This window comes from Perognathus longimembris, chromosome 15 (genome assembly GCF_023159225.1).
Source record: "Perognathus longimembris pacificus isolate PPM17 chromosome 15, ASM2315922v1, whole genome shotgun sequence".
Classification (NCBI taxonomy): Eukaryota; Metazoa; Chordata; class Mammalia; order Rodentia; family Heteromyidae; genus Perognathus; species Perognathus longimembris.
Window position 1 is genome coordinate 12,768,156 of NC_063175.1, and position 120,416 is coordinate 12,888,571.

The 120,416-nt window shown below is 47.1% G+C and overlaps 4 protein-coding genes and 1 long non-coding RNA gene across 9 annotated transcripts; 1 reads left to right on the forward strand and 4 right to left on the reverse strand.

The window, feature by feature from the left end:
- Positions 1–13,327: 13,327 nt before the first annotated feature.
- On the reverse strand, positions 13,328–47,723 carry Ampd2 (adenosine monophosphate deaminase 2). Of its 5 annotated transcripts, none has more exons than XM_048363089.1 (18): positions 46,487–47,723; positions 19,874–20,004; positions 19,509–19,639; positions 19,202–19,270; positions 18,979–19,090; positions 18,585–18,771; positions 18,229–18,370; positions 18,062–18,151; positions 17,730–17,859; positions 17,431–17,625; positions 17,213–17,344; positions 16,952–17,115; positions 16,025–16,151; positions 15,776–15,939; positions 15,148–15,268; positions 14,744–14,917; positions 14,473–14,583; positions 13,328–14,351 (listed from the first exon to the last, which is right to left on the reverse strand). In XM_048363089.1, the coding sequence occupies exons 2-18, from the start codon at positions 19,901–19,903 to the stop codon at positions 14,142–14,144; spliced, it is 2,289 nt and encodes a 762-aa protein (XP_048219046.1). In that variant the 5' UTR covers positions 19,904–20,004; positions 46,487–47,723; the 3' UTR covers positions 13,328–14,141. The 5 variants fall into 5 exon arrangements, with proteins under 5 accessions (XP_048219046.1, XP_048219047.1, XP_048219043.1 ...); XM_048363090.1 differs by lacking the exon at positions 46,487–47,723 and adding an exon at positions 30,079–30,097; XM_048363086.1 differs by lacking the exon at positions 46,487–47,723 and adding an exon at positions 24,134–24,183.
- On the forward strand, positions 33,218–43,732 carry Gnat2 (G protein subunit alpha transducin 2). The gene is made up of 8 exons (XM_048363092.1): positions 33,218–33,789; positions 35,386–35,428; positions 35,958–36,099; positions 36,778–36,935; positions 38,941–39,069; positions 39,257–39,386; positions 41,506–41,659; positions 42,110–43,732. The coding sequence occupies exons 1-8, from the start codon at positions 33,672–33,674 to the stop codon at positions 42,298–42,300; spliced, it is 1,065 nt and encodes a 354-aa protein (XP_048219049.1). The 5' UTR covers positions 33,218–33,671; the 3' UTR covers positions 42,301–43,732.
- Positions 47,724–52,847: 5,124 nt separating the features above from the next.
- Positions 52,848–91,770, reverse strand: Gnai3 (G protein subunit alpha i3). Its single transcript, XM_048363148.1, has 9 exons — positions 91,507–91,770; positions 69,584–69,626; positions 69,325–69,466; positions 67,079–67,236; positions 62,263–62,391; positions 58,098–58,227; positions 57,391–57,544; positions 54,134–54,346; positions 52,848–54,043 (listed from the first exon to the last, which is right to left on the reverse strand). Exons 1-8 carry the CDS (start codon positions 91,622–91,624, stop codon positions 54,156–54,158), a joined length of 1,065 nt encoding a protein of 354 aa, XP_048219105.1. The 5' UTR covers positions 91,625–91,770; the 3' UTR covers positions 52,848–54,043; positions 54,134–54,155.
- On the reverse strand, positions 72,324–82,914 carry LOC125363845. The gene is made up of 3 exons (XR_007213362.1): positions 82,902–82,914; positions 81,467–81,472; positions 72,324–72,824 (listed from the first exon to the last, which is right to left on the reverse strand). It is a non-coding gene; the product is annotated as an uncharacterized LOC125363845 (long non-coding RNA).
- Positions 91,771–94,626: 2,856 nt separating the features above from the next.
- On the reverse strand, positions 94,627–97,941 carry Gpr61 (G protein-coupled receptor 61). The gene is made up of 2 exons (XM_048363571.1): positions 95,599–97,941; positions 94,627–95,005 (listed from the first exon to the last, which is right to left on the reverse strand). The coding sequence occupies exon 1, from the start codon at positions 97,204–97,206 to the stop codon at positions 95,851–95,853; it is 1,356 nt and encodes a 451-aa protein (XP_048219528.1). The 5' UTR covers positions 97,207–97,941; the 3' UTR covers positions 94,627–95,005; positions 95,599–95,850.
- Between the last annotated feature and the right edge of the window lie 22,475 nt (positions 97,942–120,416).

Below are 120,416 nucleotides of genomic sequence, written 5' to 3' on the forward strand. Positions count from 1 at the left end.
CCCTGGCTTCTTTTTTGCTCAAGGCTAGCACTCTGCCACTTGAGCCACAGCGCCACTTCTGGCCATTTTCTGTATATGTGGTGCTGGGGAATCGAACCCAGGGCCTCATGTATATGAGGCAGGCACTCTTGCCACTAGGCCATATCCCCAGCCCCCCTGGCTTCTTTTTGCTCAAGGCTAGCACTCTACCACTTGAGCCACAGCTCTAATTTTGGCCTTTTCTATATATGTGGTGCTGAGGAATCGAACCCAAGGCTTCATGTATGCTAGGCAAGCACTCTACCACTAGGCCACATTCCCAGCCCACTTGCTTTACTTTTTAACTTGTTGCTGGATTATAAAACAATGTACCTGGGGCTGGGGATATAGCCTAGTGGCAAGAGAGCTTGCCTCGTATACATGAGGCCCTAGGTTCGATTCCCCAGCACCACATATACAGAAAACGGCCAGAAGTGGCGCTGTGGCTCAAGTGGCAGAGTGCTAGCCTTGAGCGGGAAGAAGCCAGGGACAGTGCTCAGGCCCTGAGTCCAAGCCCCAGGACTGGCCAAAAAAAAAAATAAAGATAAATAAAACAATGTACCTGTGGCTACGGCTCCATGGGAGAGAACTTGCCCAGCCTGCTTAAGGTCCTGGGTTCCAACCCCAGTACACTGAAAATAAATAAAAAGTAAAATGCATTCAGAAAAAGTACACAAATTATAATGCACAACTTGGTGTGTTTTCAGAAAATGAACATTTTTGGATAACCAGCAACTGGATAAAACAGAACATTCAACAACTCTAAAATCCCAAGAGTCTGTGTGACCCCCTAAGAGTGACAACCACTCAAATATTTTTTCTGGCAGTGCTAGGACTTGAACTCAGGGCCACACGCTTGAACTACTCTGCTGGATGCTGTGTGTGTATGTGTGTGTGTCTGTGTGTGTGCATGCATTCACTAATCCTGGGGCTTGGACTTAGGGCCTGAGCTCTTTGTTTTTGCTCAAGGCTAGCACTCTACCACTTGAGCCACAGCACCATACTTCTCGTAATTGGAGTCTCATAGACTTTTTTTCCCAGGCTGGCTTTGAACTGCAATCCTCACTCAGATCTCAGCCTCCTGAGTAGCTAGGATTACAGGAATGAACCACCAGCACCTGGTTGTGTGGGTTATTTACTTACTTACTTAAATACCTACTTACTTACTTACTTATTTTGCCAGTCCTGGGGCTTGAACTCAGGGCCTGAGCACTGTCCCTGGCTTCTTTTTGCTCAAGGCTAGCACTCTACCACTTGAGCCACAGCTCCACTTCCGGCTTTTTCTATAATATGTGAGGAATTGAACCCAAGGCTTCATGCATACGAGGCAAGCACTCTACCACTAGGCCATATTCCCAGCCCCAAATTTTTAAGATGCCCAGGCTGACCTGGACTTTATTCTTCCTATCTGTAGTTCCCTGTGTTACAAGGACAACAAGCAAGCATCACCAAGTTCAGCTATTTAGTGAGATTGAGATGGGGGAGGGGGGGTCCTCCTGAATTTTAATGCCCGGGCTGGCCTTGAACTGCAGTCACCCAGTCTCTGCCGCCCAAGTAGCTAGGATTCCAAGCTTAAGATTTCCTGCCTTGATCACTATTCTGGCTTTTAATAGCACAGATTAGTTTTGTTTGATTTGAGCTTTCCTTAAGTGGAATTACTACCGTATGTATTCTCTTTTGTCTGGCTTTTTCCACTCAGCCTCCTTTGGTGGACTTGTGCTCACACTGCCGTGGGTAACAGCCCTGTAGCTACTGTTGCTTCAGGTCCAGAGCTTGAGCAGATGCCTGTGACTGTCCCTCCCACACCTGTGTGCTGTGTGGTATTTCCTGAGCTAGGTGGATCGTACTGTCCCTGTGGGATCCCAGATCATTAGATGCCTGTGTTCCATTGCCTCTACTCCCCTTATTACCTGAGAATTCTTTTCCACATCCCCACCAGCAAAACCTTTCTCCTTTAGGCTTGTCTGTGTGTGCTGGTCCTGGGGCTTGACCTACTGAATAAGGCCTGGGTGCTGCCCCTGAGCTTCTTTTATCTTCTACTGGAGGCTAGTGCTCTACCACCTGCGGCCCAGCTTCCTGACTGGCGAGGGTTATAGCTGTTTGACGGCCTGACTAGCACTTCCTTGAAGTCATAACTGGCGTTTCCCTGACCGTCAATGCGCGTGAGCCTTTGTCCCACATCTATTGATTTTTTGGACACTTTATTCTGACAAAACCCTCTGCTTATTTTCTATTTTCAGAACTAATGTAAAATGTTCTTTTTCTTATTGACATGTAGGAGGATTTTTTGTCTACTCTGGATACAATCCCACTTACTTGTTTGTTTGTTTATTACCAGTTTGGGGGCTTGAACTCAGTACCTGGGTGCTGTCCGTGAGCTTTTTTTGCTAAAGGCTGGCACTCTACCACTTGACCCACAGCTCCAGTTCCAACTTTTTTGGTGGTTCATTGGTGATAAGAATCTCATCGGGGCTGGGGATATAGCCTAATGGCAAGAGTGCCTGCCTCGGATACACGAGGCCCTAGGTTCGATTCCCCAGCACCACATATACAGAAAACGGCCAGAAGTGGCGCTGTGGCTCAAGTGGCAGAGTGCTAGCCTTGAGCGGGAAGAAGCCAGGGACAGTGCTCAGGCCCTGAGTCCAAGCTCCAGGACTGGCCAAAAAAAAAGAATCTCATCAACTTTCCTGCTCAGGCTGGCTTTGAACCATACTCCTCTGGTCTCAGCTTCCTGAGTAGCTAGAATTACAGGTGTGAGCCAACAGTCCAGATTTCAACTCACCTCATTTTTTAAAAATCGAATCCCATCCTGCAGCTTCTCATGAATAGGATTTATCTTAATAAGACATCATTTTCCCCCTTCCTTCCTCTGTCCTGCCTAAGAAACCTTTGCCTTCCAGGGCTATCAGAAGGTGTTTTGTATTTCTATCTAAAAGCAGATTTATTCACAAAGTGCTTTTCCAATGATCCTGGAGTGGCCTTCCTTGTAAAGTATGTTTTGTTTTGTGGACCTCACTGCTGGGCTGGCACCAAAGGCAGGGAGTGGCCGTCCCCACAGAGACTGCCCAGACTATCAGAGATGAGGCTGACTGGGATTTTGAGGAAAGAATCCCCACACAGCAAGGTGACTGCTCCAAATCACTGAGTCAGGAGGACTGCATACCCCATGATGCAGTTTACCCAGGAGACGGACAAGTAAATAAGTGATCTGAGCCGGGACCGGTGACTCACACCTGTCACCCTAATGGCTCAGGAGAGTGAGAAATCAGGATTCTATTTCAAAAGCAGCCCAGGAAAGAAAGTCTGTGGGACTCTTATCTCCAATGAACCACCAAAAAGTCAAAAATGGAGCTGTGGCTCAAGTGGTAGAGCACCAGCCTTGAGCAAAATGCTCATGGACAGTGCCCAGGCCGAGTTCAAGCCCAGGATGGCACCAAAACAACAACAACACCGGGCTGGGGATATGGCCTAGTGGCAAGAGTGCTTACCTCCTATACATGAAACACTGGGTTCGATTCCCCAGCACCACATATATAGAAAACGGCCAGAAGTGGCGCTGTGGCTCAAGTGGCAGAGTGCTAGCCTTGAGCAAAAAGAAGCCAGGGACAGTGCTCAGGCCCTGAGTCCAAAACCCAGGACTGGCAAAAAAAACACAACACCAACACCAAAGAAGTGATCATCTTCACTACACCAACACAAAGGTCAGGCCCCACGGTTCTTAGGAGGATGTGGAGAGTCTGGCTCAGTCCCGGGGCTAGTTTCTACATGTTTGAGGTCCCAGTGTTTCCTTCTACAACAAGTTTATCAGTCCCTAAGAATGTTCCAGGCCCTGTTTGGTTTCCACAAACTCAGCCCCTGCCTCCAAGAGAAGCAAGGAGACTATCCAGGCCCCATCCCGGTGGAATACTGGTCTGAAGGCCAAAGGCAGTGCTGTCCCCTGCTCCTGTGATTCACTGACCCTTCCCCAGAGGACAAGGAGGAGACGCGGCCCTCACAGTCCCAAAATGTCCTCCCTGTCCTCGCAGAGCTAGTCAAAGCCACCTACTTGGACACTGCCCAGGTGCCCAGGGCCTCATGGCTTCCTGGCCGAGCTGACAAAGCATGTGGGCCTCTACCCAGCCTGCAGCCTCGTCTCCACCACGCCTGGAATATGACCGTCCATGTGGGTGAAAACCAGGCCTTCTCAAAGCTCTGAGGGGTGCAGGACAATCCAGAAGAAAGGATGAAGGGAAAACCTGCAGGAATCATCTAGAAACCAGGAGGTGCTTGGGACCCACCTCAGATCTGCTGACATCAGAGGAGATAGGGCTCTGCGGGCACTGTGCACAGGCAGCTCGGGCCTGAAGTCCTAGCTACTCGGGAGGCTGGGGTCTGAGGATCCTAGTTCCAAGCCAGTCTGGGAGGGAGAGTTTATGAGACTCTCATCCCCCACAAACTACCAAAGAAGCCAGAAGTAGTGCTGCGGCGCAAGGGTTGGAACAAAAGAGAAAGAACTTCCGAGACAGTGCCCAGGGCCAGCGCACACACGTGTGCACACACACACACACACAGTGGAAGTGGAGGTGTGGCTCAGTTGGTAAAACACCAGCCTAGAGCAAACAAAGCTAAACAAGAGTTCAAACACACACACACACACACACACACACACACACACACACGGCTCATTCACACCAGGCCCACATATCTGAAGGAAGAATGTGGTAAGAAGATAGTGCAGTGATGAAACAATAGCAGAGAAGTGGAGTCTAGAGTGGGTGCCATTGCATGAGTGGGCACGGATGCCCAGAAAAGGGTAGGGTAGCCCATCCAGCATCCAGCTGTTCTCACGACATTCACTGTACTGCCACCCCGTGGGCACGTTTGGAACTGCACAGGGTTACAAAGTAAGTGGAAAGGAAAATCCTGCTCTCGGCAGTTCACAGAGGACCTGACACACCGCAGCGACCACCACCTAGAAGGAAGCTGACTTGAAGATCTGCACCCAAAGATACCTTGAGCTCTGAGAGCAAGGTCTGCCCAGAGAACGCACACAAAGGTGGCATGGGTGTGAGCCACAGCTTGGGATCTGTGCAAGACACAGAGGCTCAAGCAGCCCAGCAAGGGTACCGGAGCACAGGCACAGGATGTGGTGGAAAGGAAGCAAACAGCCACACACCAGGTTGTTCACGGTGTGAGCTCCTGGTCCGCAGCAGATGTGCTTGGGTAGCATGCGGGCTTGCTCAGGGAAGGGTCAGCCTGAGGGGCGGCGGGAGAGGGACATTTTGTTTGTGGGAGGGGGAGGGTTGTTTTCGTTTGCTTGTTTGGGCTAGTACTGGGACTTGAACTCAGGGACTGGGCACTACCTCTGATGTTCCACCTTCAGCCTCACCAGAGCACACCACACACGCGTGTGCACGCACGCACACACACACACAGCAAATCTCAAATAGCATGGTAGAGAAGAAAGAACAAAGGCTTTGCAGCCAGACAGTTCTGGGGTCAAGTCACTGGGAATTTGTTGCTTGACCTTCTCAAACCTCTGCGTTGTCTTTTTATGAGAAGGTGTACAAGCCTGGCACCCAGGGCTCGTGCCTGTCATCCTGCTACTCGGGAAGCTGAGACCTGAGGGCTGCAGTTCAAAGCTAGTCCAGACACACTCATCCCCAATTAACCACCAAAAAGCCAGAAGTGGAGCTTGGCTCAAGTGGTAGAGCAATAGCCTTGAGCACAAAAGCTCAAGGACAGGGGCTGGGGATATGGCCTAGTGGCAAGAGTGCCTGCCTCATATACATGAGGCCCTAGGTTCAATTCCCCAGCACCACATATACAGAAAACGGCCAGAAGTGGCGCTGTGGCTCAGGTGGCAGAGTGCTGGCCTTGAGCGGGAAGAAGCCAGGGACAGTGCTCAGGCCCTGAGTCCAAGCCCCAGGACTGGCCAAAAAAAAAAAAAAAAGCTCAAGGACAGTGTCTAGGCCATGACTTCAAACCACAGCACGTACGTGTATGTGTGTGTGTGTGTGTGCCTGTGTCTGTGTCTGTGTGTGCACTGCATCCAGAGCCAGGCACTGGTGGCTTTCCTGCCTGGACTGGCTTCAAATCACGAACCTCAGATCTCACCTTCCTCCATAGCTAGGATTACAGGCAAGAGCCATCAGAGCCCAGATTTTTCTTTTCGTGTGTGTGTGTGTGTGTGTGTGTGTGTGTGTGTCAGTGCTAAGGCTTGAACTCAAGGCACTGCCTCTGAGCTTTTTGAGCCATATCTCTACTTGTGCTTTTTTTTTTTTAATGGTTAATTGAAGATAAGGTCTCATAAACTTTCCTGTCAGGACTGGCACTGGGGTTGGGGTTGGGGCTGGAGTTAGGGTTGGGATTTGAGTTGGGGTTAAGAGTTAGGGTTGGGGCTTAGGGATTAGAGTTGGGGATGGGGTTGGGGTCGCTAGGATTGCAAGTCTGAGCCACCAATTCCTGGATGCTGCATCTAATTCTTACAGGCCCCATTCTCGCCACTAACAAACATTAAACATACACAGCAAGAGAGTGGAGAAAGGGGTGACATTGTCCAAAAAGAAATGTACTCCTTACTTGACTTATGAAATGCTAACTCCTCTGTACATTGCCTTTACAATAACAACTATTTAATTTTTTTTTCTTGCCAGTCATGGGGCTTGAACTCAGGGCCTGAGCCCTGTTCATGGCTTCTTTTTGCTCAAGGCTAGCACTCTGCCACTTGAGCCACAGTGCCACTTCTGGCCGTTTTCTATATATGTGGTGCTGGGGAATCGAACCCAGTGTTTCATGTATAGGAGGTAAACACTCTTGCTGCTAGGCCATACTCCCAGCCCACAACTATTTAATTTTTAAAAGCATGAAGACAGAGAAGCTTAGTTCATAAGTGAAATCCTCTCACAGGTGAGTTACATTCTCTAAGTGCAAAAATCTGTCTCCTTTCTAGAAAATTCCACCACTTGAGCCTACATAACTTGCCTAAATCCATGTGTCTGGTCACAGAGGCAGCTAGGTGAGGCAGAGAGAACACCACAAAGCAAGTTTATCAGGGCTCAGGAAGTTTACTCTATGCGCTTGGGCCTCTTTGCAATAACAAGAAGCATCTGGCCAAATATACCACTACTGAGTATAAAGTTGCAAATTGCATAAAGAAGTCTTTTGGAATTTAAAGACAATGAAACGAAGTTCTTTTACATCACTGTGAAGGGTGGATGCATTTTAAATACAGGATCTGCTACCCACAGCCTGTCTTCTGTGTTTATAAACAGAGTTTTATTGTAACAAAAAGCACACAGCAGTGTTCCTCATCCAATGTAACTCTTCCCTGGAAATGTTAAAGGTTTGTGTTGTTGTTGTTGTTAGTTTTTTGCCGGTTCTAGGGCTTGAACTCATACCTGGACTCTGTCCTTCAACTTTTTTGCTCAGTGCTAAAGCTCTACCACATGAGACTCGGCTCTACTTCCGGTTTTCTTTTTTTTGGGGGGGTGGGGGAACAGTTAATTGAGGATAAGAATCTCACAGACTTTCCTGCTCTACCTGGCTTCAAACCAAGATCCTCAGATCTCAGCCTTCTGAATTGCTAGGATTAGAGACATGAGCCACTGGCGTCTGGCTAGAAAGTTTTGTGAGTTTTGTTTTGTTTTGTTTTGTTTTGTTTGGCCAGTCCTGGGCTTGGACTTAGGGGCCTGAGCACTGTCCCTGGCTTCTTTTTTTTTTTTTTTTTATTAATTGAACACAAATTTTTTTGACAAGGTGTTGTGCAAAAAGGGTACAGTTACATAGTAGGGCAGTGTGTACATTTCTTTTGATATCTTAAGCCCTGTTTTTCTTTCCCTTCTTTAGGTCAGGTAGACATATATACAATATACAATGTATCAAGAACATATACAGTAGCCATGTGGCCAAGCCCAAGAAAATTCGCCTAGGGCTTTAAATGTAATGTCGATACTAGACAATATGTCGACAGTAGTCTTATATGAATGTACATACATAGCTTTTGAGCTATTGTATTCCACTGACAGGTCAAGTTTTGACCTTTATATGTTGAGTAGTTGTTTGGTTTTAATTACATACTGTTGGGTCACTGCCCCAATCCTGTGGGAAATACCATTTGACAAGCAGTTTTTGGTTTCACAAACCTGGTCTCTACTGTCTCTCCGTCTCCCTTTCTTAACAGTCATATATCAGGGAGATCATGCCCCTTTGTTTTCTATGTTCTAGGCTTGTCTCGCTCAACATTATTTGCTCAAGTTCTGACCATTTCCCTGTGCCCTGGCTTCTTTTTGCTCAAGGCTCTGCCACTTGAGCCACAGTGCCACTTCCAGCTTTTTCTATATATGTGGTGCTGAGGAATCGAACCCAGGGCCTCATGTATGCGAGGCAAGCACTCTTGCCACTAGGCCATATTCCCAGCCCTTAAAAAGGTTTTATAAATAAATTTGCTTTTGGAATTACTTTACTATGAGTAACTCACTTAATTTACTATCGGCCATGATTTCTCTTCCATCATCCTGCATTTTCCAGAGCTTTTGCCAAAAATCCAAGCACAATTTGTTTTCAAGTACGGTGGCATTTGTAACGACATTACACGGAACCAATCTTGAGGTTGACGTGTTATTTTCTGAAGGCATTCCATTAAAGATTTGTCGGTTTTGCTTTTGCTTTTCTCATCCTTAGCAGCCGCGCATCTCCCGGGTCTTGGGGAGTTGGCTCTACTCTGCGCAGAGGGGAGGTTGTGCTCAAAGCCAGGGCACTTGGGGCGTCCCAACTCCAGACACGTATGCCGCCCTTCGAGGTCCAGCCACAACGAGCACACCAGCCAGGAAGCCGTGGGGGAACTATTCTCTCCTTTCAAACACAAAGTCAAACACCCACGTGTGACTTCATGTTCATTGATTTGAATTTCCTTTGAGAAAAGTCATCGGAAGCAGGACTGTGGAGTTCACGTTCCTGTGGAGTCTGGGTCCTAATCACCTGCATGCCCTGACTCCCCCAGGAGGGGGCGCCCAAAGGGGAGCCAGGACCAGGCAGAAGGCTTGCTGGGCTGCCGGGGCAGTCAGGGTGGCCAGGCTTTGTGACACACAGGAACGGCGCCCAGGGAGCGGCAGCACTCAGCACCAGCTCCAGGGTGGAAGGCAGGCAGGCTCTGCTGCTTTACTGGTCTCTGACTGGGAGCTTTCAAGGCAGATCACCACACCTGACATAGAGTCCCCAAGGGCCAGCGCGGGAGTTGAGGTGTGTCACACACCTTTCAGCACCATGGGACTCCAGCGAGGGGTGGAGGGAGGGGTAGGGAAAGGCTTTCATTCATTTCTCTCTCTCTCTCTCTCTCTCTCTCTCTCTCTCTCTCTCTCTCTCTCTCGTGTGTGTGTGTGTGTGTGTGTGTGTGTGTGTGTGTCTGTCTGTCTGTCTGTCTGTAATGGTGCTTGAATTCAGTGCCTAAGTATTGTCCCTTAACTTTCTCCGGTCAAGGCAGGCACTGTACCCCTTGAGCCCAGCTCCACTTCTGGCTTTATTTTTTTTAGTTAATTGGAGAGAAGAGTCCCACGGACTTTCTTGCCTGCGCTGGCTTTGAAATGAAATCCTCAGATCTCAGCCTCCCAAGTAGCTAGGAATCCAGGCATGAGACATCACTTCTGGCTTTTTGCTGATGAATTGGAGATGAGTCTCACAGACTTGCCTGTCCAGACTGTGTTCCAACCACAATCAGATCTCAGCCTCCTGCCTGGCTAGGATTAGACGCATGAAGCACAAACACCTGGCTGATGTAGTTCTTTGGGAAAGGATGCAACGTCTGGGACCTGGTAATTTTCCTCATGGGCATCTGGACTAAGAGGAAAGTCTCTCTCCAGCATTCTACAAAGACAACAGCTAGTGCTTACTGAGCACTGTGCCGTGACTGAGCCAACAGCAAGGCGTTAAGCCGCTGTCATCCTCACGCAATGGATGCGGCTGAAAGCAGGAAGTCACCCAGCTGCACACAGAAAGGGGTGGAGCCCAAGCCCAAGTCCACGTGCTCCGACTCCAGCAAGTGCGTACTTAGTCACAGCATTTTTGTTGTTGTTTTTGGAGGATTACCTCATGGCCTGCGCTTACTGGGCAGGCACTGAACCACCTAGAGCCCTTTTGCTTTACTTGTTTTTCCAGTAGATTCTCTCATTTATGTTTGGACCCACCTGGACCTAGACTCTAATCTGATTACACCTTTCCTGGAGCTTCAGCTATTGGTAGAGAAATAGGTTCATGAAAGGGGTTCTTGAATTGTTTTGCCTGGACTGGCCTTGAACTGTGATCCTCTAGATTGCCCACGTATTACAGGTATAAGCCATCACTCCTACTGCATAATTTTTGTTAATAGTGTGTGTGTGTATGTGTGTGTGTGTGCTGGGACTTCAAATTCAGAGCCTGGGAGCTGTCTCTTAGCTCTTCAGCTCAAATTTAATGCTGTAACACTTGAGCCACAGCTCCACTTCTGGCTTTTTAGTGGTTAATTGGATATATGAGTGTTATGGATTTTCCTGCCCAGGATGGATTTGAACTTGGATCCTTAGATCTCAGCCTCTAGATATTTTATGAGCCAGATACTTGGTTCTATAGCTTTTTTTTTTTAGTCAGTTATGGGGCTTGAACTCAGAGCTTGGGCACTGTCCCTTAGCTTTTGTGCTCAAGATTAGTTCTCTTCTACTTTGAGTCACAGCTCTACTTCTGGTTTGGGGTTGGTTAATGGGAGATAAGAGTCTCATCAAAGACTTTTCTGCCTAGGCTGGCTTCAAACCACAATCCTCAGATCTCAGCCTCCTGAGAAGCTAGGATTATAGGGCGTGAGCCTCCTCCTCTTCCTTCCTCATTATTCCAGTCCTGGGGCTTGAATTTAGGGCCTGAGCACTGTCCCTGGCTTCTTTTTGCTCAAGGCTAGCACTCTATCACCTGAGCCACAGGGCCACTTCTGGCTTTTTCTGTTTATGTGGTACAGAGGAATCAAACCCAGGGCTTTGTCCATGCTAGGCAAGCACTCTAGCACTAAGCCACGTTCCCAGCCCTCTAGAGTTATTCTTAACAGAGATCGATGATGGTAAATCACGGGAGGCTCACCATGGAGCAAGGCAATGTAGTGAAATTTATATTTATAAAGTATTTCAATCAAGTTGCAGAGTGTTTCATAAGGAATATATGGTTAAAAGATTCTTATAAAATTGTAAAGGTTCTTAAATGCAAAATTAATACGTATACAACCTAAACTCAAAATAAGCTGTTTGAATATCTAGCATGGTGGGTCATATCAGTAATCCTAGCACTTGGCAAGAAGAGGCAGTTCAGAAAGTTCCAGGACAGCCTGGGGTACATAGCAAACCCTGCCAAAAAATACTAGTTTTTTTTTTTTTAATTTCTTGGAAAAAGAACTGGCAAGAAGATATAAATATATAAAATGTATCACAATATATACATAAATCTTAAGTATGCAGGTAACCTGTGTTTAGTCAAACTGAAGATTTAGTGGGCTTTTTCTTCCTAATTTTTCTGTATTTTCCCCATGTTTTTAGTAAGACTTATTTTCTTTTTAGATCTGGATTTAAGATTATTTTCTCTTGGTAAACATTTGAAAGAAACTTCTGAGAAAACTGGAGACCACAAACATTGTGGAGAGGTTGCTAAGAAACTCTAAATTAGTAATATTCTTAGGGTGAGACCTCGGAACAAACAGGAAACCAGAGGACAAGAAAATGAACAAAAGATTTGATTCAATGACGGATTGACTCCGTGTGTAAACATAGAATTCCCACTGCTAGCCGTCTCGAGGGCTGGCACGGACAAGCAGTTCTTGCCCTCGGGAAGATCTCAACCAGCCTGCTTGCTTGTCCAAGGAGTGGCTTTGTACCATTACATGTCTTCTTTTTTTTTTGGCCAGTCCTAGGCCGTGAACTCAGGGCCTGAGCACTGTCCCTGGCTTACTTTTGCTCAAGGCTAGCACTCTGCCACTTGAGCCACAGCGCCACTTCTGGCCATTTTCTGTATATGTGGTGCTGAGGAATCGAACCCAGGGCCTCATGTATACGAGGCAAGCTCTCTTGCCACTAGGCCATATCCCCAACCCCCACCATTACATGTCTTCACCTCCTTGAAAAGCCAACTTCCATCCTCCTCAGAAAGCATTGCCGGAGGTCAGACCAGGCCCCAGGTGGGGACGAGGAGCGTGATGGATGCCAACCACATCTAGATTCTACCACTGGCCAAGCTCACCTCTCTTTCCTCAGCAAGCAATCAGCCCGTCCTGTGGCCCTCGGCTCCCCCTCAGCTCCATTCTGTTCTGGTATTGGCAACACGCTGCCTGCAGCCCAAAGGGCCCCAGCCAATAAGCCCGGCCTGTCCCCTCCAGCGGGTGAAGGATGGAGAGCTCTGCTCTCTGCTCTGGGCCAGGTCAATGTGTAACCGACAGGGGTGAGGCTGGGGCGAGCAAGGCCTCCTGCCTCCTAGGCTCACCAGACAAGCCCCCACTTACACAGGCTCTCCATGCTACAGCATCCCCTACCCCTATCCCTGCGGGCCCGGGCCACCGCTTCTGTCGCCTCCTGGGACCTGTGTGTGGCTGGAACACGCCCCTCACCCTTTGCGGTACCAGGGGCGGAACTCAGGGCCTCGTGTTCTATAGCTGGGTGTTGTAGTCCCTGAGCCACACCTTTCCTTTTGTACAGTGACAATCAACTCCGGCACCCTTAGCAGCAAGATGCTCTGCCGGTCCTGCAGGCGACGCCAGACAGCTTAAGGTGAACACTAGCATTTGTTCGAGACCCTTGCGATCCCCTACCTCCTAAGAGCCTTCGGGTCTGTGACACGCCCCGGCTCAGAGCTGTCAAGAGCATCAGAAACCGGTTCTGTAGGAAACAGTTCCATTAGCTTCTGTCCTGCTGGGAAAAGTAGAAAAAGCCCCACCTGATGGCCCCCATCTCCCCACCAGAGCAGCCCAGGGACCTCGCCTGGGCCTGAGGCGGCGTCCTCCCCGGAGCAGGGGGTGGGTGGTTGTCTCCTCTTTCCTACAGGTATGCACGCATGCGTGTCTATGCACGCGCACACGCACACACACAGCCACAGATACACAGCAGCTCTGTCCCTTGCTGGGCCAGGCAGCACACGCCTGTGTTTCCAGTGTCCACAAGGCTGAGGCGGGAAGAACGTTTGAGACTCACCTGAAGTCCATCAGCAAGGTCCTACTTCCTCGCTCACGCGCACACACACGCACACGCAGGCTCCATCCATCCAGAAGGGCTCTGGCCCCCCCGCCCCTTCCACCCCACACACAGCTCTCCTTCCCCACAGAGACCCCGCTGGCCTCATTACTTAAATAGTCTTTATTCCTCATGCGCTAGGAAAGGGGGGTCATATCAAACACTGCTTTTCACAGCAAAGGCCTCAGTGGAGAACACAACACAGGGAGCCAGCTGGGACTGGGGTCTGGTCGGAGATCTGGGGACCCCAAAGGGGAGACCACCCCCAGAAAATCCGGCCCCCTCCAGCTGCAGCAGCCCAGACGGCACAGGGAAACTGCCCCTCCCAGAGGCGCGGACGCCACAGGGCACGGGCCAGGGAGGCATGGAGAAGGCTGCTGGGCAGGGGCGGCACAGGCAGGTGGCGGGCCGGTGCCTCCCGGGTCCGAGCCCACCCCCTCGCCTGGCATCTGGAGGCTTGGGCAAGTTCAAGCCCAAGTCCACCCAGTGCAGAGCGGCTGGGGCCCCAGCGGAGAGGCACAGACCCTAACCTACCCCTCAGGCACATCTACAAGCTGGGGGACTGACGCCTCAGCTCTGACCAGGCAGGGCTCCCGAGGCTGAAGGGCAGCCCCCGTGGACACCGAAGACAGCCACGGGCACAGGACAGCCCGGCTGCTGAGGATGCCGGGCAGAGCCACCAGTCGGGCCCCGCCCTTACACCCTGGCTGGCGGGCACCACCCGGGCCCAGGCAGGGGCGAAGCACATTCCTGGACATTGTTTTCACCGAGGTGGCCCAGGGACAGGACATGGTCAGGAGACATGCGAGACAGCAACAAAGACAAGAGCAACGGAGACATGCAGAAGCCCCAGGAGGGTGGGAGGGGCCCGAGAACAAGGTGTGGGCAATGCGGAAGGGGGGCCAGCACCGCACGGGCTCACGGAGGCCCCGGGCTGGTGACGAGGCCCGACTCCTCCGGGATGGTCTCGAGCATCTCGCTCTGGACGGCCTGCGTGATGAGCGCCAGCTCCTGGCACAGAGTCTCGTGGCGGTAGCCCACGCGGATGTCGGGCACGTTGGTGCGGCGGATGTCGTTGCCCTCGGGGCCCTCCTTGGTGTAGTTGGGTCCTAGCCAGTGGCTCTTGACCTACGAGAGACGGGGGTGAGGAGCAGGGCTGCAGCCGGCTCCCAGTCACCCACAGAGGCGGCCAGGGCCCTCCGCGCACAAGAGGGGGAGCCCGCCTCGAGGGGCTGGGCGAGCACAGTACCTTGTGGGAAAAGCCGCTCATGAGCACGCTGTTGCGGGCCAGTTCACACATGTCACAGGAGCTGAGCTTCCACACCTGGGTGGCGATGCTGTACTCCTCCATCAGCGGCTCCTGCACAGGCCACACTTGCTGAAGCTGGTCCCCCGGCCTGGTGCCCCTTCCCCGTGGGCCCGGCCACACAGTGTACTGTGCTCCGCCAGCAGAGGGCAGTGCCAGCCCAGAGAGACCCCGGGGCCAGAGGACGCGGCCCCATGCCTGCTGGGGCTCTGACCTTGGTGAAGTGGAACTGCAAAGGGTCATCCGTGGACAGCGAGACCATGAGACCACGGGACAGGTACTCGGGCAGCGGGTTCCGGTGGTAGCTGAGGAAGAGGCTGTTGTTGCTGAGTGGGGACATGGCAATGCCGATCTGGGCCAGGTAATACAGGTACTGCAGCACGGGGGCCTGGGCAGGTGAGAGGGAAGAGCGGTCAGGCGGATTTGAGGCTGGACAATCTGGGTGATGCAGCCACCGCTGGGGAGTAGAAACCCAGGCTCGACCCACTGTGAGAATGGGGTCCCAGAGTAGAGGCTGGGGTGCAGAATACCACTTATATGTTGGGGGCTGGGTGAGGAGCAGATCAGATGTGGAAGGGGCCCGCTGGGCTGGAAGAGGAGACGGGCGCAGGGGCTGACCTTGCGCAGAAGCAGTCCGTGGGAGATGTTCTCGGCCAGCATGAAGGCTGACACCAGGTGGTGGATGGGCCCGGCCTCCCCGCAGTGTGGCCTCAGCACAAATGTGTGGAAACCTCTCTGCCTGGGGGTGGGGGGGGCGGTGGGGGGGTAGGGAGGAGGGCATGAAACAGGTTCAGCTCCAAAGCGCTAAACCCAGCATGCCCTCACACAGCGACTCTACTGATTCAGGATTCCAAGGCAAGGGCAGAATCTTGGCTAAGAAGCATTAGGGAGGAGGCCCAAGAGCAGACAGAGGGGCTGGGGATATGGCCTAGTGGCAAGAGAGCTTGCGTATACATGAGGCCCTGGGTTCGATTCCCCAGCACCACATATATGGAAAACGGCCAGAAGGGGCGCTGTGGCTCAAGTGGCAGAGTGCTAGCCTTGAGCAAAAAGAAGCCAGGGACAGTGCTCAGGCCCTGAGTCCAAGGCCCAGGACCGGCCAAAAAAAAGAGCAGCCAGAGTCTAATCAGCCTGGGCATAAAGGCCACAGACAGGTCCCCGGTGTCCCCGGTCCAGAGTGCCCAAACCAAGGTCTGCTGAGTGAGACCCGCGGCGAGCAGAGGCTCAGCCCCGGGAGGTGCGGTACCTGCGCAGGTGGTTCAGGGTGGCCATGTTGGCAAAGGTGTAGTACAGGTAGTAGGCATAAGGTGGGTTGTCCTCCTCCACCCAGGCCTCAGGGAGGGGGCTGTCCAGGTTGAAGACATGGTTCTCGGGCTTGGACTCATCATCCACACTGTCAAACCCATCCACCTGGCACAGGAAGCAGCGCTCAGCCCAGAGCTGGGACCGGGGCGTGCTCCCGGTGGCCCACCCTCACCAACCACGCAGTGCTCACGTGCTCCAGGAAGAGGTGTAGCTCCGGATGGCTGGCGGGGTGGATGGTGGCCTCAAACAGGGGAAGGAAGATGTTCTCCAGCATCTCCTGGAAGTTGGCCAGCTGGCCCTTGGTACGGTACACGTCACTGCCGGTGAGACAGTAAGCAAGCTAGCAGAGGGGAGGCCGGCAGGAGCCCGGGGAGGGTCAGCGCAGGCCAGAGAGCACAGGCATTGGGAAACTGGGCTCGTGAGGGCGGGCTGGACTGTGGACGAGCCTGCAAAGTCCCCCCTTAACCCTCAAGGGGTGCAGCTGGATTAGAAAGAATATTATATCACTTGCAGGGAAACGGATGGACCTAAAACAAATCATGTTAAGTGATGTAAGCCAAGCTCAAACAGACATGTTTTCTCTCCTACGTGGAAGCTAGATCTAAAACATACCAGGACGTGATAAATTATACGAGACATTAGGTACACACACACAGTGAGATGTCTATGTGCATCTGCCCATACAAAATAACATTTATCAAAATGAACTCCTGGGAATGAAAATAGTTTTCTTTGTTGATGTTTTGTTTTCTTTTGGTCTTGTATGTCTTGGGACAGTAGGAGAGGGCACAGAAATGGAGAGACAAAGGATGAACCAATGTTGGCAAAGGTGTAGTGCAGTTTTGGGGGGGGTGTCCTCCACTGAAGCCTCGGGAGGGTGGATTTCACAGGACATGAGGCCGAGAATGAACTGCACAAGCTGCCGGTGGGAACGGGAGGGAAAGGCCAGGAGAGGGGGGAAAGGGGTGACATCGTCCAAAATGAAGCGCATTCTTCACTTGACACATGCGCCCTTCTGCACGTCGCCTGTACCGCGATAATTTCTTAAAGCAGGGCCATGAGGGCAGGACGGCCCGGGGAATGCACCGCACGCACGCGGCCCGGGAGGGGTACTCACAAGAGGCGGGGCACCTGCACGAGCCAGCGCACATTGGGGGAGTGGACCCGGTGCGTGACGGCCCAGCGTGCCAGCTTGTCCCACTCGTCCCTCGAGCGCCCGTAGATGGAGAGCCGCAGCTCCGCGTTCTGGTATTTGCTCTCCTCCAGATCCGACATGACCTCCTAGACAGGGAGGGGGCAACTGTCCCCAAGAGGCTCCACCCGGGACCCGCGCTCGCCCACGACCGCCCCCTCATCCTCGGGCTCTCGGCCTCTGCACCTTGATGATGTGAGCGAAGTACTTTCCGGAAACCCTGTTGTCTGTCTTGATGAAGATCTCTCGGAGGACAGACTCCCCGATGGGGTTGTACTTGGCATTGAACTTGTCGAAGCGGTGGAAGGTGTTTCTGTCCTGGGGAAGATGGGTGGGCTTGGGTCACCCCTGACGGCCAGCCCCGCACGCCCCACCCCCACCCCGGCCCGGCCGCGGACACGGACCGCGTGCACATCCAGCGTGTCCACGCTCAGGTCGTAGGCGGTGAGGTTCATGCTCTCGAAGACCTCGCGCAGCGTCTGCTCTCGGCCCTGCTCCACGTGCACGATCTCCTCCAGGTGCCGCTTCATGGCCCGCTTGATGAAGCGCAGCAGGTGCTTCTGGTTCATGCAGGACGAGGCGTGGATATGCGTGTCCACCTGCCGCGCACACAACAGGGCTGCCAGGCCCACCAGGGACCGGGCAGCAGCAGGGGGAGGAGCAGGGCGGGAGGATGGGGGGGGCAGCGGGGGAGGAGGCCCACCTTCCGGATGTTGTAGAAGTCGCGGTGGGGCACCTTCTTCTGAGCCGCCAGCTCCTTCATCTCGTTGAGCAGCACGTGCATCTGGAACTTGGAGCTCAGGTACTGCAGCCGGCGGTAGCAAAATGACTTGCTGGGCAGAAGCAAGTAGGAAAGCGAGGTAGAACTCAGGCACTGGGGGGCCCAAGGAGCGGAGCCAAAGAGAAGGCAGGAGGACGCGGGCGGGGGTCCCCAAGAGGCCAGGTGTCCCGGGGGTCAGCCGAGAGCAGATGACGGGGGTCTGGGCAGGGCAGGGCGGGCAGGCGGGCGGGCAGGGCAGGGCGGGCAGGACTCACATGGGACCGTTGATGATCAGGGCCATCAGCACGTTGACGTCAGCCACAAATTCCTGCAGGTCGGGGTAGGGCAGCTCCACCTCAGAACAGCTGGTGTGCAGGGAGCTTGGGTCAGGACGAGAGCCGGGCCCCCGGCCCCTCCCCAGCCAGGGCCGCACCCCTCTTACTGCTCGTCGGGCTCTCGGCGGGCGTAGACATGCACCACGCCCCGCACCATGCGCAGGCCCAAGCCCAGGTCCCCGGGCATGGTACTGGGCTCGCAGTGCTCATACGGGTGCTGTTCCAGCGCAGGGGGGTGGACCGGGGCATCTGCAAGGGTAGAAAGATGGCGGTCACCCCCACAGGTCCACAGAAGGCGAGGGACGGGGCAAGTCCTGCTCTACCCCCCACCCCCAGGCTCCGGGGAGCTGGAGCGGGGCCAAGCAGGAGGAAGGCAGGCGGGAGGGCAATATCCAGGTCCCAAGTCCAAGCGCCCAGGGGACCAGGGCGCTGGGCTGAGGTGTGGCAGGGATGGGGGTCCCACCGGCAGACACAGGGGTGTCAGGGCCCTGCTCGTAGGCCCGCATCTCCAGGGGCTTCTCGGCCAGCTGCTGCAGGTAGCGGCGTGTGGTGGGGCAGAAGCTCTGGAGGGACAGGGCGGTGTACTTCTCCCGGATGAACAGCGCCCGCACCACGCTCTTGGCGGCGTCCAGCAGGTCCGTGAATGGCACCTGGGGAAGGGGACGCGGCATCGGACTCCGGACTCGGGCTCCCTGCTGCCCCGCGGCGGCCTTCCCCAGACTCCGTCTCCCGCAGGAATGCTCCATTCGCTCTGGCCTGGCCTCCCTGGCGGCTCCCGGCCCGACTCCCCGCTTCCTCAGGGATCAGGAAGAGGGGCGCCCGTGGCGGTCCCACTCCAGCGCCAGCACCGTACTCACCCCACACTTCTCCTCCCCCGAGATGGTGACCCGCTGGAACTCCCGTTCCAGCACCGCATCCCGCTCCCGCAGGCCCCAGTCCCCCTGCCCCTCACTCTGCTCCTTGTAGAGCCTGGAAGAAGGGAGGGGTGTGGCAAGGGGTGGGTGTGCATGGCGGGGCCAGACAGGCCCCAGCCCCCCCCCAACCCCCCCCCCCCGCCTCCCTGTGCCCCTCTGCCCTCACTGGAGGTCCGATTCACTGTCGGTCTTCAGGAAATCCTGCTTGGCCCGAAGAAGGATGTCTGGCTCCAGCCTAGAGGTGAGGGGGACACGGGGTCAGCAGAGCGGGGGGGGGGGGGGGCCTCCAGGTGTCCTCTGAGGACTGTCACATGTCGTCACGGGACTACACACAGGTCTAGTATTTAAGCAGACTCCAGTAGTCTGAACGAGCTCTCCAATGCCTCCCAGAGGGAGGAGAGCACGGGAGGAGGGGGACGGAGAGGCGGGATTCCAGGCAGACCACAGCTCCCCCCTTTGGCCGCCCGGCTCACTTGACATCCTGGCTGATCTGCCGTTCCAGCCGCTGCCGCCGCTCCTCCAGCTGCTCGATGGGGCTCTCCTCTGGGAACTCATACGGGGCGCTGCGGAGCTCACTCTCAGCCAGCGAGCGGCTGAACAGCTCCTGGGGGGGAAGGGGGGCAGGAGGGACGGTCGCGTGGCCTGGCCCCCAGATCCTCTGCCCTGGGCCCTCCCCGGCCAAGCCTGGACGTGGGGATCGACAGCAGGGCGGCAGGAGCCAGGGTTCCCGGAAGAGGATCTGGGACAGCCAGGCGAGAGGTGAAGGTGGCTGAGGCGGAGGTCGTGGGGGCAGAGGCCGGGGGCGGGGGGCGGGGGGCAGGGCGGGCCCCAGGGCTACCTCGGCGATCTCCTTGCATTTGCCATCCATAGACGTGCGCAGGTCGAGCGGGAAGTGCTTGAGGCAGGGGGCAGGGCCCGGCAGGGAGCGGGCGGACTGCAGCGGAGGGGCCCCCAGACCACCCCGAGCCTCTGCGGAGAGAGTGAGGCCACAGTCGGGGGGGGGGGTGCAGAGCTCAGGTGCCCTCGCCCCAGGCCAGTCCCCCCCAGAGGTCAGCGCTGGGGAGCGGGCGATTCCTCCACAGAGGCAGAGAAGCGCGTCAGTGGGGCTCCCCAGGTCCTCGCCCTCCCATCTGCACAGGGCCCCTTTATCATCCTCGCCCCTGCATCTACACAGGGCCCCTTTATCATCCTCGCCCTGCGCCTGCACAGGGGCCCTCACCATCCCAGGCTCGGGGTGGAGGTCTTTCGTCTGCTCCTGGCATGCGTAGGTTCATTCACCAGACAGCCCTGTGCGCTGGCTGAGGCTTGGAGAACCCGCTCTACAGACATGCACGTGCCAGGCACTCGCGGACGGCCCTAGCGGGGACCCCTCGGCCCCCGCGGTCAGGGGCTAATCCAGGACCAGCAGATCTTCCACACACAGTGCGGGTCTCTGCCTGCTGTGGGAGACCTACAGGCTGGGGAAGCCACTGCGGACACCCAGTCCCGCCCCAGGGAAGCAGTCCTCAGGGAAAAGAAGGACCTGACTGGCAGGGAACCCTGTCTCCTCCCTGGAGGCCTGCTCTCTCCCCAGGACCCCAGGGCTGCCAAGATGTGGCCTGGCCCCAGCCTGCACCTCCCACTGTTGGCTGCCCCTCCAAAGGGAGCCACCACAAACAGCGCGCCACTTAGAGGCCCCAGGGAGGGCCCCAGGGAAGGGGAGACTAGAACCAGGGGTCTTTCTCCTCCATCAAGGGCAGAACTCTTCATCTGGACTGCCAGGTGGCCTGACACTAAAGGCCTTAAAGCTGCTTGTCTACTGGAAAGGACCTTTTCTGGGTTCCAGCAGCCTAGCCTCCCCGACAGGCTCTCCCCTCTAGCTGGGAAGGGCTCCCCTCTAGCACCCTATCCCCCCTCCACCCTGACCTAAGGGAGGAATGGCGGCTCTGTTCAAGTAGCATGCCTTAAGGTCTCTGTGCTCATTCCCTAGTCCCCTAAGTCTGGTCCCAAGCTGGAGAAAGAGAAGAGGGACGCGCTTACCAACCCCAAGACCCAGCTACGTGCTTGCCGTGGTCCCTGCCCGGACCCCACCTGCAGAGTTGAGGCACTCAGACCAGCAGCCCTGTGCCCCTTGCCCGCCTGTTCGAGGGAAGCTGTAGCAGGTCCCCTAGGACAGCTCAGGGGCCGGCTTGGGTTGTACCAAGTGCAGCTGCAAGCAGGGGAGACCCTGGGATGACCACACACCACACAGGGGCTGGGGAAGCTCGGGGGAGCCAAGAAACCCAGGGAAGAAACAGGAACTGGGAGACAGAGGAACCCGAGTTAATAGGGAGGGCCTTAACCTCTTCCAAGCCAAGGAGGCCAGCCACGTACGGGACTCCCAAGGGGGGGAGGGAGGAACCAAACCTCCTTAAAACCTCAGCCCTAGGGGACAAGGACTGGGCAGGGCCTGGCTGGCCAAAAGGTAGCAGAGGAGAAAAGCAGTCCTTCTCTCCAAACTCTGCAGCTCCAGCCCGGCCGCCTCTGCCTACCACTAACCCCTGGGCCCTGATTACAGGGTTTCTCAGGAAAGACAGGATTTTCTGGAAGGGAGTTGGCTGGCAGCTGGGCCTATGGCTACATCTGGATAGGGTCAGTTAAGGAGACTTCATGGCCCCTACACCTAACCGGTTGCAAGCCCACTGTCAAGGCGGGAACAACTAGTCTATCCACAGCACTTCAGGAAAGGTACTGCCACACACAGGACTGATACTTGATTCTGCTCTGCTCATCTCAGGGTTTGGGCTGTCAACAAGCTGCAGCCTCCATGGCTCACAGAAAAAAATGCTAGAGAAGTATTCCGGAAAGATACAGGCTCTGAGCCCGGCAATAACTGCAATTAGGAGCTCCTGGGGCCCTCAAAGCATGTCATGCATGAGCCCTTGTTCTCTCACTCCAAATCAGGGCCAAGGCCGCTAGGTAGGGAAAACAATAAGGAGAACAGAACTTGGCAGGGCTGGAAATGAGGTGATTCCATCTTACTTGGAAAAGAGAAGAGTATATGAAGAAGAAGGAAAGATGAGCACCTGCCTATGCCCAGACTGCAAGCCCTTTCTTCACCCCCAAACTCAAGCCCTATGTGTTTCCTCCCTACATCTGGCCATAGACCACTTCTAAGCCCTTCAAGAGAAGGGGGACCCTCCTAGCTGGTGACCTGGGACCTCCGCAGCCATGTCGGGCGAGGTTAGGACAGGTTCTAGCAGCCGGCCTGCCAAGACACTGCAGAGGGCTGCTGGAGGAGACAAACAGGCAGGAGCCTCCTGGGTCTCCTAGGTGAGGCTAGAAGACTGAGCACACGCTGGTGGTCCCTTCTCCTAGGAGAGCTGGAGGATCCTGGCTCCATCACTAACACAGACATACCCACATTTCACAATGGACTCCACCAAAAGCCAGAAGGGGTTGCACCACATAAAGCTAACAACTCCAAGATTCTGACCTCTCATTGTCACGAAGCCTCCTCACTGGTTGCCAAGTAGACAGAGGTCTAAGGCTTTGACCCCAGTAAAAGGTGTGCTTATCTTCAAGGTCTCTGGTTTAATAAGGCACGCAATTGAGAGATAGCCTAAGGACCCACACCTTCTAGATGGCACAGAGAACACAACACGGACCCTCAAGACAGCACAGACCTCCATCCAACCAGGCATCTCCAATGGCAGGAAGAGGTAGGCAGGAGATAGATAAGGGTGGCCGCAAGAGCAGGTCAGCACTAAAATGAGGGTGGGTCTTTCCTTAGCTGTCCTGGGGACAGCAGGCATTCCGGGGGAACCACAGAGCCCTCAACGAGGTGGGCACAGCCGCAAGATGCCACCAGCTCCAAACGGTGCAGAGACGCCTGGGATGGGAACCAAACCAAAGGGTGCAAAGGCGCACACACAGCACACAGTGGGAACCAAACCAAAGGGTGCAAAGGCGCACACACAGCACACAGTGGGAACCAAACCAAAGGGTGCAAAGGCGCACACACAGCCTCCCAAGGAGGCTTCAAGCACAAAAAACAGAAGGCAGTGACTGGGAAGCCCCAGCTCTGGCGTGTGGGGGGCCCCGATGTCAGCATGCCAGAGGGGTGCTAGACCTGGAGCCCGCCAGGCACCAGCCACAGACACCAACCAGAACGGCCAGCCGGCGAACCGACCCGCGCCTCCCACCCCGCCACTCCACGCACACACGCTACACACACGTAGTCCCCGCATCCGCACACGCAGACACGTGTGCGCGCACACATCATCTGCACCCACACCCACGCCCGCTCGCGGGGACGGCCGCCGGCATCCCCGCGGGGACGCCTCGGGAGGCCCCTCCCCGTCTCCTCGCCTTCAGCCCCGGCGGGTCCCAGGGTGGTGGCCCGGGGGCCCTGGCGCCCCGAGGGCGCGGGGGAAGGGGCGGCCCCGGCGAGGGGCCGGGCCGGGCGGGCCCGGGGCGCGGGACGAGCCCGGGCCGGGAGCCCCGGGGCGCGCGCTCACCTGGGAAGGCGGGCGAGGCCTGCAGGCTGGCCCGCTTTCGGAAGGAGCCCCTGGCTTTGGGCTTGCCGGGGCCGGGGGGCCGGGAGGCCATGGCTGGAGCGCGGGCGGCGGCCGGGGAGTCGGAGCGGCGGCGGCGGCCGGGTCCCGGCTCCGCCCGCCACCTCCAGCCCCTTCCTCCGCCCCGCCCCGGCGGCGGCGACCGGGCAGGAAGCGGCGCCCCGCCGGCGGAAGAGGCCCGGCCGCCGAGGCGGAGGTTGTCTAGGCAACCCCCGGGCCCGCGGCGCCCCCGCCCCGCTCCGGGGTCCCCGGAGCCACGTGGCTGGCGTGCCTGGCCCCGGGGGGTGGGGGCCGGGGGACCGGGCTGACCCCCAACGCCCACGAGCAGCCCCGCCGGGCCCGAGTCCGCCTCCGGCGCGGGATCCCAGGCTCTCGGCGGAGCCCGAGCCCGCCCGGCCGACTCGGCCCGGCCCGCGCCCCAGGGCTCTCCCCCGCCCGCGGACCCCAGCTCCGCGCGGGGCGAGGACGGAGAACCCCAGCCCCGCAGGGCCGGCGCGTGCGGGGCCCGCCTCCCCGGGGGACCCGGCCGCCCGCCCTCCCCGCGGCACGCGCGCCGCACTTACCGGAGGCCATGCCGCCTGAGCCCCGGGGGGCGCGGGGGGGGCCGCCCTCGAGCGTCCGCACCGGGCCGGAGGGGCCCCGACCCCGCCGCGGCGCTCGGGGGAAGGGGGGCGCAGCTTTTCAAAGATGGCCAGCCGGCGGGGAGGGGGTGGGGGGCGGGCCCGGCTGACCTCCGGGGACCCCCGGCGCCCGCACCCCCACCTCTGCACCCCGGAGGCGGGCGGGCCACGCGCTCCCCGGGGGGCCGGGCCCGGAAGTCCTGCAGGCCGCGGGCGTCTCCCGGGACCCGGGGATCTGGACTGCGGGCGGAACCGGCAACAGGTGCGGACCCGCGGCAACCTCGCGGGCGCGACGCCAGTCCCCGTAGCCCCGGGCCTGCCAGGCGCCGGGCCACGCCCCCGTCAGGCCAGGCCACGCCCCCGCCGTCCCAGGCCACGCCTCCGGAGCCAGACTCCGCGGCCCCGGGCCCGCCAGGACCGGGCCACGCCCCCTCCGGGCCCGGCCACGCCTCCTCCGGCCCAGGCCCCGCCCCGGACGAGCCACGCCCCCGAGCCGAGCCCCGCCCCGCCATCTTGCCTCCTCCCGGGCGCCACGTGGGCAGCCCCCGGGCCGCGGCCCGCCTGGCCTGGCCCAGCCTGAGGTCTTGGGCAAGGGTTGTGCGTCAGCTTCCCCGTCGCCCCGAGGGCGAGTGCGGGGGTGACACGCCAAGCTCCCCCGCCCAGCGCCCGGCACGGAGTCCGGACCCAGGGTGGCTGTCCATGACGTCTCTGGCTCGTAGGTCTTGTGTGTGCGCGCGTGTGCGCACGTTGTGTGTGCGTGCACTTGTGCGCACGGGTACACGTAGCCTGGACGCCCACGCCGCGCCTCCCCGCTCTGCAGGCTCCCCGGGGTCTGGGCCGCCCGGCTCCCCGGCCCGCGCCCTCCCCGTCGCCCTCCCCGTCGCAGGCCGGCGCTTCTCCTCCACCCCGGGCCCTCGTCCGGCGGCCGTCGGTCGGGGGAGACAGGGGGGCGGGGAGGGCATGGACTCGAGGCCTCGGTTTCCCCCTCGGGGCCGGCGCCCCGCGCCTCCACTTGCAGCGGTGAGGGCGAAGCCTACAGCGCCCCGCGGCCGGGTGAGTGCGCGCGCGGGGCCCGGTCACCGCCGTCACCATCTCTGACCTCGCGGCGTCGCCCGGGCCTCGGGTCCCCACGGACAAGCCTGGCCGGCCGGTCCACGTCGGGGCCCGCGGAGGCGGGGAGGCGCGGCGGGGGGACGTCGTGTGGACCGGCCCGCAGGTGAGCTCAGGCGGAGGGTCTCACCTAAAGGGAGGTGGAGAGGGAAATCCCTTCCCGTGAGTGCACTCGGGTGTCTGGGCCGCAATCCGCCTCTTCCCGTTCTTTCCCGGCTGCTGCCCTCCGCGCCCCGCTGTCCTGATGCTGTGGGTCCGCTCACTCCTCCTCACCGCACCCTCAGCCTGGGCCCAGACCTGGCCTCCCCTTGCCTGCACCCCTCAACTCTGTTCTCCACGTGCACATCTGGTGCTGGCCCGTGAGTCCCACGCATTGCCTCTGGAAACAAACTTTATGACTGAGCGCCTCGGGCTGGGGTTGTGGCCTAGGTGGTAGAGCACCTCTGATACTGGAAGCCCTGGGTTAGGGGTGGGGGGTGGGAAGTGAGGGGAGAGGGTGGACACCAAACACACTATGGACCCCATCAACGTGGGGGGCTGGGCTGGGGATATGGCCTAGTGACAAGAGTGCTTGTCTCATATACATGAAGCCCTGGGTTCGAATCCTCAGCAACACACACATAGAGACAAAGGCCAGCTCTGTGGCTCAAGTGGCTGAGTGTTAGCCTTGAGCAACTAAATAAATAAATAAACGGGGGGGGGGGGAGGATCTGTCTCAGAATAAAGCTGAAAGAACAAAGAGATAACCATATTTACATACGAAAGTATTTAAGACTAAGAAAAGCATTCTAACAAGAGCAAGGATGTAGTTAGTAAACTGGAACACACATCTATATACACATGACTGGTGGGACCATAAATGTCATTCTGGAAACCATTATAATATATAATGGGGGGGGGTCTCAGAAATGTTATTATTGGATTCAGTAAGCCACTTCCAGGAAACTGCTCTTTTAAAAAGAGTTGTTTTAGGCTTGTGAAGCTAATTCCAACTGCTCCAGAGGCAGACTGGGAGGGTGAAAGTTTGAGGCCCAACCCCGGCAAAAAAGTTAGATCTTATCCAAAAACTAAAGCAAAAAGAACTAGAGATGTAGCTCAAACAGAATGGTTGCCTAGCAAACATAAGGCCCTGAATTTAAACTCCCGTGCCAAAAATATAAAATAACAAAGTACCCAGCCAGAAAGATATGCACAAAGTTGTACAGTAGTGCCAAGTGTATCACATAGAAAATCTAGAAACCATAGGGAATGTTCATGTGACATGCACATAATAAAATACAGACATTAGAATTATTCTTGGAGAATTTTTAATGATGTGAAAGTGTTTACAACATAGTTAGGGGAAACAGACTTTTTAAATGTACATACGACATGACCCTAATAACTACGTTATCTGTATGCCCAGAAAATAAACACACCAAAAAGTTTACAAATGACTCTTTGAAAGCACTAGAATTATGGGTTATATTGAGTTTCCTTATACTTATTTGCATTTAAAAAATTATACAGTAGATGGATGGCCCTTCATTCTACAATCAAGGGAATATGTTAACAAAAACTTGTAAACTTCTGCAGGGACCTCTAAATACCCCACCCCCACCCCACATACCTGACTACTAATTGGCTATTCTTAATTTGATCCTAGATTGGTTTGGAAGTTAGGAGATTCTGGATCTTGAAAATGAATAAATCTCAGAATTAAAACCCAAGCACCTATGTTCTGATAAGGTGCAAGTGTTGACATCATTTTAAGGACCCAAGTTTTAGATTGGGCCAGATTTCTTTAGTATCCCCTAATGCAGATCCACCTACCTAGCAAGCCCATTCTTGACAATCCCTGCCCTCCACCCACCCCAAGAAAACCCGTCCCTAATCCCAACCTGCTCTTCCCTCCAAAGCCCTCCCCATTCCCAGGCCATCTGTGTGCTCACCGCCAGAAGTCTGCCCTGGTTCCGGCTAGGCATCAAGCTCCCACCTACGCAGCAGCAGCAAGAATATGCGGGGTTTCACTGTCCATGAAGAACAAAGCTTGGGAAATGAAGGAGTCGTCTGTGGCCTTAACACCTTGCCACAGTGAAGCCTTAAGGTTCATTTTGCCCGAGATCTTCCCTAGTTCAAATACAGCTTCTTCCTCTCCCCGTCCATTTCCATCATGGCTTTTCAAGGGGTTCTCCTGCAACCTCAGGCCCCCAATATCGTCACCTTTCTATTTAAAAAAAAGAAAAAATCTTTTTGTTCTGGCTTTTCACTCTCTGATAATGTCTGCTTCCCTAGGCCAGAACACCAGTAACAGATAGGCTTAGGAGAGAACACCTGCAGCTACAGAAAAAAACAACCCTGACCAGGTACCTTCCCAAGCCCCACCTTATGCCCAGATCCTTCTAGATCCAGGCTATTTAAGTTTCTCAGCTTTTTCCAGCAGCCAACTCCTCTTAGCCCTCATCTTAGTCACCCTGCACTGTTTATAGTACCATGCAGCTGTATCCATCTTTGTTAAGTCCTAGTGGATTTTACTAAACCCCTTAAGCTATCAAAGCTCTTCAACCCGTTGGCCCCAAATGTCCTTCTTAGTCCTCTTCTCCCATCTTTCCCTTCCAAACACTCCATTTCACTCCAACCCAGTCATTCCAAGCTTCCTAATTCAAGGACGTACGTGCCACAAGGCGTTTTCCATGCTGCTTCCTCTCCCCAAATGTCTTTTTCTCTACCAGGAATGGAGGCTAGATCCTCTTTGTGCATGTGTTGTTGTGTGTTTGTGTGCAGGTACTAGGGCTTGAACCTGGGGCCTGGGTGAAAGGATATTTCCCGGCCATCCCAGAGGACCTTGCGGAGATAATCACAGACAGAAAAAGGTTCATAAGGTTTATTAGTGGGGCCACAGCTCCCACGGGAGAGGGAGCTACATGGCATCTGCACTTTATCCAGGTGGCAGCTTTTCTCTGGGGGTAAAGGGGAATTAGGTAGGCAGTGAATAGGAGTGGCTCATTAGGTCTGGGTGGATCTGGGGCTAGGGAAATGCTAACACTGGGTACTGTCCGTTCTGATCAAGGTTGGCACTCTACCACTTGAGCCACACCTCTGCCCTGGCTTCTCAGTTATTCATTTATTTGTTTATTGGTTAATTTGGAGATGAGAATCTGATAGCCTATTCTGCCTAGGCTGCCTTAGAACTGTGATCTTCACATCTTGGCGTCCTGAGTAGCTAGGATTACAGGGGTAAACTATGGGTACCCAGTGGGGGGTGAGATTTTCAACAGCTCCACATCTCCCAGAACTAGTAATGGTCTCTTTAATTAAGATGTTACTCTTGTAAATTTTTCCTTTGGACTGGAAGTTCCTGAAGGCCATTTTCAATGTGTCCCTCCACCCCATCCCACTGTACCTAGAGAATCCTTAGCACTGAATGTGAGCTCCTCAGAAGCCCCACCAACTCCGGAAACACATCCACTCGGCTGGGAAGCTGTGGTTCTCTTTCACTCAAAATGATATGGCTATAACAGGCCATGAACCAAACTGCTGAGCTCTAACTCTAATTGTGCTATGCTGATGAAGATCATGGATCTATGCTTCCTTTACTTACTTTTTACTCTGTGTGTGTGTGTGTGTGTGCGTGCCAATCCTAGGGCTTCAACTCAGGACCTAGGTGCTGTTCCTGAGCTTTGTGTTCAAGGCGAGCATTCTACCACTTGAGCCACAGCTCCAATTCTGGCTTTTTGATGCTTAGTTGGAGAAAAGAGTCTCATGGACTTTACTGCTCTGGCTGGCTTTGAACCTTGGTTTACAGATTTCAGCCTCCTGTGTAGCTAGGATTGCAGGTATGAGCCACCAGTGCCCAGCTTCCTTTACTCACTCTTAAAATGGGAATCGGGGGAGCAGTGGCAGGGGAAACTCAGGGAATGAGAAAGGGCGATATTGTCCAAAAAGAAATGGACTCATTACCTGACTCATAAAATGACAACTCTTCAGTACCACGCCATAATAATAGCAATAAAGTTATATTTTAAAAAATGGGAATCACACTTCCTGTTTTATCTTCCTCATCAGGACATTGTCCTTCCATGAGCTAATCATGTGGGACAGACACAGGAAGTGCAAAAGGGCCAGGCCTGGGCCACACCCATCACCACCAGCATGTGCTCCCAGAGACCAGGGCAGGGCTGGGAATTTCCTCTTTCAACTTGGGGGCCAGAATGGGGACCTTCCTCACCCCCCCCCCCAACAAGCAGCACAGACACCACACTGAAGTCTGTAGCTGTGCGGCTGAGAGCAACATGCTCAAATATTTTGCCCAAGAAACAAGTTGAAGGTTTCTTTTATAATGCAAGATCGCTGTTCCTGGGTTCCAACATTTGCCCAAGAGTTCTCTCTTACTTGCAGTTTGGAGGGCAGGACTGAGGGGAATGGGGTAGGTGGGAAGTGGAAAAGATCATTAATTTATCTATTACTAAGCTATGTGGGCCTTCAACACACCTCAGAATTAAAGGCTGTGAAGGTGGGTGCCTGTGGCTCACGCCTGTCATCCTAGCTACTCAGGAGGCTGAGATCTGAGGATCAAAGTTCAGAGCCAGCCCGGGAAGGAAAGCCCATGAGATTCATCTCCAATTAACCACCAGGAAACGGGAAGTGGCACTGTGGCTCAATGGCAAAGCGCTGGCCTTGAGCTGAAGAGGAGCTCAGGGACAAAGCCCAGGCCGAGTTCAAGCCCCACGACCAATCCCCCCCCCAAAAAAAACAACCACCCCAAAACAACAAGAATTAAAAGGTTGTGAGCCACATACGTGATCTATCACATTTCCTGGTAGTCTCAGCACAGCTGTGGTGTAGGTACAAATGATCAGTATTCTGTAGACCAAAACAGGACCAGTGATGTGGTACTGTTACTGGAACCTTAGAGCCAAGATGCCAAGACAGCCAATTTCTTGTGCAAAGGGACTTTCCTATTTTCCCTTAAGTCAATAAGCACTTGCCAAGTTTCGATTAGGAAAACAGGCCTGCCATGGAAATCACCTCTGCAGATGCCTTATTCTCCACAAGTCTGGCCTCTCAGCCCACTGGAAGGTGGGGAGGGAGGATGATGGGTGACAAATGAGGGTGTGTGACAAGGTGGGAGACCTAGGCTTTGCCACCCACTTTCTCATTCCACTGGTGGCTGCTAGAAATTCCAGCTCTGACAGGAAGAGCAACTCCTTGAGCTTGAGGGCTAGCCAACTTGCTTGAGGAAATTTTATTTTCTATGTCAGTTCTAGGGCTTAGACTTCTCACACTCACTTGGGTTTTTTTTCACATAGTGTTGGTGCTCTACCACTTGTGAGCTACACTTCCACTTGCAGTTTTTTGCAGGTTAATTGGTGATTTAGAGATAAAAAGTATCATGGACTTTTCTGACCAGGTTTGGTTTTGAACCACGATCCTTAGGTCTCGGCCTCCTGAGTAGCTAATTTTACAGGTGTAAGCCACTATCACCTGGCTCACCAAGGAAAAATTTAAATCCTCATTCCTGGACAGATCAATTCAATCAGCACTTTAAGAAAATAAAAGTTCTGGGCTGGGAATGTGGCTTAGAGATAAGAGTGCTTGCCTCGCATGTATGAAGCCTGGGGTTCGATTCCTCAGCACCACATAAACAGAAAAGGCCAGAAGTGGTGCTGTGGCTCAAGAGGTAGAGTGCTAGCCTTGAGCAAAAAGAAGCCAGGGACAGTGCTCAGGCCCTGAGTTCAAGGCCCAAGACTGGCAAAAAAAAAAAAAAAAAGTTCTCTAATGCACAAAAAGGTGAGAACTATTCTAGGGTAGAATTTTCTAACTTTCCAGATAACAATCACCCATATCCATTTATTAGAATAGTGTCTCAGACTCTGAGGTTAACATTATTACTGATATTTATTGGTTTTAAAACACACACTTAAAAAATATAAGCTGGGTGCCAGAGGCTCACCTCTGTATTCCTAGCTACTCACACGGCTGAGATTTGAGGATCACAGTTTAAAGCCAGACTGGGCAGGAAAGTCTGAGATTTGTACCTCCAATTAAGCACCAGAAAAGCTGGAGGTGGAACTGTGGCCTAGGCCTGAGCTCAAGCCCCAGGACTCCCAAAAACAATGTACATAACTTAGGGAGGGGGAGGGGGAGGGGGAAGAGGAGGGGAGGGAGAGGGAGAGGAAGGGGGAGGGGGAGGGGGAGGGAGAGGGAGGTTGGCATCTTTGAAAGTGAACTTCCAGTTGGTGACTTCACAAGGGAGAAACAAACTTAGCAGATGATTCTCAGGATTGGGAAACTTTGGGAAGAAAAGTCCTAAAGTATCTCCAACCTGAGAAGGCTGGGGAAAAACTGAAAAGCCATTTCAGTGAAACAGTGGGCAGAGCGGCAGGATCAGTAGACGGTTCCATGCCTAAGTGGCCATGGCTAGACTTCACCTTCTTCCTCGGGAGGGGTGGAGGGCGCAGGGATTGCTGACCCCCAACTCCATTAGACTCTGGCTGCCCAGGGAGGCAGAGTTTGTTGTGTAGAGGTGGCATAAATCCCACCCTTGCCAAATGAAGCAGGGCCTCGGGCGAATCTGGGGGGGGGGTTAAGGGAATGCAGCCCCACTTGCTTTACCAGGCACCCTGTTTCTTCACTTATCCTCTGAACATCTGTTTGTGTAGTGCTGTTCCTGGGGCTTGAACTCAGGGCCTGGGTGCTATCCCTGAGCTTTTGTGCTCAAGGCTAGCCCTCTATTGCCTGAGCCACAGCTCCATTTTCAGCTTTTTTGGGTAGTCTCACAGACTTTCTTCCCTGGCTGGCTTCACACTGTGGTCCTCAGAGCTCAGGAGGAGCTAGGACCACAGTGTGAGCTGCCTATGGCCAAATGTAAGAAAATGCTGTTTTTCTGTCAAAGTAGTTTGCTTCCTTTCTGTTCATCTTGTGGGAATTATTTATCTGAACGGGTTCCTTCTTTGGCCAGGTAGGTGCTTTGCTCCTTGTTAACTGCATTTTACTTACATCCGTCCATCTGTCCTTTGCTTGAGCACTTTAAGACATCCCACCAGAAGCTCCTTGATTTTTAATTACATCCTATTACGCCACATCCTTTTGCAGATTGTGATCCTGAGCTCAGCCAATGGGAGCAGAGGGGTAGGACCTGCTGGGTTAGAGATAAAAAGGGAACAACCTCCTTGCTTTGTATGCTTGCTTGCCACATTTTTGGTTCTTCTGCAGAAGTAAACTGCTTTGCTGAGTTCGTTTAGAGTTGGTGTCCTTATTCCTATATGATACTCCAACATCCTGAGCTCTTTCTAACACCACAGAACCTTTAATGATGATCCACTAGTAAACTACAAGTTCTGAGGAGGTTCTGGAGAAATTCACAGTGGGAAAGAGATTAGTAAATCAAAGCCCATCGTGAAGTAGTAAGTGCTAAGAAAAGAAGGGCTGGGCTTCAAGTGGAAGAGTACCTGCCTAGAAAGTTCCAGACCCTGGGTTCAAAACCCAATACTGGCAAACAAACAAATGGTACAAACCCAGAGACAGCAACATGAAGGGAAATTCTTATAGTTTCTTGGAGCAGTAACTAGTGAAAGAGCTGCATGAAACATTTCTAATCGTCCCAAGTAAGGGCATTGCCTCAAAATCTATTTGCCAGGATCAATCTTTTTGTTGCCTTGAACCCTTTGAAACTAAGACCCTGTTATGTGGAGTTTCAACACGTGGAAGGCTTGCTAAGTCTGTGCTCCTAACCTCCAGCTCTGTGATACAAGGGAATTCTAGGTAACAGAGGCTTTTAGGAGATGGGCTTTTCAAGAGGGTGGAGGGGACAGGGCTGGGAATATGGCCTAGGGGCAGAGTGCTTGTCTCCTATACTTGACACCCTGGGCTCCATTCCTCAGCATCACATATATAGAAAAGGCCAGAAGTGGCGCTGTGGCACAAGTGGCAGAGTGCTAGCCTTGAGCAAAAAGAAGCCAGGGGCAGTGCTCAGACCCTGAATGCAAGACCCAAGACTGGCCAAAAAAAAAGGTGGAGACCATTATTGCTTCTCAGAGCAGCATCAGGATCCACACTGTACCTCTGTGTCAGAATTCCAACCATTTCCCTCCCTACAGGACATTTGAGTCTTTGCCTTTTGTCTTATTGGTTAAGCTCTTAATTGGCTTAATCCATCACATTGCCAGACATAAAAGTCGAAAATCCCTAGACTAATAGTTTCTAGTCGGGGTAGGCAGTATCTGCTAAGGTAGGCAGAACGCAGCAACCTGTAGCCTCTTCTCCCACTCAGCTTTTAGAGGAGTGAGGAAACAATATTCTATCCCAATTTCTTTTCTTTCGTTCTTTCTTTTTTGCTCACATATAGGAATTTTACAGGGAAGTGCTAAAACCCAAGGAAGGGACTGCAGAGATGGGAAGCGGAATTAGCGCTGAGGACAGAGAACTGGCCAAGAGGTCCAAGGAGCTGGAAAAGAAGCTTCAGGAGGATGCCGACAAGGAAGCCAAGACCATCAAGCTGCTATTGCTAGGTGAGATGTGGAGCCAGAAACGGGACAGGCAGCGCTTCTTCCTGCCTTGTGGGAGGCGGGGGGATTCTGTCCCATCCCATTGAGATTGAGGGGCAGGCCAGTTTTCCTCTTTCCAATCCTGTGTTAGACAAGAGCTCTAGGATTAAGTTAATATGGAGACAGAACAACCACCTTAAGCAAACTTAGATTGCAAACTTACTGTTTTTGAGTTCAAAATCACGCAGAGGCCAGGGTGGTCCCATCTATCTACAAATGTAGCACTTCCTGTTAGCTTGGCAAATACCAAGCACTCTGGGCCATGGAGGCAGGAGAGGGCAGAACTTCCCTTCCACTACACATTCCCATCACACTGCCTTGAGGACAGGTCCACTGATTCTTGTCAAGTATGCTGATTCCTTCTTTGGAAGTAGGGAAGCCTGATGGCTGCAGCCATAGAGTCTCCATCCACCAAAGTCCCTTCCTGACATGAAGTAACAGCTGCCTTTACAGCCCCTTGTCAAGTGGGAGGTTCATGAACTTGATGGGTTTGTGCTGAGAAAACAAAGGTACCATAGCAGGTCATTCGATAACCATGGCTATAAATAAAAAACAAGAAAACTTCACATCAGTGGTATTTCAGAAGCGTAGGCTAGGTGCTCCTTATATGGTAGACTGGGATTTTAAGCCTACGAGGAGCCTGGGGGCTGACACGTCAAGGCTAAGGTGCCTCATTCCCTCTCAGTGCACCTGTGGCACAGCCCAAGGACATAGTGCAGGAACATCTCTCTGCACGCTAGACAGACTCCAAGGAGCCCAGGAGTCACGTAGGAAGGCCGGAAGAGTGGCAAGGCCACTGAGAGATTTTTGTCTAAGCCTAAGCAGCTTTCTTCTTAGGTTTGGGATAAGCAGCTTAGAGTGACAAGCACAGACCCAGTGGAAGGAGGCTGAGGATGGGGCAGTCAGTGGAGAGGGGGAGGACTGAAAGGAATGTGAGGTTTGATGGAGTGAGAAGAGTGTGCAGGAGGACACTTTAGTCAATGGGTGGAATCATCAAGATCATGAAAAAATAAAAAATAATTTATTAGTGAAGTGATTCTGACTCTCCAGTCCTACCCAAGAGTACTCATCTTAAGTTTAAAAAAAAAAAAGAAAGAATACTTAGGAAATTGTTAAAGGAATTCTCCATGACTCTATCAGTGGCTGTCAGTCTCCATGACTCTATCAGTGGCTGTCAGTCTCCATGACTCTATCAGTGGCTGTCAGTCTCCATGACTCTATTAGTGGCTGTCAGCAGCTGTTGATGGGATGACTGACTTCCAAGGCCTATCTGATGTCTGGACAACACTTGTGGTTATAACTTCAAGTGGGATACTAATAAGCAGAGGCCAAGAATGACTCCAACTATCCTACAGTGCAAATGACAGACATCTACAAAACAGAAAGTCCAACCTCCACTATAAGTAGTGCTGCTAAGGCTAAGAAACTCTGCTGTAAACCAAATGGTCCAAACCCTGTGTTCTTCCTGTAGCAAGACTCCCAGACAACACACTTCTCTGACCATTACTAGAATGTTGGGGAGAATAACGGAAATTTGAAGGGAACCATTTCTCCTTTCAGGTGCTGGGGAATCAGGGAAAAGCACTATTGTCAAACAGATGAAGTGAGTAGAAACAAAACCCCAAAGAATGGAGGTGGGGGAAGTTGTCAATGGAACCAGGAGAGGGACTCAAGACTGAGGCAGTAGGTGCTGGTGGCCCATACCTGTAATCCTAGCTACTTAGGAGGCTGAAATCTAAGGATTCTGGTTCAAAGCCAGCTCCTGGCATGAAAATCTGAGAGACTCTTATCTCCAAATAACCACCAAAAGCCAGAAGTAGAGCTGTGGCTCAAGTAGTTGAGCTGGTGCTCTACCATGCTGAACAAAAGAGCTCAGAGACAGTGCCAAGGCCCAGAGTTCAAGCCCTAAGTACTGGCACTGGGGGCGGCGGGGCAGGGGGCAAGGGGGAACTCAGAGCTTCTTTAGCCTCAGGAAACCCAGGTATACACAATCTGGTTCTTAAGAGTCGTTCCTCCTACACTTTGAGATTTAAAGAGATGGGGAGCTCAGGGCCCTTCAAGCCCCCTAGGTTCCCACCCCCTTAGGTGTGGTTATTACATCCAGCTGAAAGCCGGGTGTCTGCCCATTGAAGGATCATTCACCAGGACGGCTATTCCCCAGAAGAATGCCTGGAGTTTAAGTCAGTCATCTATGGAAATGTGCTGCAGTCCATCCTCGCTATCATCCGAGCCATGTCCACACTGGGCGTGGACTATGCTGAACCAAGTAGTGCGGTACGTGACTGGTGTTACCTGGTGATGGGGAGAAGCATGAATAGCTAGTGAGAACGAGAAACAGACCAGGGGTCAAGAGGAAAGTTGCTAAGAAAAAGTTCTGTGTGGCTACAATCCCATCTGTAAAGACTCAAATCTCTCAGTCCTAGGAAAGTAACCTCTGCTTTTATAACATGTTTACAAAACTTTCTCTCAGCTTCCTCACCCCCCCCCCTTACCATTTAAATTGCTCCCCTTGGGCTTTATGCTTGGCCAAGAAACTTTTATAAACAAAATCCCTCACTCTAGCATCATTAGCCTTTCCCTAGATTTGAATCACTGAAAGAACGAAGGCAGCAGGCTCCTGTTTCCCATGCTGTTCATTTCTTGGACAACCTAGTTTTAAAGTTCTAGTCTCCCTGCAGTCACTTTCAGACTAAGTTTCAGACTAAGATCTAAAACACCAAAGAGGAAGCATCTGGGCGTCTGCCATCCTCTGGCACCCCAAAGCCGCATGTATCTCTGCTCTCCACATCTAGGGTATACACTCGTGAGTTCACTAGAAAGCTTTCTTAGACGGACTTTTCACCTTAGGTTTAAGTAGCAATGCAAACCCCTTTCCGTTCGTGGATGTTTACAGCAGCCTCTGGACAGCTATGTCTCCTGTATAATTTTCAGCCACGTTTCTGCATTTTGTAGGATGATGGTCGACAGCTCAACCACCTGGCTGATTCCACTGAGGAGGGGACCATGCCCCCTGAGCTGGTGGTTGTCATCCGGAAGTTGTGGAAAGATGGTGGGGTGCAAGCCTGCTTTGAGAGAGCTGCAGAGTATCAGCTCAATGACTCCGCATCTTAGTAAGAGTGGGACAGGAGGTGGGGTGATACTTGAGCAATCCTCCGGGAGGAAACGCAGCCACCCTTCAATTTCAGGCAGAGAAAGCTGGCGATCCCTAAAGCTGGATAAACGGCCACAGGGCTGCCTGCCAGTTCCCACTACTCAGCAGCACTGGGCACGGGCTCTTGGCAGCCTACAAAGCTGGAGGCACAAAATTCAGAACAGAGGTGTCCTACCTAGCCCTTATCCCTGTGCTCTTAAGATGTCACTCAGACACTGCCAGGAAAACCAAAGGAAGGGGGTCAGGAATCAAGAGACAAACAGCTGTGCAAAACTGGGTCCAAAACACTAAGGGGCACAGTTTATGGATCCTACCCACAATGGGATAGTACCAATGAGCTTAAGAGTCAAATGCATGTGTGTTTGATTCCCATTTGTCATCTGACTTGGAAATCACGTTGTTACTGTCTCTGGAATGCTGCCTTACCAGGGCCCAGTCAGTGTTAAGTGTATTACACAAGGGAGTCAAGACTCTTTTACCCCTGAACACTAAGTCTTCATGTGTGCACATATACCCACCCAACAGTACTGGGACTTGAATTCGGTGCTGGGGGGGGGGGGGGCGGTTCCCGCATACTACCACTTGGGCCACACTTCTACTTCTGGCTTTTTGCTGGCTAGTTGGGGATTAGTCATGTGGATTTGTCTGCTTGGGCTGGCTTTGAACCATAATCCTCAAGAGCTTAGCCTCCTGGATAGGATTATAGGCATAAGCCACCAGCGACTGGCTTCAAGGTAGTTCTTATTAATTCCATTTTATAGAAGAAAAAACAGAAGCTCAATCACTAGCTTGCCTAAGGTCATATACATAAAAATAAGAGGCAGGATTTGCACTCACATCCACAAAGGGCAGTATTTTCTTAGTACTATACATAATGCCATCTTTGTAGCTTAATCTGGCCTAGAACTCCTGATTCCCCTGCCTCAGCCTCGTGTCGGTGCAGTTCCACACACCACTACATAGTGCCTTTTCATCTATAAAATGGTGATATGTCTTAAATGCTTATGAAGTTCATTGAGAAGTTAAATATGAATATGGCATGCATTAAATACTGTTAACTTTTTTCATTCTTCATGAGTCATTTGCTTTGCATCTGCCTCTATCTCCCCCCCCCCCCTTTTTTTTTCTCTTTCTAGTACCAGTCAGTACTGGGGTTTGAACTTTCCACTCAAGGCTGGAGTTTTATCACTTGAACCACAGCTCTAAGTCCGGCTTTTTTGGGGGGTGGGGGTGGCGCCAAGAGTCTCACTGACCTGGGCTGGGGATATGGCCTAGTGGCAAGAGTGCTTGCCTTGTATACATGAGGCCCTGGGTTCGATTCCCCAGCACTACATATACAGAAAACGGCCAGATGTGGCGCTGTGGCTCGAGTGTTAGCCTTGAGCAAGAAGCCAGGGACAGTGCTTAGGCCCTGAGTTCAAGGCCCAGGACTGCCCCCCCCCCAAAAAAAAAAGAGTCTCACTGACCCTCCTCCTGCCCTGGATGACTTCAAACCATGGTCCTCGGATCTCAGCCTCCTGAGTAGCTGGGATCACAGATGTGAGCCATGGCACGCAGCAACTTTGCAGTTACTGAAAAAGGTGTTTTCTTCTCAATTTCATTCAAGATATAAACAATGTTGTATTGCCTTCATGTCTCAAAATTTTATCCCTTTCAATGATTCCTCTCCTCTATTTAAACCAGTAAGTCTTGTTCAAGTCTTGAAAAGCCTGTCAGGCAAAACCCAAGGAAAGTTAGTGGATTTAACTTGAAGAACAGCACACCAGCTTCAAATGGGCTGCTCCCACAGCTCTCTACTTACTTCTGTAAGGCTCAGGAGGGCAAAGGAATCCTCGCGCTAATGCAGCAGATTCCAGTCCTGGCTCTATCAAATTAGTTGTGACTTAGGGTAAGAAACACTTTCCTTCCATTAGCTTTGGCTTTGGCAAGTGTAATGACACCAATGGCCAGTCACTTTTCTCTAGTTATCTGAACCAGTTGGACCGAATTACAGATCCCAACTACCTCCCCAGTGAACAAGATGTACTCCGATCCAGAGTCAAAACCACAGGCATCATTGAAACCAAGTTTTCTGTCAAAGACCTGAATTTCAGGCAAGTACTGGTTTCCTGGGGGCGTTTCAGATGCACATGTGCAATTTTAAAAAGGGGTGTGGGCAGGCTGCATGCTCTTTGCTGAAGCTCAATCTTAATTGTCCCGCTGTCTTCTCACTTTTGGCTTTGCTAACTGGTCCCACCTCTCATGTTGAGTATCATACGAGAACAGCGATTCCTCCCTCAGGATGTTTGATGTGGGAGGGCAGAGGTCAGAGAGAAAGAAGTGGATCCATTGCTTTGAAGGAGTCACCTGCATCATTTTCTGTGCAGCTCTCAGTGCCTATGATATGGTGCTGGTGGAAGATGATGAAGTGGTAAGTGGCTTTTGCACCAAGCAGATTCAGTGGTAAAAAATCTCCCCCCTCCCCCTTCCTCTAGATCACAAGCCATTCAGTGCTCCTCACTAGATGGTTTCAGCTCAGCCAGCATCAGATCAACCAATGGCTCATGTAAACAACCCCAGAGAAACCTCTTCATCTGCACGTTTTAGTACACTCTCCCAGGTTGCTTATAATGGGAGATGAATAGGTAGAAGGGTGAAGAGTTGTTTGATGTGTACCATTTGTGTGTAGTACTGGGGATTGAACCTAGGGCCTCAGCATTTATAAAACCTCCCAATGAGCTGTGATTACAGGCTTATGCCACCATACCTAGCTGATATTTGTTGTTGTTTGAGGTACTGGAATTGAACTCAGGACATCTGTTTATTTTGGGGCACTGGGGCTGAACCCACAGCAACAACTACCACTTGAGATACGTCCTTACCACACTCCCCTTCTTTTTCTTGCCAGTCTTAGGGCTTCAACTCGGGGGGCCTGGGTGCTGTCTCTGAGCTTTTGTGCCAAAGATAGTGCTCCCTGAGACATAGCTCCATCTCTAGCTTTTTGGAAGTTAATTGGAGAGAAGAATCTCACAGACTTTCTTGCCTGGGTTGGCTTAAACCACGACCCCCAGGGGCTGGGGATATAGCCTAGTGGCAAGAGTGCCTGTCTCGGATACACGAGGCCCTAGGTTCGATTCCCCAGCACCACATATACAGAAAACGGCCAGAAGCGGCGCTGTGGCTCAAGTGGCAGAGTGCTAGCCTTGAGCGGGAAGAAGCCAGGGACAGTGCTCAGGCCCTGAGTCCAAGGCCCAGGACTTGCCCAAAAAAAAAAAAAAAAAAAAAAAAAAACCACGACCCCCAGATCTCAGTGTTCTGAGTAGCTAGGATTACAGGTGTGAGCCTTGAGTCCCTGGGTCTATCTTGTTTTTGAGTCTTGCCACCTTTGCCCAGGTTGGCCTTGAACTTCAATTCTACTTCCATTTTCGGAGTAGCTGGGATTGCAGATGTGTGCCAGCACGCCCAACTGATGAGTATCTTTATGCAACATAATAAGAGGGGTTGAAATACTAACCCCATTTAGAAGCCTAAAAATGTACTGAGTGTAAAGAGGAGACTGGAAGACCAGTTTTCCCGCATGCCAACGAAATTGGCAACTGGAGGACTGAGAGTGGTTCCCCTGAACCTGTAAAGTTCTATTAGATGTGGACACTACAGGACAAGTATCAGGGCCCAGGCCAGTTACCTTCTGAGTCTGAAAGGAAATCCAAGGTATGAGAACATTAATTTCACATAAACATCTGTTCTGCAAATGGAGGTCAGCAGCTTACAAATTGAAAACAAAGCTTCTCTCTTGCTCTGGTTATCTTCCCTTCTCCCTAATAGGTCAGGTACACATTAGAACACTTGCTTGATGTCTTATAGCACTATTTAGTCACTTTCCAAGATCTTTTCCACCTTAAATCTTAGGTCTTAAAGGGCTTTGTATAAGTATTAACAGTGAGGAAAAGCTTTCTTTATGGTCTATTCATGCCTCCTCCAGACTGCTTATATCTAATGCTTTTCTCTCTCTGAATGCAGCAGCAACAACAACAAAAAAATTTTTTTTAAATGCTGGTGGTGTGGCAATGGGAAATTCCTTCCCCATGACACCAGGGCCAAAGTATCCATGTCACGTTCCTGCTCCAACTGAGATCTGGGACATCATGACAGAACTCTATCAAAATATCTTAGGAGATACAAGTGGGCATGTGCTAACTTGGACCTGGTTTCAACCCTGTAACTTATGGATGCTGGAGTCCTTACTTGTACTCTTGTTGCCAAAGATCTGTATATATTCATTGTATGCCTAGATGCTAGCCACTACTATGGAAACCACAGATACATGATCTGATTTAACTTGCATAATAATCCTGTAAGGAAAAAAGGACTCAGTTGAGAATTTTCCCTACCAAAATGAAAGGAAATTAGAAGCAACTAAGATCTGTTTGGCTGTACTCCACATTAAAAGATAGAAGCTGCTTCCTGTTTTCCTTTTACATTTGGAACACAGTAAACAAGAGATCTCATAAACCCAATCTAATATTTCCAATGGTGTTTCCTCTTATTAGAATCGTATGCATGAGTCTTTGCATCTGTTCAACAGCATATGTAACCACAAGTTCTTTGCGGCTACTTCTATTGTCCTCTTTCTCAACAAGAAGGACCTCTTTGAGGAAAAGATCAAGAAAGTCCATCTCAGTATCTGTTTTCCTGAGTATGACGGTAAGGGTCAACTGCTGTAGACAACAGCAATGCCTTTTAGTAGTGACTCGCAGATATTTTATTCCCCATGCCAAGGAAAGATAAAGGAAACTTGTCTTAAGGGAGAAACTTGAGCATTCAGGTACAGGATTTAAATTCAGATGTGTCCAGAATACAGGAGATAGTAGACTCAGGGGAGCCACTGACAGTTCAAAAGGACATCTCCTAGAAACCAAATACGATCTCTCCTCAATGTTTTTGCTTCACTTAATAAAAAGCACTAGAGTATACAAGAGGTAACTACCTCCAAAATCAGGCCCCAACTGTGTTTTCTCTAACACAATGTGGAATAAATCACCTAAAAAAAGAGGGAAGCCCTAGAATCTAAATTCTAGTACAGCAGAAAAGAAAAAAGTGAGCAACTAAGAAGGGTTAATTTATCCCATTCTTCACTTTTTTTTTTTAAACCAGGGAACAACTCCTATGAAGATGCGGGGAATTATATCAAGAGCCAGTTCCTTGATCTCAATATGAGAAAAGATGTCAAAGAAATCTACAGCCACATGACCTGTGCTACGGACACACAGAATGTCAAATTTGTGTTTGATGCAGTTACAGATATTATCATCAAAGAAAACCTCAAGGACTGTGGGCTCTTCTAACATTCCTCAGATCAGAATCCCAAGATTCTGCTTAATCCAAGAAGGCAGATGCTTCAATTCTCTGAGCCCAAGTCCTTCCTCCAAAAAGAAGATAACTTCCCAACTACTACTTCACAGGGTTATTCTGAGGAGCACAAACACAAATGCAGAGATGGCACAGAAAAACTCTTTGGTTAGTCACACATAAAAAGGCTGCAATTTGTACATTCAACACATGGTTTTTAGAAACTCAACAAACTATCCCCAGCATAATGGCAAGCCTTCCCTTCAATGCAAAATAAACAATTAAAATCAAACCCTCAATAAACCTACCACTCCTCTGTTCACAAATAGATCTCTGTGACTCAGCTCACAGATCTGGATCCTTACATGGGGGATGTTCTAAAGACACCTACACCCAGAAATGATCCTCTTTGGTAAGCACAAACTTATCCCTCTGGATTGCCAAACACACTGAGTTTCCTTTATCTCTATAAATAACTGTTTTGCTACATAAGATACTTTCTGACTAAACTTGAAGGACAGCAACACACACCCACTTACAATTTTATGTTGCCACTTCAGTATCAAAAAATTCAGAACAAAAGAACAATAAAATTCTTATTTCAACTGCTACATTTCGGAACAAAAAAGAGGAGCTTGCTTTAAGCACTGAAAATGTTTGCCAACTGGTCCACTGTGAAAATGGCTGCAAATAACATCTCCCCAGACCAAGGAGTAAATTATTCTTTTCAACTCCTCTGAGGGAAATGAAGCTTGCATTTATCTTTACCAGAGGTGGTGAAGTCAAGTATAGATTTAGCATTTACATCTACAGGACTAGTGAGGAAAGCTCTTGGCATTGATGGTTTAGTATATATAAAAGGTAAAGCGTCAATTAAAATGAAAATCTGCCACAAACACCCATTCACACTTAGGCTGCTTCCAGCAATATATATTAATACTAGAGAGCTTGAAATACACTAATAAATTTGTGGCTGAGATTACAATTATTCTGGGTTACCTATAAACAAATAAGTAAATACCAACCTGGAAAGATTATCAGAGAACTATTCTGACTACATCTACTGAAGATTTAAAACTAGAAGCAAAACAAAACAAAACCTGGGTAAGACTTTGCACATCTACTACTCTGAATGGCAGCCCCCAACCACCAACAATTGGTTCTCTTCAACTCTACATAGGATTCCTCCTTCTGTCAGGCAGTATGCGGAAACCTGCAAGTGTTTGAGGAAAGGTCTCATTGCCAGTTGCCCAATCTGGTCTTGCGCTCCAGGGCTCAACACATCACCCTCCCTCAGTCTTCTTGTGAATGGCTGGGACTAAAGACCATGCCCACCATGCCCACTTCACAGTATTTTGGGGGAAATTCCATTAGCTTGTACTAGTTACACACACAGGGTCTGTGCTTCTCTGTTAGAGCTGCACTTGAACTGCACTCTACTCAGTTTCACCCTCTCCATTAACTTCTCTAGCCCCTCCTCCCCTCTGGAAAACATCCCTACCAGGCTTCACTGTCCCATTTACCAGCTTACAATGTACGAATTCAGAGAATTCTTTTTTAAAAGCATGCTTAGCAGGCGGTTTCATTTTACCTGTAGACTTTCAGAGCGCCTATGTCTTGGGTTAAGAGCCTTCAGCAAAGCCCAATTTATCCCATTCACTCCAGAGAATAACCCCACACCTGTACCAGCTTGTTTGTCTTTAATTGGCCAAAATGCTCTTGGTTCTTGAATAAGGGCAGAAAATACATATGGGTCAACCACAGAGTCTAGGCCATGCTCCTTGGTTCTGAACGTTCACACAAGAACCTACCTTCTAGTACTGGTATGGAAGACAGGCCTCCAGGCACAATAATTAAAATTCAGCAGAAAACAGTTGAAATTTAGACTCCTCTTTTCTAATAGTTACCTCAACTTCGTTTCTGGTTTAGAAACAAATCTACAAGAGCTCACTTGCAAGAATGCTTTACAAATGTTTGTCTTGGAGGAGGGAGGAAATAGCAACTCTTAAAAGCAACATGTTCCACAGCTGTTTTTTATTGAGGATAGGATCTGGTTACATTTATCTTAGAATGTTTTCAAGTTAAAGCACTTCTGGCAAGTCTAAGTGTACTAAGTCTTGGGGCCCTATTCACCCACTCACCTGTCTCCTAGAATCAAGTCAAAAGTTTTCTGAAGCCCATGCCCACTCACCTGTCTTCTAGAATCAAGTCAAAACAGTTTTCTGAAGTCCATGGCCTGGATAGGGCTCTCCTCCAAATAAAACAACTTTCTTAATGCTCTTCCTCTTCCTAAGCTTCCAACAAAGCCATTAGTACTTAACCCACCTCAATTCCCCAGGCCCAAGGATGGCTCCCAGACCTCACAATGCTTAGAGCTAGAGAAAAAAGACATTTGTGCATCTACACCAACGGCTGATTTTTAATCTCTTTTCGTACTTTGTGTGTATAAAAGAATTTCTTGGTGTGTAAAATGGCCATAAGAAAGCTTAAAATCTGGGGCTGGGGATATGGCCTAGTGGCAAGAGAGCTTGCCTCCCATACATGAAGTCCTAGGTTCGATTCCCCAGCACCACGTATTCAGAAAACGGCCAGAAGGGGCGCTGTGGCTCAAGTGGCAGAGTGCTAGCCTTGAGCAAGAAGAAGCCAGGGACAGTGCTCAGGCCCTGAGTCCAAGGCCCAGGACTGGCAAAAAAAAAAAAAAAAAAAAAGCTTAAAATCAAATCCATGCCACGTATTCTGCTTTGTCTTCTTTTCCTCCATTCAAAATTTACTTTATTCAGGGTTAGGAATATGGCCTGGTTGGTAAAGTGCTCGCCTCATATACATGAAGCCCTGGGTTCGATTCCTCAGCACCATATATATAGAAAAAAGCCAGAGGGGGCGCTGTGGCTCAAGTGGCAGAGTGCTAGCCTTGAACAAGAAGAAGCCAGGGACAGTGCTCAAGCCCTGAGTCCACGCCCCAGGACTGGCAACAAAAACTAAACAAACAAATGTATTTAAACTTACAAAATATTTACTTTATTCAATACTGTTCAAATGATCTACCTTTCTTCTTCATAAGCCATCAGAAATTCGTTTCGGTAATAAGGTCAGAAACAGGCATGCAATGCTATTTTGTTGCACTGCAAACTTAATTCTTAAAATACTGAAGTCAGAAGGAATGTGAAAATATTCCAGCTTCATCCCTAGCAACTTATGGAGGGCAAACTGAGTAAGTGCCAGGGAAGCAGATGCTCTTCAAGATGACAGTGCTAGGAAGTAGCTGAACTGGAACTCCCAAACAGCTCTTCTGAACTCAAGGCCATGCCCCTGGGGCTCAGCATAGGTTACAACGTAAAAGCCAGTTTCCCATCCCAAGCAATTCTCAGTCCGAAATTGTTTCAGTTATGCCATCTCTAAATAGTGGACATTTAACAATACCAGAGGCAAACAAGGATAAATTGGTCTCCATATAGAATGTGTAGTATGAAGTTTCTAAAATCCATATAACTTTTAAGTCTGTTTGTAAAAAGTGTAACTTCCTGTTCAATGTAACTGTAATATACTGTGTACAGTGTGATCAGACAATAACCATGATAAAGCAAATGCAGAGCACATACTCCATTCACACACATCTAATAACTATTTTTTGTTGTTTTTTTTTAAACAAAACATAGTATGGCTGGAACAAAAGGACAAATACTGTTTTGATTCCATTTATATAAGGTACCTTAAATAGTCAAAACCAGAAAGTATAATGACAGTTACCAGGGGCTGGAGAAGTGGGAGAGGGAAAACAGGAGTTTTAAATGGGGAAGCTGAAAAGAGTTCTGGAGATGGACAGTGATGATGGTTCTACAATGGGAAGGTACTTCATGCCATTGGACTATATACTTTAAAATATTTCCTAAAAAGGTAAATTGTGTTACATTTTACCACAATAAAAATGTACTCACACTTTTGTAGATAAAAGCAGCACAACAGTTCAGTCTTAACAGCAATATAAAAGACACATTTACTTGAAACAGTTCTTACTCTGGTAAGAAACTCACTTACATGTCCCCCAAATAGCCCAGATGATCCCCTCCCTGCCAGGCGAGACAACAGCGTTCAAAGCCCACTCTCTACTTGGAGCTATGCCGCAGAGCCAAGTGTGCTGGCCATGCTGGGTGGAGGAGGTGGTGAAGGGTGAAGAGCTCTTACCTCCCACTGCCCTCTCTACCCGGCACAGCCCTTGGAGCACAGATTCCAGCAGGACTTCGGTGTCGGGCCATGGACTGCAAGTGTGCCAGAGCCTCTGGTAGTCCTGCTTGGTAAAAGTGTGGAGACAGTTCTGTGAGGTTAGACAAGTCTACTGGATTGTGTGCCTTCTGGCTATGAAAAAGTACCGGTATTTATAGAAACAAACAAGTAGTGAAATGTTAAAGCAAAGACCTTTTTATCCTGCTTCGTAAATTTTAGAACTATTTATAGATCAACTTAATTTCAGGTCCTCAAAATTAATACAGGGAAGGCAAGGCTGCAAAAGAGTTGCCAGCTACAATAAATATACTTGTTTGTGCTGCTGTAGATCCTATGTAGTAGCATAAAGAGTTACAAAGCATCACCAAGCCCATTCTATTTGACCGGAACCATGGACCATCATGTCTGGAAGGAATGCCTACTCCATCCTTACATAATGTATGGCTACAGACTAAAAATGACCGGTATACAATTTTGTGGCTAGAAGCAGGGGGAAAAATCAGAACCCAGCATTCCAAACAACTTTCAACCCTGTAAAACTCTAGTTGCAAGTCCTTTCTCCTTCACATGCAAGGACAAAATTGAAAGAACAGGCAATGTCTTGAGTCATGTCTAATGGGAATCTCTTACATAAATAAATAAGCTTAAGTTAAAATGTTTGGATAACCCAAAGAACACTGAGGTGGGTGGGGGGGGTAAAGAGGTAGGTAGAAGACAAACTAAACCAGGTTACACAGAATGTAATATTCCAGCTGTCAAAGATCATATCCTGAGTGAGGGTGAATACTTTGAAATAGTATATCCTAGCAATGTATTAATACTTTCAATGTTTTATTAGTCTGCCTTGTGATTCTCACTACATTTCGGAAAAAGAAAACATTAGTACTGAGAAAACTGCCATCTGACTCCTCAATATGTTAAGACAGTTCTGCGTAAGTAACATGCATATTACCACATATAGTAACCTGGCCACAAAACTTTTTTCAAGTCAGTAATTTGATATTCCTACCTTTCAGTTTTCACTGCATAAATTCCACAAATGAATTATATGTTTGTGTACCCCCAAGTTTCTCATCATAATTTTATATAAAAAATAGTCTATATCTTAAACACAGAGATGCTTTTTGACCTAATAGTTCCTATACTAATTTTTTCTTAGAAGGCACTTTAAGTCCTGTATAAGAAGTAATTTTTATAATAAAATGAAATTTGTGGGCTGGGAATATGGCCTAGTGGCAAGAGCGCTTGCCTGGTATACATGAAGCCCTGGGTTCGATTCCCCAGCACCACATATATAGAAAATGGCCAGAAGTGGTGCTGTGGCTCAAGTGGCAGAGTGCTACCCTTGAGCAAAAAGAAGCCAGGGACAGTGCTCAGGCCATGAGTCCAAGGCCCAGGACTGGCAAGAAAAAAAAAAGTAATTTGTTGGTGATTTTTCCCCTTCTCTGTTCTGGCCAGTACTAGATTTGAGTTCTGGGCCTTATGCTCTTACTCAGGATTTTCTTTCATAGCTAGCACTCTACCACTTGAGCTGTGCCTCCACTTCTGGCTTTTTGCTGTTTAGTAGATATAAGTATTTCAAGTTTGTTTGGGCTGGCTCCTATCCATGATTTGCAATCTCAGCCTCTTAAGCAGCTGAGATTATAGAAGGGGGAAGCCACCAGTGCCCCCTTTGCTAGTTAGTGATCTTGAAGTTATGTTTATACTGTAGTTATTTGATGTCCATTTATATTCAGTTTCCTCAAACATTGGTCCAGAGTGGCTACATCAAAATAATCTGATTGGGGGCTGGGAATATGGCCTAGTGGCAAGAGCGCTTGTCTTGTGCCCTAGGTTCAATTCCTTCGCACTACATACATAGAAAATGGCCAGAAGTGGCGCTGTGACTCAAGAGATAGAGTGCTACCCTTGAGCAAAAGGAAGCTAGAGACAGTGCTCAGGCCCCGAGTCCAAGGCCCAGGACTGGCAAAAAATAAATAAAAATAATCTGATCAATTTATTTTTAAAATATACACTCCCTGGACCTGACTTCAATATTTTAAGAGTTCAGCCAAGGAATATATGTAAGTCAACTGCACACCTCAGGTATCTGATTATATACATTCCTTATTACTTCCAATTTCTAAGAAGACTGAGTCATGTCAGGCTTAGGTCTGGCATTGAGTCAGAAATAAAAAACAAAAACAACAAAGCTCCCTCATATATCTGGGCACTATATGCCTATAGTCCTGGAGGCTGAGATTTGAAAGGTTACAAGTTGAGGCTAGTCCATAATCTTTGACATTCCATTTCCAAAATAACCAGAAAGGGTCAGGCTGAAGATGTAATTCAAACGGTAGAATACAAGCTGGGCAAGAAAACACTAGACCCCAAGTTCAGACCTTGGTACCTGAAAAAAAAGGGAAACAACCAAAAAAATACTGTCATATTCTGACTTGTTCTGAAGTATATTGTCCTCAGCAGAAATAATCCATAAAAGGTCATGATAAAATTGGGTTAGTGGGTGGAGTGGCATTTTATCGCTAATTAAAGATAAAGAAAGGGCTGGGAATATGGCCTAGTGGTAAGAGTGGTCGCCTCATATACATGAAGCCCTGGGTTCGATTCCCCAACACCACATATATAGAAAACAGCCATAAGTGGCGCTTTGGCTCAAGTGGCAGAGTGCTAGCCTTGAGCAAAAGAAGCCAGGGACAGTGCTTAGGCCCTGAGTTCAAGCCCCAGAACTGGCGAAAACAAAAGGTAAAGGAAGAAGAAAAAAAAGATTGACCATCTTGGAAGTTAACTCCCTTGCACGCAGAAAAACTTACCTTTTACTCCCTAATAATCAACAGTAAAACTGAATTTCAGTTTCAAGCCTCTAGACACAACCAGCTTTGCTCTTGTGCTTATTAGAACAATATAAGAGAACATGATGGCCATAGAGTTATAGAGAGAGCTGAGCCAATCAGGTCAGATTTCTGACTTACTATTGAGCCTGAGTAGAAAACAATTACCTGGCACTACAGACAAACTTTCCTGCCTGGGCTGGCTTTGAATCACGATCCTCAGATCTCAGCCTCCTGAGCAGCTCTATGAGCCACTGGCATCCAGTCTATGGTATTTTTTTTTAAACTTAGTACATATGAAATGGTAAGATTCCACAGCAGTAACACTGAAGGACACATGAGGTGTTGATTTTGTTTTGATTAGAAAACTGTTTTTGTTTTGTTTATTTTATTTTATTTTTTTGCCAGTCTGTGCCTTAGACTCATGGCCTGAGCACTGTCCCTGGCTTCTTTTTGCTCAAGGCTAGCACTCTACCACTTGAGCCATAGCGCCACTTCTGGCCATTTTCTGTATATGTGGTGCTGGGGAATTGAACCCAGGGCCTCATGTATACAAGGCAAGCACTCTTGCCACTAGGCCATATCCCCAGCCCCAAACCTTTTCTTTTCTTTTTTTTGCCAGTCGTGGGCCTTGGACTCAGGGCCTGAGCACTGTCCCTGGCTTCTTTTTGCTCAAGGCTAGCACTCTGCCACTTGAGTCACAGCTCCACTTCTGGCCATTTTCTGTATATGTGGTGCTGGGGAATCGAACCCAGGGCTTCATGTATAAGAAGCAAGCACTCTTGCCACTAGGCCATATCCCCAGCCCAGAAAACTGTTTTTGGTTGCTGGTTTTTTGTTTTTGCCCATTCTGGGGCTTGGATTGAGCACAGTCCCTGGCTTCTTTTTGTTCAAGGCTACCACTTTACCTCTTGAGCCACAGCACCACTTCTCGCTTTTTTCTGTTTATGTGGTGCTCTGTTTATGAGGGCTTCATGCATGCTAGGAAAGCATTCTACTGCTAAGCCACATTCCTAGCCCGTTTGTTTAGTTTTTGAAAATATCTGGAAGGGGTAAAAATCAGAGGTAGGTTTCTAATTGGAATTAGAGACTAACTGTACCTTAATGTAAATGCAATACAGCAAGGAGTTCTGCAACTGGAAATTCTAGAATTATGTCATAAATGCCAAGCAAATGCACACACATACGAAGTTAATTAAGTTACAGCTATGAAGTAGAAAACAGGAGCCAGGATATAAGAATACAGGACTACTGAATTACTCAGAAAAGCCAGCAAGTTATTTTAGTCTAAAAATAACCTCACAAGCATAAGTAACAAGTAGAGCAATAAGAGAATTAAAAATAATCAAAGCCAGACAAGTTTAAAAAAAATGTTTGGATCACCTATTCTATGACTAGAATTATTGAGAAAAATAGCATCCGTCAGTGAAAACGATGATGCACTAACCTGCTGGTTTAGAATGGAAACTTCAAGAGGAAACATATCACCCCAATATCACCTATAAATAACTACATTTTTAAAATTTTTTCACAGCAGGTAGTAAACTTACTACAAGGTTGAACTCACAGTTAGGGAAGACTGTCCATTAAGGAGAATGCCTCCTATTCACCCCAAAGTTTTCGTCAGGTTTTTCATCCAAGTACACCAAGAGGAAATGTACAAACATGACTACAAAATAGAGCTACTTGTTGCAATCTTTCCTGATAAGTGTCTATTTACTGTTCTTTGTTCATTAAACTTTAATTTTCTTCGAAGTGCTGACTTAGATGGTCCAAAGGTCTAGCCACCTAAATAAAAAAACGTTATCACCAATCTCCAGCTTTCTCCAGAGAAAACACACATCGAAACTTTTATCTTCTTTGGTTATAAACATTACTTTTTTATTCCTCTAGACTAAGAGGTTTGAAGTTTCATCCTCACATCTGGCTTTGCTATGAGAATTAAGTTTTTATTTTAAAATTCAAATGAGTGATTTTGAAAGCCTAGCTGATTAGAATCAACTTTTAAAATTAAAAGTACATGCCTGGGCTGGGAATATGGCCTAGTGGCAAGAGCGCTTGCCTCGTATACATGAAGCCCTGGGTTCAATTCCCCAGCACCACATACGTAGAAAATGGCCAGAAGTGGCACTGTGGCTCAAGTGGCAGAGTACTAGCCTTGAGCAAAAAGAAGCCAGGGACAGTGCTCAGGCCCTGAGTCCAAGCCCCAGGACTGGCCAAAAAAAAAAAAAAAAAGTGCATACCTACATCCTAAAGATATGCATGTTTAGACTAGTTAAGGATGCTCTTCATGTAAAAGTGGGGAACTACTATTGGTCATTAACTAGAATGGCTAAAATTGAGCTGTGTGCTTTATTATTATTACAGGCTCACCCCTGTAGTCCTAGCTACTCAGGAGGCTGAGATCTGAGGATTGAAGGTCAAAGCCAGCCCTGGCAGGAAAATCTGTGAGGCTCTTGTCTCTGATTAACCACCAAAAACGCCAAGTGAAGTTGTGGCTCAAGTGGTAGAGCACTAGCCTTGAAATCAACCCACAGGACCAGCACAAAATAACCCCCAAAACAAAAAACCATCCAAAGACAAAACAGCCCCCCCTAAACACACTGAACAGACATATCCAAATGAGAATGCAGTGAAGTAAAATTAATTTTATCTATTATTTTACATTATCATCACATTAAATCCAGAGTATAGAAAAATTATGAAAAATAGTATTTCACTGTCTTTCCAAATGATTCTATATTAAAGACTATAAGAAAAAGATGTATTCAAAATGAGTAGGATCTATCAACTTCTACTCCTAATTAAATTGTGGGCATTATGTCAAACACTGATCAAAGCTATAATTTTCATTCTTTCAGAACTAGTTTTCCTACCCCTGAAGAAAATTTTGACTGGAGGCATGACTCAAGTGATAAGTGTTATCGAGCAAGCATGAGACCCTAAGTTCAAACACTAGTACTGAAAGAAAAAAAAGTTAGATATAATACAGTTTTATCGTCTCCACAGTAATGATTTTCCAAAAAGAGTAAGACCTTCTTTGAAAACCAACATTAATGTACTGCTGTGGAGCAGCTTTGATGACCACTTATCTTTTTCAACAAGTAGAGGATCACATAAAAAATTCCCAACCCAAAAAGACTGGACCCTAAAAGGCACTGCTCAAGCTACTGATACAAAATGCTCAAAGTGTACTCTCTGCATGTGCTTTCTCCCAATGGGCCACTCTATAGTTAATGACATTTGTTTGACACTATACAAAGGACCTGGCAGGCTAAGGTCAACAACTCCACATAAGTGAAATGTAAATCTGGAAGATGGATTAATACTGCATGTCACTTGGACACAGAGAAAAAATAAAACCATCAGCCCCAGGTCAAGATTCAATCCTATTACAACTTTCAGAACACCCTTCTACTTAAACCCATTCTTGAAAGGCCAAAGCAATCTCAGTGAGGGCAATAAGAAACAGAAGACAGTATTTCCAGAAAGGACTGGTTACAAACAGGAATAATCCTGGACTCTTTACTCACCACTTTAATACTGCTGCCAAGTATAACAGATTAAAATCTGTACATGTCAAAGTGGAAAAAAGTCCCCAAATGCAAGTTTTGGTAAAAGAATGTACTGACTATGTATTACTACTACAGTTAACATTGCTACATAAAAACAATGGCAAACAGGGATTTGGCACCACATTTACAAAGTAAAAGCATGCACTGTTAATATACTTTAGATGTCTTCCCCATGAAAAAGGTCATGAAGATGGAAATAAGGCGCAGGCACCTTGTACAAAACTCACTCCCTATGACTGAGACAAACAAGCAAGAGTCAAAGTGGTCTATTTAAAAGGTAAGTAGCAGCAAAGTCACTGGTTCTGTTTGGAATTTAGCAATTTGCATTTCTAATTAACAGCTGCCCTGATACATCTGTAACTAAGAAGCTGACTTTATCACACATTAGCATTCACCTAATAATTTGGTAATTAGCATAAACAAAGTTAACCTTCCACTAGAAGCTTCGAGAGCCTAGAGTCTTATTGCAGAACTTTCTAGTGTCATTCATTACTGTTTAGAAACCATCATGGTACTCTGAGTAGGATAGTAACAAATTTAATCGAAAAAAAAGCTACATTTATAGCCCTAATAGGGAATTTTAAGGATTGTGGAAATATTCTATCTTGACTATACCAAGAGTTAAAAACAAAGAGTTCCTACTAAGAGGAGTATTTTCAAGATGATATGGTCACATAATGTGCATAGTTAAGATTCTTTGTATTTTAATAAAGATTCTTTTGCAAACAAAGAAATAAGATTTAGTAGAGTTATTCTTCTCGGGATGAGAAAAAAAATAACTTTAGAAATGAAATACCAGTGATTTGTTAAGGAAAAAAAAATAAGCTACATATTTAAGTTCTGGAATGCAGCACCTCAACTTCATATATGCCCTAAACATTTGTGATTACAAAATCCAAGTGATGTCTTGATGATCCAATCATCCTTTAAAGTTGTTCCAATTCCAATGTCTGACTTGAGCATCTCATGTGATTTTTAAAGTTCCCTAATACAGAAGATTGTGCTAAGAGTGCTAAGATTCTGCATGCTGCTGCCATTCCCTGGTCCCGTCACGCTTGCAGCTGTCCCAAGAGACAGCAAAAGGTGTCTGGTCTCAACACTCCACACTGTAGTAACTACAAAAGAACAACATTTTTAATTAGGAAAAATTTATAAAGCCAGGAGACAATACTATAGCACTATAAATAAGTCATCTCAAGTTTTACCTTTTACTAGCATCCACGCTTTTTAATAAAGTCCACATTCCTTTAGGTTGTTTTTAATGATGACATCGGTAACAGCATCAAAAACAAACTGCACGTTCTTGGTATCTGTGGCGCAGGTGAAGTGAGTATAAATCTCCTTCGTATCTTTCCTTCTGTTCAGATCTTCAAACTGGCACTGGATGTAAGCAGCTGCCTCTTCATATGTATTGGAACCTGAAACAGACACACAATATTACCAGTTCAAATCATAACAGCTACCTGGACTCAACTAAATCAAGCTACCACTACTGGTTTATGAAGAGAGGGAATATGATGCCAGTGAATATAGACAGAACTGTTTTCAACAATCAATAGCTTCTTCAAGAGAGAAGACTTCTACTGTCACTAAAATAAGACCATCACACACACAGAACAAGGAAAATAACAAGTTTCTCTTCCCCCTTTTAGTTAGATTTTTTCAGCTAAGAAAGTCTAGAAAGTATTAAAAAAAAAACTGAAAGGTAGGAGGGTACATTTCTAGAGAAAACAATTGTTTAAAGGTCAGAAAGAGCCTATGCTCCTTTGTGTAATCTTGAAATAAGAAATTCTTAAGTGTACCATTCTTTTCAAAATCATTCCACAGTTTTGGTTTTTCTTTTGTCCAATCCTGGACCTTGAACTGAGTGAGCACTGTCCCTGGCTTCTTTTTTGCTCATGGCTAGCACTCTGCCACTTGAGCCAGAGCGCCACTTCTGGCCGTTTTCTGTATATGTGGCGCTGGGGAATTGAATCCTGGGCTTCATGTATACGAGGCAAGCACTCTTGCCACTAGGCCATATCCCCAGCCCCATTCCACCGTTTTTAGATAATAACAGAAATACCCAAAGGCAAATAATGCATGTAAAAGGAGAAGTATTCAATTCAATGCATTGAAAGGATGAATTTTATGGTTTGTGAATTGTATCTCAATAGAGCTGGAGTTGTTTTTTTTTTTTTGCTTGTTTGTTTTTTTGTTTTGGCCAGTCCTGGGGCTTGGACTCAGGGCCTGAACACTGTCCCTGGCTTCTTTTTGCTCAAGGCTAGCACTCTGCCACTTGAGGCACAGCGCCACTTCTGGCCGTTTTCTGTATATGTGGTGCTGGGGAATTGAACCCAGGGCCTCATGTATACGAGGCAAGCACTCTTGCCACTAGGCCATATTCCCAGCCCGAGCTGAAGTTTTTTGTTCCTTCCTGGGCTTGGTGTTGTCCCTGAGCTTTGTTAGATCAAGGTTAGAGCTCTACCTCTTAAGACCCACAGTTCCAATTCCATCTTTTTTGGACAGTTTATAAGTCTCAAGACTTCCTGCCAAGGCTAGTCTCAAACCTTGCTCCTCAGATCTCAGCTTCCTGAGTAGCTAGGATTATAGGTATGAGCCACCCGCACCTGCTTTTTTTTCAGTCTTAAAATTATTTCTGCTGGTCCTGGGACTTGAATTTGTGCCTGGGTCCTATCCCAACTACTCATTAGCCTTTTATATCAACTTGTGGAATTAGGTAGTCTTTAGAATAGCTTTGGAAGCAGGATGCAAAGGGAAACTCAACTAAGACAACAGACATGGTTATTTCAGTAAACCAAAAGCTACTTTTAGTGACAAGAAGCATAAACAAAAACACCAATTAAGTATATAAAGGCTAGATAACAAGGAACAATTTATGAAAGAAAGGAAATATAAAGCAAGGTATTCAGAAAACTGAAGGACAACTTTGTTGTTGCCTGAAATAGGTTTAAAGTAGATTAAAGAGGGCAGGTGAAGAAAAATTGAATTTTATCTGGTATGAATGAATAGAGATATTTGCTAAATCAGGATTGTGAGAATCCTTACATCTAAGAATGAAGACAATGGAGAACAGACTTGGAAATTCATAACAACAAGGTAGATATATTGAAAGTTCTTAGCTTTATATGAAGACTCAAAGCTAGACTTTCATCATTAATGTCACCCTTTTACTTGTCTTATTAATATTTCTCCTCCTGTACTAAAACTTGGCCACTTCCTATAAACTCATCTAGTGATTCCCACTTTCTGAACATACTATTTCTAAGTTTCCTGAGAAAAAAAACAGAGGCCACAGGGGCTTAGAATACATCTCAACTGTTTAACCCACTAATAATCTGTACTTGGTCTTAGAGATATCTTCCTTACTGTTTAAGTATCAGTGGCTCTATAAAGACTTATTTAAATCATAAAAGATAATTCACTTCATATACATTTATTTTAAAGTATATAGCTTCACAGCATGGGGTTATACAACCATTAGTCTATAGTTTCAAAACTTTTTTCTATTTTCCACAAAAACATCCTGTGTTTCTATTAAGTAATCATTCATTTTTTCCATGTCCCCCTCCCTGATAATCATCAATTCCCTTTCTCTAATTTAAAATGCTTTCATTCTCTCTGATGCTTTTTTTGGGGGGGGGAGGGGGGCTGTCCTTGGCCTAAGCACTCTACCACTTGAGACACAGCACCATTTCTGACCTTTTCTGTTTATGTCATGCTGAGGAATTGAACCCAGGGCTTCATGCATGCTAGGCAAGCACTCTACCACTAAGCCATATTTCCAGCCCTTTTATTCATCTTTTAATAGCTCTCCCAATTGTTTTTTCCTCTAGAAAAAGACTATATAGACTCCATCAGCATTAACTACTTCTTCAGCTCTACTGTTAATGAATAGGTGCTGTGGCTCATGCCTATAATCCTAGCTACTAAGGAGGCTAAGATCTGACATCCTAGTTTGAAGCCAGCCCAGATAGGAAAGTCCATGAGACTCTTATCTCCAATTAACTACCAAAAAAGCCAGAACTGGGGCTGTGGTTTATGTGGTAGAGTGCTAGCTTTGAGCAAAAAAAGCTCAGAGACAGTGTTCATGCCTCTTGAGTTCAAGCTACAGAACTGGCACACATACAAATTATTTGACTGTGCTTCTCTCTGTAACTAGATGTCAGTTTCTTGAACCTAACTAATAGAATACCTTTGTAGTTCCTTGAACACATATCAAATTTTCATTTTCAGGCCTTGTTACCCTCAAAAATGAAGACAGGAATTTAAAATGAACACTTAAAAATGTCTGAAATAGCACTATAACCTTAGCGGAGCTTAATTATAGGCTTAAGATACCACTTCCATTGAACACTCTATATAAACATATATGAATCATCAAAACAAAAGGCACTTGAATGAACACCTTCCAAGTGTTGACCTAATATATGTACCAATAAAATTTTTCATGACCCCTTACCTGTATATTCTGGATAACAGATTGTTAGTGGACTCCTTTTAATTTTTTCCTCAAAAAGGTCTTTCTTGTTGAGGAAGAGAATGATTGAAGTATCTGTAAACCATTTGTTGTTACAAATGCTGTCAAACAGTTTCATGCTTTCATGCATTCGGTTCTGGAAAAGAAACAAAGGATGATGACAAGTCACTAGCAAAAACTAAAATTAATTTTGGTACACTGGATAGCGTATATAATATGCCTACCTGATCTAGGGAAGGGAAAGAAAAATGGGGGTGTAAGATATCACAAGAAATGTATTCACTGCCTTATTATGTAACTGTACCCCTTGGCACAACACCTTGTCAATAAAATTTAATTTAAAAAAACCTAAAATTAAAAGCTTAATGTAAAAATATACCAACAGGCTTTAAAACAGTGAAGACATTCATAGAAGTCAATTAGGCACTAATAGAGCAACTTTTCTGCTTCTTGTGGTGCTTAGAGGTAGGAGGAAGGGCTAGCTGACAAAAGGATTTAATCCTTATGCAGTAATGGCTGTCACAGCCCTTCAAGAATAGTAAGGCAGGGACAATCAATTCTGGAGATCTAATTCCACAGACAAGGAGAAACACTAAGAATATAAAGTTTTGGGTCAATGAGGAAATGCATGTACTTCATCTACCTAGGAGTTATTTGTCATTTCCTGGTTATATAGACAGGCAACATACCATTTCCTCATCCTCAGCCAGAACAAGGTCATAATCACTGAGAGCCACACAGAAGATAATAGCTGTCACTCCTTCAAAGCAATGAATCCACTTTTTTCGTTCTGATCTTTGGCCACCTACATCAAACATCCTGTGTAAAGAAAGCAAGTATAAATTCAGCAAAGTTGCATTTATACCTCTCCCTAGTGACTAAGAAACTTCCCATTTCTACATATTCAAGACCTCACTTAGAAAAGACAAAAAAGGAACACATCAAATGTAGTCAAATAATTATCTGATACAACTGTAATGATCTAAATTCTTATTTTAGATATAAGTCTCCTCCCTATCAAAACTTTTAATCAGCAGTGCCAAATGTGTCAACAGAATAAGCAATGAAGTAGATTAAAGAAAGGGGGGGAAAGGGGGGGAAATAAAGAGCTGAGAGTAAGTATAGCTTAAGATCATTACAATCATTGCAACAACCAGTATTTATTGAGTGTTTACCATGGTGCCAGACACTTCCTTAGACATCTTTTTAAAAATTAACTAATTAATTTTAAAATCATAATACTACTGTAAGTAGTACTATGATTAGCCCCATTATATAAATGAAGAAACTAAAGCACAGGTAACTTGCCCAAAGGCATTCTAGTATGAAATGGGGTCAAGGGACCTGGACCCATGCACTCTTAACTCCAATATGCACATTCTTAGCCACAGTCCAACTCTGTCTATCAATTCCCAACTTGCAAGTTGTTTTTCTTCTTACATTAAATACTGTAGGAAAGTTATGAAAAACAACAATAGATTTCACAGTATGATGCATAAGAACTCAGTATCTTAAAAAATAAAATTCCTGCTGGATGCTTGTGGCTCACACCTGTAATCCTAGCTACTCAGGAGGCTGAGATCTGAGGATTTGGTTTGAAGCCAGCCTGGGCATGTAAGTTTGTGAGACTCTTATCTCCAACAAAGTACTCAGAAAAAGCTAAAAGTGGCACTGTGGCTCAAGTAGTAGAGTGCTAGCTTTGAGCAAAAGAAGCTCAGGGGCAGTGCCTAGGTCTTGAGTTCAAGCCCCAGGACGGGCAAAAAACAAAACACCAATCAACCAAAAACCAAAATTCCTTATCCACTATTTCCCAAGTTTTACTTGAACCTAACTAATAATAAGAAAGCCTCAATTGTTCATATACTTTATACTCTAGATGAATTCGTCAACAGTGTCCTCAGAACTGCTGTCTCATATAACTATATGTGAGGGGCTGGGAATATGGCCTAGTGGTAGAGTGCTTGCCTCATATACATGAAGCCCTGGGTTCGGTTCCTCAGCACCACATATATAGAAAAAGCCAGAAGTGGTGCTGCGGCTCAAGTGGTAGAGTGCTAGGCTTGAGCAAAAGAAGCTCAGGGGCAGTACCTAGGTCTTGAGTTCAAGTCCCAGGACTGGCAAAAACAAGAACAAAACTGTATTTGATAATAATGGTGGTAATAAAGGTTAAAGTCTGCTATTCTGGATTTCAGTATGGATAGTAACCAAAGTGCTGAATCCTAAGAACTCTTTCTCCCAAAGATGGAGAGAAATAAGATATTGTAGGTGATTTCTTAATGTATGTTTGAAATGGACACTCATTTCTTCATGATCCAAAATCTTCCCTTTGGGTTGATCTTGTACAGTTCTTTTCAACTCTTGGTCATACATAACCTGAATAATCACAGGGTGGTCCTAATTCAGGATCATATTTATAAGTTAGTGGAGGTTAAATTTGTGTATTTTACCAGTGAAGTCTTTCAAGGTACACAATAGTACACCAACAATTCTAGTTCACTCTCCCATTTTCTTTGATTAAGCATAAAATTGGTAGAATACTGGGAAGTTCCAAGGCCACTTTTTAGTACATATTAACATTTACAATATCAGATCAACATTTTATAAACATTACCTCATAACTGAGAGGCAAGTAAGCAATTACACAATGCCTTGCATATGGTAGATGCTCAATAAATGTTTGAATAAATGGATAGTGGTTTTGCCTAGAGAGAAGAGGAAAAGGAAGAAGTGATAGTACTTCATACAAGATATTTCTATGCTGATAATAAAGTGGGTTGGCATTTTATTTTCATCTGACCATGGGTCTTGGTATAAAAAAGATATGATCTACCTAACTAATGTCTTACCTTGACAATATCAACAACTATAACAACAAAAAAAACACACGAAATAATAATTGTTAATAATATTTTACTATAAATAAGTTACTAATTTTATGATGAGCTCAATTCTAAGGAATGAACTATCTCATTCCACAGGATAATCCATAAAGCTTTTCTGCTCTTATTAAATATAAAGAGTTTATTATAAAAATATTCAACTGAGCTGGGCACCAGTGGCTCACACCTGCAATCCTAGCTACTCAGGAGGCTAAGATTGAAGGATTATAGTTCAAAGCCAGACGAAGCAGAAAATTCCATGAGACTCTTAGATTAACCTGCAAAAAGCCAGAACAGAAGTAGAGCTATGGCTCTAGTCTTGAGCAAGAAAGCTCAGAGGCAGCTTCTATGCCCTGAGTTTAAGCCCTTATAGGACTGGCACAAAAACAAATAAGTTAATTAATTTAAAAATATATTTTCAACTGATCTGCTACTTTTTCTGTACCATGTTTCAAACTGTCTTGGTATATTAAGATTTTAAGATTTACACAAGCACTCATTAATAATATATAAACCCCATGTGGATTTCACAAACACTGGGGTGGGGTTAGTTCCTTTTGGTGAAGAAAGAAATTGGGAGGATCTGAGAGGTCCTAGTTGCCTTTGTATGCAGTAATGTTCAGTCTCACATTCTGCACATAAACATAATGAAGTAACTAAAAAGTATTCATACCAAAGGGGGAAATTTTACCCAAAGGTCACAAAAGCAGAAGATCAGAATAATAAAAGACAGTTTTAGTATTTACAAATGACTAGTAACACACAGAAAGGCTAAGAACTTGATATGAGAAAATTCTTTTAGAGTGTTAGAACTCTTTGTCTAAAACAATTACTGTTAACATGTTACTTAACTACCCTAAAATATCTCTCTATTCCTAAAGCACATTTTCCATTTCTGCACTATACTAAGTACTTAGCAGGGCAAATATTTGCACAAGTCAATCCAAAACCCATGCCAACACTAGCTGTGTCCTATTAAACTTTAAGTTTAATGAGAACCAATAAGAAAAGTATATAACTGGGGCTGGAAAGGTGGCTTAGTGGTAGAGTGCTTGCCTAGCATGCATGAAGCCCTGGGTTCGATTCCTCTGTACCACATAAACAGAAAAGGCTGGAAGTGGTGTTGTGGCTCAAGTAGTAGAGTGCTAGCCTTGAGCAAAAGAAGCTCAAGGACAATGCCCAGGCCCTGAGTTCAAGCCCCAGGACTGGAAAAAGAAAGAGTATTTAACTAGTAAGAAAAATCTTTTTATTTTAGTATCAAAATGGTAGAACAGGCTGGACACAGTAGCTCACACTTGTAATCCCAGGTACTTAGGAGGCAGAGATCAGCCTCCGGACTTGAGGCCAGCCAGGGAAAACAGGTTGAGCCCTATTTCAAAAAGTAAGCTGGGTATGGTTGTATGCACCTATATTCCAGCTATACTTGAGGCATTGGTAAGAGGATCACTAGCCCCAGGCAAAAATGTGATACTCTACCAGAAAAATAAGTAAAGCAATAGTGAGCTTTGGAGATAGCTCAAGATACAGACTTCCTAACAAGCTTGAGGTCCTGAATTCAAACCCCAATTAATAATTTTTTTTTTAAAAAGGTAGAACAGATTTTCTGTTCATTTAGTATAGTTGTTATACTTCTGAACTTTTAGTACCTGTTTTGGACTCTTAACTAAAAAGCAGCTGAAAAGAACAAAATTAAAAATAGCACAAATTGATGATCACATTGTTAATTCTAATAGTAGGTAAGCTACCACTTTATTTTGAATTTAATTTCCTCCAAATGGACAAAAATATTTGATAGTATTTGAAGAAAAAGAAATGCCTGGGCTCTCAATCAGTTAAGATATTCAGATAATTGCTCATGAATATGATAGCAAGTTTCTAAACCAAGGAATATTGTCTAGAGAAATTTCACTTTAAGAGATGCTAACTAAAGACACTTGTATTAGGCACATCCAGCAAAAAAAGGCTAGTAACTTACTTGAAATATAGTTCTTTGAAGGTGAAATGGGTTTCCACAATACCTGTGGTCTTCACTCTTGTCCGAAGCACATCTTGCTGAGTTGGAATGTAGTTGGATTGGGATATTCTATCCAAATCATTTAGGTAACTAAATAAAATATACATTTGTTTTTACCTGGTGAAGCCAATCACGTGCACAGCAAGTCAAGAGATTACACTAGTTCCTTGCCAAAAGTAGACTGTGAACCTGTCACTAAAGTGGCAAAACAAAACTAGATCTTCAGTATCACTGAATATAGTGAGAAAAAATGTGAATCTAGTAGAGCAATTAAAGCAGGCTTTATATATACTAATAAAAGTGGTTTTAATTCTACAGAATTATTCTGTGAAGACCAATCTAAAAAAAAATACTGGGAATATGGCCTAGTGGCAAGAGTACTTGCTTCATATACATGAAGCCCTGGGTTTGATTCCTCAGCACCACATATATAGAAAAGACCAGAAGTGGGGCTGTGGCTTGAGTAGTAGAGTGCTAGCCTTGAGCAAAAAGAAGCCAGGGACAGTGCTCAGGCCCCGAGTTCAAGCCCCAGGACTGGCTAAATAAATAAATAAACATGGTAGAGCCAGATGCTGATGGCTCCTACCTGCAATGGCAACTACTCAAAAGGCTGAAATCTAAAGGCTCTCCATGCTAATGGGCCAGCTCAAGCCAAGCCTGACCTTAACTAAAGGAACGAGAAAAAAGGGAAAGCTAACAGGGCTGGAGGACTGGTTCAAGTGGTAAGGAGTTAGCCTAGCAAGAATGCAACCCAGTACTGCCAAAAAAACCATAATCTCACAAACAGCATGACAATGTTAAAAAGAAAAAAAAAGTTTTTAAAGTATAATTCTAGCTACTCAGAAAGCTGAGATCTGAGGATTGCAGTTTGAAGCCAGCCTGGGCAGGCAAGCCCATGAGACTCTTATCGCCAATCAACTAACAAAAAGCCAGAAGTAGAGCTGGGGCTCAAGTATAGAGTGTTATAGCCTTGAGCACAAAAGTTCAGGGACAACTCCCAGGCCCTGAGTTCAAACCCTAGGACACACACACACACACACACACACACACACACACACACACACACCCCCTAAAATTTAATATGAAATCAACTGTGTTCTATATAGTAGAAAAACCAAACTGAATAAATACTCAGGCATTTAAGCTTAACATGTCACTGGCATATTCAGCCCTTTCATAATGCACTGGAATATGGCATCTGAATTATTAAAAGGGAGAAAAGAAACATATTCACTATTTCCTAGTAGGCCATAGTAGAACATGCCTAACCTGACACTCAGTAAAATGAGGCAGGAATATGCTGAGTTGAGTTTGAGGCCCATCTGAGAAAATAGCAAAAATCTGTTTAAAAAAGAAGAAGGAAGGAGGTAGGAGGGGAAGGAGGGAAGGAGGAGAAAGAAGGGGGAGGGGGAGGAGGAGGAAGAGGAGGAGGAGAAAGAGGAGAAGGAGAAGGAGGAGGAGGAGAAGGAGAAGGAGGAGGAGGAGGAGGAGGAGGAGGAGGAGGAGGAGGAGGAGGAGGAGGAGGAGGAGGAAGAAAAGGAGGAACAGGAAGAAGAGGAGGAGGAGGAGGAGGAGGCGGCGGAGGAGGAGGAAGCAGAAGCAGCTGCACAGTGGTGGCTGGGTGCTGGTGGCTCGTACCTGTAATTCTAGCTCAGGAAACTAGGATTGAAGTTGAAGTCAGCATGGGCAGGAAAGCTTCTGAGACTCTTATCTCCAATTAACCAGAAAAAAAGCTGGAAATGGAGCTATGTCTCCAGTGGCAGAGCACTAGCCTTGAGCACAAAAGCTCAGGGACAGCATTCAGGCCCTAAGTTCAAGCCCAAGGACCAACACAAAGAGACAAAGAGGGAAGGGGAGGGGAGGGGAGGAGAGGAGAGAAGAAAACACACAGAGAAGAAAGAAAGGGAGGGAGGGAAGGGAAAGAAAAGAAAAGGAAGGAAGGCTATTTCTTGTCTTCATTCAAGAAAGATGGGAAGTTTTTTGAGTTTTCTTCCTTTAGCAGTGCAGAGTTCAAAGCCAAGGTATCCAGCATGCTAAGCAAGTGCTCTATCACTAAGCTATATCCCCAGGTTGTTTTTTGGTTTTTTTTGTTTTGTCTTTTTACTCTAAACCAAAATCAAACTATAAAAATTTATTCAGTGGAATAGTTAAAAAAAAAAAAACTGCTTCAGGACTTCAGCACTTGCCTGACAAGTACAAGGCCCTGAGTTTGCTCTTCAGTTCTGGGGGGAAAAAAGCTGTAAAAGATTGCTACAAAGCTACATTCTTAATCCCAGCCAGCAGTTAGGAGATGAAGAAGAGGGTCATGAGTTCAAGGCCAATCTAGGTTAAATATAGTGGGACCTGTGCATAAAAAAGCAGTAAAAGCAACAAAAAAAATACCTCAAGTTCTTCACTACTTTTAGACTAAAGAAAATCCTGAAACGCAAGTGGCATTCATTTAAGTGAATCAAACCAAACACCATCATTAATGTTAAGAAGTCATGCTGAGATGAACAATTATGGGGAAGAGGTCAGAAAGAACTCTGTAAGTCACTATGGACGATTTCTGGATTCAGAGTTTAATCAATGTATACAGAAATAGTAGTAACTAAGATTTACCTTTGATGACCACTGGAAGAATTTTGTAAACTATCACTATATAACAAAAAATTGTGAGCAAGAATCCTGAAATGCTTGCACAATGTTTTAAAACATTTTGTAGGCTAGGAGCTGGTGGCTCGCATCTGTAACTCTAGCTACTTAGGAGGCTGAGATCTGAGGATCATGGTTCGAAGCCAGCCCAGGCAGGAAAATCCTTGAGACTTCAACTCCCAATTTGCTACCAGAAAACCGGAAATGGAGCTGTGGCTCTGAGTGCTAAGTAAGTAGAGTGCTAGGCTTGAGCAAAAAAGATCAGGGACAGTGTCCATGCCCTGAGTTCAAGCCCCATAACTGACAAAAAATAATAATTTTTTTTGAAAAACATTGTTTTAAAATATTTGCTCATAGTCATTTCCATTTAAAGATCAGTAAGCTCTCCAAATATTTAATTCCTTCTTATATCAATTTAGGATAGAATGAGGATGGGAAAAGTAAGATAGTATAATAGTAGCAGAAGACTGTGCTCTAAGAATGGTGGTTCAAATGCCAACCTGAGCAGAAAAATCCATGAAGCTCTCATCTGTAAGTAGAAACCACACAAACAACAAAAAGCCAGAAGTAGAGCTGTGGCTCAAGTGATAAGAGTGTCAATCTTGAGCAAAAAGTTAAGGGGACCTGTTCTGGCCCTGAGTTCAAGCCCCAGTACCAAAAGAAAAAGTGATTAAAAGTGCTCTTATCTATAACAGAGAGAGATAAACAAGTGTTTACCTAGCTCATAAAACAAACTCTGAAAAGCTGGGCACCGTGGCTCATAGCTCCCAGCTACTCAGAAGGCTGAGATGTGAGGATCATGGTTTGAAGTCAGTCCAGGCAGGAAAGTCCATGAGACACCCTCTCCAACTAACCAGTAAAAATCTGGAAGTGGATCTGTGGCTAAAGTGGTAGAGTGCTTGTCTTGGGCAAAAAAGCTCAGGGACAGAGCGAGCCTAGGCCTGAGTTCAAGCCCCAGAACCAGCACTAAAACAAACAAACAAAAACAACAACAAGGGCTGGGGATATAGCCTAGTGGCAAGAGTGCCTGCCTCGGATACACGAGGCCCTAGGTTCGATTCCCCAGCACCACATATGCAGAAAACGGCCAGAAGCGGCGCTGTGGCTCAAGTGGCAGAGTGCTAGCCTTGAGCGGGAAGAAGCCAGGGACAGTGCTCAGGCCCTGAGTCCAAGGCCCAGGACTGGCCAAAAAAAAAAAAAAAAACAACAACAACAACAAAACCCCCGCATATGAAAAAAAGCACACTATGAATATGTCTTACAAAATATACCTAAAAGGGTAAAAAATGAGATCACTTAATCGCTTAACAGACTTATGAATTGCTAATTTTCTACTAATATTTAAGAGAATTTCCTTGACAAAAACATGCTTCAAGTTGTTCTATGACTTAGTATTCACTTTCTATCCAAACTGGTAATCCATGCAAAAGTTCAAGTGGTGACTAGTGTTGAGAAATTCACAGTGTAACCTATACACACAGGTAGCTGGCTACAGAAAAGGGATGTCAAAATTTTAATTTTCTCCTTACCTGGTTTTAAGTGCCCACCCCTTATGCAGGGGAAACTTACTTGAGTTAAGAGACATCTTCCCTTGCCTATTATAAACATATCATCCACCTAATTTGTGGTGCCAAATCTACATTCACACTCCAAGAGCCAACTGTTTTCTCAAAATCATATAAAATGACCAGACTCTAATCCTAAATGGAGACAATATAGGATTCCTACAGATGTCTCAGAGTTTCTAGTACTTAAACATTTCCTTAAGAATGGGTATTGAAATCCAAGCTACTCAGGTGGCAGATATAGGGAGACCCATTGGAGAATAGTAAATTAGCAAGAACTCCATCTCAAAAAACAAGCTGGGTTAATCTCATCTACACTCAAGATTAGAGTGAGTGGGGAGAACATGGTTCAAGGCTGGCTTGGGGCAGAAAGCACGGAGACCTTATCAAAACAGTAACTAAAGCCAAAGACCTGAGAATCATGTCCAAATGGAAAGGCATCAGCCCAATAAACATGAAGCCTTGAATTCCAACAGCACCCCACCCCCTTACACATACATAAAAAAGGCAGACTTTGAGTTTTCTTTAGGGTCACCAAGTTATTTTCCACCAGAGTTTCACGGAGAAAAACGACTTACTATGAAGCAGAATCGTTGAGCTGATATTCCCTGGATCTACTGAAGCATGCTTGCACCCCACCATCTCGCCATAATCGTTTAATCACTCCTGCTAGTTCTGAGGTCATGACTCCTTCTTCAGCACTGCCAGCTAAAACAAATAACTGCCGCGCATCATCCTAAGGAACACAGTTGAGAAAGACAGACAAGACAGACAGACAGACAGACAGGTGAGTCTCTGTTTCTTTTACCACCTGCCAGTCTTGTTATGCATACCCATAGTCCTACTGTGTTTGTTTGTTTTTAGTGCTGATACTGGGGCTTGGATTCTGAGCCCTGCACTCTCACTTGTCTTTGTCACTTAAGGCTGATGCTTTAACACCTGCGGCACAGCTTATTTCTGGCTTTTGGGTAACATATTAGAGATAAGAGTCAGACTTCACTGGCTGGGCTTCTTACATGTCCTGCTTTTAAGAAGGTGACCCAAAGGCCTCTGCTAAGGAAGTCTTTCCCCCTTGTCACTCCACTGAAGTCCTAAGTCCTAAGCTGAGAAATCACTTTACTCCCGTTCTCAAAGTCACACTACCATCCTCAGAGAAAATCTCCAGCAAATCTCCATCCTCAAATCTCCATTACTCAATATTACTGACCAAAAAATATTTTATAAATAAAATAACAAACTGAGATTACAAAGCTACAAAGACAGTCCGATGGACAGACAGATAAAGACTTAGATGTCATATCCTTCTAAATATTTATCTTTGTCTCCCCACCTCCCTTTTCAATGCTAGGGATTAAACCCAGGGTTTTTCACACACGAAGCCAAGTCCTCTACCACTGACCTACACACACCCCCAGTCCTCAAAGATTAAAAATTTAAACAAGGGCTGGGGATATGGCCTAGTGGCAAGAGTGCTTGCCTGGTATACATGAGGCCCTGGGTTCAATTCCCCAGCACCATATATACAGAAAATGGCCAGAAGTGGTGCTGTGGCTCAAGTGGCAGAGTGCTAGCCTTGAGCAAAAAGAAACCAGCGACAGTGCTCAGGCTCTGAGTTCAAGCCCCAGGACTGGCAAAACAAAAAACCAGTGGCTCATGCCTCTAATCCTAGCTAGTCTGAGGACTGAAGCTCAACATCAGCCTTGGCAGAAAAGTCTGTAATACTCTTTATTTCTAATTAACCAGCCAAAAGTCAGAACTGGAGGTGTGACTTAAGTAATAGGTGCCGGCTGTGAACCCAGTGAGAGCTAAAGACCTAGAATTCAAGTCCCATACTGGCACATCCTAAACAAACAAATATGCAGGTATTCAAATAACCTCAGTAAGCACTGCTTTCCTAGAATATTATATTTAAATTTTAGAAACCTCAAAATACCACCTATTTTATGCTGTCTCAACACCATATTCTCAGAAAGAAATGCTTTTCCCTTATCAGTTAATCTCTTTTATCAACCTGCTCTTGCTTCCCACAGCTAACCTATAGAAGTCTCTCTTTATAAGAAACTTATTTCTGCCCTAAAGCACATATGTAAAGGGAACTTATTCCAAACCAAAGCTCTATGTTTTTTAATTAACTCTGTAACCAACCATAAAAATGAGGAATAAGAGAGGAATTCTAACTATAAACCCTAACATATAAAATGAAAAAAAAAAAACAAAAAAAACCCCAGCAGCTTTCAAATCTGCATTGGATTTTAACATGCTAGGCACATTCTGAAAAGCTAAGTGACCTTAGTTCAAAGACGACCTAAGGCAAAAAAGACTAACAGCAAAAAAGGCTGGAAATACGGCTCAATCGGTAGAGATCTCACAAGCTCAAGGCCATGTCTTAAGTTCAAGCCCCGATTTTAAAAAAACTTAAAGAACACAATTTGGATAGAGCAATTCTCACAGAAACCTAATATATATCCGTCCACACAACTCAACTTCTGTTCGCTCTGTGTGAGAGAACAGCCCCTTTCACAGGTGGTGGCCCACCTAAGCACTAACCAGGACTGACCCTGCTTAGCTTCTGAGAGCAGGTGAGATCAGATGCACTCAGGCTGGTACAGCCATTGGGGCTGTTCTCCTGGGCAGACTAACATTTTCCCAGACTCATTTTGTGGTAATCCAGTATCTTCTAAAGCTAACTGTTAATATGTCTCAAAACAGCACACAGTGCTTTCTTTGCTACATTTATTTTGTTGTTCCTAAAACATGAGAAATTTGGCTTAACTGCTTCTACTGAATAAAAAAAGGAAATGAAGAGGAAATGAGAAAGACTTACTGCTCTGGCAGCTTCCCCAAAATCAATCTTTAATCGTCCCATGGCTCTTATGATTGCAATGATGGACTGAATAGTATTGCTGTAGACAACTACTTTGTACTGTTTACATTCTTCCTCTGAATAGCCATCCTCATGAATGATTCTTTAAAAACAATAAAACCACAAGTCAATAACTGAAGACCTAAAAATTAAAACAGACTGGACTCTCTTAAACATTTGTAGGAAATCTAGTCTTAAGAAAAGCCATGTTCCAACTTACTTCATTTGTTTCACAATGGTACTTTTGCCAGATTCTCCAGCACCTGAAAGAAAACAAAAGCAAATTTTAATTTCTCTGTAACCAAATATAAAGGTTAAAAAAAAAGAGTGACAACAGCTGTACACTAACAGCAAGGAAATTTTTGGTAAAGCTTTGTGTCTATGTTTCTATCAGGGAAATGATGAGCTTCTCTATTAGAGCATTCTGCTTTCCTTAATTCAACAATGAAGTATAACCTATTGACACTGTTCCAGAGCCTGCTTGATATCATTTGTATAAAACAGGTACATTTAAAGAGACAGTAACATAAACATTTTGAACAACTCACCCTAAAACATGGAACATTGTGAAAATGCAATGATTATTTTTTGGCTTACTGCCTATTCATTTTTATTAATTCTACTGTGGCTGCCTGGCAAGTCTCAAAAGCAATATTCTCAGTGATGAGATTAGGGAGGTTCAAAACTGAAGCAAAAGATGTACTGTCTCTGCTACTTTATATCCTGTAAAGACTATCCTCTTTTTAGTCAACTGGAATCACTTTAACGGTCACAAATATCTAACAGGACTTAAGATTCCTTGACAATCTGCTTGCTGGATCAATTCATTCTCCCACCTTTAAAAATACTTCCAAACACTACCTCCTTTCTCTCCAACATTACATATGCCTCTCTACTTCTAACTCACAGATGACGATCCCATCCAGTCTCCTTTTAAAAGCATTTAGAGAAAAAGATCACATTTTCCCATTACCAAATCTACCCATCTAGATGAATCTCCAATAATATTCTCTAACTTCATTAATAGATGAATTGTTCCTTTCTAGCTTTCTCTCTTTCTCTTTCTTTTTGTGCCAGTACTGGGGCTTGAACTCAGGACCTGGACACTTCCTGAGCTTTTTTGCTCAAGGCTAGCATTCTACCACTTCATTCATAAAGTGTTGTTACCTTAACATCTAGGAAGTACCATGTGTCAGGCTATTCTTAGCACTTTGCTTGTAGTAACTCATTCAATCCTAACAACCTTGGGAGGTAGACATTGTTCTCCTTTAACAGGTGAGGTAAATGAAAAAAATGGGGCTGGGAATGTGGCTTAGCAGTGGCTGTGGATATGGCCTAGTGGCAAGAGTGCTTGCCTCGTATACATGAAGCCCTGGGTTCAATTCCTCAGCACCACATGAACAGAAAAGGCCTGAAGTGGCGCTGTGGCTCAAGTGGTAGAGTGCTAGCTTTGAGCAGAGAGGAAGCCAGGGACAGTGCTCAGGCCCTGAGTCTAAGCCCCAGGACTGGCCTAAATAAATAAATAAACAAACAAACAAATAAATAAATAAAGGAGCTAGCTAATCAATAAAGCTGTATATTACATCCAACTTCTAGTAATAGCTCTTAGGTTTTAAAAAATTTTTAAAGAAAAAAGTAATTTGCCCACAGAATTGAAATTTGTATTTACAGTTTTAGTTTCAGAACTGGTATACTGCTCTCCTACACTAGATCCCTAAATTTAGATCTCTCAAATCTGTTTCTTACCCTGGGGCTGTAGGTGCATATGTAAACCACTCACTCACTGAATCACCTCAAATATCTAAGAGGCATGCAAACCAAGTGCCCCATATTGAGTTCTTCATTCTTCATCCTCATCTCCAAACAAACCTTACTCACTTCCCTCAGTCACCTCATCCCAGCACAGGGCACCAGCATTCTTCCAGTTGCTCAGGTCAAACTGGCAAGTCTCATATGACCAAAAGCAGATACAAGGGGAGCTACAGTGACAATCTATATATTAGGTATTAGTAAAGCTAATTTTTTTTTTAAAGAAAATACTGGTGACTCACACCTGTAATCCTAGCTACTTAGGGAGCTGAGACTTGAGGATCAAAGTTTAAAGCCAGCCCATGCAAAAAAGTCCAAGACATTCTTATCTCCAATTAACCAGCAAAAAGGCGGAAGTGGCACTATGGCTCAAATAGTAGAGCTCTAACCTGGAGGGGATAAAACCAAGTGACAGCATGATGCTCTGAGTCCAAGCTCTACCACAGGAATAAACGCAAAAAGAGAAAATACAAATTAATATGTACAAAAGTTTTATTACTTAAACACTGTAAACCACAGGCCTAAATTACCAAAAAGCTTCCAAAATAGGCCTTTTCCAGCAGCCAGTCTTCCACTTAATGTCTGGAATCAACTTTGTAAAAAGTACATCAGGTCAGGTCACAACTCTGACCAAAGTTGGTCCCTGGCCTCCATTCACATTCAAAATTAAATGCTTGGGCATTCCATTTTGATCCAATATATTCTGGCCCCTGCCTACCTCCTCCTCCTCATCTCCTATTAGTCTCTACTTATTCACACTGCTCTTGTCAAACAAGCTTTTTGCTTTCCCTCCAGCATGCCAAACTGGTTCTCATGCGGCTAGATTCTGACTCACAGCCTTCCCATTGACCGTCCCTTGCCTGAAATGATGTTAGCAAGATTTTCCTCCGCACTCCTAACTCTGCTTCCCTCAGAAGAGCATTTGCTGACAATGTAAATGCAAAACTCCCACCCCACCGCACGGCTCCCCTTACCCTGTCGGTTTTTCCTAGCCATACCATCCTCTCACATGCAGGTTTGCTTATTTCCTGTCTTCCAAATCCCAGAATGACACCACTTTTGGATAACCTACTTGCTAGTGCTAGACCAAGATTCTCGGTTGTATAGACCCCTAGTGAGTGAATGAGTATGTGTGTGTACGCGTTGCACCTCCTACATAGCCAACTGAAAGCTTAATCAGCAAATAAATGACTTTTCTAAACACAGGCAGTTTAATAGAAGAGTAAATTTCAGTGCATGTATGTCTACTTCTATACAAAATACAAAGGGCTTCGGCTCAGATGTTACGTGTGGTTGTATTCTAATATCCCATGACTACTGTAAAACTCAAAAGCTGTTGAAAATCTCTTTTTCTGATATACTCCGGTATCAAATCACAGATCCCTATTTTCCTACCAACTCAACAATCCACAAAAATTATCATAATGCAGTTAAGCACGCCTACTCCAGCAGGGGCAGAGTAGAAAGATATTCATCCTTGAGAATACTCTATAATTATATAGGCTCAAACTAGCAAAGCTTTCAAGTTAGATTACAGAGGGAGGAAGAAGAAAAAAAATTAAAGCAAGAAAGAAAATTAATACTCACTGCAAAAGCTCACATGAGTCTTTAACTCCCATTTCCTGCAGGGGAAGCAGAAAACGTTTTTCTCTCTTTCTCTTTGTTTTAATAAAATAAATCCTTGCTAAAACTAAGTAGATAAGTAGGTATGTATGTAGGTAGGTAGATGGATAGATAACAGAAGCAAAATCCATGGGGCTGGGAATATGGCCTAGTGGCAAGAGTGCTTGCCTCATATACATGAGGCCCTGGGTTCGATTCCTCAGCACCACATATACAGAAAATGGAGATCAGGGCTTGAACTCAATATCTGATGCTTTCCATCACTGGCTGATGCTTTCTACCTGAGCTATTCCTCCAACTTCCACTGATTCCTTTTTTTTTTTTTTCCTTTTACAGTTAGCTAACAGGAAAAAAAAAGAGAATAAGATTAAAAAATGATATGTCACACACAACATGATGGTACTGTAATCTCAGCGCTTGAGACGCAGAGGCATAAGGACTACAAACTCAAGGGTAGACTTACTAACAACAAAATCAAATCAGGGGGCTGGGAATATGGCCTAGTGGCAAGAGTGCTTGCCTCATATACATGAAGCCCTGGGTTTGATTCCCCAGCACCACATATACAGAAAACGGCCAGAAGTGGCGCTGTGGCTCAAGTGGCAGAGTGCTAGCCTTGAGCAAAAAGAAGCCAGGGACAGTGCTCAGGCCCTGAGTCCAAGCCCAGGACTGGCAAAAAAAAAAAAAAAAAAATCAAATCAGATATTGATATAAAATACTTTTTCAACAGAAAACACCCAGGTGCTTCCTGTTTTGTTTGTGGATTTTTTTGTTTGTCTCTGAGGCATAGTATTTCTATATAGCCCAAGATGGCCTTGACCTCATGATCTTCCTACCTGAGTCTTCTGAGATTACAAGCATGTGACACCACAGTAATACAGTTGCTTCAACTAAGTCATCAAAAGAAAAGGTTAGGGCTGGGGATATGGCCTAGTGGCAAGAGTGCTTGCCTTGTATACATGAGGCCCTGGGTTTGATTCCCCAGCACCACATATACAGAAAACGGCCAGTAGGGGCGCTGTGACTCAAGTGGCAGAGTGCTAGCCTTGAGCAAGAAGAAGCCAGGGACAGTGCTCAGGCCCTGAGTCCAAGGCCCAGGACTGGCCAAAAAAAAAAAAAAAAAAAAGGCCAGTTAAAAGAAAAGGTTACAAGAATTATATATAGGGAAAAAGGCACCTCTGAACAATTTTTTTTTTTTTTTTGGCCAGTCCTGGGGCTTAGACTCAGGGTCTGAGCACTGTCCCTTGGCTTCTTCTTGCTCAAGGCTAGCACTCTGCCACTTGAGCCACAGCGCCACTTCTGGCCTTTTCTATATGTGGTGCTGAGGAATCGAAACCAGGGCTTCATGTACAGGCAAGCACTCTTGCCACTAGGGCCATATTCCCAGCCCTGAACAAAAATTTTTATTAGTTCATGTTTTTGTCTGGAACTGGTAGACACCAAGACTTCAAATTCAAATACACTTAGGAATTGTGGTCTCCTAAGAGACATTATCTATTCCATCCTGTTGGCCCAAAAGATGATTCACTTTCAACATCACTTCCAGGGGTTAATTTCTGAACTCAGATCCCAAACTGTCCTTCCTAGCCACCTTGCCTCATTTTCCCTCTAGCCAGTCCTGGCAACTCTCACTATCTTTTTTTTTTTTTTTTTTGGGGGGGGGGGTTGGTCGTGGGGTTTGAACTCTGTCTAAGCCTGGGTGCTGTCCCTGAGCTCTTCAGCTCAAGGGTAGTGCTCTACCCATTTAACTATCTTTCTAGATCCTAATCTCCTGGCTTCTCAGAGCTGTCAATTTTGTTTTAAAGTTTTGATTAAAATATTAATGAGACTCTTTCTGGCATGACCTAAAAACAAAAACTCTCCTACGACTGCCTATTTCTCTTTTAAGAGCATCCTGACTAGGTTTGACCTGCCCCTAGAGGATAATGTTCATTAGTAATACTACACTAGTACTTAGTCAATTTTTTTCAATAAATATTTGTATGTGTGTCTTATTTAGGATTCCACCAGCTCTGAGTTCAAAAGCATAAGCCTTGAATGCAAAGAACAATCCCTTCTTTCTGTTGCCCCTCCTCCAAATCCAAAGCACAATCTAGGACAGTGTAGGCTCTTAATAGCTATCTGTGGGATGAATGGCTTGAGGTTTGGTTTTTTTTTTTTAAATCATATTCAAGTGGTTACCCAATAATCATATTTTGTAAGTGTCAGTTGCAATGGATGGAATTTTCAACGTGGGAAGTAAAATAGAAATAGATTTCCACTCCTCTTCTATCACTACTTAGCCCTACACCTACACTCATGGCTATACCATGCCTTCAGCTCTCAGCTCATGGCTATAATGGCAATGAATTTGGACTCACTAGCCTCACTTCCCTCTAACCTTGATCTCGATCTCAAACCCTGCCCAAGCTCTCTGGTAGCCACCGTTACTATCACTTCTTTTTAGTGGGATAAACTGCTACAAACCTGTCCCATTCATCCTGCAATCCTTAAACCTAGGAATGTAGGAGACATGGGGAACATTTATTAAATACTTGTTCAGTGGATGAATGAGTGTCTAAAGTGTCTAAAGGGTAAAATAAGGCAGTAATCTGCAATTAAGACAGAGATAATGGTTCTGTTTTCACCAGAAAGCTAGGATTTATAGGTTTTATTTTCCTAATACGTAATTGATATATTAGATGGAACTTCAGAACACCTTGCCTGTCCATAAATCCCTTCTACTTTCCCTCCTTCTTGGAGGCAATGGCTTACACAATGTGGGCCATCCCTCCTAGTAACTGGATTGGGAAAAATATTGACACAGGAGTGTCAGGGTTGACCTGCTGAAACCTAGCTTCAAAAGACAAGCAACAAACAAGTAAATCAGACTTTCTGAGGAAGACACTATGAGATACAGATATAGTTGTAAACTGACAACTCACAAGATGTGAAAGAAAACCTAAGCTATAATCACAGACTATGGCACACAAAGGTCATAAGGAAAAGATTCCAAGGAAGGTTAGTCTGGTGAGAACAGAACAGACAGATGTACAGTTAAACACTGAGTTCTTAGGAAAAAAGTAGAGAATCAGTAAACTTGCTGGGCAACGGTAGCGCACACCTGTAATCCTAGCTACTCAGGAGGCTGAGATCTGAGGATCTCGGTTCAAAGCCAGCCTGGGCAGGAAAGTCCATGAGATTCTTATCTCAGTTAACCACCAGGAAATCGGAAATAGGGCTGTGGCTCCAGTGGTAATGGAAAAGCCTTGAGCTTAAGAGCTCAGGGACAGCGCCCAGACCCAGAGTTCAAGCCCCACAACTGACCCCCGCCCAAAAAAAAATCAGTAAGCTGATCCACAAAAGCTGGATAGAGGTAGAAGGGGGCAAGTGAAGACAAGCAAACAGAAAGAGGCATAAATAGGAAGGCCACCAGAGATCCAGGAAGAGGAAAGAGATCTCTCAGATCCTTCAACTCTTCCTTGACTCCTACAAAAACCTTTCACGTCCCTCAACTCTTTTTTGTTGTTGTTGTTGTTTTAAAAGTTCCTTTATTTATTTTATTATTATTATTATTATTTTTTGTTTGCCAGTCCTGGGCCTTGGATTCAGGGCCTGAGCACTGTTCCTGGCTTCTTTTTGCTCAAGGCTAGCACTCTACCACTTAAGCCACAGCACCGCTTCTAGCCATTTTCTATATGTGGTGCTGGGGAATCGAACCCACGGTTTCATGTATACGAGGCAAGCACTCTTGCCACTAGGCCATGTTCCCAGCCCCTCACATCCCTCAACTCTTTAAGTGAGTTTTTTTGTTCCTTTTACCAACAACAAAAGAACTGAATGGAAGTGGGTTTTTAAAAATTGGAATTATTTTTCTTTGGCCTTAAAATTTTTTGTTTAAAAATATTAAACACTGGGCTGGGGATATGGCCTAGTGGCAAGAGTGCTTGCCTCGTATACATGAGGCCCTGGGTTCAACTCCCCAGCACCACATATACAGAAAATGGCCAGAAGTGGCGCTGTGACTCAAGTGGCAGAGTGCTAGCCTTGAGCAAAAAGAAGCCAGGGACAGTGCTCAGGCCCTGAGTCCAAGTCCCAGGACTGGCCAAAAAAAAATAAAAACACTGAACAAAGAATATTTGTAACATGTGTACCAAAACAAACACTAGTTTTACTAGTTATCACTAGTAAAAAATTAAACATTGCCATTTTTCCTTGAGGCCTCTTTGTATGTCCTTCTCAATATTACTATTTCAGGAAATGTTCCTACAAACACTGTAAATATTCAAAGAGGAAAGGAGATTTCTTAAGCCCTAATCAAATATAGATCCATAACATACTAGATAGTATATGGTTTCTTCAGAGGTTCACATCTTTGACCAAGAACACAGATGTAACACTATAACAGGTCTTGTGAATTATAAAATAGAAAGCCAATCAAGTATTTTATGTTTATAAATCATTTAAGGAAGACATTGGTTTGATTATAAGAAAAAAGGAAGCTCATTCAGCTTCCAAAATATTCATAAAATGATATCACTAGAGAAAATGAACGGACGACAAGATGGGAAAAGGATTTCTTCCTCACCTATGCAGAATGTAAGACATCTTTAGGGAGCAGTTATTTTTTAGTAGAAAGGGGGATTATTCTTTGGTGGCCTCCATATTCTAATTTTGGCCTCCTATGCTAATTTTCTTATTCTTTAAAAGGAGAGCAACAAAAATCCATTTTAGTATTAAAACTTAAATTATACAGGAGCTGTATACGTCATGACTAAAAATCATTTTTGCTTAGAACAAAAGGAAGTAAATGGCATGCACAAATAATCCAACAATCTCATTTTAATCCATACATATAATTCTTTATAGTGGGAGATATCCTCCAAAATTAATGGTAATGCTAAATTAATTCATCAAAATTTATGTGTCACTTGTGTTCAATTAATAAATTAAATTTTTAAAAAAATTTATGTGTCATGGGGGCTAGGAATATGGCCTAGTGGCAAGAGTGCTTGCCTCATATACATGAAGCCCTGGGTTCAATTCCTCAGCACCACATATAGAGAAAACGGCCAGAAGTGGCACTGTGGTTCAAGTGGCAGAGTGCTAGCCTTGAGCAAAAAGAAGCCAGGGGGCTGGGAATATGGCCTAGTGGCAAGAGTGCTTGGCTCCTACACATGAAGCCCTCGGTTCGATTCCCCAGCACCACATATATGGAAAACGGCCAGAAGAGGCGCTGTGGCTCAGGTGGCAGAGTGCTAGCCTTGAGCGGGAAGAAGCCAGGGACAGTGCTCAGGCCCTGAGTCCAAAGCCCAGGACTGGCAAAAAAATAAATAAATAAAAAATTGTGTCATCTGGGTGTCAGTGGCTCAAGGCTATAATCCTTGCTACTCAGGGAGCTGAAATCTGAAGATCATAGTTCAAAGCCAGTCCAGTCAGAAAAGTCTGGGAAATTCTTATTTTCAATTAACCAGTAAAAAGTACAAGTGGAGCTATGGTTCAAGCGGTACAGTCACAGCCTGGCTCAATAAAGTTAAGGCTCAGGCGCTAAGTTCAAGTTCCATACCACTACCAAAAAAAGCAAAAAAAAAAAAAAAATATCTCCTCAAATTTTAAATTTAAAAATGTTGAGTGAAATCTTAATATAGAACTCTCAAACACTAATATCATATAGTACTTTTCTATGTGCTTATCAATCAAATGGAAGTTGCACCACAGTTTAAAAATCCAAAATTCAGGAGCTAGGAATATAGCCTAGTGGTAGAATGTTTGTCTCATATACATGAAGCACTGGGTTTCCTCAGCACCACATATACAAAAAAAGCCAAAAGTAGCACTGTGGCTCAAGTGGCAAAAAGAAGCAGTGCCCAGGCCCTGAGTTCAACCTCTAGGACTAGCAAAATAAAAATAAATAAATAAAAATTCACTAATAGCAAAACACTGCAAACTGAGTAAGCGTTTACAAAAAATGATAAGGGCTCAATTTGCGTTTTCTTTACTATATAAATTCACCTGCCAATGAGATGAAGCTAAAACTCAAAAACATTTGGGATTCTTATACGTATTTACCTGTATTTACCCATTTATTACAGCATTAATTGGGGAAAAAACAAGTATTAAAGGGAGAACAAAGCAAAACAAAGCAAAAAGGGAAAACAAAGCAAAAAAGACTTAGAGAAACTTACATACATGTGTGCATATAGTAAGATATGGCTTACAAGCCATCTATTAAAGCCAAGTACTGGTGGCTCACACCTGTAATTCTCGCTACTCAGAAGGCTGAGATCTGAAGAGCGCAATTCTAAGCCAATCTGGTTAGGAAAGCCTGTGAGACTCTACTATATTACTTAGAAAAAGCTGGAAGTGGCACTGTGGCTCAAGTTGTAGAATTCTAGCCTTGAGCAAAAGAAGCCCATTATGGTGATGCATGCCTAAAATCCCAACACTTGGGAGGCTAGGGAGGTAGCTCTTGAGTTCAAGGTGAGAATATATTATATATGCAGACCTGCTTTAAAAAAAAACAAAACTCAAATTCCAATTAGGATAGATGGGGGTGGGGGAGACTATGAGAAAGGTAACACTGATCCAGGTGCACTGTACAATACAAATTAACATGTTGAGCTGACACCCCCTTGTACAACTATGTAAACATAATAAATAATTGATTAAAAAGAAAGCCTCACCCAATGTTAGCATTTCCCTAGTCTCAGGTCCTCAGCTCCTCCCACTAGCCCCCAGATCCACCCATACCTAACACCTACTCACTACCTACCTACTTCCCCTTTACCCCCCCCCCCCAGAGAAGCTGCCACCTGGATGAAGTGCAGACGCCATGTAGCTCCCTCTCCCATGGGAACTATGGCCCCACTAATAAACCTCCTTATGAAGCTTCTTCTCCTGCCTGTGATTATCTCTGCATGGTCCTCTGGGATGGCCGAGACCTATTGCTTTCACCCAACCCCACACATACCTTTCCAGCCTCATCTAACTCCCATCTAGTCCAGTCAAGGAAGAATGATCACGAGTTCTGAGCCAGTTTGGGCTATATATAATTGAGTTCTAGGCCAGCCTGGGTAACAGAGTTAAGACCAAGAAAATAAAAAGGTTTGTCTATTTCTCATATTTCTAAATTACAAAAGTATCTTCGCACATGTAAGACAGAAATACATAATCATAAATATCAAATAAACTCTGTACTGGATAATGTAATATTACAAACCAAAAAGCTTGATGAAAAGTAACCCTCACTCAACCCAGTGCAGTATCCGACATCAGATCATGAACAGAAAAAAAAAAAGTGAAACAAAGATACAAATCTAGAAAGTGTGAAGCTTAGTTAACATTAATGCACTGACATTAATTTCTTGGTGCATTAGATGTACTACATTCATCATCAGATATTATGTAGGAGACCAGGTAAAGAGTATACAGGAATTCTGCAATCTTAGCATTTTTTAATAATCCAAAATAAGAAGCTTATTTAAACAATTTAAAGTAGTTAAGAAATGATTGAAAGACCTACAAATGGTTAAAAGATCTACAAATGTTGATGGAAGTACAACAATAACAAAAATAAAGGAATAAGAAATGTACTTTTCAGAAGTACAAGGAAGAGATGTGGCTCAACTAGAGCACCTGCCTAGCAAATGCCAAGGCCTCTAGTTCAACCCTGGCAAACAAATGTTTAAACCAGGTATCAGTGCCTCACCCCTGCAATCCTAGCTGCTAGTGTTCCAAAGGATCACAATTTGAAACCAGACTGGACAGAAAAATTCATAAGGGTAACATTGATCAAGATGCATTGTATCCATAACTTGACTTCTGGAATTAAAATCCCTTTGTACAACTACTTAATAAAACTAAGTATTAAAAAAAAGAAGCATGAAAAATCTCTAAGTCTTGTCTACAAAAAGTAACCAGCAAGAACCTGGTTCTGGAGGCTCAGGTCTGTAATCCTAGCTACTCAGGAGTGGCTCAATGACCAGTCCAGGCAGGAAACTAACTACAAAAAGAGCCAGAAGTGGAACTGTGTCTCAAGAAGTAGTTTCAGCTTAGAGCAAAAAAGCTCAGGGATTAACACCCAGGCCCTGACTTCAAGCCCCATCACTGGGCAACAAAAAAATATATTTCCATTGGGCAAAATTTCGTATTATAAATTCTATTCAAGAGCATTGAAAACAGAGTTCTGCTCAGCTTCTCAAATGAATTTAAGATATATTTAATCTAATGATTCTAAAATCACACAGGCAAGTTTCAAAATATACTCCACTACCCATTTTTTTAAAAATAGAAAAAATTAGAATATTACTAACATGACTAAGAAATCTAAATACAATGTAGTATTACCAAGTAATTTTTGTTGATGTTTTGTTGGTCGTAGGCCTTGAACTCTGGGCCTGGGCGCTGTCCCTGAGTGCTTCAGCTCAAGCCTAGCACTCTACCACTTGAACCACAGTACCACTTCCAGTTTTCTGGTGGTTAATTGGAGATAAGAGTGTCACAGACTTTCCTGCCTGGGATGGCTCTGAACCACTGATCCTCAGATCTCAGCCACCTGAGTAGCTAAGATAACAAGCGTGGGCCACCAGCACCCGGCTTACCAAGCAATGTCTTAGAATTTTATAGAACACTATATTCGTGTGTGTGTGTGTGAGAGAGAGAGAGAGAGAGAGAGAGAGATTGGGGTTTGAACTTGAAGCTATACTTTTCAGGTTATTTTTCAGACACGATTTTGCTTTTGGCCCAGGGCCAGTCTTAAGAGACCCATCCTCCTACCTATGAATAGACTGAAGCTTCTTCACCAGGCTTACTGGTTGAGCCTGAGTTTTAACCAACCTAACTTTTTGTCTATGGTTGGCCTTGAAAGCAATCCTCTCAATCTCTATCTAAATAGCAGGTATTACACCTGTGAGCCAGTACGTCCACCTAATTTTAAGTATTTCTAACTTAAATGGCAGCTATATAACCAGTGTAATGTTAATATCAGATTAAAGGCAGAAAATGTAAGCACAATTTATTTGTTTTGTTTTGGTTTTTTGCCAGTCCTGGGGCTTGAGCACTGTCCCTGGCTTCTTTTTGCTCAACGCTAGCACTCTACCACTTGAGCCACAGTGCCACTTCTGGCTTTTTCTATATATGTAGAATCGAACCCAGGGCTTCTTGTATATGAGGTGAGCACTTTACCACTAGGCCATATTCACAGCCCCTGTAAGCACAATTTAAACATACCTTTGTATTTTTCCATGTTTTGATTATGGGAAGACATGCTTGATTTAACAGCTGTAATTTACATAGCTGCTAGAAATACTAGAAAATACTACTTCTATGATTTATTTGTTTTTTGCCAGTCCTTGGGGCTTGGGACTCAGGGCCTGAGCACCGTCCCTGAGGTTCTTTTTGCTCAAGGCTAGCACTTTACCACTTGAGCCACAGCAGCTTTTTCTATATATGTGGTGCTGAGGAATCGAACCTAGAGCTTCATGCATGCTAGGCAAGCACTCTACCACTGAGCCACAGTCCCAGCCTAGAAAGTACTACTTTTAAATAACATTTTTCCTGAGACTAGCTTAAGAATACTAGTATCTTTAAAAAATGTAAACCTTTCATGAGTATTAAAAACATTTATCCTTGTGAACTACAACTTGGTGATCCAAAAAAGATCCATAGCTGCAAAATGGGAAGGTATCAATAAACAAAATAACATCTCAGCTACTTTTTAATTTTTTATTTATTTATTTATTTTTTTGCTGTATGAGGGCTGGAACTGAGAACTTTTGAGTTTGCCAGGCTGAGCCAAGCTTACAACTCAGCTAATTATTAACAATCTTTCAGTATAGCATTTCAGGTATCTTCTTCCCTTGCTTAGTTCACACTATTAATCACACCATCAGATTAACTTCAGTTACAATTTAAGAACAAAAATATATTTATCTTACATAGAGCAATATGTCAAAACCAGAATAATTAGTGATCCTAACACAATGTTATTCAGTTCAAGCAGCTTGAATTACAGAAATGATAGTTGATTAGTAACCAGGTAATAGGATAGCCTGTACAAATACAGGCTTAACAATAACTCCAGTTTACTAAACACTGCAAAAGAGTTATACTAAATGAAAACCAAGTACTAAAACAAATTGTCTTCTTTGTTTGCTCCTTTTTATTATATTTATATCATGGGCCCCAAATGAATTTGCCTTCCAGATTTCCAACTTCAGTTTTTATCTTCCTAGGCAGCTTTGTAATGTTAAAATAATTTCAAACTCAAGAGTAAGACAAATAACACTAGCTAAAATAGTCTGATTGATTAAACAGATTAGGTGTGGTGGCACACACCTCTAATCATAGCTGCTCTAACACAGGGATCAAGAGGGATTGTAATTTGAAGTTAGCTCTGGACAAAAACTCTTGAGCCTAGCAATAATTCAAGAAATGCAAAGTTTGAGGCATGGTTCATGTTGTAGAGTGTCTGCCTAGCTAGAATGCAGCCTTGAGTTCAAATCTTAGTACTCTCCCCCCCACAAAAAAACCAAGAACATGAAAAAAAGATACTTGGAGCTGGGCACTGGTGGCTCATGCCTGTAATCCCAGCTACTCAGGAGGCTGAGATTTGAGGATCAAGGTTCAAAGCTAGCCCAAGCAGGAAAGTCCATGAGCATAAGCTTATCTCCAATTAACTACCAGAAAAAAGGAAGTGGAGCTGTGTCTCAAAGTGGCATAGTGTTGTTAGCAGTGAGCAGAAAAGCTCAGGGACAATGTTCATGCCCTGAGTTGAAGCCTCACAACTGACAAAAAATAAAATAAATCTTGGAATTGCAGTAAATAAATACACAGAATAGAATAAAAATTTAGAGAGCGAATTCATGATTTATTTTGGAACTTCAGTTCTTGGCCCTTGGGTCTACTAATTCTGGGCCCATGGTGAAGCAGAACATCATGGAAGTGTGTGAAGGAGATTCTTCACTTCAGAGTAGATGGAAAACATTATTTAAAATATTTTTTTATCTATGGAAGTAAAAAATTGGAATATGACAATGACTGAGTTATTGGTTTGGGCAACTGACTGGCTGTAAGAGATGAGAACAAGAGGAGTTTTAAAAGAGTGCAGACTTCAGCCTAGACGAAGAGACAGTTGGTACATGAACAGAAATGTTCACAACAGGCAGATTTAGAGGAAAGAGGTGAAGAGAAAGCAAGTTCTGTACTGGTTGCACTGATTTGGAATAAGTGGCAACAAGAGGCTCATCCAAACATTGAAGAAACGGGAGGGAGAAAGATAAGAAAAACACAGCTCAAGCACAGCAAATAAACTACTCAAAAACACCCTATTCTATGGTTATAACTGCACTACAAAATTAACACTACCAGGGAAAACTGAATTATAACATATGGTCCCAAAAAGGAACACATTTTGACTGCAAAAGTGATAAATGCACTTACACAGAAGATCCAAACAACATTGACTACAAGAAAACCTTTTCTTTTTGCCAGTCCTGGGGCCTGAGCACTGTCCCTGGCTTCTTTTTGCTCAAGGCTAGCACTCTGCCACTTGAGCCACACCGCCACTTCTGGCTTCTTCTATATATGTGGTGCTGAGGAATGAACCTAGGGCTTCATGTATATGAGGCAAATACTCTACTAGGCCACATTCCCAGTGCCTGAGAAAACCGTTTTTGTGTTTTTTTTTTTACAATATTTATATTTTTAATGAACTTTTCCCCAGACATAAGACAAATCTTCACAACACTTTTACCATCTATGGCCGGGAATGATGCTTAGCAGTAAGTACAGTGCTTGCCTAGCATGCATAAAGCCCTGGGGTCGATTCCTCAGTACCATCTAAACAGAAAAAGCTGGAAGTGGGTGATAGCCTTGAGCAAAAGAAGTTCAAAGACTATGCCCAAGCCCTATATTCAAGCACCAGGATTGGACCAAAAAAAAAAAGTAGAAGAAAGAGAAAAGAAGAATAATTCACATTTACCATCGATGAGCCTAAAACCCAAAAATGGCAAACATCAAACATCATAATGGATTATTCTACAGTTGGATATAATAGAGTATTTATTAAAGGGCAGTGTTATTTCAATAGTAAGCACATTTTCACAATAGCACACAAATTTAAATATACACAGCCAATTATATAAGGCTTAAATAGTATATTACAAACCTTAAGTTTGCCACGGATTTGATTCCTTTTTATCACAAAACAGCTTTGCAATTATTTGAAGTTTGGAGAGGGGGGAGAAGGGGTAATGAAGAGGACAAAGAAAATGAGTCTCATCAAGGTATACTGTATGCATGTATAGGCATGTCATGACCTCCCTGTACAACTAAATAACGTTAATAAGAACTGGACAATAAAGCATTCTTTGAAAATCTTTGAGAAGAATATTTAATTCAAGAAATAATCAATGCCCCCTGACAAGAGGATCTAAAATGATTCCTTTTCTACCTGACATAGAACCTGTATAGATACAGAAATAAATCATAATTTTAAAGCCTGGAGTCAACAGTAAAGCATGAAAAATAAAAACTGATTTGGCTCTGAAAAAAAATAAAATAAAGTGATAAGCCTCACTAACATCCCAATACACTTACATTACCACTTACTGAATATTACTGGTCAGGCACTAACACTATGCATTTTACACAGACACCTCATTTCATATTAGGAAACAAGTATTATCTCAAGTTTACATATGTGAACATAATGATTTGTATGGTTAGGTTACTTGTTCTGGGTCTCACAGCTAGCAAAGGTGGAAATTTAACTGTTGTATGTGAATCCAAAAGCAGTGCATTTACCAATTAAACTAATCTTTGCCAACTTCATCTCTTCAAAGCATATATGGAAAGTGATCATTTTCTTTTTTGGCAGTCATGGGGCTTGAGAACTCTGGGCCTGGGCACTTCTCTGAGCTAATTTGGTAGCATTCTACCACTTGAACTACAGTGCCACTTCCGGCTTTTTCTGTGTATGGGGTACTTCATGATGAATCAAATCCAGGGCTTCATGCATGTTAGGCAAGCACTCTACCACTAAGCCACATCCCCAAACCCTCGTTTTCTATTTTTCCCTCCTCCTCCTTTTTTTTTTTTTTTTTTTTTTTTGGTCGTGGAGCTTGAACTCTGGCCCTTGGTGCTGTCCCTGAGCTAAATCTTTAGCTAAAGGCTAGCTAGCACTCTACCACTTGAGCCACAGTGCCACTTCCGGTTTTCTGGTGGTTAACTGGAGCTATGGACTTTGCTGCGCAGGCTGGCTTTGAACTGAGATACTCAGATTTCAGCCTCCTGAGTAGCTAGGATTATAGGCATGAGCCACCCAAAGTGGTCATTTTCAAGGAGTACAGGACTAAGCTGGAAAGGTTAGGTGAGAAGGGATTTTCTTTGCATTGTGATATCATGAAAAATAAAATGCCAACTATTACAGATAATAGTGAATACTGAATTAGTATAAACCTTCCAAATAAAAATCTTTCAAATAGGGGCTGGGGATATGGCCTAGTGGCAAGAGTGCCTGCCTCATATACATGAGGCCCTGGGTTCGATTCCCCAGCACCACATATACAGAAAATGGCCAGAAGTGGCGCTGTGGCTCAAGTGGCAGAGTGCTAGCCTTGAGCAAAAAAGAAGCCAGGGACAGTGCTCAGGCCCTGAGTCCAAGCCCCAGGACTGGCCAAAAAAAAAAAAAAAAAAAAAATCTTTCAAATAACCACATTCAGAAAATTTACAGAAGAAAACCAAACCAAAATGTTCAAATATTATTTTAATTGATATAAAATTCTGATGTAAAAGATTAGTAACCTAAGAGGTTAGTAATGTGCACATAGTGCACATGCCTGTGATACTGCTTTTGGAAGGCTGAGGAAGGAGGTTGAAGAGTTCCAGGCCAGTGGTGGCTATGCCTGTAATCCTAGCTACTCAGGAGGCTGAGATCTGAGGATCATGGTTCAAAAGCCAGCCTGGGCAGGAAAGGCTGTAAGACTCTTATCTCCAATTAACCACCAGAAAACCAGAAGTGGCAAGTAGAATTGTGGCTCAAATTGGTAGAGGGCCAGCCTTGAGCTGAAGAGCTCAGGGACAACATCCAGGTCCAGAGTTTAAGCCCCACAATCAACAAAAAAGAATTCCAGGCCAGCAAGACCCCTCTCAAAAGAGGAGAGAAGGAAAGGAGGAGGGGAGGGAGGAGAACGAGGGGAGGAAAGGATGGAAAAGAAGAAAAGGGGGGCTGGGAATATGGCCTAGTGGTAAAGTGCTTGCCTCATATACATGAAGCCCTGGGTTAAATTCCTCAGCACCACATATACAGAAAATGGCCAGAAGTGGCGCTGTGGCTCAAGTGGCAGAGTGCTAGCCTTGAGCAGAAAGAAGCCAGGGACAGTGCTCAGGCCCTGAGTCCAAGCCCCAGGACTGGCAAAAAAAAAAATTGCTAACAGCACAAGTATGTGCCACCCTATATACTGCTGCACACTGGTTGGGAAGCCTTATACAATAGTTCTTTCAATAGAAAACTATGATTAAACACTCCTTTGGCATATCAAGACCTTCCCAATACTATCAAAAGGAAATTCAAACCAAAGGTAACCAAAGAACTGTAACACTGACTTCTTCCTTAATCAAACCCAACTAGCTAATTTAAGTTTCTATACTGTGTATAATCAGTAAGATTCACTTTGGCGATAATCACAAGTAATATTAATAAGGTAGTGCTATGGACCTTGCCATGTTCTGCTTTACAATATTGACATATTTAATCCTCATGACGACCCTGAAGTATTTCTATTTTCTTCAGTTAAAAAATAAAGATGCTAGGAGATATAGCTCAAAGGTAGAGCAACTGCCTAGGATGTATAAGGCTCTAGATTCAATCCTTAGCACTACAAAAGGAGGGGAAAAAAGGCAAAATGAAGCAGAAAATAACTAGCTAAGTCAATAACTTTCCCCACGGTTACAGCTAGTAAATGGAAATTAGGATCTGAATTAGTCTGACTTCTGCTGTTAATCACTATGTGAAACTTTTGTCTCTGTAAGGAAGACACCTGAATCTTAGTTTCACAGTGTCGAAGTAAAAATGACCTGCAAGTACACCTGAAACATCCCACACTAAAACAAAATTATCTGTATACTGTGTTGGGTGTTGTTTGTTTTTAAGAAACACTTGAGTTTGAAATCAAGGCCTCCTACTTGTTGGGCAAGTGTTCTACCATTAGGCCACACATCCAGCCATTATCTGTTAGTTTTGAGATACTTCTTGCTCTCTCTCACCTGGACTGCAAATAACAATTTTAGGCTTCTCACTGTAGCTGGGATAAAAGGTGTACACTAACGCACTCAGCTTCTTCCACTGAGATGGAATTTCAGACTTTTTCCTGTCCAGGCCTGGCCATGACAGACACGTACTACCACAGCCAGTTGTTGGTTGAGAAGGGCCTCAAATTGCAATCCTCCCAATTTCATTCTCTAAAATAGCTAGGATTACAGGTGGGAGCCACTGGTGCCCCAGCAAGTGTATTCTCCTTATAGAAATAATGGAAGACCATTTTAAACTTTTTTTTTTTTTGGCCAGTCCTGGGCCTTGGACTCTGGGCCTGAGTACTGTCCCTGGCTTCCTTTTTGCTCAAGGCTAGTGCTCTGCCACTTGAGCCACAGCGCCACTTCTGGCCGTTTTCTGTATATGTGGTGCTGGGGAATCGAACCCAGGGCCTCATGTATACGAGGCAGGCACTCTTGCCACTAGGCCATATCCCCAGCCCCTGGAAGACCATTTTAATTCCATGCATTCCTTGTGATTTTGCATTCTATTTGCAGTACGTACACACACACGTTTAATCTTGAGAAAAGCCAGGCATGGTGGTACATGCCTATAATCTCTGCACTCAGAAGGCTAGGGCAAGAGGATTTCAAGTTCACCAACCATGGCAAAGCTGTCTCAAAAGAAAAATCCTAAAAAAAAAATAAAGTTGGTAAAAAAATTTTTTTAAGTAAATGCTTTAGTACTTTGCTTTTTAGTACTTACTGCTTTTCAACTTCCATGTCATTATGTGTTTAATTTTGTTTTTAATTAAAGGCACTATTTATAAAGTCCTGAATAAAGATTTTTTCCAGACATTTGGACAAATTCTGTTTGCCCAAGTTCTTCCTGCCAAATCCTGTCCTTTGGAGTAAAGCCATCCTTTACAACTATATTATAATATGCTAAAGTCCTGGAGGTTTCTCTGATAGTCAACATAAGTCATTCAGAGAAAACAAGTATACACTTTATTTTCATAACCAACTGATCAATATAGGAAATGTTAATGCCATTGAGTGTGATGGCACAGGGCTATCTATAATGCCAGCACTAGAGAGGCTGAAGCAGCCTGGGCTACATATCAAGACTCTATTTTTAAAAAGGAAGGAAGGAAAGAAGGCAGGCAGGTGGGGCTGGGAAAATGGCCTAGTGGTAGAGTGCTGGCCTGGGAAAATGGCCTAGTGGTAGAGTGCTGGCCCGGTATACATGAAGCCCTGGGTTGGATTCCTCAGCACCACATATATAGAAAATGGCCAGAAGTGGTGCTGTGGCTTAAGTGGTAGAGTGCTAGCCTTGAGCAAAAAGAAGCCAGGGAGAGTGCTCAGGCCCTGAGTCCAAGCCCCAGGACTGGCCAAAAATAAAAAAAAGAAGGCAGGCAGGCAAGAAGGGAGGGAGGGAGGGAGGAAGAGAAAGGAAGGGTATAAGGAAAGGGAGGTGGGGGAGGAAGATTCTGGAGTATTGTGCTTTTTATCGAACTTCTGAAAGGCCCAAGGACCACTGTCCAACATGTGCTGGCTCATGTTGATTAACAGTAAATACTTAAGGCCTACTAGGTGCCAGGGACCATGCTTATGCATAGAAGATAGATGTTATACAGACAGTGGACTACGACTTAAACTCCTGTCTCCTAGAGGCTCAGGTATTCTAAGAAGCTCAAACTCCAACGTGTAACTTTTCCTCTACCCCAAAAAGCTGTCCCCAGGGCGTCTACAATCTACAGAGATGCAGCATGAACAGACTAGGCACATTCCAGAGTACAAAGACTTAGGTTATGGTGGTGTATTCTATCCTCTGGAGTTTTACAGTGTGAAAATCTGGTAATCCCCCTATATTGACTCCTTTTCCTCAAAAATCAGTTGTTTTAATAAGTTTTATTGCTTAGAAACCATAGCTCCTATTTATTCTCTGAGAGATCCCTAGAAAGCACTAATAAAGAAATGTGTTTAGGTTTTATTGGAAGTGAGCCCCAGAATATTCAGTGTAATTCACTAGGCCTCTCAAAATGTTGAAAGCCCAATCATCTGCCTGTACATAAAAGCCATTTAAAATATCAGGCAACATGTTACAGTCCTAAAGCCAAAATTTTTACTCTGAAGGGACGAAAGACATTAAAAAAAAAAAAGACACTAGATGTTTACTTCAGGTTTTTATTACAAACATGTGCAACCCATAATCTATCTGAAAATAATTTCCCTGCCAGCACATCGTCCCTAGCGACTGTCCAGCCGTTTCCAATGTGTGAATCTATCGTCCGTGAGATCCGTTCAATCTCAAACAGGACATGCTTTGCCTTGCCTCAGCTCACACCTACCCCGTGGGCCCCATCCTTTTACAAAAACAGAACACCTAAGCAGCCTAAGTATAAAGAGGTGGCGGGTGGGCACAGGTGTGGGTGACGCCTGTGATCCCTCCCAGCTACTCAGAAGGTGGAGAAATGATTATCACAGTTCGAAACCAGCCGGAGCAGGAAAACCCATACAACTCTTTTCTCCCAACTAACCACCAAAATAATTGTTTGAAGGCCTAAGTGGGACGTGCATTACGTAGTAGAGCCCTAAGCTTAAGCTCCAGGACAGGCACACTTAGCAGGCAAATACGGTGAGAAAGCGCAGACGGCTTGTGCACCCGAATGCTCCTCCTGTGCAACGCATCTCCTCTCTCTCCTTAGTGGTTCGAGGACCCAGGACGCCACCCGCCCTTCCTCACGGCCCGGGACGATCGATGTGACCCCCCAGCCCCGGCTTCTCATCTCATCACCCAGGGCCTTCCGGCTTCACCCCGTCCTCGAGTACGGCCGCGCTCACACCCAAACACCGGCCGGCACCGCGCGCGGGGCCCGTGGGAAGCCTTCCCGGAGGCCGGCCCTGCGCCCCAGGAGCTCTCCCGAGCCCCCGACCCCGCGCCCCGAGTTACTCTCGAGCCTAACTCCGGCGCCCTCCACGCCCCACACCCTTCCTCCAGCCGGCAGGGCAGGGCCTCCCGCGCGCGCCCCGGACCCCGCGCCCCGCGGCCGCGCCGCCCCGCCCCGCCTCGCCCTCCAGCTCCCGCCGGCCCGGGCGAGCCCCCGCGGGCCTCCCCCGCTCGCCCCGGACCCCGCGCCGCCCCGCCCTCCAGGTCCCGCCGGCCCGGGCAGAGCCCCCGCGGGCCTCCCCCGCTCGCCCCGGACCCCGTGCCCCGCGGCCGCGCCGCCACGCCCTCCAGCTCCCACCTAGCCCCGGCAGAGCCCCCGCGGGCCTCCCCCGCGCGCTCCTCGGACCCCGCGCCCCGCCCCACCCTCCAGGTCCCGCCGGCCCCGGCCGAGCCCCCGCGCCCCGCCCCGCCCTCCAGCTCCCGCCGGCCCCGGCCGAGCCCCCGCGGGCCTGCCCCCCGCGCTCCTCGGACCCCGCGCCCCGCCCCGCCCTCCAGCTCCCGCCGGCCCCGGCCGAGCCCCCGCGGGCCCTCACCGAGCAGCAGCAGCTTCACTTCCTTGGCCGCTTTCTCCCCGTCCTCCCGCAAGTTGCGGTCGATCATCTTGCTCCGCTCCACCGCCGCCTTGTCCTCGGCGCTTAACGTGCAGCCCATGGCGGCGGCCGGAGAGGGAACCGGGCCCGGCCTCGCTCACTCGCTCGCTCGCTCGCTCGCGGCCACTCCGGGGGGCAGACGGCGGCCGGGCGGGTCGGGACGGCGTCTGCGGCGGGGCGATGGCCTCCTCCGTCAGCTCCCCGAGCACCCGGAGGAACCGGATATCCGGCGGCCGCGACACTTCCGGCAACGCCCTCCTCGGGGAGAGGAGGCCGGCCCGAAACCGGAAGTGCCCCGGAGGGGCGTGAGGGCCGCGCGGCTCCCGGCGGCTGTGCCCGCCCCGGCCTCGCTCCCGTACCCTCTGCCTTCCGGCCGGGAGGGGCCCGGCGCCTCCCGCTCGAGCTGCCCGGCCGGGGCGGGATGTGAAAGGAGAGCGCGGAGGCCGGGAAGCCCCTCTCGCCCCCGGCGGTGGAACTCAGGGCCGGGTCCCCGGGTAAACCGACCTTCCGACCGGGGGTGGGAACGAGTGGGGCGGGGCCCGCCGCCCCGAGCTCTGGAAGCAGACGTGGGTTTTCCGTGCGCCGTCGACTTGCCGGGTTCCCCTGCTGACCGAGGGCCGCTCCAAGCACTAGCAGATAGTCCAACCCCAAAGGTGAAGCGTCCGTCGCCGCGAGGCCCGTGCTACCGCCCTCCAGTGTGAGTAAACCGAGCCCTGTTCCATCGGGGGCCCGAGACCACCCCAGCCTCACACCCAGAAGCAAACTGCTGCCTGCTCTGGCCCTCCTACTGAAGTGTCCTGCTGCAGTAACCACACAGAAAGGGAAGCTGGTAAAACTTGCCTCTCGGCCCTCGAGTGGCCTGAAAAATGGACAAATCCCCTCCCCAAAGCTCCATTCTGATGCCTTCTCGACTGAGAACCTTGGCTACTACTGTGACCGCGGTCCTAAATCAGCCCTACAGCCAAATAGCCCCACATTTACTCTCACCGTACATTCTAGGAGAGGGGATTCTTACTTTTTTGAAACCCTAAAGTAGTTCCCTGTAATTAAAAATTATTTCCCTAATAGAATCTAAACTTAGAAGAAGGTCCCATCAGAAAGGTCTATATAGTGGTGATTCATTAATTAGAAGCGTTTAATTAAAAGTTCAGTTTAACCATCTTAAATAGCCTCGCCCATCATTTTATTACTGTCACTTATTTCAAGTTGGAAACATCTCTAACTCATTTCCAAATGACTGTTAAAATGAAAGCAGTTGCTTTTTACATTATCAGTATTTCTAGGGAAATAGGCAAGAGGAAACCCAGTAGTTATTGAGGAACTTTTTGCTGGATATGCCTAGGTGCTTTCAGGTCTCATCACTTTTAATGTTTTTTTTTTTTTTTTTTTTTTTTTTTTGGCCAGTCCTGGGCCTTGGACTCAGGGCCTGAGCACTGTCCCTGGCTTCTTTTTGCTCAAGGCTAGCACTCTGCCACTTGAGCCACAGCGCCACTTCTGGTCGTTTTCTATATATGTGGCACTGGGGAATCGAACCCAGAGCTTCATGTGTAGGAGGCAAGTACTCTTGCCACTAGGCCATATTCCCAGCCCCATCACTTTTAATCTTTACAACAACATTGTGAGATAGGTAATATCGATCCCCATTTTTACAGATAAGGAAATAGGTTCAGAACAATTAAGCAGCTTTCTCAAGTTTGCACAGTAAGTAGATCTAACTCTAAAAGCCTCCCCTTCTTATAACATGCTTCTAGAAGATACTGCTTGGGAACACCTAACATAGAAGGTCTAAGGTTTTCATCTAGGACGGGAGTCACCTCTATATCATCAGGAAGCAGAAAAAAGCAACTGACAGGATGCTTGCCTTACCCTGTTGATTCTGCAGTATATTGGGAGGTCAGCTTTCAGACCTACAGCGTACATACTGAACTTTGCCAACACATCCTGCTGACTAGAAAACTATAAGGAGGCCAAAGCAGAACATTACTGGGAAAGTTCTCAGTGTAATAAAGGAGAAAGTTTCTTTGCTTCACAATCCATTTCTACAGGGAAAAATGAATGACAAATGAATCCATGTATGTCTAACTCTAGTAAATGTCAGTGAGATTTCAGTGTCAGGTAATTTTATCCTGAAACAGAGACATTCTTGCACCGAACTTCCTTCGTCATTGAATGTCAAGGAGGAGTTCATGTCTAAGGGAAAGCAAAATGACTGGCAGCAGTGTTCAATGTTGAACGGCTGCCTCTCCTCATCACCTCCGTCCATAGACTCCAGTCGTTTCCACTGGAATCACACTGCCATCTGCTGGCCGTTCCTCAAGCCTGCCAGTTGACAAGTGGTATTTATTTGAAAGGTTCTCCTTCCCCCACCCCATTAAAATTTTTTTTAAAAAAAGATTCCTTGGTAGGAGTTTGTCTTAAAAGGGAGGACAGAAAGGAAAACATGTTTTTGAGTCACAAAGGACTCTTGTAGTATTTACTGTCTAAGGGATTTCAGCAGTATCATATGCATTCGACTAGAATAATAGCCAAGTGACAGGAAAGCAAAACCTGGACTCTTTCCTAGCTCTAAAAGGGAAAAACTGTATTTGCCCAGTTTTACTTAATAATTTTTTCTTTACTATAGTACAGTCTGCAGGAATGTGTACATAGTACTGCAATAAACTCGTGGATGTTAGAACCCTAGATACATCCTCTACTATATTTCTCAAGTACATTCTCTAGGACTTTGCCAGATCTAAATGCTCTATAAAAATACAAAGTGTTTGATAAAATTAGAGTATGAACTCCTTGAAGGCAGTGACCACACAACCTCCCTGTGCATCCCTCGGAATAGTGAGCACTCATATATTTAAGCACTGAATGGAACTGAAGGACTCAATGTTGGTATCAGTATAACTTTTTATAAAAAAATTATTTATTGGCTGATCAAAGGGTAAAGTGCACCACTCCCCCATTCCATTTCCCCCCTTTGATGCGCATTGAGCCAGACATTGGTTCCAATATAGACAGCACCATCCTCTGTCTCTATCTTGAGCCTTTAATGTTACCCGATTCAACGCCTTTAATGTTACCCAATTCAACCGAGGGAAAGGAGATAGATGGTCAGATGGGCATCCTACCCAGTTTGCAATTATTCCCTCTCCATTGGAAATACCACCAACAATACCAAGCAGCACAGTTCCTACAGTCTCAATTAGTAAACAGCTGATCCCAACTCCTGTGCCCTGTCTTCAACCCAGGGCTGGAGGTAGGAGAAAGATTTAGGTCTTTGTCACAGAAGCTGATTCTGAGAGCAGTGAAATGAGAATGGGGAGGTATTTAATGGACTATGGACCCCCCCACCCCCTCCCTTCCCTTGCCCGACCTTAGTCTCTTGTACCCGATTGTCCAGGGGGCTGAAGGTGGGTCACTGCTGTGAGGAGAGAGATCAGGGAGGCCAGTCCTGGAAAGAAAAGATTTGCCATATTACTTTTCAGGGTTAATTACCCGGTCTCCCTTCCTGCCACCTTCCCAGCTTACATGTTAACTTCTAGCCTCATCTGTCTGACTCCCAAAAGCCACATTGTCTTATGCTTGTCTTTGCTGAGATCACATCCTGTGCTTGATCTCCTACATACTGATAACTGAAGAGTGGGAGACAGCAAGCTGTAGTCAGCTTTCTTGTTTTCTAATCCACGCACCCAAATTGCTCTTTCTTCCTTCTTCTGGGCAAACCCAGGAAAAGAGCACATCCAGAAAGTCCTTTCACTAGAAGGAAGTTTCAACTAGAACACTAGAAAAATGTCTGTTACCTCAGATGTAATTATTTGGCTGCAGTTTTGTTCTTTTTAAACCTAATAATAAAACAAGAAGTCATGAGTTATTTTCTTACCTTGCTTGGGTGCAAATACTTCCCTGGACAATTACATGAAAAATAAAAATATTCTCAGAGATCCCCAGAATAATTGCTGCCTCAATCTTTCAACTTCCACCCTTAGAAACTTCCCCTGTTGTCTTGGATATGAAAAGTTCACTGATTGAGCCATTCCCCCTCACCTTTATGACCCTTTTCTCTCATCACCGTCTCACCATACCCAGGTTCCCTCCCCCAGTAGTCAAAGATCACAGCCAAGTCCAAGGCTTTTGCCACTTGTCCATCCTGTTGGTTCTGGTTCTGACCCAGGAAACACTAAACAAAATCTGTGTATGGAGACCCCCGCCAGCTAGAAAAAGGTGGTCCCATAGGGGCAGTCCTTGTGAACATGACCAGTCCCCATCCCTAACTCCCTCCAAGTATCCAGTGGCCCATCATGACTCCAGTCGAGGTGAGGGGTCAGGACGGAGGAAGCTGTCTGACATTATGATGTCACTGGTGAGTTGCTGCTCCAGGAACTCGGAGGTCTCTTCAGCTATTTGTCCTGGGATCCGAAAGTCTACAGCAGGAGGTTCCTGTTTGGGACTGGGTAGGGGTCGGGAAACCCAGTTCTCTGCTGGACAGCCAGTCCCTTGGAGGAACTGTAGGAAGTTCTCCTCGATTGAGCCCTCCCGGCTTGGTAGCCTCAGCTCCTCCTCTGGAGCTGGCTTGAAGAAGCAGACAAACTGCTTGCTAAGCTCCCCCCGGATCTGCCGGTTGAGACAACCATAGAAGAAAGGGTTGGAAGTGAAGCAAAAGTAGCCAATCCAAGTCACCACACTCTCCACCTGTCCAGTCGAGATGGGCTGAGGGCTCAGAGCAACATAGAGATGGAAAGAGAAGTAGGGCAACCAACAGAGCAGAAACTGCCCTCCCACGGCCAGGAGAACCACAGCTGCTTTCCCTCCCCCAAATGTCCGGTGTGGGGTGGTCTGGGGAGCCCCGGAGCTGGTGACCATAGTGGAGCGGCTACTGAGAGACTCGGAGCGTTGCCGGGGCGTCTCCATCCACGTGGGCAGTGGCCCGTGTTGCATCGCGGCCACGCGAGCCACTCGGAACATACTGCAGTAGACCACGAGGATGAGGAGCAGGGGCAGCAGGAAGTAAAGGACAGCGAAGACCACCACAAAAAGCTGGCAGTAGGCACTGTGGCTCCATTGGAGTGAACAGCCCGGGGGGACACTGGGAGCGCCCCCCTCCCAGGAGACCCTTCCCAGCACCGGCACGGAAGCCATAGCCAGGGCCTTCACCCACACGCCCACCAGCACCGAGGCCACCAGCCCCAGAGTCATGCGCACCTCATAGCGCATGGGGTGGACCACGTAATAGTAGCGCTCTACATTGATGGCCGACACAGAGAGAATGGCCAGGCTGACAAAGCACACACTCAGGAACAAGTAGAGGCGGCAGGCCACCTCCCCAAAGAGGGCATGGTCAAAGAGGGCAGAGCTGGAGAGCATAGCCAGGGGCATGAGGGTCAGGGCGGCCAGCAGATCGACCAGGCAGAGGTGGAAGACGAAGACAAATTTTCGGAGGGCAGGTGTCTTGGCAATGACGGCCATCACAGCGGCGTTGCCAGCCACCGCCGTCAGGTCCAGCAGAAGCATGAAGAAGAGGGCCACAGATTCCGAAGCTATGTCCCGCAGCCCCACCTCTGGGACCCCGCTGGCAGTAGAGGGACCTGGGGTTTGAGGGACCCTCCCCAAAACAGAAGAATTCCCTGAAGACTGGGGAATGGGTGAGGACTCCATGGGGCCGAAAGAGGACACCCAGGGTTCCTCCTGTCACAGCCCCATTCCCCATCCTAGGCCACAACCCTGGGATGGTGAGCCCAGGCCCAGGCTTCCCAACTTCCAAGGTAGGTAGGTAGGGGGCCTCCTGCCGGAGTCTCCTGGGCCGGCTCTTTTCACCAGCTCTGAGGCTGGACTCCTCGGTAGGCAGCCCAGCCAGGCAGCGTGGGCTCAGGAGCTTATATCACCTTTCTGGCAGGAGATGGTCATTGGGTCAACTCTGGTGACTGGAAAGAAGCAGGCGACATGTGAGACTCGTCACTCAACAGCGCTTCATTTTCTGAGTGGCTTCCGGCACCTCTTTTTCCACTTCTTTCCCTCTGTTCTCCATACCCTTCCCTTGGAAAGCCGTTATCCAGGGATTCTAAAGTGTCTGTCTCCTTTCCCCAGGGTCCTGCTGAACCCAAGGACAGTGCCTCTGTTTTAGGCTTGCTTGTGTGGATTTTCTGACTTCTGGTTTCCTCTGAATGGGGAGGAAAAGGAACACAAGATGCAGCTTCCAGTTCCAGGTCTGGTCATTACTGTCTCTGTGACTCTCTTGGACTCCAGTTTCCTCATAAAGGCATCTGTAAAATGAAGGAAATAGTATACACTTCACAACCATGTTTGCAAAGCCCAGTGTGAGGGTACTCATCATAAGAAGTAATGTTTAGGATCTGTGGCTCAAGAGCTATAGTGCCACCAGTGAGCAGGACAGTTAAGGGACAGCATCAAGACCTTGAGTTCAAGCCCCCACCCTGGAACCAAAAAGAAAAAGAAAGAAGAAAGGGAAAAGGAGTGGGGGAGGGCTGGGTGCTGGTGGCTCATACCTATGATCCTAGCTATGTAAGAGGTGGAAATCTGAAGACCACAATTTGAATCCAGCCCAGGCAGGAAAGTCCAAAAGCCTCTTATCCTCAGTTGACCATCACAAAAGCCAAAAATAGAGCTGTGGCTTGAGTGGCAGAGCACTAGCCTTGAGCAAAACAGCTCAGGAACATCACCCAGGCCTTGAGTTCAAGCCCAAGGACTGGCACAAAAACAAAAAGTGATATTTACCTAGGGATTTCTACTTTCAAGGCCATGTTCCAAGCACTAAGAAGTATACTAGCCAGCTTAATCCTCCTACAACCCTGAGGTAGATAGGATTTTTAATCTCCATTTTCCAGAGATAAGCCTGAGGCCCAGAGATGTTAAGGAACTTACCTCAAATCACACAGTTAGCAAGTAGCAAGTTCTGGTACCTACCCAAGCAGTACAACCCCAGGGCTAGTTCTCTTGCCCATTGTGCCAAGCTATGCACTAAGGTGCCCTTGCCATAGGCTGGAATATGGCAGACTTCCAGCAAACCTTTACTGAATGTAAACTGTTTATCTCTCAGTACTTAGGGCTGTCACCTGAGAGGTACGCAAAGCTGCTACTTTTAGTGGGGGGGGGGGGGGAGGCCGGCACCCAGGGGTTTGAACTCAGACCCTCATATCTTGCTTAGCTCTTTTGCTCAAGGCGGTACTCTGCCACTTGAGGCACAACTCCATTTCTGGCTTTTTGCTATTAATTGGAGAAGAGAATCTCTTGGATTTATCTGCTCAGGCTGGCTTCAAACCTGGATCTTTCGATCTCTACTTGAGTAGTAAGGATTATAGATGTGGCTGTAGTGCCTGGCCGGAGTTGCCACTTTGAGAGGGCTCAGAAGGGGCAGTGAAAATAGAATGACCCTACTAGAAGGGAACGGGAAGGCCAGCTTATGGTTTCCTGTGCCCTCCAAACCCAAAAAGCATAAATAACTTCAAAGTGCCTTTTCCCACCTGTTCTAGGTTCTTAAGACTGTTGTGGTTGAGCACTGGTGGCTCATGCCTGTAACCCTAGCTACTTAGGAGGCTGAGATATGAGGATCATGGTTCAAAGCCAACCTGGGTGGGAAAGCCTGTGAGTCTCTTATCTCCAATTAACAAGCAAGTCTATTATCTCCAATGAACAAGCAAAAAGCCAGACGTGGAGCTGTTGGCTCAAGTGGTAGAGCACTGGCCTTGAGCAAAAAAGCTAAGGGACAGTGCCCAGGCCTTGAAAGACTATTGTGTTCCTCCTGGTAGGAGAGGAGCTGCTCTTAACCTACCACTCCCAGCTTCCCAGCTCTCTGGTTGTTGGAGTTGAGCCTTTGAGGGTCCCCGCTCCAGAGCCCTTTTGGTTCTGGGTGTGTAGGAGAGAGGGGCAGAGGGGGCGGGGCAGTGGGCTGCCATTAAGGAAATGGATGTGCATAACGCCAGAAAACTGGGAGAAATCAGCTGCTCACAAGTCTCCCGATCAACTGGCAGATCACATCAGTTTTATGTGCATCGTTACCTAAGTTGAATTTGCATCTAACTGAAACAGGTTGCCCAGTGTAATTAAAAAAATTTTTGTTCACTAACACATACCATTCTTTTAGTGCAGATTCCCTCAATGTAGGGTTCTGAGTTCTACAACTTAGAGGCAGCCTTTAGAAAGACCAAATCTATTGCCTTTCTGGGCCACATTTTCCTCATCTCCGAAATGGATGGCCTCCAGAGCTCTATACAGAATAACATTTGATTAGGAGTTCTGGGCTTGCTCAGTTTTAAGATTTGCATTGTATATCACTTCAGTGAAGAGGCCTACAGGGCCTGCCTAGGGCCCATCTCCTGTTACCATTGGATAAAATCACCAGAGGATTTTGTTGTTATCATAAACCATGTGCTAATCCAACTTCTAACTTGCTGTGCATGCAATTCTGTAAAGTGAATCAGACTCAAATTGATTAATTGAATTCCTATCCCCATATACAAACTCTAGAAAAATCCAGTCATCGAGGTGCTCTTCTATAAAGGATAACCCAGGCCCTGATTCAAAGCTTCCCTAACTATGAGCAACTACTTAGGGATGTATGTGCCTCTCTCCAGGAATAACAGCTCATTTCTCAGTAAAGATGGCCACATCAACTCAGGATCTGCAGAAAAGATGACGAAAGGGCACAGAGTGGAGAGGTTAACTTTTTTTAAGGCCGGGGGAAAAATAGTGCCTGAAGAAAAGCTAAAAGACATGTCTTCTCTTACTCTCCATGCCATGATTTATCTAGTAGTCCTACTTGAAAGGAGGGCCTAGATGAGGTAGCTCTGGTTCCGTGAGAGCTAAAGGAGGAGTGGTCCACCCTCTTTGCATGGACGAGAAGAGTCCAATCTAGCAAGGCCCAGCCAGAGTCCCAGATTGAAGGGAAGCAGACATGGCACCCATGTGAATGTGAATGTGCTGTGCAGCCATGGTGGGGCCCTAGGCAAGAAGGTGTTCTCATAGCCCCTCGATCTTTCCAGTAGCTCTACAATGACTCCCAAATGCCAGGACCCCAGTTTACCTCCTAAGAGACAGACTACTATGACTTGACACCCCCTCACTGACGGGCCAGGCTATGGAGGGGATAATGACAGCACAGGGGAAACCCAGAGGACCCAACTCCGCTCCTAGCTCATGGCGTCATGGCTTCCCCCCACCCCAGATGCTCTCGTCATCCTACTGTTCCCTTCTAACGCCACCCCCTCACCCCCAGAACCTCTTAGTACCTGGGAGGCTTGGCCAGCATAGGGACTTGAGATCTGGCCTCCAGTAGGGCTGTAATCAAGTTCCACACATCCCCGTGTCAGGATGGGAGATGCACACAAGTGCCCATCCCAAGGCCACACAGGCTTCTTTGCGATGCATGTGGACCTGTGTCTCCCACAGAGCTTCCACCCCAAGGCTGGAGCTTGGCCTTCCTTCAGAAAAGAGCATCCCCCCCCCCATCCAGGGGAGATTTCCAGAGAGATCCGTTATCTCTCCCCAACACGGGTTTCCGTGCTCAGGACACAGTTGCCCCTTGTCCTGATGCCAAAGGACTCATTCTTAGGATGTAGGGGACCCATCGCTATGACCAGGAACGAGGCAATGGAGAATGCTGCTGTTCCTTGCAGGATGTGGCTACTCCTGTCGGCAGGAGGTGCCCATCCCTCCCCCCCCCCCCAACCCTGGGCTTCACACATCCCAGTACTGCCTTTGGGGTAACTGGGAACCCATCCCCTCACCAAACTGCCCACTCTAGGCCAGGATGGCCTGGTGCCCGGGATGCTCTCCTTCTGTGGGAAGGCAGCACTCACCACCAGGCCCTGGGCTGCCCCCTCCCATTTCTGGCCTAGTCGGCAACTCCTACCTTTGCCTAGCAGCTCCGGCTCCCAGGTGATAGCTCCTCTCAGCTGATGCTTCTTCAAGGCTGCTGAAGCCTGAACCACTGCAGTGAGCAGTGAGAGGCAGCCAGCAGAGCAGGAGCCTCCTAAAGCTTCTGGGTCCTAATGGCCTCCTGCTTCCCACCCAGCCCCTTGAAGCCACTTCTGGAGTAAACACCTGGGCCTCGTGATCCCAAGCAAAGTGCTCAGGTATGAGCTCAACTTCTTACACGTCTCAAACGCCTGATGGGGCTGGGTAATGGCAGGCAGGGGAAACTTTCCCAATCAGTTCAATGAAGAAAAAGCACTTGGAGTCAGAAAACTCAGGCTTGAGGCATGGCTGTGACACTTAATAGCTGTATGTCTTTGGACAAGTCACTTCCATTTGGGGCCTTTGTTTCTGATCTGTGGGATTATACAGTCAGTGACACCTGATGGTCCTGACAGCCCAGTCATTGTGTGCATTTTGTGTGACATGTGGACTGAGGTTTTTTTTGGGGGGGTGGGGGGGTGGGTTTATAGAGGCAGGTCAGAATAGACATATTCCCCTAAGGCTAGGCCAGGGTAGAATGAGGGCCAACGAAGACAAGGCACCTAACATCTCCAAAGCTACCCTATGCATCTCCTAACACTGCTCCCCAGAGCTAGGGTGGGAGATAATTCCTCAGGAAGACCCAGGTTGGTGTAGATTTGTAGGGCTGGACAAAGCTGGGGAGCCTCACTCATCCAAGTGATAAGTCTTTGGAAGTGAGACAAGAGGCATGACCAGCTGACTGTCAGTGGCTCACAACTGGAACCCTAGCTACTCAATTCAAAACCAGCCTAGCGCTGGGGATACATGAAGCTCTGGGTTCGATTCCCCAGTACCACATATATAGAAAATGGCCAGAAGTGGCGCTGTGGCTCAAGTGGTAGAGTGCTAGCCTTGAGCACAAAGAAGCCAGAGACAGTGCTCAGGCCCTGAGTCCAAGGCCCAGGACTGGCAAAAAAAAAAAAAAAAAAAAAGGCTAGATGGGAAAGCCCTTGAAACTCCTATCTCCAAAGAGCAGGAAGTAGAGGAGTTGCTGAAGTGGTAGAGTGCCAGCCTTGAGTGAAAAAGCTAAGAAACAGTGCCCAGGCCCTGAGTTCAAGCCTCAGTACCAGCACAAAAAGGGAGGAGCATGAAGAGCACGGTGTTCCCCAGGCTTGTGACGGATACCCAGGCTAGCGTCCGCAGTCCGCAGGTGAAGAGGTCACTCAGTACCCCCACAGGCAGAGCCAGAAGCCTAACAAGGATTCAGCCAGGGCCCGGGGCTCTGAGACTTCTCTACCTAGAAATTCCTCTACATCCAAGAAGAAAAAAGGGAGGTCTAGAATTGTTTCCTAGACTCAACTAAAAAGCCATTGAGGGCTGGGAATATGGCCTAGTGGTAGAGTGCTTGCCTTGTATACATGAAGCCCTGGGTTTGATTCCTCAGCACCACATATATAGAAAAAAGTGGCGCTGTGGCTCAAGAGGTAGAAGCCATTGAATTGGTGAATTAACCCAGGGAATTCAGAAGAGCAGGTTAACTGCCCCAAACCCTAGGCCAACAACAAAGAAACTATCCAAGAGCTAATACAGTGATTTCTGCTACCACCAGCCTCTCTCTTTTTTTGCCAGTCTTGGGCCTTGAACTCAGGGCCTGAGCACTGTGCCTGGCTTCTTTTTGCTCAAGACTAGCACTCTGCCACTTGAGCCCCAGCACCACTTCTGGTGTTTTCTGTTTATGTGCTGCTGAGGAATCGAACCCACGGCTTCATGCATGCAAGGCAAGCACTCTGCCACTAAGCCACATTCCCAGCCCCTAGCCATTATTTCTTGAGCTTTTGTATCAGGCCCTCAGTGTGCATCATCTTCCATCCTCACACCCATCTATGAGACACCCTGATTTACAGATAAGGAAACCAGTGCTATAATTTCCCCCAGATCAAACATAGCCAGAGTTGCCTGGTGCCAGTGGCTCACACCTGTAATCCCAGCTACTCCAGAGGCTGGGAACTGAGGGTTGTGGCTTGAAGCCAGCCGGGCAGAAAAGGCCATGAGGCTGTTCTCTCCAGTCAATCATTGAAAAGCTGGTAATGGAGCTGTGACTCAAGTGACAGAATGCTAGCCTTGAGCAAAAACAGCTTAAAGACAGTGCCAAGACCCTGAGTTCAAGCCCTAGGACCAGAAACACACAAGAACCAAATACAGCCAAAGTCAGTATTTGAACCCAAATCTGTTAGAAGGCAAGGTGTTTGCTTCATTCCGTTCACCCCATATTTTGTCTGCATCCTGACATGACACTCTGAGCAGGAGCCCAGACTGACATGCCCTACCTCCCTCAGAACCAGAGCAGACCCAGCTCTTTCAAACAGGATTATGGAATACGCACTACAGTAGGGTCAGATCAAATTTGACTCTACTAGCTCGGGGTTCAGACCTTAGTCTGAATTGACTGTGTATTTGTTTTTCTACCTGCAAAATGGACAACATTCCTTCCTCTCCAGCTTATCTGACTGGGAGAGGAAGCTGTACTACAAATGGAGCATGGTACTCAGGCACGGGGTGGTAGCACTCTTGCTATGGCTGGCCTTGAAGCCGGTATGAGGGCCTGTGCCAAGGTCACGAGGCCTCTCCTAGAGAGCAGTGGCAGAGGTGGCATTGAGGTGTCGGTATGTCCTAGAGCTGTAATAGTAATATCAGTAATGGTAGTGCTGCTACTAAATTTTTGTGCCAGTACTAGGACTTGAACTCAGCTCTTTTACTCAAGACTGGATCATGGTCTACATTTTGAGCCACAATTCCACTTCTGGATTATTAGTAGTTCATTAGCGATAGGATTCTCTCAGGTTTATCTGCTCACGCTGGCTTTGAACCAGGATTTGTAGCGCTCCTGCTCTAGCCGCCTGATTAGCTAGCTTCAGAGGTGTGATGCGCCGGTGCCTAGCTAGCTGCTGCTACTGCTTCAAGTCCATTCGACTTTGGGAAGTGGACTTCTCAGGTTGGGTCTCAAATCATCTCAGCGAGCGTTCAGAGTAGCCATGGATGCCACAGCCCCTGTCCTGCTCTGCCTGTCCCTCCATGGAGGGGGTGGGGAGTCCAAGGTGGGGAAATGGCATGGCCTTCCAAGCCACCCCAGGGACTCGTGGTCCTCCACACATCTGCACGCACGTTGCTTACGATGGGGACAGGCGCCTGCGCGATGGCAGCACCCCCTGCTCAGGGTCACAGTGGGACTTGGACGCCAAGGATTTACCTTCTCATCCTAGATGTACTCCTTGCTGCAGCTTCACCCCCACCCCCCATGGCTTTCCACAAGGTTCTGTCTGCCTCACCCCTCCCTCGTTCCAGCCCAGGATGGGGTGGGAGCCTGGTGTTTACCTTTGAGAGCCTGACCTTTACCTTTCCTTCCCGCATCATTTATTCAGCAATGTGTGTGTGTGTGTGTGTGTGTGTGTGTGTGTGTGTGTGTGCGCGCGCGCACATGCATGCTAGTCGCAGGGCCTGGGTGCTGTCTCTGAGCTTCTGTGCCCAAGGCTAGCACTCTACCACCTGAGCCACAGCTCCACTTCCAGCTTGATCACTGGTCAACTGAAGATAAGAATCAAACAGACTTGGGGCTGGGAATATGGCCTAGTGGCAAGAGTGCTTGCCTCCTACACATGAAGCTCTCGGCTCGATTCCCCAGCACCACATATATGGAAAACGGCCAGAAGGGGCGCTGTGGCTCAGGTGGTAGAGTGCTAGCCTTGAGCGGGAAGAAGCCAGGGACAGTGCTCAGGCCCTGAGTCCAAGGCCCAGGACTGACCAAAAAAAAAAAAGAAGAAGAAGAATCAAACAGACTTTCCTGGCTGGGCTGGTGTTGAACCACAGTCCTCAGATCTCAACCCCCTGAGAAGCTAAGATTACAGGTGTGAGTCACCAATGCCTATTAAGTAACTGTGTGTGTGTGTGTGCACGCACGCACGTGTGCTAGTACTGGGGCTTCAACTCACTTTAGCCTTTTCCACTCAGGGCTGGTACTTGACTGGCTTTTGGGTGGTTAATTGGAAATTAAGAGTCTCTTGGCCTTTTCTGTCCTGGGGCTGACCTCTAGCCTCAGTCCTCCGATCTCAGCCTCCTGAGTAGCTAGAATTACGGGCATGCATCCCTGGCACCAAGCTTGAGTGCTTTCTGTATACCCATAGGCCCCTCCCTAGATCCTGTGGTCTGCTTGGTGGTGATCACTGCCCATCCTCCCTGCTCCCTGCCTTTTATCAAAACCTGCTCTCAGGAAAGAGGTTGACAAATCCATTTGCATATGTTTCCTCTCTCTCGGGAATATTAAAAATTTAGCAGGAAACAAAGGAAGAAGTAAAGTGTGGGATTGCCGCACCAATGGGGATGCTCCTGAAATCCCCCAGTCTGGCCTGCCTGTTGGGGTACCTCCTCCTCCAGGCCAGTTCCACCCTGAGCTGAGCCCACACCCCTCCGCCCGGACGCCAGCCCTCCCCACCCCGAGATCTACCCGATCTATCCGCAGGCCTCTCCACGATGACTCACTGCCAGCTGGAACCCATCACCCTCCCCACCCCTGCCCCCACCCCCACCTGAGGGGCTGGGAGGGAGAGAGATGCCGGAAAGCAGAGGTGAGAGCCTTCCCATTCCTCTTCTTCCCCCACAGTCTGGCCCGCACCCCCTGCCAGGAGCGGAGATCCAATGGCAGATCCAGCCTGCAGCTGCCGCTGGTCATGTGAGCCCATTGCTAGGTTACAGGGACCCAAAAATAAATCCTTCCCAACCAGATTAGAAACCGGGGGCCTCAGATGAACCGGGCTCAAAGGAGAGGCCAGAGCAGCCACCGTGTGCAGGGCAGGCCATGCTGCCCTGTGCAGCCGGGGGCTCAGCCCTGGACCTCCCTCCTCCCCCCCCCCCCCCCGCCCCCAGGAACACTTCCAGACAGCTGCTGCTTCCTTAACGACACGACACGATAAACAGGTCCTGGCCCTGGCGGAAGTGGCCCTCAGGAAGGGCGTGGGCAATGCTGCTCTGTCCTCCCATCCACCCTGCTCATCGTGGGCCTCCTCCCTTCATAGGCCTCACCCCACAGCCCCCCCAAACCAGTGTTCATCAACCCTTCCCATAGCCCCCCAAACCAGTGTTCATCAACCCTTCCCACAGCCCCCCCAAACCAGTGTTCATCAACCCTTCCCATAGCCCCCCCAAACCAGTGTTCATCAACCCTTCCCATAGCCCCCCAAACCAGTGTTCATCAACCCCTCGCACAGCCCCCCAAACCAGTGTTCATCAACCCCTCGCACAGCCCCCCCAAATCAGTGTTCATCAACCCTAGCGCAGGCCTGGGGAAAATGACTATAGGGCTCCGGATGGGAGATGGAGCAGTGGACATGGGCCTAGCAGCCTCTCCCCGCCTTCTGGACTGCCAGCCACCCCATGTGCAGACATAGAAAGTGGGGCTCCCCCAGGCCAGGAGACTTTCTCAGAGCCACTGGGATTCAGAGGGCCGGAAGTACAGTAGAGGAAAGAGCTCACTGATAATCATCCCCAGGGCCTGATGACAGGCCGCTTGACCGGCTCCGAGTGGTGGGTGTTGTCACCACCTGCCACCGCCCCCACGTCCTCCAAGCCTGGGCCCAGGTCGCACAGGCTCCTTCCTTCCTTCCTGTGGCTCCAGGCTCTGTCTCCTCCTCTGAGACACAGTCCAGGACCTGGCTCAGGCAATTCATGCTGCTGAGGTGGGAGAAGAAAGCTGACAGGGGGCTGAACTGCAATGCTCTGTAGAGGTAAAGCTGCCATAGAGGAGAGGCCTGGAAGGAAACACAGCTGGTCCCACGCTATATGGCTAAACAGTGAAGGGGATCCAATCCTACCTCAAGCCTCCAGGTTCCTACTTAAAAAATAAATAAATAAAATAAATGGCGGCTGTGTGGCTTAGCGGTAGAGTGCTTGCCTAGCATGCGTGAAGCCCTGGGCTCAATTCCTCAGTGCCACATAGACAGAAAAGGCTGGAAGTAGGCAATGGCTCAAGTGGCAGAGTGCTAGCCATGAGCAAAAGAATCTCATGGACAGCGCCCAGGCTCTGAGTTCAAGCCCCAGGACTGGCAAAAAAAAAAAAAAATTGGTGCCAATCCTGTGTCTTGAACTCAGGGACTGAGCACTGTCGCTGAGCTTTTGTGCTCAAGGCTAGCTCTCTTCCACTGGTCCACAGCTCCACTTCCGGCCTTCTGGTGGCTAATTGGACATACAAGTCTCATGGACTTTCCTGCCTGGGCTGGCTTCAAACCATGATCCTCAGATCTCAGCCTCCTTAGGAGCTAGGATGGAAGACAGGTGTGAGCCACCAGCTCCTGGCCCTCCATTTTTTGTTTTGTTTTGCTCAGGATGCATAGACCTGGCTCAGGGCAGCCCAAAGTCCTCCCTCCCAACATTTGGTGTCTCAAACCACTACATCGCCAGGGCCCTCACACTAGCTGCCTGACTTCTTCAGCAAAACGTTCTTCCTCCCTAGTCAGGTTCTGAAGAGGCCCAGACAACCCCTCACTCCCTGTATAGGTCCTGGCCTCCTCATAGTGCACATACCTTACCATCTTCCTCAAGCCTCAGAGCGCCCCTTTCCCACCTTCTGTTCCCAGTAGCCCAAACTACAGATTCTCTCTCTCTCTCTCTCTCTCTTTTTTTTTTTTTTTTTTTGCCAGTCCTGGGCCTTGAACTCAGGGCCTGAGCACTGTCCCTGGCTTCTTTTTGCTCAAGGCTAGCACTCTACCATTTGAGCCACAGCGCCGCTTCTGGCCTTTTCTATATACATGGTGCTGGGGAATTGAAGGTAGATTTTATCTCAGTCAAGTCAAGAAGAATTTATTAGGTGGGTGTGGTGGTAAAATGCCTGCATTCCCAGCTACGAGAGGTAGAGGCAAGGAAGATATCAAGTTCCAGGCCAGCCCGGGGAAAAGTTAGCAAGACTATCTCAAAAACAAACTACAAAAAAAAAAGGAGAAAGGAATGAGGGCATGACTGAACCTGTGAGAGCCTGGGTTCAATCCCTGTACTATTTTTTTAGCTATCGATCTCTACTACATGCAAAGTTCTGAATAGGGGTGAGGGGAAAGGATGCAAAGATAAAAGAAATAAGAACCTTGCTCCTAATACTTAACAGTTCTGGATGGGACAAAGTAGGTTATAGCCTCAAGGGAGAGTCAGGTTGCTGGGGAGATTCAGATAGAAAGGGGAGCCTATTCCCTGAGGAAATCTGGGGGGGTTCGTGAAATAGCATGGGTCTTAAAGGTGAGATGGGGGCTGGGAATGCGGCTTAGAGGTAGAGCGCTTTCCTGGCATGCGTGAAGCCCTGGGTTCCATTCCTCAGCACCACATACACAGAAAAAGCTGGAAGTGGCGCTGTGGCTCAAGTGGTAGAGTGCTAGCCTTGAGCACAAAGAGATTCAGGGACAGTGCCAGGCCCTGAGTTCAAGCCCCAGGACTGGCAAAAAAAAAAAAAAAAAGAAAAAGGTGAGATGAGATTTTATTTAATTTCCCCCCAAAATGTTTATTTGTTTACTTAGATTGTTTTGTGTTGGTCTGAACACTAGGAACTGGACAGTGTTCTTTAGCTTTTTCTTTTTTTTTTTTCTTTTTTTTGCCAGTCCTGGGCCTTAGACTCAGGGCCTGAGCACTGTCCCGGGCTTCTTTTTGCTCAAGGCTAGCACTCTGCCACTTGAGCCACAGCGCCGCTTCTGGCCGTTTTCTGTATATGTGGTGCTGGGGAAGCAAACCTAGGGCCTCGTGTATCCGAGGTTGGCACTCTTGCCGCTAGGCCATATCCCCAGCCCCTCTTTAGCTTTTTCTACTCAAGGTTGGTGCTCAACCACTTGAGCCACAACTCCACTTCTGGCTTTGTTGGTGATTCATTAGAAGAGTCTCACAGACTTTCTTGCCTGGGCTGACTTTGAACCTCAGTCTTCAAATCTCAGCCTCTTGAATAGTTAGAATTAAGATGTGAACCATTGGCTCCGCATGTTTTTCTAAAAACTTTAAAAACATTATTACTATACATATTTAATTGACATATAATAATTTTGCATATTTATGAGGTACAATGTGGCATTTCCATACCTGTACCCAATGTGTAATGATCAAATCGGGGTAATTGGGATCCTTTTCACCTGAGACATTTACCAGTTTTGGGTGGAGAACATTTAAATTTCTCTCTGTTAACTATTTTTTTTTGTTTTTGTTTTTGTTTTCATATTTGTAGTGGATTTATTTTAGGCAGCATGCAATCAGATCTTCCTTAAAGTCCAATTTCATTAGTGTGCTTGGATCATATCTTAGTCTATTAGAGCTGCTATAATAAAATAAAAGAGTGATGTATTTGTTATTTACCTATACCTACATATATACATATACATAGTGTTATATACATGTGCACATGTATATGCACATGTATAACATATATATATCTCAAAAGTTTCTCTTAGGGTTTTGTTTTTTTTGTTGTTTGTTTGTTTTATAAGTTTTTATTATCAAACTGATGTACAGATAGGTTACAGTTTCATACGTTGGCATTGGATACATTTCTTGTACTGTTTGTTACCTTGTCCCTCATGCCCCCCTCCCTCCTCCCCCTTACCCTTTCCCCCCCTGAGGTGTTCAGTTCACTTACACCAAACAGTTTTGCAAGTATTGCTTTTGTAGTTGTTTCTCTTTTTTTTTACCCTGTGTTTCTCAATTTTGGTATTCCCTTTCAATTTCCTAGTTCTAATACCAGTATACACGGTTTCCAATATACTCAGATAAGATTACAGAGATAGTGTAGATACAATCACAAGAAGGTGATACAAGAACATCATCAATAGTAGAAGCTATCTGTTAACTATTTTGAAAGACTCAGTAGTTGGCAGCAGTTATCTTACTGTGCAATGGACATTAGAAGTTACTCCTGGTGAAGACACTTGCAGATTCATGTTCATTGCTGCACTGTTGACAATAACCAAATTATGAGAATAGCTCAGCTCCCCTAGAGTAGACAAATGTATCCAAACCATGTGGGACCTAAACACAATGGGATTTTACTCATCCATTAGAAAGAATAAAATTATGTCATTTTCAAGGAAATGGATGGACCTACAACAAATCATGTCAAGTGAGGTAAGCCAAGTTCAGAGAGACACATGGTGCATACTTTCTCCTATATGTGGAAGCTAGCTCTAAAATAGAACTGGACATGATACTTATATAGAACTCTAGGCCTTCACACAGTCAGATCAAAGGGGATACCCATATGGGAGGAGCCCCGAACTCTCCTGGACGTGTAAAATACTATTTATTGAGATGAATTCTAGGAAAGGGAAATACGTTGTTTTTTTGTTGGTGGCATTTGTGTTTTCTTTTTCTGCTTCTTAGGGGAGGACAAAAGAGGGCACAGAAAGGGAGGAAGAGTGAGCAAATACAATCATGGTATTCAGTATACACTATGTGGAAAATGAACTATGCAACTTGTGGGCCAGGATGGGTGGGGGCGACGGGGAAATCAAAAGAAGGGGTGACATTGTTCAAAAGAGAAATGTACGCGTTTTGTGAACTGCACAATGTAACTCCTCTGTACAAAAAAATATATATATATATATATTTTTTTGCCAGTCCTGGGCCTTGGACTCAGGGCCTGAGCACTGTCCCTGGCTTCTTTTTGCTCAAGGCTAGCACTCTGCCACTTGAGTCACAGCGCCACTTCTGGCCATTTTCTGTATATGTGGTGCTGGGGAATTGAACCCAGGGCTTCAGTATACGAGGCAAGCGCTCTTGCCATATCCCCAGCCCTGTACAAAATCTTAATAATAACAATAAAATATTTTTTAAAAGAAGTTACTCGGGGCTGGGAATGTGTCTTAGTGGTAGAGTGCTCGCCTGGCATGCGTGAAGCCCTGGGTTCGATTCCTCAGCACCACATACACAGAAAAAGCCAGAAGTGGCGCTGTGGCTCAAGTGGTAGAGTGCTAGCCTTGAGCACAGAGACAGAGTCAGTGACAGTACCCAGGCCCTGAATTCAAGCCCCAGGACTGGCACAAAAATAAAATAAAATAATCAGGAGCTGGGTGTGGTGTTACCTACCTGGAATCCCAGTACTTGGGAGGCTGAGGCAGGAAGACTACAAGTTCAAGGCCAGTTTGGGCCATATAACAAGAGTCTGTCTCAAAAGAAAAAGAAAAGAAAATGAGGAAAGGAAGGAAGAGAATGAGGGAGGGAGGGATGAAAAGAAGCAACTAGATCCAGGATTGTGCTGTGTCTAGCTTGACTTAAAAGTAATCTTCAGGTAAGTGAGTGAGGATATCAAGGGAGCATCACAGGACTGTAGGAAACCTTGTAAGTCAGCCTGACGAGCTGGTCCGGGAAGTCATCACAGCAAAATGTGCACAAGGAAACGGAGGGCATGACGTATTCACTGACGCCACACATTCAGAACAAGGGCTGAACTGGAGACTGCGAGCTTTCCTTCTTGTCCACGCTCGGAGGGAGGGACACAGGCACACAGGTCTTGAGGGAGTGGGAGTCTGTGGCAGTGTGGTGGAGAGGACACAGGGAGGAGGAGGGCAGGGAGGAGGAGGGAGGGAGGTCCGCCGATACTCAGGCTTCCACGCAGGACCTGTGTGGCCACTCTTTGGGGAGGAGGTAAGAAGGCGTGGAGCAGCAACTTGAGGGCCTAGAAATTCTCCCTGTCGATTGGTGATGTCAAGGAAATTGGCCAGTCTGATCTGCAGAGATAGGGCACCCGGGGCCACGCAGCTGATTGTTCCATGCCGAAATGCCCAGCTCAAAATCAACTTCCTCAGGTGGGCGCTGGTGATTCAGACCCGCAATCCTAGGTACTCAGGAGGCCGAGACCTGATGATCAGGGCTGAAGCCGGCCCAGGCAGGAAAGTCCCTAAGATGCTTATCTCAAATGAACCTACAAAATGCTGCAAGTGGGAGTGTTGCTCATGTGGTAGGGTGCCAGCCCTGAGCAAGGAAGTTAAGGCACAGGGCCCAGACTCTGAGTTCAAGCCCCATTATAGGTACAAAAAATATTATAAAGATCAACTGGTTTGTTTGTTTGTTTTTTTAGCTCTGGCTTGAGAATAAAATACTAGGTTTTCAACTGGGGGCTCCGCATGCACCTCTACAAGCCTGGTCTCTCGCCCTGCAGATGCCTCTGCTCTGCCCATTGCCTCTAAGACGCATCTTGCTCTCAGTCAAAGCAGGCTCCAGGGCGCCCTGAGGAGCCCTGCTCCTCCCTCTCCGGCAGCACGCGGCTGGGCCCAGTGATACTCACTTAGCGTCCTATTTCCCAGCCATTCTCCTCTCTCTTTGCTTCTCCCTGCACTCCTAGCTTAAAAACGAATGAGCAACCTCATTCAGTTCCCATGTCCATGGGGCCCAGGGAACCCACCAGGACTTTCAGTCCTGGAAGTCTGGGAAGAGATGGCCTGTCTGCCAGTGTCCCTCCGAGGAAGTGAGGGTGAGCTCTGCCCACTTTCCTGTCTAGAACAGGTTATAGAAGCTGTTTGTCCGGCCTAGCCTGCAGGCGTAAACTTGGAGGGTCTAAATTAGCCTAACTGGGGCGAGCGTCCCTGGACAGGGAGGATCAAGACAGGAAAGAGGTCTCATCTCCATTTCAGGGCCCCAGACTGTACTGACAGTGGCCACCAGAGGGCAGTGTTGGCCACTGAGCTACCAAGAGTCCCCTGCAGTCCTTAGTGATGAGCAGCTTCTCTAAACCCTCACCTGCTTTTTCTCTTCCAGAGAACTCCAGTCCTGCGGGCTCCTGTCTTCTCTCACTGTCCGTTTCAGGTAGAAGGGCGGTGACTCCTAAGGGAACACACTGTTTTGCTTCAGTAGCTTGTGCAGCCCTGGGGTAGACAAGTGAAGAAAGGGATGTGTGTGCAGGTCCTCTGCTAAACCCCAGCATCGGGGCTTGGGGATATGGCCTAGTGGCAAGAGTGCTTGCCTCATATACATGAGGCCCTGGGTTCAATTCCCCAGCACCACATATATAGAAAACGGCCAGAAGTGGCGCTGTGGGTTAAGTGGCAGAGTGCTAGCCTTGAGCAAAAAGAAGCCAGGGACAGTGCTCAGGCCCTGAGTCCAAGCACCAGGACTGGCCAAAAAAAAAAAAAAAAAAAAAAAAAAACCCAAAAAACCCAGCATCAAATGAGGAAGGAGTTGAACCAGGAGTCTCGACCCCTCTAGTTCAAGGATCTCTGGATGTTTTAGCTTATCTTTGTATGGCTTCCTTTCTCGGGGCTCCGACAACTTCAGAAGCTCAGAGTCAGGACAGGTGGGGGGGTTGGGGGTGGAGGGTATGCAAGAAATGTCAGTGGCCACCTCTGATCTCTCCAAACTGGGCCACTCTTCCAGGAAATCAGTCTGAAAAAAAGGCCAGTCCTGGGACTATGAAGGGACCCCTAAAAGGATGACATGGAGTGTTTGGGTCCCAGAGAGACCCAGGGCTTAATGTGATTCGTTTGTGCTCAACTGTGTGAATTGTTAGGAGGGCTGGGGCCTGGCTGAGGAATGCCTTCTTCTCAGGTCCTGCTATTCCCAAGTCAGTGGGACTGTGTCCACTGGGATGCCCTTGAACTGTAGTCCACAGAAAATTGAGGTGCCTTCTTCCCAAGAACTCCTCATTCTCCGCCCCCTGAAATAGTCCCTTCTCTATTCCCCCACGCTCTAACCAGCCTCTGCTCATAGCCCTGTGGCTCTGTTCTCTGTGCCTCCTCGACTCCAGCCACTCTTCCATAACTCCTGTAATTTCACACCAGGGTACTGGCTATTCTTTGCCCAGCACCTCAGTTTCCGCGACTGGGTATCTGATCCAGTGCCCGTGGCCTGACCCTTAAAGCACAAGTTGTGTCCTGGTTCTTTTATCTCATCTCCTCTTTCTTTCTTGGTGCCCCCGTTTTCTCTTTCTCTGGACTCTCTCATTCGGGTTCCCTCCTTTGATCTCTCTCTGCTCTGCTGTTTGCATCCTTTCTCAGCGCTCTCCAAGTCTCCAGAACCTCTTGGCCACGGGCCTCTGCTCTCCCACTCTTCTCTTTCCTTCAGTGTATACCTTTAGCTTGCCATGTCTCTCCTCACCCTCACTTCCTCCTCGGCAGTGAGTACACCGAGGAGCTGATCGTCCCATCCTGGGGGGGGGGGGGTGGTATAAATAGCAGAGGGAGGCTGGGCTGGCAGCCAAACTTGCCTCCATTCTCTTCTTTACAGCCTCAGGCTTGCTCATCCAGGACCTATGGTGGGGAGGGTTCTGGGCAGGGCCTCCTGGGTAGGGAGTGAGGGGTGTGTGTGTGTGTGTGTGTGTGTGTGTGTGTGTGTGTGTGTGTGAAGGCCACTGCCTAAAGTGACAGCCTGCTGGCAGAGAGCTCGGTGTCACAGCAAGTCTCAGAGGAAAGCGGCCTCCTGTGCAGTGCTAGGTCCTCCCCTCACACGGTCCTGAAGCCCCCCGATTCCACCGTGTCAGGAGGCCCCGCCAGGGCCCCGCCTGGGCTCGGGGGGCGCAGGTGTGCGGGCCCAGGTGGCCGCTGGCGGACAGCACCTGGCCAGGAGACGGGCCGCGCTCGCCCCGCAGCCCACAGCCTGATCGGAGACCCGAGGCGCATGGATGTCCCCGAGCTCGTGAAGGCGCAGCTGGGGAACAGCTGGCCAGGCTTTGCCAGGCCATTAGCCGCGCCGTGAAGCGGAGAGAGGGCGGGGGAGGGGGTGGACGCGATCGATGCCCATCTGTGTGGGGAAGCGGCTGGTGGCTGCTGCCCCGGCGCCCTGGGCTGGGCCTCCCCGGGGCTGCCCGCCTCCCCCCCCCCGCCCCACGCCAGGCTGAGGTCTTGGAACCCACGCACGGGAGCGCAGGAGCCTGGGAAGACGGACTTGAGCGGGGTGACCTGGCCTGTGCGGAACTGGAAGCCGTTCTTGCTCTCGGGGTACCCCGAAAGGAAAGGCTCTGATTACCTGCCCCCCCACCCCAGTCTCCAAGGCGACCTGAGAAGTCCAGCTGACGCCTGAGGCAGCTGCTGATGGGGGCCCAGGGCCACCTCTCTGGGCCGCTGGGCTTAGCCAGGTTTAGTTTCTTATGGGGTGGAGGGATGGCAAAGGATCCTCTGACCCCTGGGGGGGGGGGAGAAGGGGGTCTAGAAAGAGGGAAGGAAGATATAACTCTCCCCGCCCCCCACCCCTGTTGGAGAAGATGCTCAGCGGGGCAGTACAGAAGCTGGCATCACCTAAGGAACCAGCTCTTTACCTCTGAGGTGATGAAGTGTCCAAGCTGCAAAAGAGCCCTGAAATATCCCGGGCCACGCTCTCCATTTTACAGAAGGAGAAAGGCAGCTGTAAGGAGCCTTCAGCTCTGCCGGGCCTGGCCGAGTCTGCTATCAAGTTCTCATTTCCGTTCTGCTTCTTGCACGTGTCAGCACTGAGTTCGAATGCTGCTCTCTGGGGGTCCAGGTCCCCCTGGGTTGCAGGAGATGGGTAAGCATGCTGGCTTCTCTCCACCCGCCGGAGCAGCACTGTCAACCGCCACCTGAGGCAGGAGTCCCCCTAGCTCCAGTTGCCGGGGTCCCTCTGAACAGAAGCCTAGCTATGCACACGACTCTCTGCTCTGCTCCCACAATTCCCATGGTGGCTTCCATTTTCAGAATCACCAATGAACAGATATGGAAGTGAGTGGTCTACATTCCAGGTGTGAGTTCCTCCCAGGCCCCCCTCCAGTTCAAAAGAGCCGATGGGTGGATGGAAATCGTCCATGAAAGGCAGAAGGAACTTAAAGTGCATTCCTTGTCCCTCAGGCCCAGTGTGTCCCGCATCCCATGAAGAGAAGGGTTTCTAAAGGACCGCCACGGGCCCGTTGGACGCCGGGGTTCCTAGCAGCCGGCGGGCTGGTTCTTTTCACTTCTAAGACCCAGCAAAGCAATGTTGGTTCTTCTGAGGGGACTGGGAGCTGGCAGCAGCACAGGGTCACCACAGCCACCAGAGCTGTCTCTTCCCAGGGGAGCCTCTGCTGGGCCAGGGGCAGTTGCCGCCCAAGTGAGCGGGTACTGAGAGGCCTTCTCCACGTTCCGGGCTGTCGGGTGCAGCTGCTGGTGGTAAACGATGGGCTATGAGAGCAAGAAACAGAACCTCTGAGCTCTGAGGGGGGAGGGGGAGGGGGAGGGGGGAAGGGGAGGGGACTCAGTAGCCATGGTGCAGAAGGACATTGCTCAAATTCTCACTTTTTTTTTTTTTTTTTTGGTGCCAGAACCAGGGCTTGAACTCAAGGCTGGGTGTTGTCCCTTAGCTATTCACGCAAGGCTGGTGCTTTACCACTTGGGTTACAGTTCCACTTCTGGCTTCTTGTTGCTGCTGCTGGTGGTGGTTAATTGGAGACAATCATCTTATGGACTGTTTTGTCCAATCTGGCTTGGAACCAGGATCCTCAGATCTCAGCCTCCTGAGTAGCTAGGATGACAGGGTGAGCCATCAGGACCTGGCTTCAGGTCCTGATCTTACGTGTGCCATTTATTAATTTATTAGCTCTGTGGACTATGGAAAATTCTAGATCTGACTAGGGCAAGTACAGATCTTTAAAAAAAGGCAAAATGATATATTACACACACACATACACACACACACACACACACACATACACACACGATTACAGGCAGTAGCCACTGGCACCCATCAACAGCAATGTTTTCCTCCCAGGTTGCTGTGATTCTAAGCCTCACACAAAGGCATGTGTATGAAAGTCTTTGGCCACGATGAATTCCACTACCCCATGCTGCGCTCTTTTACCTCATCCGTAGTGCGTGGCATTAGACTCTTGCTTCCTAAATTTCCAGAGAATGCATTGCATCTTAATGTTGTGTACATAAGTGTTTTTGATGGAGTGACAGAGCAGACGTGCTTTCCTTCTAGAAGGGACTGATGCATGCTGTTAGAGATTCACAAACATCTGCTCATGCAGCCTGGGTAGTCCCTTCTAGGTTTCTGCTCACAGAGAAACCACCACAAACCTAGCTTCTAAGGCAAGTGAACAGCACACATCTGTATACATGACACCAATGAATGAACATCATTAAGCACTGCTGCATTTGTCATCAACTGTGCCCCTTTCGAGGTGCTAGGCATGCTTGTCTCAGCCCAGAAGAGAGCTTGCCTCAGAAGAAGAGTGTTGCGATGGTTGAAATGGAAAGCTCCGTGGAACAAGGGGCAGCTCTGCGCTCACTGATCAGAAGGAGACACCGAGATGATTTATAGCCACGCCTTATGACTCACAAAGCTCTGTCATGTATAGTTATTATTATTTAAGCAACATGGCAGCTTGTGAGATCACTACTATCATCAGAGAGGTGATATACCTTCTTCTATATCGTCCAATTGGTAGGAGACAATGTCAGGACCCAATCTAGTTGTTTACCCTCAATTCTGTTTTCTTGCTCACTGTGACACTTGACTGCTTCTCACTGCTGTTACCTTTCAGCTGCTACAAAGTGTCCCTCTCAGCAGAGTCCAGATGTTCTGTTGATTGCATATTTTTTAATTTGGGGGGGGGGCAGGGAAGGCTAGGACATGGTACTGGGGCTTGAACTCATGGCCTGGGCTCTGTCTCAGCTTTTTCTGTTCAAGGGTGACACTCTACTACTTGAGTCACAGCTTCACTTCTGGCTTTTTAGTGGTTAACTGGTGATAAGAGTCTTTTGGAGCCTGGTGCCAGGGGCTCATGCCTGCAATCCTAGCTTCTCAGTGAAGTGCCAGACACGTGAACCCCATTTTAGAATTAAACCTTGAGCCAATCAGATTTGTACCTGTGTCCTAATCTTGCTTGCACACCTGATTGTTGTAACCTTGTTCTTTGCCTTTATAAGCCCTGTGTAATCACAGCTCGGGGCTTCCTCCTAACCCCTGCTGTGTCTGTGGGTAGGACGAGGCCCGAGTTGGCAGCTCGTTAAATAAAACCTTGCCTTGCTTTTACATTTCGGAGTGTCTGAATCTCGGTGGTCTTCTTGGGGGTGGTCTTGCGACTTGGCACAACATTTGGGGGCTCGTCCGGGATAGCCCCAGAGACCCCAAGATCCCAGACTCCAAAGGCAAGAAAACAGCGCTGTTCATTTGTCTTGTCCTGTAATTTGTCTGTTTGTCTGTTTTGCTTTTGCTTATACTTGTAGGGCACGAGTCAGTTTGGTTTTTGGCCGGAACTGACCAGGAGGGCCTCCTAAACGAGACTCAACCCGCCCACCTTGTACTTGGGTCTGCTCCTTCTGCTTATCTGGCAGGAGGTTGTGGGCCAACTTGGGTCCACTCCTCCTGTACCCTGGCAGGAGGTTGTGGGCCAACTTGGGAGATCTCCAACTCGTAACTCGGGTCCACTCCTTCTGCACCCTTGCAGGAGGTTGTGGGCCAACTCGGGTCCACTCCTTCTGCACCCTTGCAGGAGGTTGTGGGCCAACTCGGGTCCACTCCTTCTTGCAGGAGGTTGTGGGCCAACTCGGGTCCATTCCTTCTGCACCCTTGTAGGAGGTTGTGGGCCAGCTTGGGAGATCTCCAACTCGTAGCTTTTCTTGTTCTCAGGCCTGTGTGTTTTCCTCCTTTTTTATTGTTTTGTTTTTTGTAGCCTTTTGGACTGAACTTCTGATCAGAGCTATGGATAACGTTCTATCTTGAGGACCTCCATCTAGCCCCCTAGACTTGATCCTAGCTCACTGGAGGGAGGTTAAGGAGATAGCTCAGAACCAAGGTGTGGCCCTTAAAAAGGAAAAGTGGATCACCCTGTGCAAGTCAGAATGGTCCACCTTTGAGGAAATTGAGGGAGCTTTGACATAGGGAGGAAGCATGGAGGAGGAAATGTTTCCCGCTCCATACTCCCCATCCCAGTTAACTCTACAAGAGGAGGACTCTGAGGAAAATGTTTCAGCTGTGCCCTCCGCTCCGGAGGGTCCTGCCCAGTCAACTCGCCGTTGCCGACAGCCCAGGACACAGACGCATCAGCCCCAAGTCCAAGTCCTGACCCGCAGCCGCCAACGGGGTGGATGTAGGGCCAGCCCAAGCCACCCACAGGTGGCAGGGAGTGACCTCACCATGCTGCGTTGTCATCTCTGTGTTGTTTGTAAGTCTAACAGTCTCTTTTGTGTCAAACCTGCATAGCTCATTGGAAAGATGTACAGGCGATGGTTCACAATCAGAGTGTGAGTGTCCACAGAAAGAACTCTAGGGGGACCCCCACCCAGCCTTCTTAAGCAGAAAATTGTTTGGTGCGCTAAAATGTTTTACTAAGACTAAAAATGTTTTACTAAAACTATCAAGCCCTGGAAAATGAGGCTGGAGAATGCTAAAATCATTTGTTAAAGGTTTTTGTCTTAAAATGTACGGCCGATGCTTATTCAGCGCGCTTTAAGATCTTTTGAAAATATATGTGTGTGTGCATGTGTGAGTGTGAACATGTTCAAGACTGCAGTATGATGCAAAACTAAGTTCAAATTCAAAGGTCTTCATGCCATGCAGTAACTGGGACTGAAGAAAAAACAAAAAAAAAGAGGCTCTTTTGAAACAAGCAGCCCGTAAGCAAAAGGCGGCACCTGGTTTCAGAATGCCTGTGAGCTTCAGTTTTCCCGATGCAGATAAAAGCTAAAGTGTTGTGTTAGTGTTAGAAAGGCTTTGGAAATCAAGAATACATTTCTAGATAAGAAATTTGGAAGTAAAATTGTCCTAAATAATTATTGCAAAGTGAGAAAAGGAGAATTATGGCTACCAAAATGTTTAATTGCCATTCCAGCTTCTTTGTAGGTTTTTTGTAACAGTTTCCAGCAGGCCCACAGAGAAGCACAGGTGATTCCTACAAGTTTGTCAAGATCTAATACTGGCCCTTAATAAGTTCCAGGTAAGAGAGCATGCTTAAAAACTACTTCTGTGTGGACCACCTTGTTGCTTATAATTGGAGTAAAGTGGCCCCTTATAAGACTCATTGATCTGAATCTGCGGTTCGAAGCCAG

What these genes read in the sequence shown, in the direction of transcription:
- Ampd2 (XM_048363085.1), bottom strand. Translation starts at nt 20,257, where the DNA reads ATGGTGAGGGCCCCTGTGCAGGCGCAGGGCGAGGATGATAAAGGGGCC. An exon ending in ACTTCGCTCACATCATCAAG is followed by an intron (nt 17,116 to 17,212) that starts GTGCAGAGGCCG and finishes CTCCCTGTCTAG; the next exon opens with GAGGTCATGTCGGATCTGGA. An exon ending in TGCAGTTCCACTTCACCAAG is followed by an intron (nt 14,584 to 14,743) that starts GTCAGAGCCCCA and finishes TGGCCTGTGCAG; the next exon opens with GAGCCGCTGATGGAGGAGTA.
- Gnat2 (XM_048363092.1), top strand. Translation starts at nt 33,672, where the DNA reads ATGGGAAGCGGAATTAGCGCTGAGGACAGAGAACTGGCCAAGAGGTCC. An exon ending in GTCAAAGACCTGAATTTCAG is followed by an intron (nt 39,070 to 39,256) that starts GCAAGTACTGGT and finishes TTCCTCCCTCAG; the next exon opens with GATGTTTGATGTGGGAGGGC. An exon ending in CTGTTTTCCTGAGTATGACG is followed by an intron (nt 41,660 to 42,109) that starts GTAAGGGTCAAC and finishes TTTTTAAACCAG; the next exon opens with GGAACAACTCCTATGAAGAT.
- Gnai3 (XM_048363148.1), bottom strand. Translation starts at nt 91,624, where the DNA reads ATGGGCTGCACGTTAAGCGCCGAGGACAAGGCGGCGGTGGAGCGGAGC. An exon ending in AGTGAAGCTGCTGCTGCTCG is followed by an intron (nt 69,627 to 91,506) that starts GTGAGGGCCCGC and finishes GTTTTCTTTCAG; the next exon opens with GTGCTGGAGAATCTGGCAAA. An exon ending in CTGTTATCCAGAATATACAG is followed by an intron (nt 54,347 to 57,390) that starts GTAAGGGGTCAT and finishes TGTCTGTTTCAG; the next exon opens with GTTCCAATACATATGAAGAG.
- Gpr61 (XM_048363571.1), bottom strand. Translation starts at nt 97,206, where the DNA reads ATGGAGTCCTCACCCATTCCCCAGTCTTCAGGGAATTCTTCTGTTTTG.